The following is a 141,571-nucleotide window of genomic DNA, read 5'->3' on the forward strand; positions in this document are numbered from 1 at the left end:
TTTGGGGGGAGGGGGTTTGGTTTTGGTTTTTGGTCCTTTAGTTCTTATGTATTTAATCCACTTTATATTTTGTTCCACCTGAAATAAGGATTTAATGTCTAAAAGCTGAGTGGAGACCTCTTGTAAAGGCCAATTGAGATTTTTGGATTTTGAAAAATGACAGATACATCCCCTTTAGAGTCCAGCAGGACTGAATCTCAGTGCCATTTGCTTGCAATCTTAGCTTTGGCCTCTCATCATTAATAACAGTTTGCCAAAACACCTATTTGCCAAAACATTATTTTTAAAGCCTTCTATCCTATAATTGGAGCTGTTTTACCTTTAAAATATGGGAGCAACAACAGCTGAGCTGTTCTCACCAGCTTCTGTCTACAAGGTCTTTTTCACATAGCCATCTAGAAAGGCTTTAAGACAATCTCTACAGGATTTCAGCGGTAACTTGAGACCACACCAATGGAGCAGTCTTAGAAAATCTTACAAAGAGGATCCTTCCTAACAGGTTCCATGTAACCTGTTAGTGCAGCTTGCTAGTCACTAACAGTGTGGATCAAACAGTTTACCTGTATTTCATTTAATGGGGAAACAATTCTGTAAGCTCTCTATCAGTAAAAGATGACTTCTATGAGCTTTTACCTTAGCCGCTGTATTATCTAATAACCTAACAGCCCACTCTGTTTCAGGTACTACATTTTTATAGAATTTACCCATGAATGTTTAGAAAGCAACTTTAAGAGCAGAGCCAAATTTTCAATAATGATAAACCAACAAGATCACACCCAATAATATAGTTAAAATCATGAGTTTTGTTCTTTTAGTTCATTTAACTATAAAAAATTAAGCATTTATCTAAACATTCTAGACAATCCAAAGAGAACATCTAGACAACGAATGATTAATAGCTCTGAAAATTTAACATAATATCTTATGCCCCGACCTCACTCAGTTGTTCTTACTAGAAGTTGGGCTTGTTTTAAATCCTTCTTTCTCCCATGAAAGGAACATTGATAATGATTATTCCCACTATTAGGGAAAATTAAAAACACTTCCCACTAAGGGACCTTTAATATTGAGTTATTCCCACTCTGAGGGAAAAACAATAGCAACAAATTTTTAACCAGAGCTAAGCAAACATGACAGAATTCTAAGTTCTGGGCTTGCTGATCTTGCTCAGGCTGTGGCAGTCAGGGCCCACCTGCTGTTTCTTTGTAAATCAGATGCCGCAGCTCTCTGCTGAAAGGCAGATTGCCCTCAGAGACAGAGCTCTGATTTTTAACTATCCTCAGTTTTTCAGATTGGAAAGTCTTTTTTTTTCCTCTATATCTACTGGGAAGAGGTTGTTTTCTTTCCTTTGTCCTTTTTTTTTTTCTTTTATTTCCCCTCCTTCTCTCTTCTCTACTGGGAAGTTTCCTTTTTCCTTTTCTGTTCTTTGTCTCGGGAGCATGTGAATTTTCAAACATGCAGTTAACTGCTCAGCCTGTCCAATTTCTACATCTGTTTCATCTGATGAAGACGGAGAAGTGAGTCGCCTCCTGTTTCCTGCCGACCTGTGAAGAAGCCCTCTCCTCTGCTGACTGACCATGTCTAGCCTGAGAGTCCTCCCTGTCACATTCCTGTTCTATTTCTGATGCTGCTTTAAGTGACTTCTCACTCTGCAACAGTTCCAGAGCATTTGATAGTTAATTACATAAGTCTGAATTTTTAACTGTATGGACTCTCCTTTTTGATGAGCTCTCCTCAAAGCTCTCATAGCTAACTTCAAACCTTCAGTTTCAGTTGAACAAGAGAATGTTATGCCCAGATCCCAGAGTCTCCACAAAACCAACTAGGAGACCGAGTCCTGTATGTAAAAGCAAAGAGCATTTACTCTTAAACAGTTTGCAAACTTGAACTCTCCATGTGTCCAAAATATTGGAGTGATCTGAGAGCCTCAAACTCAGTTAGGGTTGGGTTTTATGGTAGCAAAGGTAGGGGTGAGGGATTTCTAAGGTTCAGGATCCCTGATTGGCTGACATTTGTCTAGGTAATGTGAGTCCTGGTGAATGTGTGTTGGCAGATGATCCTATCTACAGTGGTTGGAATGTTAGGAATTTCCTTTGGATGGTCTGTTCCTGGGTGCTGCCTGTGTGGTCTCAGTTTACAGTCTTTCTTGGAACCAGGTGTTGCCTGAGAGTAAACTACTGAGACTCAGGCCTCTTTTGAGCTTGTCATGGCTGGGTCCTACATTTTCTCCTTCACAAGTACCTTTGACAGGACCCAAGCATAGGTCCTGCTTGCCCAGGGGTTTAAGGGGATAGTACTGGGACCTAAGAACCTTAGCTAACAGAATCTTTCCTATCTCTCAGGCCGTCCTCTGCTATCAGGTCCTGTAGCTCTGATCTTTGAGTACAAACAAATTGTAATTGTAATCCTGAATGTCCTGTGTTTCTGCATAAAGAACCAAAGTGTCTTTTTTTTTTTATTGTAGGACTGAAAGACCCAGATAAATTCAGACCCCTCTAGCAGAAAGAGTAGAGCAAAAAAAAAAAAAAAAAAAAAAAAATCTAGCAGGGAGAAAAGAACCAAAAATCTAACTTAGCCAGTTCAGTTCTGTTCCAGGAACTAGCTGACCACAAAGTTAGATTATAATTTTGAAAATAATCTTGAGGAACAGGTAGTTACCCCCTTGTGATCATCACTGGTATTTTCAGAATTTTCCAATGATGCCCTCCCTACCCCCTTTGGATTACTGGGTTATGGTTTCTTCCCTTAAATACCCCTTCTCCCAGCTACTCGGGGTCGAACTCTCTACCCCTATGTGGGAAATGAGTTTCAGCCCCAGTGCACTGGTTCCTGTCCTCTCAATAAACCTTGTGTGATTGCAGCAAGGATGGTTTCTCATGAGTTCCTGGGGGGGGTCGTGTTATTCCAAGACTTGAGTGAGAGTCTCCCCACTCCAGGGGTCTTTCAGGACCATTTTAGTTAATAAATCCATTAATCAACAACTCTGGGCCTATTTTTCTGGTATATCAACAGGTACTATAGGGAGCGGGAGAGATGGCTCAGAGGTTAAGAGCATTGCCTGCTCTTCCAAAGGTTCTGAGTTCAATTCCCAGCAACCACATGGTGGCTCACAGCCATCTGTAATGAGGTCTGGTGCCCTCTTCTGGCCTGCAGGTATGCACACAGACAGAATATTGTATACATAATAAATAATAAATTAAAAAAAAAAACAGGTACTATAGGTAGCCATTTTGTTCTCCATGCCAGGAAGTTCTGCCTTGTTTCAGCCTTTCCACCTATTCTGGGCAGAGAGCACGGGACATCTTCTTTTCTGTAATGACTTGGAGCTGACATTGATGCGTTGTTGTGAGGGCCCAAGAAGGCTGACCAGCTAGCCAAGCTTAAAGAGGGAATTCAGACAATGGAACACTCATCAGAATGTCTTCTTTGTTATCTTTGCCAGAGTCAAAGAGACAGGGTGCCGGGCGGTGGTGGCACGCGCCTTTAATCCCAGCACTCGGGAGGAAGAGGCAGGCGGATCTCTGTGAGTTCGAGGCCAGCCTGGTCTACAAGAGCTAGTTCCAGGACAGGCTCTAGGAACTACAGGGAAACCCTGTCTCGAAAAACCAAAAAAAAAAAAAAAAAAAAAAAAGAGAGAGAGAGAGAGACAGGGAGCGTTTATATCAGCTGAACTGGCCCACGTCAGCTTTCAGGAAGGCCAGGCTCGCAATCATTCGGAGCAGGTTGTGGTCAGCAACTGGTGCTTAGATGTGTCTGCCAGCCAAGTGGGAACCTATTGACACAAGTTTAAACTAGGAACAGAAGTTAAAATTTATGTACTTAAATGAAAATAATACATTTGAAACTTTTAGGCCCATATTGAAATCCATATTGTAGAGAAAGAGCAGATAACAGGTATCTGTAAACAGCAGCATACCTTTGAGTCCTAGCTAAAACTACAGACTTTGGTTTGTATATTTTTCTATTGTCCAGACAGCCAGGTATGGATTGGACAGAGGTGGTTTTGGCCTGATGAGAAACTGTGATGGTTTAGATAAAAGGCTGCACAGTTCCTCAAGGGGCACAGTAGGCCACAGGGGAAGCCAGGTCCCACCACCTGAGTCCTCTGTGGGTCCCAGGCAGGTGGGAGGCGGTGGGTCAGTGAGGCAGCTGGTCCCACAAAGAGCTGCGGTGGACGAGAGGCAGAGAGATACATCGTGCAGAGAGGCAAGTTTATTTAGTGGAGTATGGGTGGGAAAGGGGAGAAGGGGGAAGAAGAGAGAGAGACAGAGAGAAAGAGAGAGAGAGGGAAAGAGAGAGAAGGAGAGAGGGAAAGAAGAGGGAGGGGGAGAGAAGGAGAGAAAGTAGTTACCTCTTCAGAAGAGAGTCAGAGAGAGTGCAGGCTGGAGGAGGTGGGATATCTGCTTCCCTTGGCAGAAGGGGAGGGCTTGGGAGAGGGCAGGGATTGTCTCTTAAAGGGACAGGGCACCCAGGTGACAGACCAGGCCAGCAGAGCATAACAGAAACATCTTAAAGTCTATACCTAGATGATAACCAAAATAAATGACCCAAACAGTAAGTAGTCATTGCTCTATCAGCTTATCAGAACTATACCACAGGAGGGGAAAGAAATCAGAAACATTTTTCATATCTTAACTTGTATTTACATCTTAAATCATTTTTAGATCCTCAAAGTTTATAAATTTTTATATCCTCAGACCTTTATGGAATGATCTGTCCTATCCCTTTAAGAAACAAGACACGCCCACTCCCTCTCCCCTTCTGCCAAGACAAGCTGATTTTCAGCTTCCAGCCTGAGTTTCTTCCTTTTTTCCTTCTCTCTCTCAAAGAGGCAGCTTTTGTCTCTCCCCACTTCTCCCATTCCCCCCATTTCTCTCCCTCCCTCCCCCTCCCCCTCCCTCTCCCCCTCCCTCTCCCTCCCCCTCTCTCTCTCCCCCTCTCTCTCTCTCTCTCTCTCTCTCTCTCTCTCTCTCTTCCCTCTTCTTCCTTCTCCCCTTCCCTTCCATAACCCACTAAATAAATATCCAACCTCACTGCATAGAATGCCTGTCTGTCTGTCTCTTGCCTGCCTGTGGCTCCCTGCCCAGGACCAGCCGCCTTTGGAGACCTGCAGCCTGCTGCATCCCTCGGGGACCTGCAGCATTTTATTGAATCCATTACACTTTATATATCTTAAAATGTTTTTTAAATCAAGAGACCTAGTAGCTTTAGAAAAAACAAGGCTTGATTTCTATATCTATAAAATGAGCTAACAAGCTAGCTATGGCTTTATGGAAAGATCTGGATATGTGCTGCTGAATTTACAAAGCTATAGCTATCAATACTATCAGAGATCTCAGAAGGATAAATTATTATGCCTTAATACAGACCAAGTTGCTTCCAAACATATTAAAAATGACAGGGACCAGAGTTCATATACAGTTAGCCATACCCTGATCTTCACAGCATTGGAGGCAGAAGTATCTTAGCCAGGCCCATAAGGTGATTTTTTTTTCCTGTGGGTCTTCCCCACAGGGACATGGAAAAGACTGACCTTATTTTGTCTAGGAAAAAGTGATACAATCAATTCTCCAATGCCCTGCTGTTTGTTCAGAATTTGGACTGAGTTCTGGCAGCTGGTGTTGCACTGGGGCATCTTTCCTTGTGGTCAGCATCATCATAATCCAGGTGGAGACATCATGGTGCCCCATAATCTTCTCTGGAGACCTTGGGGTCACTGCTAGGATCTTGGAGTCCTGTCTAATATAATAATATTTTTAATCATTATTTTAAATGCCATATCCTGCAGATCTCTGAAGTATGAGGGCTGCCTAGGTGTGTCTGATTAGACAAACTTTGTTTCTAGTTACTTGTTTAAGTTTGACTTTGAAAACATAGACAGGGACCTAATAAGCCTCATCCCAGTAATTAATTATATCAGTACTTTAAGGATGACTGACTCACTTCTATTTCCTAACAGTCTATAATAAATTAGCAGCTGTCATAAGACTAAAACTTTACAATCTGTTAGGTTTAGCTTTTAAAAGATAATGATTTTGAATTGAAGCTAATAAAGAAACTGAATTAGTCATTCCGAGGGCAAAAACAGAACAAGTTCATCTCCAGCTGTTACTGCTGTCTCCTGGGAAGGCAAGGAACAGGTCCCAGGGCAAAATAGGAACCGAGTGAGCCTAGGGGCTAGCATTGCCCTTGACAAGCTCTGAGGTCCCACAGCCAATTGTTAGGGAGGTGCCACAAGTTCCTTTTGCCAGAGATAAGGAGGGCAACACCCTTTTTAGGAAGTAAGCACCTGAGGGACTGGGAGCTTTATCAGAATGCTTGACCTTGGGAAAGGCGCTTTGTGCGAGCCTTAGAAAACAACAATTTTTCAAATGAAGTTTCTCTTAGTACCATATCAATACAAAATTTTATATGACTCAGTTTATCCAAATAGCTTAAGCCCAACAAAGTTAACAAAAACAAGGAGGCTTAAACACACATTTTTAGGTTTGAATAGACCTTGAGCAAAGAGATACATTTTTAAAACCATTAGTTAATATTTTAAATGCTTTGACCTTTTATTATAGTTTCCCATGTTATAATGATCCTCCCATTACAAAAATTTGTTTTCTGTTATTCTACAGCTTCAGCTTTGCCAACATTGTGAATCTCAACGTAAACACCTGACGTGCAGGTGGTCCTAGGCTACCCCTGTACTAATCCCAAAGGATCGAGACCCACAGGCTTGGATGCTGTTCCAGGTCCTCTGTCGAACTGCATCACAAGAAACGAACACCCAGTTTCTGGTTAGCTTTTAGTGCCTATAGCTATGACCCTAATTTTAGTTTTTTATTGTAAGTCCAGACATTAACAATATAGAACATAAATGTCCCATAGTCTTAACTGTTTTTTTAAAAAATTAAAATCTCTTAAATGTCTTCCTATAATATCAAAAATAAAGTACCTCTGACTCCACCCTCAACAGCATATACACATGGTCTTTTAGATCTCAGCTGCTCCATTTCACTGTAGTTGGTGCTTCTGGTGACGATCAACTGGCACTGGCATTTCTAAAACTGTTAAGGTCCGTTGTTGCAACTGCACATTCTTTGGGGCTCTAGTCCTGCCATACATGTGTAAATCTCAGCTGTTTCTTATGATCCCTTTATGTCTTTATAACCATTATAATCTGCATGACTCTTAAATTAACAAAGATTAGCTGGCAGGGCAAGGTACATTTTTGAGTATAAAAACATTGAGGTGCAGCTTTAATAATTAAAACCATATATATATATATATATATATATATATATATATATATATATATATCTCCTTATTTTTAGAATGGGACATGAGTCATCATACAAAAATCCAGCTCAATACAAACTCCACATGGTCACTTTTAAACAAGATGGCAATGAAATCATGTGGCATCCATTTTTTTGTTTTTAACTCTAGCACAATGACAATCCAAAATCCAAAATAAAATCATGCCTTCTGGTTTCTTTTAAATTACCCATGCATAACATTGGTGCTGTGAACCCAGCAGGCTATTCCTTGCAGCTGAGGACTGCTAGGGATCCTGTAACCTTCTAACTCTTTTTCTATACGGTTGTTTTTCCAACTTAAAATCACTGGAATTCTATGCCCAACATCAAACAGTAGGTTCCTCTCACACATCTGACCATGCCTCCATGAGTGGGGAATCCCTTGGCAGTGGCTTCCCCATGTAATAAAGGCCAATACTGGTCAACCACTTACCCATTGGGCTTAAAGCCCCTTGCTTGGGCCTCTGACTCTACTTGAAGACATAGAGGTTCAGTTTGTGCCCACCAGTTTTCACGGCCCCTGGTCTTTGAGTGACGACCCAAAGTCAGCTTGAGCCACGGTCCATACTGAACTTCCAGGATGCTGAAGTTCAGTCTCTGGATCTTCTTGCTTTACGTATGGAGACTGTGCCACTCCCCCATCCCCATATCAATCTACATAGCTGTCTATCATCAGCTTACAGTCTGCCAGTGATTGTTAGCTGGAAATGCAGCCTACATTTTCTGTTTTTCTATCTACTTTGATCCTGCATGTAATCACACCCATGCTAAACAGTTGCGCCACTGCTGGGCTCCAGCTCCTTGCCTGGCAGTGTAATGGCCACTCTGTCCCCCTGGTGCCCACTGCACTGCCTCCCGCCACGGCAGCAGAATCGGTCTCTCTTCAGATCATGGAGCCCTGTTTCTGCCACTGCTGCGCGCACTGTGGGCAAAAATCCTAAACCTGGCCCTTCTACCAGCCCCTTCCCAACCTTCCGTCAGTCCGCTGGGACAACCGGCCCTCGCACTGCATTCACTGAGCTGTGCATTCTGCTTTTCAGGTCCAGGGCCCCTAGGATCTGTAGGTCCTTTTCAGATATTTTTCTGCTTCACCCGTGGGAAACAAGCTGACATTTCTAACTTCTACCGGCAGACAGTTAGTCTGAAAAGTTACACCATGCGGACAACCATTGCTGTGGCCATTTCCTTTGAGCTTAAAACAAAGGGACGAGCCAGAGACTTGTGAGGTCTGCCCTTAGCCAGCTACACAACCTGTCACTTTTGAGTCTCTTACAAAAACACTGTATATGTGGTTCAACCCTGCTTTAAAATGTATTAAGCTGCTCTCCACTAGTGCCAGTTCTACTGTTAAGCTTCAACTGCAGTTTTTTCTTCTTTGTCTTTCACAAATATAAATATCACCTGTTAAGAGCCAGTACAGTCAAGCTCAGACCCAGCTCTCCAGGCAGATCCGAGGCTGTAGTTACACCTGATAAACAGCCTCAACTGCTCAGAGTTCTGGGGAATATGGCATTTGAATGTTTAATTAGTAAAAGACTTTCCATAACAGAGAGACAGGTTGGCTCCTAGCAGCAGCACTGTATTTCCTACAAAGAAGACAGAAGACAGACAGACACAGAACAACATCCATCCACAATTCGCTTCATCAAGTGAAAGCACTGACCATTGGGCGAACTGCCTTTCATCTCCACTGAAGATCTCCAGATGTAGACAAAGAATCAAATGGAAGCGGCTGCCTCGCTGCTCAGGCTGAGGTAGGTTTGTCTTCATACAGATTTCCTAATCCACAGGATCTTCTAAAAACCTGGCAGACCCTGTGCTAAACAGCAAAAGGCAAATACGACCCTCAGTGACCATGGAGGACCCTGAGGAGTAACTCTAGGTAGCCAACCAAGTAAGTTCTCTGTGGTTTTAAATCAATAACTCAAGAAAAATTTTATCCTTCTCAAAGATCTCTGATGCAGTTTGACAGCTGAGAGTTTAAAAGGACAACTTCACCAAACAAATTTCAATATAACTTATTATGTTCTAAGTAAAAGGTGTTTTAAGATAACAAACACAAGTTATTAAGGTGTGTGCCTACCCGTTATAAAGGTGTGAGGACAAATGCAAGTTACCAAATTTCTCTCTCATGCTGCCTTCCATAGTCTTAAAAATACTTTTTATTGTGCAAAAAACATCTGTGACAGTCATTCTGGTATAAATGTGCTGCTGTTTACATTATGTATGTGTCTAAAACTTACATTTTCACAAACTCAAAGAATTCTTGTGAGTTTCAGGGAGCTTAATTGAAGGATCCACCTTAAACAGGTCAGATACACCCTTCTCAATTCCCTGGTCCTGAAACAAAATTTTTTGTGTCCTAAACTTAACTTTGTCCTCTGCTCTGCCAACACCTTGCCAGGTCCAAGATACGTCGGAGAGTTCCACACTACAAATCCCAAACAGGAGTAAAGTGACTAGCTACCCCAAGATGTGACCAGTATCCAGCTATCTAGGCCCCCCAAGGAAGACTTCAACCCCACAAATAAGCAGGATTCTTGAGAATCTGCAGTCCCAATTTCTTCAACCTGCTATGCCGAACTCCCTGGTTTTTTATTATAAGAAAAAGATGGGAATGTTGTAATCTGCTGGTTTGCTCTGTCACCTGGGTACCCTGTCCCATTAATGGATAAGCCCTGCCCATTCCCAACCTCTCCCACTTTTGCTGAGGCAAGTGGATCTCCTGCCTCCTCTGTCTCTGTCTCTGTCTCTGTCTCTGTCTCTGTCTCTCTCTCTCTGCCCTCCTTCTGGAGAGGCAGCTTCTGCCTCTCTCTCTCCTCTCTCCCTCCCCCTTCACCTCTTCCCTTACTCCTCCATAACTATAGGAGGAGGGAGCAGCTTGTTGGTTCCCAGCTACCCAGCTAGCTTAGACCCAAAATAATCACACAGAAACTGTATTAATAAAATTGCTGCTTGGCTTATTAGTTCTAGCTTCTTATTGGCTAACTCTTACATTTTAATTTAACTTTATCCTCTATCCTATTTCTATTAATCTGTGTATTACCATGTGGCTGTGGCTTACAGGCTAAAGTTCCCAGTGTCTATCTCCAGTGACTCCATGACTTCTCTCTGACTCTGCCCTTCTTTCTCCCAGCATACAGCCTAGCTTGCCCTGCCTAGTTCTGTTCTTCCCTGCCATAGGCTCAAAGCAGGTCTTTTTTAAAATTTATTTATTATGTATACAGTACTCTATCTGTGTGTGTGCCTGCAGGCCAGAAGAGGGCACCAGACCTCATTACAGGTGGTTGTGAGCCACCATGTGGTTGCTGGGAATTAACTCAAGACCTTTGGAAGAGCAGGCAATGCTCTTAACCTCTGAGCCATCTCTCCAGCCCCCTCAAAGCAGTTCTTTATTCATTAACCAATAAAAGCAACACATAGCTAGAATGACCTCCCACACCATTTCCCCTTTTCTGTTTAAACAAAAAGGAAGGCTTTAACTTTAACATAATAAAATTACATATAACAAAACAGATATCAAGCAAGAATCACAGTTACAGCTGGTGGTGGTGCACACCTTTAATCCCAGCACTCAGGAGGCACAGGCAGGTGGATCTCTGTGGGTTTGAGGCCAGCCTGGTCTGCAAGAACTAGTTCCAGGACAGGATCCAAAGCTACAGAGAAACCCTGTCTCAAAAAAAAACAAAAACAAAAAAAGAATTACAGTTACAATATTTATATCTACTTTATCTTTTATCACATCTAAGCAAAACTATAGCTAGCTAGCTATTCTTCAACTCCATCAAAGACTCCAGAAGGATATAATATTACCTAAGTAAACAATAAGTTCATTGTAAGCAACTTCCAAAACTCTAGAGATGTCAGAGGCATCTCACTGCCTGGACAGTCACCCAAGGTTCTTCTGTACTGTTGGAGCATCCAATCTTCAGCCCACAGGCCCTTAGTTCTGTGCAGGAAATCTTAAAGACAGCTCCACCTATATTGGAAGTTTGCCAATCACTTTCTTCTGTGTCCTACAGAATGTCTGACAGACTCTTTTATGAAGCAGGATCCCCAAAGGACCATCTTTAGGCAAGTTCAGCAGTTATTTCTCTGTGGGTTCTGCATGTCCAGTCAAGCAGTCCAGGAAAGAGCAGTTTCTTGCCAAAATGGCTAACCAACTCCATAAGGAGCCTCTTCAATGCCCATCATCCTCTTGAAATAGCTTGGTGCTGCCAGGAAGAGATGTGTCTCACTGTCATGAAAAGTCAAAATTTCTTAAAACATTTAAATGCCATATTCTGAAGGTCTCTAAAAGATATGAAGAATACTTATCTATCTGAAATATATCTCTGTACATTTAGAAAATCTAACTAACATTACTACAAACTTGATTATTATAGATGACTATCTATTAACCTATATATTTTTTATTTTCAATTTATTTATTTTAATGTATTGTGTAAATGTTTAACCTGCAGAACCTGTGCAGCATGTGTGTGCCTGGTGCCCATGGTGGATCACCACGTGGGCAATTAACCTATATTTATTAATTATACATTACATTTAAAATAAACTACACAATCACAATACCTTAATCAAGAGCAGAAATATACATATAACAAGATTGACCTTAAATTTATATCAATAAACCAAGATCCATACAAAGGCAAATCTCTATAGCATATCCCCCTTTAAATGTAAATAAACATTTATAGACAATATTTGGAAATATGAGAATAGTTCTATCCAAATTTCTTTCTGCTATTTATTGAACAAAATAACTTTTGAGGAGTGTTCAAGGTGACCTTTCAGGAGATCTTGATCCATCAAACCACATTAGTCTGGAAGGATTCCACAGGTTCTTATCCTCTGTGGAAAGAAAAGAAGACTCTCTTTTCCAAAGCAACATATCCTTATATACAAATTTAGAAATCATCATACCTTTATAATATACATACTGGTTTATCTTAGCAGCCCATACAATGAAATGTCTCTCTGTACTTAACTCATTACAGTTGAAAAAATTTAAATATAACACAATAATATACATAATCCAGACTCTCTGTGTATTTTTCATTTTTACATGGCTTATCTTTCTTTACTCTTTTTAATCTATGACTATCTTACTCTGTCTCTTAAAAGACTTTACACTTTTTTAAAGCATTAACTTTATTTTATGACTCTCTATACTTTTTCTTCTCTCTTCCAAGCCTATGTACATTTATCCAGCACTGTGACTCATCTGGATTTGTCTTTATTGCATATCTGTAATTCTTCACTGTCCAAGATGGCTTTTTAAAATGTTAAGCGCCTCTTAAAACTTAAGCTACACCATTACTGTGGTATATATGGTACTTTCTGTTTGCCCACCCCGTCTAAAACTCAAGCTGTGCCATTACTATGATATATACGGTACTTTCTGTTTGCCCGCCCAGTCCAGCATGGTGAAGCCACTTGTGCCTCTGAGAACCATGCACACAGCCCCGTTCTCAGGCACACAACCAGTCCATGTCACCATTAAGCAAGCTGCAGCAGTCTGCTCACAAACCCCATTCAAATGCTCTGTAGCCGACTCACCTGCCTGAAAAAGTCAGAGTTTGCGCTCGCAGCACGACCCAGAAAGCCAGCATTTGAAAATGGTGTATCTTTTTTTCTGCTATGGCTGAATCAGGAAAATCTCTCTTAAAGGAGTTGTGGCAAGCCCCTGGCTAAAGAAAAAATGCGACTAAACTTTGGGGGCTTTTTGTGTCTAGAGTTCCTTTCCAAGCTTTCTCAGATTTTACATGGATTTAGCCCACCACATTGAGTGCCAATTTGTAGGAGGATGAGGAGGTTGTTTGTTGGTTACCAGCTGCCCAGCTAACTTAAACCCAAAATAATCACACAGAAATTAATTAATTAATTAAATCACTGCTTGGCCCATTACTCTAACTTCTTATTGGCTAACTTTTACATATTAATTTAACCCATTTCTATTCATCTGTGTAGTGCCACATAGCTGTGGCTTACCAGCTAAAGTTCCCAGGTGACTCCATGGCTTCTCTCGGACTCCACCCTTCTTTCTCCCAGCATGCAGCCTAACTTTCCCTGCCTAGTTCTGTTCTTCCCTGCCATAGGCTCAAATCAGTTCTTTATTCATTAACCAATAAAAGTAACATATAGACAGAAGGACCTTCCACACCACATAACCTACTAAATAAACTCTATATTCCAGCTCTCTCTGCTTGGCACATCTATCTGTCTCTGATGCAGCCTCAGACCACCAGCCAGGGGACCCACCAAGACCTCAGGTTACCAGTGTTATGAATGATAACAGTTGCTAATTAACTTTTACATAGTTTTATTTTAATTTTAACAGATTTCTTTTTACCATATCTGACAAAATAAGCTTATAAATCTGAAGCTACAGAATATGACTGTTCTGCTTTGTTTTCTTCTTGTCATTGTGTCGGGGGCTCAGACTGGCAGAGTGACAGAGGAAACTTTTAAATAAGCATGGGTCTAGCAAAGGAAGAGCCATAATCCAACTCTAGAGCCAGATTTTCAACATAAAAAAAACAGCATAAAACAGTTTTAACATTATCTATACCAAAAAGTTATCTGAATTTCTGATAACCCAAATTCAGTAACCAGAGCTCAGAGATAAATTCTGAAGCCAGGCCCGTAAATGTGGCCACAGCAGTGATGGGTGGCAGAGACAGCGAAAATAGCCAGACCATTTCTGTCTCAGCTCCATGCTTGCAAGGAAACCTGCATAGACAAACTTTTCAACAAAACAAGCATATTCAGTATTTGCAGGTATGAGAAACCACAGCAAACATAGTTCACACCCCTTCTGACCATCTGTAATTTTTTATAAACCTTCAATTCACGTTTCCTCTCTTCATTCTTTCAGTCTCCTGCTTTCTCCCACACTTTCCAGACAACATGAAAACTCTCATCAAAGTCTTTCTTGTGGTTTCCCTCTGCAGTTTATAATATAGTATATGGCTATAATATTTTAAACAAGAATAGAAACATGCAGATACTATAGTAAAAATAACTTTAAATTTACATCACATAAATCCTGTACCAGCGTGAAACATCTGAGATTAACAGTAGTTTTTTCCACACCCTAACCAATAATAATTGCAGCCAGCCCCTCCAAATGATCACAGATGTTTATAACCCGTTGTATCTGAACGACCAAACCAGCTCTGGTAGAGGGAAGTCTGGCTTTAGTGTCACAACAAGGTCATTGCAGCTTAACACCAGCGACTGTGACTCATTGCCCTTGGCCCACAGAGCCCAGCCTTGGCCAGTTTTGGCCAGAAATCGAGGCCTGCAACATGGGAGAGGGCAGGATGACACGCAGCATGGGGAGAAAGATTGTTAGCTTTTCCAGCCATAGCAATTAACCCCAGATTCTCTTGATCAGTGTTTGAAATCCTATTGGGGCACATCGGCCCCTACAACTGTGGCTGGCGGCCACCCATCCATACAAGCCTGCTGCCCAGCAGCCTGGGCTTGTCCGGCAAACCTGCGGGCGTTGTCCCCTCACTACAGGCCAGGGCTGCCTCCTTTCAATGAAATGTTTAAAGTGGGTAGAGGCTGTTTGTCTCATCCCTTTTAGGAAAATATACCACTATACTTACGACCTTATCTCTAAAGTCCTGGAAGTGATCCAATATCAAAGTCAAAGTAGTCGTGATTTGAGTCACATCAGTCTTGTAAGTCAGAAAGAGGATGCACAAAAGACAAAAACAAAACAGCACATTGTGTTATGATAAAATAAAATGGTGCTGGTCCCCAAGAGGTTGCAGCAGGCAGCAGACCACGAGGAGCTGTTGTAGCCCACAAGACACAAAGGCCAGTGGGTCCCAGGGAGGGAGCCACTTGGCGAGTGAGAGACAGAAACATGGATAGGCACACCATGCAGAGAAAGTGGGTACTTATTTAGTGGGCTATGGAGGAGAAAGGGAAAGGGGGTAGGGGAGAAGGGAAAAGAACAGAAAGAGAGGCAGAGAGAGGGGGAACAGAAACATAGAGAAAGAGAGGAGGAGGAAGGGGAGAAGTGGGGAGAAGGGAGAGAGGCAGAAGCTGCCTCTTTGAAAGAGATGGAAAGGAAGGAAAAGGAAGATCCACTTGCCTCGGTGGATGGAGAAGGGAGTGGGCAGTCTTGTCTCTTAAAGGGACAGGACAGATCATTACACATAGAACAATACAGAGTCCTCCTGGCACCTGGAGGCAAAATTGAACCAAAAACGACAGCCTCAAGCCATTTTGCAGGTGTAACTTGCCCTTCTGTCTACAGAACTGAGACTCCAGGAACATCCCACATGTCTATCTACAGAAACCAGAGAGATCCACTCTCATACAGAAGGGTCCTGGAACCCAAATACAAAGGGCCCTGGGGACGTCTCTGCAGGTACCTGCCTGCATGTATCTTCCTGCATGTCTGCAGAGACCAACTACAGGTTCTCACAGATTCTGGGCCCACTTACAGAAGAATATCCAAACAAAAGGACATGAAAAGAAACGTGCACACAAAAAACTTAGATGCTGACTGAAGGCTCTACAGGTTGGTCCTGGTAGACTTGGGGATCCTGGACGAGTCCCCAAATGTTATACCCACATCATGAAGTTCCCCCAAACCCAACCAGGAGACTGAGTCCCATGTGTAAAAGAAAAGAGCCTTGGGGCTGGAGAGATGGCTCAGCAGTTAAGAGCATTGCCTGCTCTTCCAAAGGTCCTGAGTTCAATTCCCAGCAACCACATGGTGGCTCACAACCATCTGTTATGAGGTCTGGTGCCCTCTTCTGGCCTTCAGGCATACATGCAGAGAGAATATTGTATACATAATAAATAAATAAATATTAAAAAAAGAAAAGAGCCTTTATTATACACAAGTTTGCAAACTCGGACCCTCTGTGTGTCCGACGGATTAGAGTGATCAATTGGGGTTGGGTTTTTATAGAAGCAAAGGTAGGGGTGAGGGACTTCTAAGATTCTGATTGGCTGACATTTGTCTAGGGGTGTCCTGGTGAAAAGCAATGTCTGTGTTCTGGCAGGTGATCCTATCTACAGTGGTTGGAATGTTAGGAACTTTCTTTGGGTGGTCTGTTCCTGGGTGGTCTCAGTTTGTGGTCTTTCTTGGAACCAGGTATTGTCTCAGGGTAAACTACTGAGATCAGTCATCTATTGAGCTTGTCATGGCTTGGTCCTACAAAGGCTTGTCTCTTAAAGGGACAGGACAGACATTACAGAGTCCCCTTCGGCTAAGGGAGCTTGTCCTTCCAGTTCTCAAAAGTGGCTGGCTACTCTGTCCTTCTTCAAGTCACTCATTGGGCACAAAATGTTGTGGGTAGCGTGGTGCGGGTACGTGGGTTCATACAAGTCCATGCAATGAAGACTCAGAGGCACCTTGAGAATGAACTTAGCTTAGCAGCTGCAGGGCCCCAGCCTCCGTGGACTGAAGTAGGTTCCTTTAGCCCAGGGCATTTTTATTTTTCCCTATATTTACACTTTAGCCAGTAGATTTCTTTATCTCAAAACAACCTGAATGAAGCTTCCAAAAATACAATGCCAAATGCAATACCAGATTCAGACGGTACTGCGGTTTTCCTGGTTGCCCCCCAACCAAGTTTTGCATAGGCTTTGTGCCCATGGGAAACTCTCAGTCAAGATTCACACAGGGCAGCAGAAGGTATCTGTAACAAAGGATGGATTGGGGCTGGGTGACAACTCCGCAGCCAGGCCAGGTACAGAGCCCAGATCACCAGCCCAGGGATGGCACCAACTACGATGGCCCTCCCCCTCCCCCACTGATCACTAAATGAAAATGCCTACATCTGGATGTCATGGAGGCATCTCCTCAGCTGAAGCTCCTTCCTCTGATGACTCTGGTGTGTGTCACGTTGACACACAAACCATCCAGTACTGGGGGCGCACAAAGGTCTTTCTACCCACAGGTCACTAGGGAACCAGGAATGTTAACCACACGGGGTGCTTTCTCAAGACCAGAAAACTGAAAGTGGATATTGATAAAGACCTGGTGGCCTTTTGACTATCTGTGGAGGCAAAGCTCACTCAAATGTCCCAGGACTATTACCTTAGACTCTCCCTCCCTAGAACCCATCCTTAGGGGAGACGCCACATGGACTTTGCCTGCTGACCACAATGCTGTCTCAGAGACTGCACTGGTCTCCGGCCTGTAAGCTAGAGCCCACCCTCACGGTCACGTGTCCTGTGTAAAGGAGTTTCTATGCAGCCGCTCCTTCACCTTCATTGTGCACTCTGGGATTAGAAAGATGCAAACTTTTTCCAAAATTATGCTGCATTTTAAATATGTCGACAATAAACTTCCTAGCTTCAAACTCGCTGAAATCTTGATCCAGGTTGACAGAGTCAACCTGAAATGAGTTTGAGTCTTCATTCTCACCTCTTCAGGGTCCTTCTCCCTGCCTGACACCTACAGGAACACCCCCACCCCACCCTACCCCCACAGTTAAGGTCTCAGCCAAGGGCAGTGCACAGGGCTTCTGTACCCTAAAGGTGGGTTTCATCATCCTTTGGGGTGGTGTCCAGGCCCAAAAAGAAAGGAGAAAGCAAGCTGCTTTCCGGCATTCCCCACTCTCTGCTTCCTGTGGACACAAAGGTGACCATGTGCCCCTGCTCCTGACACCATGATTCCCCAGCAAAATGGACTGTGTTCTCATCAAACTGTGAGCCTTCCTTCCTTAAGTTGCTCTTGTTTGGTCTCTTGTTGCAGTCATTTATTTTTTTGTTGTTGTTGTTTGTTTTTCGAGACAGGGTTTTTCTGTAGCTTTGGAGCCTGTCCTGGAACTAACTTTTGTAGACCAGGCTGGTCTCGAACTCACAAAGATCTGCCTGCCTCTGCCTCCCGAGCACTGGGATAAAAGGCATGCACCACCAACACCCAGCTCTTGTTGCAATCATAAGACTATTAAGTAATACAATATTTTTTTAAATGTTATGTCGATGAGTGTTTTGCCTACATATATGTCTGTGTACCATGTGCCTGAAGAGGTCAAAAGACAGCTTCAGATGCCCAGGGAGCGAAGTCACACAGATGGTTTTGAGATGCCTCATGGGTGCTAGGAATCAAGCCAGGGTCTCTGGAAGAGCATCCAGTGTGCTTAGCCCTGAGTCATGCCTCCAGCCCCTATTCAGTTAGTGCTCCTTGGAGGAGAATTGTCTGTATTCTGTCAATCATGTTTTAAATAAACGCTGATTGGCCAGGCAGGAAGTATAGGTGGGTCAACCAGACAGGAAGTGGAGGCAGGGCGATGAGAACAGGAGAATTCTAGGAAGGAGGAAGCCCATTCCTCCATTCCTGCCCAGACCACCAAGAAGCGAGACGTAATCTACCTGGCTGAGAAAGGTACTGAGCCATGTGGCTAACACAGATAAGAACAATGGGTTAATATACATTATAAGAGCTAATAAGTAGCCTGAGCTAATAGGCCAATAAGTTTATATCTAATACAGAATCTCTGTGTGATTTTCTTTGGGACTTGCCGGCTGTGGGGTACCGGGCGGCACAGAAATCCCCACAGTCGGCCCCCACATTACAGCTCCTGTGGACAGGGATCCATCCCCAGTGGGCTAAGATTCAGACCACTGGGGTGGTTCCAGGAAGCAGGGTGGTCCAAAGTGGCTCCATCACCCATTGTGACCTTTATCTTCACCTCTGATGTCATCGCCATACCTGCCCATTCAGCTCACACACGTGGATCTGCTCACGATCTAGAGAGATTGTCGTTCCACTGTTATGGGAGGCTGTGACCCTATGTGGATTAAGTCATGAGTACCCTCAGCAAGCAATGCTGACTGAGACAGGAGTTGCCATCTTTCTTCCTGAGGGTCAGATAATATCTGAGTTTTGCAGGGCATAGGTTCTCTGCTGTATATTCATTATAGATATATGTAGAGCTCTTTTGAAATATAAATGTTAGCTCATGCGTCATATTTATCCCACAATCTGTCATTTGTTGTTCTAGAATCATGGCAGTCTAAGGAAAATTCTGACTAGGCCAGAGATAAGTCACGCATACATGATGATATGCATGTATACATGTGTGTGTGTATGTGTGTGTGTTATTCAACCCCTGACCCATCCCCAGCCTCTCAATGGGGACTTTAGGTCGGGGCTCTACACCTGAGTTACACCCCCAGCTTTGCTGTTTTAACTTGGGGACAGGTTCACTAAGTTCCCAGACTAACTAATGCTCCTCAGCTGAGGTTACAGGCCAGGAACACCACAGTAGACTGAACCAACTTCTTTGACAAATTGTTCAATGAATAAAAGGAATATCAGTCCCCAGAGAGGCTCACCAGCAGGACCTTAAACTTTCAAAACAGTCTGTGTGTCCCTTACCATACCCCTGGCTTGGTCTATTATTATGCAAGACACAACCAAGAAGAGAAGATTCCTGAGGACAGTCACACTCACTGATCAAATGGCCTAAGCTGCGTGAACCCAGAGTTGAGGCAGGTGGAGCTGGTGTTCCTTCAGTATTCCAGAGAAGCCTTTAATAGAGACTCTGGTGGCTGCTGCCACCTAGCGGGCACATCAGTCCTTACCACAGTTCCACCCAGGGCTGTCTGTGAATTGAGAAACCAGTCATTATTTACTTTTAGCAAAGTGGGGTGTGGGGAGATGGCTAAAATTTTATTAAAAGGGGAAAATGGGTAGTTGCTACTTTTTCATGCAAAATCAAGATGACTTAATAGTGGCTGTGGTGAAGATATGTGCCTATAATCCCAGATCTTGGAAGGCTGAGTTCGAGGCCATCCTGGGCTACATAGCGAGACTTAGTCTCAAATAAAAATAAGCAGCTTCCCTGAAACGGTCCAAGGATCGGACAGGGTGAGTTCTTGAACACAGAATTTACATTTAGCTGTCTTTGTCAGTTAGTCAGTTTTCTGCTAACCGACCCTGAAATGGGGCTTGAGGCTGGGAAATGAAAGTCTCTGGGCTCCGGCCTGTCCTTGGAAGGATTTGAGAGAGTGATTGATAAGAGTTCCTTCTCCAATTGCGTGTGCTCAGGGCTGCATCCAGCAGGTGGCGCTGCAGTAACAAAAGTGGCAGGGTCACCAAAGCTGTCCTTTTCTTCCTCTGGGTTCCAGTGTGTGTGTGTGTGCGCGTGTGCGTGTGCGTGTGCGTGTGTCTGTCTGTCTGTCTGTCTGTCTTTCTGTCTGTCTGTCCGTCCGTCCGTCTGTCTGTCTGTCCGAGCAGCTCCTGGTATCCAGGAAGTAGAAGTCTCCGAGAGAGCTGCTCACGCCTAGCTACCACGGCAACGGAAAGCACAGAGATCCGCAGGCGCCGTGCCTTTCCAAAGCAAGCGCCAGCGGCTGGATTAGGTGTGTTCCCTTCTTGGGGTACCAGAACTTTAGTCAGTTACTATAGCTTCAGCCACAAGCCAGGAGAGCAGATGAAGTAGCATGCCAGGGCAGCAAAGATCATACGTGTAGGAGCCAGCCATGATAAGCTAAATAGGAACAAACCACCCAAAGGAAGTTCTTTACTTCCAACTGTTATCACCTGCCAGTGTAGGACTCAGCCATGGATAAGTTTAATGGAGGCCTGAGTCTCAGTAGTTTACCCTGAGGCAATACCTGGTTGCAGGAAGGACCATAAACTGAGATTACCCAGCACCACCCAAGAACAGACCATCCAAAGGAAACGCCTAATGTTCCAACCATTGTAGATAGGATCACCTGCCAGCACCCTCACCAGGACACCCCTAGGCAAATGTCAGCCAATCAGGGGCCCTGAACTTTAGAAACCCCTCACTCCCACCTTTACTACTATAAAAACCCAACTCTAGCTGAGCTTGGGGCTCTCCGATTATTCCAATACATTGGACACATGGAGAGTCCAAGTTTGCAAATTTGTGCATAATAAAGACTCTTTGCTTTTGCATAAGGGATTCAGTCTCCTTGTTGGTTTTTGAAGGAATTCAAGGACCTGGGCATAACATTTGGGGGCTTGTCCCAGATTCCCCAAACCCACCCAGACTACCACCCATAGAGCCTTCAACCTGCCGTTAAGTTTTTTATGTTTTGTTTCCTGTCTCATGTCTGTGTCTCATGTCTTTCTGTAAGCAGGCCCAGGACCCATAATAGCCTGTAGATGATCTAGGCAGATGTGCGAAAAGATCAGAGGCCTGGGAAGACGTCCCCAGGGCCCTTCTGTAGGAGACTGGGTTCCTTCGGTTTTGTAGAGACATGCGGATCTCATCTGTTGAGAGACCCGCAGGATGTTCCTGGTGTCTCCTCTCTGGAGATGGACGGGCAGGCCGCACCCATAAAACAGCTTGAGGCTGTCGTCTCTGGTTTGGTTTGGCTCAGTGTCAAGAGGATTTATCTGTTCATTGCCCTGTGTGTTTGGTGTTATGTTTTTGTCCTGAGTTAGACTGACGCTGACAATATGGGACATACTCAAATCATGACTTCTTTGACTTGGATATTGGATCACTTCCAGGACTTTAGAGATAGGGTTGTAAGCATAAGGGTATATTTTCCTAAAAGGGATGAGACAAACAGCCTCTACCCACCTTAAACATTTCACTGAAAGGAGGCAGCCCTGGCCTGTAGTGAGGGGACAACGCCCGCCGGTTTGCTGGACAAGCACAGGCTGCTGGGCAGCAGGCTTGTATGGATGGGTGGCTAGGCTATGCAGCCTTGTTGTTACAGTGTAGCAAGGCCGCCAGCCACAGTTGTAGGGGCCGATGTGCCCCAATAGGATTTCAAACACTGATCAAGAGAATCTGGGGTTAATTGCTATGGCTGGAAAAGTTAACAATCTTTCTCCCCATGCTGCGTGTCACCCTGCCCTCTCCCATGCTGGTGGATTGGTTCCCTTGACCTGTCCTGAGGGCTTTGTGCCTCGACTTCTGGCCAAAACTGGCCAAGGCTGGGCTCTGTGGGCCAAGGGCAATGAGTCACAGTTACTGGTGTTAAGCTGCAATGACCGTGTTGTGACACTAAAGCCAGACTTCCCTCTACCAGAGCTGGTTTGGTCATTCAGATATAACGGGTTATAAACATCTGTGATTATTTAGAGAGGGGCTGGCTACAGTACAGAAAAAACTACTGTTAATCTCAAATGTTTTATGCTGATATAGGACTTTAAGTGATGTAAATTTAAAGTTATTTTTGTTATAGTATCTGCATGTTTCTGTTCTTGTTTAAAATATTGTAGCCGGGCTGGAGAGATGGCTCAGTAGTTAAGAGCATTACCTACTCTTCCAAAAGTCCTGAGTTCAATTCCCAGCAACCACATGATGGCTCACAACCATCTGTAATGAGGTCTCATGCCCTCTTCTGGCCTGCAGGCATACACACAGACAGAATATTGTATACATAATAAATAAAATATTAAAAAAAATAAAAAATAAATAAAAAATAAAATATTGTAGCCATCCAATAAAAAAATGGGGTACAAACCTAAACAGAGAACTCTCAACAGAGGAATCTAAAATGGCTGAAAGACACTTAAGGAAATGTTCAACATCCTTAATCATCAGAGAAATGCAAATCAAAACAACTCTGAGATTCCATCTTACACCTGTAAGAATGGCCGAGATCAAAAACATCGATGACAACTTATGCTGGAGAGGTTGTGGAATAAAAGGGAACACTCCTGCATTGCTGGTGGGAATGCAAGCTGGTACAACCCCTTTGGATGTCAGTGTGGCGATTTCTGAGAAAATTAGGAAACAACCTTCCTCAAGACCCAGTAATACCACTTTGGGGTGTATATCCAAAGGATGCTCAATCGTGCCACAAGGACATGTGCTCAACTATGTTCATAGCAGCTTTGTTTGTCATAACCAGAGCCTGGAAACAACCTAAATGCCCCTCGATTGAAGAATGGATAAGGAAAATATGGTACATTTACACAGGGGAGTACTACACAAAAGAAAAAAGTAACGACAGCTTGAATTTTGCAGGAAAATGAATGGAGCTAGAAAACATTATTTTGAGTGAGGTAACCCAGACACAGAAAGACAATTATCATATGTAGTCACTCATAGGTGGTTTTTAAACATAAAGCAAAGAAAGCCAGCCTACAAACCACAATCCCAGAGAACTTAGACAACAATGCGGACTCTAAGAGAGACTTACATAGATCTAATCTACATGGGAAGTAGAAAGTAGAAAAAGACAAGATCTCCTGAGTAAATTGGGAGCACAGGGACCTTAGAGGAGGATAGAAGAGGGGAGGGGAACGGCAGGGAGGGGAGCAGAGAAAAATGTAGAGCTCAATAAATATCAATAAAAAATATTGTAGCCATGCAATATATTATAAACCACTGAGGGAAACCACAAGAAAGACTTTGGTGAGAGTTTTCATGTTGTCTGGAAAGCAAGGGAGAAAGCAGGAGACTGAAAGAATGAAGAAAGGAAACGTGAATTGAAGGTTTATAAAAAGTTATAGAAGGTCAGAAAGGGGTGTGAACTATGTTTGCTGTGGTTTCTCATACCTGCAAATACTGAATATGCTTGTTTTGTTGAAAAGTTTGTCTATGTAGGTTTTCTTGCAAGCATGGAGCTGAGACAGAAATGGTCTGGCTATTTTCGCTGTCTCTGCCACCCATCACTGCTGTGGCCACATTTACGGGCCTGGCTTCAGAATTTATCTCTGAGCTCTGGTTACTGAATTTGGGTTATCAGAAATTCAGATAACTTTTTGGTATAGATAATGTTAAAACTGTTTTATGCTGTTTTTTTTTTATATTGAAAATCTGGCTCTAGAGTTGGATTATGGCTCTTCCTTTGCTAGACCCATGCTTATTTAAAAGTTTCCTCTGTCACTCTGCCAGTCTGAGCCCCCGACACAATGACAAGAAGAAAACAAAGCAGAACAGTCACATTCTGTAGCTTCAGATTTATAAGCTTATTTTGTCAGATACGGTAAAAAAGAAATCTGTTAAAAATTAAAGTAAAATGGGTTAAAAGTTAATTAGTAACACTGAGAATTGATAACTTAAAAAATCCTAAGACTCTGGGTGGTGGTGGTGCTTGCCTTTAATCCCAGCACTCAGGAGGCAGAGGCTGGCGGATCTCTGTGAGTTCAAGGCCAGCCTGATCTACCAGAGCTAATTCCAGAACAGGCTCCAAAGCTACAGAGAAACCCTCTCTTGAAAAACCAAAACCAAAACAAAAACACAATCAAAACCATAAGGCATGATTCCATTTTAAGCTTTGGATTGCCATTTTGCTAGAGTTAAAAAAATGGATGCCACATGATTTTGCTGCCATCTTAAAGGTGACCACGTGGAATGGGCCTAACAGATCTCCAAGATAGTTTGGATTGGGATAGATTTGTGCATGGTGACTCATGTCCCGTTCTAAAAACAAGGTTTTATATATATGATTTTAAGTATTAAAGCTGCACCTCAATGTTTTATGCTGCTCTGCCAGCTAGACTTTGTTAATTTAAGAGTCACCCAGGTGATAATGGTCATAAAGACATAAAGGGATCACAGGAAGCAGCTGAGATTTACACATGTATGGCAGGACTAGAGCCCCAAAGAATGTGCAGTTGCAGCAATGGACCTTAACAGTTTTAGAAATGCCAGTGCCAGGTGATCGTCACCAGAGGCACCAGCTCCAGTGAAATGGAGCAGCTGAGATCTAAAAGACAGGCTGTGTATGTGCTGTCGAGGGTGGGGCCAAGGAAGTTCTTTATTTTTAATATTGCTGGAAGACATTTAAGAAATTTAATTTTTTTAGGAAAAAAGTTTTTAGATAAATTTATAAGGCTGTGGGACATCTGTGCTTATAAAATGTTTTATATTGTTAATTTCTGAACTTAAAAGGCTAAAAATTAGGGTTAGAGCCAGAAGCACCAAAAGCTAACCAGAATCAAAAACGTTCATTTCTTGTGATGCAGAAGACAATGACCTGAGTAGTTTGACTGAGGACTTGGAACAGCGTCCAAGTCTGTGGGTCTCAATCTTTTGGGGTACAGGGGCAGTCTGGGACCACCTGCATGTCAGGTGTTAGGACTGAGATTCACAACGTAGGCAAAACTGCAGTTGTAAAAATAACAATGGGAAAAAATTGTAATGGGAGGATCACTATAACATGGAAAACTATATTAAAAGGTCAAAGCATTAAAAATATTAACTAATGGTTTAAATATGTATTTCCTTGTTCAAGGTCTATTCAGGCTTAAACATGCATGTTTAGCTTGTCTTAGCTAACTTTGTTGGGTTTAAGCTATTTGGATAAACTGAGTCATACATTTTTGTATTGATACTAAGAGGTTTGGACCTCCTCTTCTGGGAAAAGACTATTGTTTCTATGTCAGTCACTCCAGGGTAATTAGAGATCCAATGGCCTTGTTAACGAAATGGATTAATGACAGAGAACAGAACACTCACGGGAAAGCTGGACGGTATGAAACCTGTTCAACCGGTCCCCTTGGCTAACAACCTCACTTTCAGCTCTCGGCCCCTGCCTCATCAACACACTCACGGTTTTTGTTCGAGAACGGGCAAATACTGTTTCACTGATGGTATTGAGGTCCACCCCCTTAAGCCCCTGGACAGACAGACCCATGATTGAGTCCAGTTATCAGTACTCATTGGTGTTTGTGAAGGGGGAAACAGGGCAGCTTTCCCAGGGCAACTTGGTAGACACCTGCCAAGACAGGTTCTATAGATCAGCAGGAAGGTAGACCTGAGTCTCAGTTTGCCCTAGGGCAATGCTATCCTTAGACTCTCTCCTGATCCCATTTCACACTGGGAACCTGTTCCTTGCCTTCCAGGAGACAGTATTAACAACTAGATAGAAACTTGTTCTGTGTTTACCCTCGGAATGACTAATTCGGTTTCTTTATTAGCTTTAACTCAAAATCATTACAGAGTGTGGAGTTCTAGTCTTATGAAAGCTACCAACTTATTATAGACTGTTAGAAAATACAAGTTAATCAGTTATCTTTAAAGTATTGATATTATTAATTACAGGAATAAGCCTTATTTAGTTCCCTGTCTATGTTTTCAAAGTCAAACTTAAAACAAGTAACTAGAAACAAAGTTTGTCTAATCAGACATGCATAGGCAGCCCTCATACTTCAGAGATCTGCAGGATATGGCATTTAAAATAATGATTAAAAAGCTTATTATATTAGACTGAGACTCCGAGATCCTATCAGTGACCCAAGGTCTCCAGAGAAGATTACGGGGCACCACGATGTCTCCACCTGGATTACGACGACGCTGACCACTGGGCAAGATGCCCCAGTGCAACACCTGCTGCCAGGACCGGGTCCAGACTGTGGGCAGACAGCAGGACACTGGAGAATCGATTGCACCACTTTTGCCTAGACAAAATAAGGTCAGTCTTTTCCATGTTCCTCTTCCACATAAAAAGAATTTCACCTTATGGTCCTGGCTTAGACAGTAGGACTGCTGTTCTGGATACTTCTGCCTCCAATGCTATGGAGACCTGGGTATGATTAACTGTATATGGGCGCTGGTCCCTGTCAATTTTAATTGATTTGGAAACTACTTGGTCTGTACTCAGGTATAGTTTATCCTTCTGGGATCTCTGATAGTATGGATGGCTAGGGCAGTTATAATGTCAATTTAGCAGAAAAAGGTATCCAGATGCTTCCACAAAGCTACAGCCAGCTTGTTAGCTCATTCTGAAGCTACTAGGTCTCTTTTCAAAAAAATGTTTTAAGGTCTGAGGATATGAAAGTTAATAAACTTTGAGGGTCCAAAAATGACCCTCAATTAAGATGTAAATACAGGTTAAGATATGGAAAATGTTTCTGATTTCTTTCCCCTTCTCTGGTATAGTTCTGATAAGCTGATACAGCAATGACTATTTACTGTTTGAGTCACAAGCTCAAGATTTTAGATTTATTCTGGTTGCCATTTAAATATGAACTAAAAGGTGTTTCTCATCGGGCCAAAAGCATCTCTGTCCAAACCATATATGGTCCTCTGGACAGCAGAAAAATATACATGCTTCTTACCAAAATCTGTAGTTTTTGCTAAGACTCAAAGTTAGGAGTCTATTCCTTTTGTTTACAGATACCCGTTATCTGCTCTTTTTCTACAATATGGAGTTTTCTTTAAGTTCATAAATTTTAACTTCTGTTCCTAGTTTAAACTTATCTCAATAAGCTTCCACTTGGCTGGCAGATGCATCTAGGCATCAGTGCTGACTACAACCTGCTCTGAATGACTGTGAGCCCTGGACTTCCTGAAAGCTGATGTGGACCAGTCCAGCTGATCTGAAAGCTCCCTGTCCCTTCAAAGAGTCTAAAGAGTGTCCCATTGCCTAGATCCCCTCCCTACCTTTGGCTAGCCTTTCAACCTGCTTGGACCCTGATAACAATGTCCCAATGTCAGCTTGAAGTGAAAGACCCCCAGTGTGGGGAAACTCTCACTCAAGTCTCGGGATAACACGACCCCCCCCACAGTAACTCATGAGAGACCGTCCTTGCTGCAATCACACGAGGTTTAATGATGAGATGAGACGGGAACCAGTGCACTGGGGCCGAGACTCATAACCCACGCAGGGGAAGAGTTCGACCCCGAGTGACCCGGAGAAGGAGTTTTTAAGGGAAGAAACCACAGCCCAGTGATCTGAAAGGGGCAGGGGCGGTGTAGAAAATTCCAAAAATACCAGTGATGATCACAAGGGGGCAACTCCCTGCCTCTCAAGATCATTCTCAGGGTCATAATCAGCTTGTTCCTAAAACACAGTATTACAAAATATCAATGATAATCACAAGGGGGAAACTCCCTGTTTCTCAAGATTATTCTCAAGATTACAATCTAACTTTATCTTCAGCTAGTTCCTGAAACACAGTCACTGAACCGGCTAATCCTAGGTTTATAATTCTTCTCTTCCTGCTTAGATTTTTGGCTATTTTCTTCCGCTGGGGGTGGTGGGGGGAACCTGGATTTATCCAGGTCTTTTATCTCCCCACTTCTTCTAGTGCCTAGTTCTAATTATAGAACTAGATTTTAGTATCTTCTTGACCTTGTAAAGCACTATATTGGTGGCATAACATCAAAATCTGAACAGGAAGGTAAAATCTCTAACGAAGGTAATTAGTTTTAATTCATTAAAGTACTGAGGGGCCTGTATTAGGGCAGCTACCCTGAGGCCCAGGATTACTGCTAATGTCAGAGAAATTGGTTCTCATCAAAAGCGAGTTGGGTGCTTGTCAAACTCGTCTTTAAGCATGTTAGCTGGATGATAAAAGACCCTAGGTACCAGTTGTACAAGCACACAGTAATCTTTGGTGTCATTAAAAACCAATGTTGACACGCAAGGTGTCAGGCCTGTATTACAAGCCCACCATTTATCTAAACCAGGAACCGAGTACCTGGAGTCAGGAGTCTTAGGGCTCTAAAGAGTCTCATTACATAACCTCAGTAAAAGTCAGCCTATGATTAGTCCCCCAAACACAAGCCTCTTGACTGGCAGTGTTGTCAAAAGTCACAGATACTGCAATTTGGGTAGTCCAGGAGCTCGCTTCATGTGGGAGGCATGGATCCAGGCAGAGATGCATACTTCTTTCAGTTGTTCCCAGATCTGGCGTCTCACCATTTCAAGGGCCTTTAGGCTGGAAAATAAAGGTCTAGAAAGAATAGCATCTGGATTATACATTCCGCCCAACTCAGTGAGCGGTGGCGGTTCTCCACATAGGATCTCATAAGGGGTGAGTTTAAATTGCTCTGGGGTGTTCCAAACCTGGAACAGGGCAAAGGGAAGGAAGACTGTCCAATCATTCCCACAGGACTCTAGCGCCAATTTTGTAAAGGTCCCTTTTAGAGTTCTATTCATCCTTTCTACCTGACCTGACTCTGGGGTCAGTAAGCACAATGTAATTTCCAATTGATCCCCAGTTGGGTGACTTACCTGGGCAACAAAGGCAGGTCCATTATCAGACACGATTACCTTGGGCATCCCAAACCTTGGTAAGATTTCCTATATGATCTTCTTAACCACCACATTGGCTATCTTAGTCCTGGTAGGAAAAGCTTCTACCCAGCCTGAAAAGTTATCTATATTGTTTCTGTCCAGTTGCTCCAATTATTATAGTCTTTTTATTCTTTAACTTCCCCAATGGTTGTTTCAGCACAGAGTGCTCAGCCCCTATGTCCATTAGAAAATCCATAGGGGTTCCCTCCACAGTCAAGGTTACCCTAGGCGCGGGGGAGGGTGTTGGGGCAGCTGGCCCAATCCCTGAGTTCAGGGGCGTGGCTGCCCCAGGGGAGAGAGGTACCTTTAAAAAGGGAGAGACGCCCTGTTTTTTCCCCGGCTTGACTCTCTGCTTTGCTGGAGCCTTGGCTTTGTAAGTGTGTCTCTCTTTCTCCTTTTATTAAAACTGATTTATTCTAAAAGGACTATTTTTGGTTATTTCAAATCTCCCGCATCAGGAGGGGGTCCAAACCCGGTCCCCTCTAATCGTCTTCTTCTAGGGCCAGTACTTTAGAGGTCCTTCTTTTCTTCTTTGGGCATTCTCTTGCCCAATGTCCTTTTTCTTTGCAACAAGCACATCGGTCTTTGTTCAAGGGATGCCTCTGTCCATCTTCACTCATCTTTGGTCTTCTGTTGTCCAGGTTCTATCTGTCTAGGTCCTATCTTCCTTTTCTCTCCTACCACTGTGGCCAAAATTTTCCTTGAAGGCCATAGCTACCACTGACCCTCAGAGGTTGGGTCAAAGGGAGTATAACGCCCATAAGCCTCCTTTAAATATTTAAGAAACACAGATGGCAGAGCCCTGTGGTGATAGACTGTCAGCTGCTCCTACGGGCTTTAAGTTTGACCTTGAAAGCGTACAAAGGAACTAGATAAGGCCCATATCTGTTTACACATTTTTTTACCAAAATCTCTCTTGCTTTTTAGATAACATACCAAAAATTTCTCTTGCTTTTTAGACAACATAGCAAAAATCTCTCTTGCCTTTTAGAAAACATAAAAACTCTTACCAAAGTCTTTTTTGGTGTTTTTTCTCAGTGGGGATGTATGGCTACATTTTAAACAAAAACAGCACATAAAATCCTGTACCAGTATGAAACATTTGAGACCAACAATAGGGTTTTTTTTAACATTAACCAACAATAATTTGTAAACAAGAACAGCACATAAAATCCTGTACCAGAGTGAAACATTTAACCAGCCCCTATAAATGATGACAGATACTTATAACCCATAGGATCTGAAAGAGTTCTTCACCTGCGGGGCCAAGCCTTGGTCAGCTTTGACCAAAGGTTTGAGGCATGCAGCTCCCAGGGCAGGCGGAGGGAACTCATCCATCAGCATGGGGGAGGGGGCAGGGTGGTACACAGCACTGGGGAAAAAGATTGTTAACCTCTTTAGGCCATATCTATTACCCTTAGATTTTTTTGTTTGGTGTTTGAAATCCTATTGGGGTACATCTGCCTTCTACAACTGTGTCTGGCAGTATCAATACCTTGTAACAGCAAAGCTGAATAGCCCAGCCATCCATACAAGCATGCTGCCCCACAGCCACATGCTTGGGGCCAAGACTGACTTTTTTAATGAAATATACCCCTATGCTTATGGCCCTATTTCTAAAGTCTTGTAAGTGGTCACAATACCAAAGTCAAAGAAGTCATGATTTGAGTACATCAGCATCAAAGTCAGGACAAAAGTACAACACACATTATACAGACATACAGGACAAAGGCGCCAAACAAACCAAAGACACCGCTTCAAGCTGCTTTGCGAGTGTGACCCGCCCCACTTTCTAAATGAGACCGCTATCCACACATGTCTCTACAGAAAACTGACCACGCCATTCATGTGTCATACCACAGAACTGAGAAACGCCACCCGCGTATCTCACCAGACAACTGAACACACTACCTGCGTGTAAGACAAAACAGAGACTGAAGATAGACAGACAAAGGCTAATAAAACTTAGACAAAACCACTGATCCAGGGTCAACGTCACAAGTAAGAAAACAAAAGACTGAAGACACACAAGACACGCAAACAAATGTCTGTCTCCACTGAGAGAGATAAAACCATTCCAGAAGTACAGACGGCTGAGAGGACATAGTTCCTCCAATCCAGGAGAACTTCCATATCCTCGCCAACACCCAGATGGGAATCTCCCAGGCATCCCTGGGGCCCTTCTCACCTCCCAGGACGTCTCCCAGGCAGCAGTCGGTGATCTAGCATGTCTGCTGATCACTCCCTCGTCACCTCCTGAGACATGAGCGACTGCAAAACCGGTAATACAGAACCTGACCTCAGCTCTCATGGAAGCAGAAAGACACAGACACGGCCATAACCTCAAAGTACAAACCTGAACCTGAATTCAACCGAGCCAGCATGGAAACACAAAATAAGTCACGACTGTACAGAACCTGAACCTGGATTCAACGAATTAGAATCCTAGATTTCTAATTCTTCTCTTCCTGCTTAGATTTTTTGGATTCAACCGGCATGGAAACACAAAGGCACGACTGTAAACTCGAATGTACAAACCTGAACCTGGATTCAACTGGCACAACTGGCACAAAAACACATAAAGGACCTGCCGGCACACAGACAAAGACACACAGACAATGTCTCACTTCCAACCCCCAAGTGGGTCTTCGGAGATGAGGGTGGTCGCTAATCCCGAACGAGCCCCCAAATGAAAGACCCCCCCCCCCAGTGTGGTGAGACTCTCACTCAAGTCTCGGGATAACACAACCTCCCCACAGTAACTCATGAGAGACCGTCCTTGCTGCAATCACACGAGGTTTAATGATGAGATGAGACGGGAACCAGTGCACTGGGGCCGAGACTCATAACCCACGCAGGGGAAGAGTTCGACCCCGAGTGACCCGGAGAAGGAGTTTTTAAGGGAAGAAACCACAGCCCAGTGATCTGAAAGGAGCAGGGACGGTGTAGAAAATTCCAAAAATACCAGTGATGATCACGAGGGGGCAACTCCCTGCCTCTCAAGATCACTCTCAGGGTCATAATCAGCTTGTTCCTAAAACACAGTATTACAAAATATCAATGATAATCACAAGGGGGAAACTCCCTGTTTCTCAAGATTATTCTCAAGATTACAATCTAACTTTATCTTCAGCTAGTTCCTGAAACACAGTCACTGAACCGGCTAATCCTAGATTTCTAATTCTTCTCTTCCTGCTTAGATTTTTTGGCTATTTTCTTCCTGCTGGGGGTGGGGGGAAAACCTGAATTTATCCAGGGCTTTCTTTGGGGATACCTGGATTTATCCACATCTTTCAGAAGTAGTTGTGGAAAAAAAAGACATGTAGTCCCGTGCCTCCTGCCCAGGATAGGTGGAAAGGCTAAGACAGGGGGGAACTCCCTGGCATGGGGGACAAGATAACTGCCTATAGTGCCCACTGGTTACCATAAAAACAGGCCCAAAGTTGTCAATGGATTCATTAACTAAAATAATTCTTAGGCCCCAATAATACCTCCTTAAAACCATGGACAAGTAGCAGGATCCCTGATTGGGTCCTGTCATCAGTGCTTGTGTAGGTGGAAATGTAGGAGCCAGCCAGATAAGCTAAATAGAAGCCACCACCCAAAGGAAGTTATTATCTTCCAACCGTTATCGCCTGCCAATGTAGGACTCAGCCATGGATAAGTTTAATGGAGGCCTGAGTCTCAGTAGTTTACCCTGAGGCAATACCTGGTTGCAGGAAGGACCATAAACTGAGATTACCCAGCACCACCCAAGAACAGACCATCCAAAGGAAATGCCTAACATTCCAACCACTGTAGATAGGATCACCTGCCAGCACTCTCACCAGGACACCCTAGGCAGATTCAGCCAATCAGGGGCCCTGAACCTTAGAAACCCCTCACCCCCACTTTTTCTACTATAGAAACACAACTCTAACTGAGCTCGGGCTCTCCGATTATTCTAATATGTTGGACACACAAAGAGACCGAGTTTGTAAACCTGTGTAAAATAAAGGCTCTTTGCTTTTACATACAAGACTCGGTCTCCTTGTTGGTTTGGGGGGGACGTCAAGGATCCAGGCATAACAATGCTGAACTTCCTTCTTTGAAAAGCTCCAGTCAAGATGCCAAGGCAAGCAGCTGCCAGCACCTGCCACCACCAAAGAGAAAGATCCCTCTCCTTCCGTCCCTTTGCCCTCCACAGGTTCCACCCTCCAACCTCACTAACATGTCTACCCCTGTACCCACCTCACTGGAGAAGGTATCCTGAGCACTGCCATTGAAAGACCTGGATAAATCCAGACACCCCCCCACCCACGCCAAGCAGGAAAAAAAATAGAGCCAAAAATCTAAGCAGGGAGAGAAGAATCAGAAATCTAGGATTAGCCGGTTCAGTGATCTCTGTTTCAGGAACTAGCTGAAGATAAAGTTAGATTGTAATCTTGAGAATAACTTGAGAAACAGGGAGTTGCCTCCTTGTGATCATCACTGGTATTTTTGGAATTTTCTATGATGCCCTCCCTATCCCCTTCGGATTACTGGGCCATGGTTTCTTCCCTTAGAAATCCCTTCTCCCAGTTACTCAGGGCCGAACTCCTCCCCTGCGTGAGTTTTGAGTCTCGCCCCAGTGCACTGGTACCTGTCAATAAACCTCGTGTGATTGCTGCAAGGACGGTCTCTCGTGAGTTACTGGGGAGGTCGTGTTATCCCGAGACTTGAATGAGAGTCTCCCTTCACCGGGGGTTTTTCACCATTCATTGGGAGCACTCCGCACTAATGGTGCCGTCTCCTCCTGATGTGAAATGTACACATGCGCTTGAACGTTTGTGCTCCAGTAGGTGGCACTCTCTGGGGAGATTGTGGAACCTTTGAAAACTTGACTACAGACAGGAAGTAAGTCACCAGAAGTGAGATTTGGGGGATCGTAATCTAACCTGTTTCTGTGTCTCTACTTCCTAGTAAGCCATGATGCCAATGGGCTACTGCCACAGATGCACTGTAGCCATGCCCCTCCACCACGGTGGACTATATGATGGGTATTTTTGGTACCCAGATAGTAGGTTACTCCACCGATGTTATAAGCCAGATCAAGCCAAATTTAAAAGACCAGGTTTAATGAGCCAAGAGTTCTAGGGTGACCTTTCTAGTCCCCCTGAAGTGAAGTGGTGGAGGAAGGAGAAATCACATGGCAGGGTTAGTGACTGGGGCTTAAATACCATGTAGGCGTGGTCTTGAGATTCATGGGATGAGCCTGGAATTTTTGTGGTCTTTCTGCGGGTGGCAGGGTTTGGAGAGGAAGGAGTGGGGCTGAGGCGGAACTTCCAACGGAATACTATATTCCTTGAAATCATGAGCCAAAATAAACCCATCCTTCCTGGTTTCTGCCTGGTCCTCCTGGTCACCCCCTCCACTGGTCTGACAGAGCTTCCTGCTGGATCTTGAGCAGGTTCCACTGATCCTGACCTATGCAGCCCCCATCCTTCCTATCCCAGAGGGTCACACTTTACTAAACTGACACACTCCTCATCAATGCTGCCAGGTCTGGGGTTTGATTTTGCCTCCTTACAAGTGAGTCTAGAATTGCACTGTAGGGGCTGCTGCATGCCATGACTGCAGGATCAGGACAGGTTCTCCTGCTCACAGCACTCATGCTGCATGACATGACTGCAGGATCAGGACAGGTTTTCCTGCTTGCAGCACACACATGCGGCTCCCTGTAGTAATGAGCAGCGGGCTGTGTTCCTGCTGCCCAGCTCCCAGCCACCTGGCTAGCTTATGCCCCGAAATAACAACACACAAATTGTATTCTTTTAAACACTGCTTGGCCCATTAGTTCCAGCCTCTTATTGTCTAATTCTCACATCTTAATTAACCCATTTTAGTAATGTGTGTAGCACCACAAGGGGTGGCTTACCAGGAAGATTCTAGCCTACGTCCATCTTGGGTCAGAGCTTCAATGCATCTGACTCACTTCCCTTCTTCCCAGCATTCTGTTCTGTCTACTCCACCCACCTATGTTCTGACCTATCAGGCCAAGCAGTTTTCTTTATTAATTAACCAATGAAATCAACAGATTGATAGAAGACCCTCCTCCATCAGCTCCCCTGGACGTGACTGCAGGATCAGGGACAGGTTCTCCTGCTCGCAGCACACATGCTGCATGACGTGAATGCAAGATCAGGACAGGTTCTCCTGCTCGCAGGACACACATGTGGCTCCCCTGGACGTGACTGCAGGATCAGGGACAGGGTTCTCCTGCTCACAGTATGCATGCTGCATGACGTGACTGTCGGATCAGGGACAGGGTTCTTCTGCTCACAGTATGCATGCTGCATGACGTGACTGCAGGATCAGGGACAGGGTTCTCATGCTTGCAGCACGCATGCTGCACACAGTGACTGCAGGATCAGGGACAGGTTCTTCTGCTCACAGTATGCATGCTGCATGACGTGACTGTAGGATCAGGGACAGGGTTCTTCTGCTCACAGTATGCATGCTGCATGACGTGACTGCAGGATCAGGGACAGGGTTCTCCTGCTCGCAGCATGCATGCTGTACGCAGTGACTGCAGGATCAGGGACAGGGTTCTCCTGTTCGCAGCACGCATGCGGCTCCGCTGGACTTGAAGGCTCCAACAGATATGGTTATCAAGGTTCCATGGGGTCCAGAAAAAAAAAAAACTTATACTCCTGGGATGAGTTTGGTTTAAGGATTCCTTTTCTATTTGTTTGAAGACAGGGTTTTTTCTGTGTAGCCCTGGCTGTCCTGGAACTTGCTCTGTAGTCCATTCTAGCCTTGAACTCACAAAGATCTACCTGCCTGTGCCTCTGGAGTGCTGGGATTAAAGACATGAGCCACCACGCCCAGCTAATGGATTCCTGCAAAAGGAACTTCTACTCAAATTTAGCCTTCTGGAGTGAAATTTCTGCCTATGAGATAAATGCTAGGGTCTGGGGACTCAGCTAAGCACCCTAGAGGTCGGAGGGGACTAGGTGAGTGGCTCAGTTGGGGAGGGCTCCTTCTGTTATCCCCTGAGCTAGAAGACACTTCCTGCAGCCTGAATCTGATAGCTGGGAGACGCATGGAAGGAAAAAAATTAGTCTCTCAAGTTGTCTTCTGACCTTCACCCATACATACACTGTGGCATGCATGTGTCCACCCATATACATGGGACTACATGTATCCACACACGTACATAAACTAATAAGTGTATTTTTTGTTGTTGTTGTTTTGAGACAGGGTTTCTCTGTGCAACAGTCCTGGCTGTCCAGGAACTTGCTCCAGTAGACCAGGCTGGCCTTGAACCCACAGAAATCCACCTGCCTCTGCCTCTGCCTCTGCCTCCAGAGTGCTAGGATTAAAGGCAGTGCCACCACCACCTGGCTTTTTTTTTTTTAATAAGTGGAATTAAAAAAAAATCTAAATTCCTAGCACCCAAGGAGATGGATCTGCTCTCGCTGCTTGACGGGAAGAGTTGTACCCATGAAGCAGTCAGCGCAACGCTAGCAGCACAGAGAATGACGTGTCAGCTAGTGCTGGCACGACCCCTTCTTACTGCCAGCCACCATGGTTACTATTTGGGCTGGTGGGACTGACTCGGCATTTCCCTGGAGTCTCGCCAATGCACACTTGGCCATGTTCCAAGATGACTCCACACCCAGAGAGGCAGGGAGCTGGAACCTCTCCAATTGGGAGGATGTTTTAGTTTTGGTTTTTGGATGTGTTGGCTGTTGGTGGCTTTCTCACTAATTTAACTAATAATTGCTGTCCGTTCAGCCTTGCCATTACCAACTTAGTCTGTTATGGGTTATTTAGTTAAATTGCAATGTGTAATGAGGCGGATTTGCCTCAACACCCGCGTTGAGTGTGGCCTGCAATTTTCCACTAATTAGGCGTTTTAAAGACACATATGCATTTATCTCCTCAAATCTGCATCAAATGTTTGCATGTTGCCAGAGCAGATGAGCGCAGCGCTTGCCCCTCTCCAGAACTGAATCTCTTGTTCCCACGGGAAAGCAGCAGGAACTCAGACTCTTCCTGTCATCTGAAGGGAGCCCCCAAAACAGAGGTCTGTACAGAGGTGCTGGGGCCACATTGGCAGGTGTAGTGGTCTGGAGGAGGGACTGACACCAGGCCATTGAGATAGAGCAAAATAAAATCCATCAAGAACCCAAATTCCCAGCTTACCTCAGTCACCGACCCCAAGGTCCACCCCGAGTCAGGCATGCGCTCTGATTCCTGTCAAAAGGTTTTATTTTCCCCATTGTGGGGAAGCTGTAAATAGGGTCTGTGGTCCCTGTAACCCCGGGACCCTCTGGCCCCCTCTGCTTGTGGCAGAGCCCAGCGTTGCCAGCTCAGAGTGGGGCTGCCCCTGGGAGGAGCCAGGCCTGCTGGGGTTCCCATGGTGACACTCTGAGGTTGAGCCGGCAATCCCCCGCCAGCAAGGGGCTCATGGTGAGGATAAGGCCACCAGTTGTGTAGATTGAGGCGGGCTGGGCCCAACTCTGGAAATGAAGCCTCTATGGACGCCAGTACCTGAGAATCCACCAGGAACACTCAGTCTAGAAGAGATAGAAGGCAGCAGGTGGTGAGCAGGGAAGAGCAGCGCCACGGGAGAGCAGCGCAGAGAACACAGCTGGGAGCGGATCAGTTGGCTCTCCTGTTTAGTTTTCGCTAGAGAGGAAGAGCTTCGCTGCGGACTGCTTAGATCAAACTGTCCCCAGCGCGTGTCTGTGGGACTGTCGTGATTGTTAATTGGTGTAGGAGGGCCCGCCCTCTGTGGGCGGTACTATTTCCTGAGGCGTCCTAACTGGAGGAGGAAGCTAGCTCCGCCAAGCCTGCGGTTTCTGGTACATGTCTCTGGCTGTGAGTGAGCTCTCTGCATTACCTCTGACATCGTCTACCTTCCCGTCCTTGCCCTGCCTCCCTCACTGATAGACTGTCACCTAGTAGTGGACGCCAAATGAACCCTTCATCTCCTAAGTTACTTTTGGTTGGAGTGTTTTATCACACTAAGAGATACAGATCCAAAGCGAAAACACAGCTCCAACGTAAAAAGGCACGCTAGGGGTGGACACAGCACCCGCTTCAGGAGTCAAGGGAGTGGGGCAAATGCCGACTGCCTCCCAGAGCTCACTGGCCAGTTGGCCCAGCCAACTGGAGAACTTTGGGTCCAGGAAGAGATCCTCTCTCAAAGAACCAGGTGGTGGCCGGGCGGTGGTGGCGCACGCCTTTAATCCCAGCACTCGGGAGGCAGAGGCAGGCGGATCTCTGAGTTCGAGGCCAGCCTGGTCTACAAGAGCTAGCTCCAGGACAGGCTCTAGAAACTACAGGGAAACCTTGTCTCGAAAAACAAACAAACAAACAAAAAAAACAAAAACAAAAAAAAGAACCAGGTGGTGGGAGTTGGATGAAGGTGTCAGACATCCACCCCAGGCCGCCACGTGCATACGCTCACACCAACTACACAGACCCACACACAAGGAGAACCAACAGGGCCTTCAGAAGACCAAGCAAGGGACCCAGGGACAACGGGAGGGCACAGACGGACCTTTGGACCCAGGTGGGCTCGGAGGGGGCGGCCCCCCTGGAGGTAGCAAGGCAGAGCTGCTCAGGGCCTCGGCCACCCAACTCAGGACGCGAGTACAGTGCTGGACCTGGGAAGAAAGGGGTATGTCAAGGCAGGTGTAGGGAATCAGGCGGTCCCATCCCTGCCCCTCTCCCTCTGCCATGCCCGAATCCTCACCTCTTTCTCCAGCCCCTTCAGACGCCGCTCATACTCTCTAATCTGTCCCAGCTGCTTCAGTGCCGTGTCCACCCTAGGAAAAGAGACCCTCAGAGCCCGGGTCCAGCCGACCTGCAGAAGCCACCAGTAGGATGCAAGCGCATCAGCATCCCACCCGGGGAATCCTGAGCATCTCACTTCTGAGATGTGCGTTTCAGGCGCTCCGAGTCACTGTCTCGCTTGTCACGAGCTTGTGCCAATAAGAAGTTCTCTTTGTGCACAGACTCCCAAGTCAGCAACTTCCGTTCTGCTTCCTTAGAGAGATAGACACCTGCAGGGCCAAGTCCAGGAGTCAATGGGCAGGCCTACCGGGGGCCACACCCCCTCCCCAAAGCCTTCAAATTCTTCAGACCCCACCCCCAGACGGGTGCAGACTGTGCCCTCCCCACCACCTCACCCACCTGTCTCTCTTCCCTTTCCCCTCCCGAGTGCTGCCCCCTTGCAAACCATGCTCCATTCTCACGGAAGTGTTCGACGACTGGGGAGGCGGGCAAGTTAGTCCTATGACACCTGCGCAGCCACCTGATGAGAAGGCGCACGTGAGAGATGATGATAAGGGGCGGGGCCAGCGCAGGCCTGGAGTGGAATTCCCGGATGAGGCTGTAGCGTTGTGCCTTCCAGTAGAGGTCGCTGTTGTCTTGTACTTTGCTGAAGGTGTAGCTGTGGAGGTCGGAGGTCAAGGGTCACTGGAGGCCAATAAAAGACCTTGATCATAGGACTGGGTCTCATAAGACAAGACAAAGTAGTCATGGGCTGCAGAAATGGCTCAGCAGTTAAGCGCACTTGGCTCTGGCTGAGGACCCAGCTTCAATTCCCAGAACTCTGCAGGTAGCTCACAATTGTCTCACTTCAAAAGATCCAGCGCCCTCTTCTGGTCTTTGCCAGCACTACACTCAGGTGGTGTGCATACATACATGCAGGCAAACACTCATACACATATGACAGAAATAAAGGTTTTGTAGGCAAGTGCCCGTGGAGATCAGAAAAGGGTGTGAGATCCCCTGGACCCTGAGCTCCGCCATTTGTCCTATAGGGTGCTGGGGTCTCCAGTCCTCGTGAGTGAGCTGCAAGCGCTTTTAACTCCTGAGCCATCTCTCCAGCACAGTGTCTACACAACGCATGTGTGGGAACGTGTGTATATGGACAGATGCGTATTTGTGTGCATGCGGAGCCCAAAGAATAACCTGGATGTCATCATCAGGACGCTGTATACCTTTGAAGCAGGGTCTCTCGCTGGCCAGGAGCTCAATGATTAGACTAGCCTGTCTGAGCAGAATCCTCCAAAACCCTCTTGTCTCTGTCTCGCCAGTACTGGGATGCTTGGGAATTTTCCATGTGTTCTGGGACCAAGCTTAGGCAAGTGCCCGACTGACTAAGCTGTCCCTAACTCTACCCTGCCATCCTGGCTTTGTTGTTTTCAAAATAATACAATGGCTACTCGATATTGGTTTCACGTTTGATTTTTTTTTTTTTTTTTTTTTTTGTTTTTGTTTTTCTGTACCTCTGGCTGTTCTGGAACTCACTTTGTATATCAGACTGACCTTGAACTCAGAGATCGGCTGGCCTCTACCTCCTGAGTGCTGAGATGAAAGGCTTGCATCATCACACCCAGTTTGGCTTGTTTTTTTTTAAGGTTTATTTATTTTTATGTGTATAGGTGTTTTGCCTGCATACATGTCAGTGCACTGCTCGCAAAGGCCAGAGGGGATGTCAGCTCCCCTGGAACTGGAGTTACAGGCAGTTGTGAGCTGCCGTGTGAGTGCTGGGAACCCACGTCCTCTCTAAGGGACCCAGAGCCATCTTCTGAGCCATCTCTCCAGCCCTTGTTTGATTTTTGATATAGGGTTTCATGTAGCCTAAACTCCTGATCCTCCTGTGTCTACCTTCCAAGTGCTGGGACAACAGGCTTGCTTGGCCACACCCACCTGAATCCAGGGGTTCTAACAAGGACCTTAAGATCAGTGTCTCTAATCAACTCTCTTGAATGGACACAAAGAATAAAATTCAACCTGTCCTCACACTGCAAACAAAAGTAATTCCAGATGGGCCAGCGAGCCACAAGTCAGCGCTCAAACCCAAAACGAACTTCTAGCCGAGAACCTGGAAGAGATCTCTGGACTCTGGACTTCTAACAGACCCTCAAATGGGACAGCACGAGCATAAGCCACAAAAAGCAAAACTCAGGCTGGGGAGGTGGCTCAGCCTGGGTTCAGAGCACTGGCTGCTCTTGCAGAGGAGCCAGCTTCGGCTCCCAACATCTACACAGTGGCTGACAACTGCCTGCAACTCCAGTTCCTAAGGATCCAATGTCCCCTCTGGCCTCTGAAGGTACTGCATGCACATGCTGCACACACATGCATGCAGACAAAATATTCACACACATAAATAAAATAAACTACAAGCAACAAAAGAATAATTGAACAAAGTGCACTTCAAAATTAAAAGCATTTGGTGCATGGTGGCCCATGCATCTTGGGGAGCAGAGCAGGATTACCCTAAATTCCAAGACCAGCCTGGGCATAGGGTGAGACCCTGCCTAAACATGCCAAAAAAACAGCTGCAAGTCCAAGGGAGGCACTGGGTGTTGGCCAGCACTGGGTGAAAGTCAGGACATGGGATGCTGAGCAGGCTCAGGCTGGGAGGAGCTGGGTGGGAAAGCCAGCGCACCTGAACATGGCGATGAGCAGATTGAGCAGCAGGATGTTGGCCACCAGCAGGAAGACGACGAGGAGCAACACCACCAGCCAGTTGGCATACTGGGACACGCAGAAGCCTGAGACAGGCCCTTCTGGGTAAGCCCAGGAGCCCTGCTCCTCAGAGCAGTTACCTGGATTCATGAGGGCCACTGCAGGGGGGACAGCTAGAGTGAGCAGGAGGCAGGGAGGGGAGAGAAGGGGGAAGGGACTGGGACACAGAGACACAGACAGACTGAGGGACAGACTCAGCTGGAGAACCCTTGCCTACCATCCATTTCCTCCTGGGGAATCTGCCCAAAGATCTGCAGATAGGGACGGTAGAAGACGCGCCGCAAGATACTTGGTAGGCTGCGGTCCTGGGGCCTTAGGATCCCCTCTGTGGCCACCCCATAAGCCACAAGCCATACACAGAGGAAGAAGAGGAAAAAGAATACGTCCTTCATCTGGAAACAGAGGAAGATGGGGCTGAGTATGACCCTGTCCTTCCCCGCTCCCTGGCTACCTTCTTTAGACCCTCATCATCCTCTAAAGCCAGCCTCTTCCTGGCTCTGACCAGCTCAAAAGTCCTACCTCTCCCCAGCCACCCCTCCCCCTCCATGGCGCCTCCTTCCCACAGCCCACCTTTCTGCCCTGACCTCAGCCTTCTCCACACCAGGCCTGCCCCTCCTCCTCAACCTCACCATCTTGCTCACGATGACGATCTTGGGTCCCAGTTGCTTGTTCACTGTGAAGATGTGAAGCAGCCGCAGTGTGAAGACCATGAAGTCGAGGCAGAGGACCGTGCGGCCCAAGTCACGCAGCCCGGGGGTCAGCCTGAGGCGTAGGGAGTCACACACAGCATAGATCAGGGGTCTCCTTGGATGAAGCTGAGGCCTCACAGGGCAGAAGCAGGGACCCTCTGACCATGCCACCTTTCTTTGGTCTCAGGATAATGATGGAGGGTGCCCCAAGAATCATGTTAGGAGCTTGCAATGCCCCACACCAGCACTGTGGAGGCTGAGGCAGAAGGATCTTTGGGAGTTTCCAGTATTGGCTCAGAATCCCCCAAGACCAAGTTTTCAGCACAAAGGAGATTTATTTGCCCCAGAGGGAGAAAGGGCAGGGAATTAGAGACAAAGACAGGAGGCAGAAGATGAGGCAGAAGGAGAAGGGAGCAAGGGAGGGGGGCAGGGTCTTTGTCCTAGAGGACAAAGGACTCTCAGGATTGAGAGCAGACAGATGTGGGATATGGGCAGCTGGTGGTTTATAAGGATAAAAGAGGAGGGGCTGGAGAGATGGCTCAGAGGTTAAGAGTTCAATTCCCAGCACCCACGTGGCAGCTCACAAGTGTCTGTAACTCTTGTTCCAGGGCATCTGATGCCTTCATACAGACTGATACAAAATAAAAATAAATAAATAATAATAAAAGGTAAAAGAGGGAACCCTGTGTTAGGATGAGGTGTTTAATTTTAATAGAGCATGTTAATTGGTAAACCAAAGGGGGCTTTGATTGCTGGACTTCAATATTTTGCTAGCTGGACCTTGGTAGCCAGACGCAGGAGGAGGAAGTGGTCAAATGAGAGAGCAGTCCTTGGTGGCTAGCATAGCAGAGGGGATGGGGGAGAAGGGCAAGGCCTGCCAGAGTCACATGCTCAGTGGGCTAGTGTGTTTCATCTGGTCTCTACAGGGAGTTTCATACCAGCCTGGGCCACAGAGTGAGACCCTGTCTCAAAAAAGGGCAGGAGGGCCCCTAAAATATGGAGTGGTCAAAGGTGCATAAATGGAAATTTTACAGGAGTCAGATTGACAAGGTTGTAAATCTGATTTGATTGACACCTTCACAATACAAAGCGCCAGGCATTGCCTAGGGTATCCTCATGGGGGCGCTCATGGTTCCTTCTGGCCGGCAGGCAGGCAAATGGGTGAAGCAATTTAGACAGAAATATAACCAATTCACATGCCCTTTGACACACTCCTTTTACACCAGGGATGTAAACTTTTAGTTTTTGCATCAATAAAAATTAGAAATAGAACTGGCAGTGGTGGCGCACGCCTTTAATCCCAGCACTTGGGAGGCAGAGGCAGGCGGATCTCTGTGAGTTTGAGGCCAGCCTGGTCTACAAGAGCTAGTTCCAGGACAGGCTCCAAATAATAAATAAATAAATAAATAAATAAATAAATAAATAAATAAAACAAATAAACAAACAAATAAATAAATAGAAATAACCAAGAGTCCCCCTGGAGGGCACTGGCTCAAAGGAAGATTTGTCATTTAGGCTGGAGGTGAGGATGTTTCTCCTTCCCAAGATGCAAAGATTTTTTTAGATCTTGAAAAAAGGGTGCTTAATAAAATGTATCAAATATGCCCTTGACACTGGCTTTCCTGCACGCAGCAGGGCCTTGGCCCTGTCTTCTCAGACGATATATCACACAAATTACACAGAAGAAAGTCGGGGGTAAACAGAAATATTAGTTTGCTAACCTCGCTTATCTCCCTCTCTGTTTGAATAAATCATTCATACCAGGTTACTCTGTTTCATCCTCACGTGGCCTGGAGGAGCCTACCTCCGAGTGTGCCAGCTGAGGACCGCTTCAGTAAAGGGGAGGTAGCTGTCCATCACCCAGAGGAATAAACTAGGCCCTTGGCTACTGAGCCTGGGGATTCTGGGCAGGGCTCTCCCACTGGGTCACGCCTACCACTGAGTCACTAGCCAGGGGGGCGCTCACTCACCTGCAGCCAACGCCTAGCAGGAAGCAGGTGAGTGCCAGCAGGTCACACTGGTTCCAGGCATCTGAGAGGTAGAGGTGCAGCCGGTGGCGCAGGGGAGCTTTGCCGGGCCCAGGCCCGCCGCTGGCCAGGCTCCCCCAGCCGCCACCCAAGCCCTGGCGCAGCTCCTCGCACAGCAGCGTGAAGGCCCAGAAGTACAGCAGCAGCTCGAAGACACCGGGCGCGGCGGGATGGAAATCCACCAGCAACACGTGCGCGAACAGCAGCAGGAACAGCAGGTAACTGACCACGTTACCCAGGAAGGCGGTCACCGGAGCGCCCCAGAAGTGCGACCAGCGCTTGGAGCAGCTGCCACCGCAGAGGGCACGTCCTGGCCGCCGTCGCCTCTCCAGGGCCACCTTCGCGGAGGGCTCCGAAGGCCTGCAAGAAAGCAAGCTTCAGCCACCCCTGAGTCTGGACCGGCTGCACCACCTTGGACACCTCCACACAGTGCCACTTCGCACTCTGGGTGCCTGAAGACACCGGCAAACCCAAGATATTTGAGACTGAGTTTGAGTCCGGCCTGAGGAAGGAAGGGAAGGAGGAACGATGGTGTGGCGACTCATGCCTCCTTACACTTTAGAGACTGAGGCAGGAGGATTGCCATATGTTTGATGCCAGCCTAAGCTTTGGGAAGAAACAAAACAAACACCAAAGAAAAACAAATAGCAAAGAAAAAAACAAAAACAAAAAGTGAGCATAAGCGGGCGTGGTGTCTACCAACTTTTACCCCAGCGCTGCCTACCCAGTCAGTTCCAAGCCAGACAGGACTATATAGGGAAACCGTGTCTCAAAAACAAACACCACCAACAGCTGAACGGAAACACTGAGTGCAATAGCCCATCTTTAAAAACCAAGCAGAAGGAAACCAGGCTAGAGGATGCAAAGAGGGTAAAGCCAGCGAGAAAACAGCCTTCAGCGTCAGTTCCGCACAGGGAAGTTTGTTGTTGTTTTTTTTTGTTTTGTTTTGTTTTGTTTTTGTTTTGTTTTTCAAGACAGAGTTTCTCTGTGGCTTTGGAGCCTGTCCTGGAACTAGCTCTTGTAGACCAGGCTGGCCTTGAACTCACAGAGATCCGTCTGCCTCTGCCTCCCGAGTGCTGGGATTAAAGGCGTGCACCACCACCGCCCGGTGACAGGGAAGTTTCTAGAACGTGCAGATGTATAGATAAAGTCAGGAGATGAGTTCTCAGCTGGGGGAGGGGGGGACAAGAAAGTGGCAGGAAAGGGGATTGAATTTCTGTGCTAGCAGTGTATTTAAGCTAACTGCGCTGCAGAGATGGCCCAGAGCTAGCAGTGTATTTAAGCTAACTGCGCTGCAGAGATGGCCCAGGGATTAGGAGTCCCAGCTGCTCTTGCAGAAGCCCTGGATGTGATTCGCAGGGTTCACATGGCAGCCCACAAGTGTCCGTAATTGCATTGCCAGTTGATTCTGTGGGCACCGGGCACACACACAATGTGCAGACACACAGGCAAGCAGAACACCCATACACATAAAACAAACATGAATAAATCTAAATTAAAATTTTTTTAAGGACTCGAACCGGGCTGGAGAGATGGCTCAGCGGCTAAGAGCACCAACTGCTCTTCCAGAGGACCCAGGTTCAATTCCCAGCACCCACATGGCAGCTTACAACTGTCTGGAACTCCAGGTCCAGGGGGCACGGCACCCTTACACAGACATCACAGACATACGTGCAGGTAAAACACCAATGAACATAAAATAAATAAACGGTATGTATTTCCTCCATTGGGAAGAAGACCCTGTGTGTTTAGCGTTCTTGGTTTCCTAGTGATCTGTGAGCATAGGGACCTTTGTGTAGAGCTAGGTCATTCTAAACTACTGAGAATACCACACAGCATTGTCACCTACTCCAAAGAAAAGCACCTGCCACCAGGCTTACATCGCACGAAACTGATCCCCAAGGCAGAAGGAGAGAACGGGCTTCTACAGGTTGTCCTCTGAACTCCACACATGCGGTGGCGTGCACCATGCCCTCCCCCAAACAAAGCCACACGTGCACAAATTTTTAAAAAGGAAATGTGACTTAGAAGAAACTTAAGGGGTTGCAGAGATGGCTCAGCAGTCCGAAGTGCTGGCTGCTCTTCTGTAGGACCAGGTTTGGCTCTGGCCCTGAGCATTCCTGGGAAGATGCTATCTACAGGGGCCCATAAGCAGAAAGACAGCAGAGACTATGCAGGGCCTGGATAGTGCTATCAGATAGCCTAATTTCTTCCTTTCTTTCTTTCTTTCTTTTTCTCTGTGGCTTTGGAGCCTGTCCTGGAACTCGCTCTGTAGACCAGGCTGGTCTTGAACTCACAGATCCACCTGTCTCTGCCTCCCGAGTGCTGGGACTAAAGGCCTCCAAATAGCTTAATTTCTATTGGGTTATCTTTACCCCTTTGTCTTCATTATCAGATCTCATATCCTAATAAACAGATACAAATGTTGCAGTGTGTTAACATTATAAAGCCCTATTTTCTACCAATAGAGAGCTAAGAGGGTTGTAAGATGGCACCTGAGCCCTTCTGCCCGCCCCATCCGCTCGTGTAATTTTTTTTAATTATTTTGTTCTATTTTTTTTGTAGGGGGGGTGTTTTGGGGTTTTGGATTTTTAGAAGACCAGGTTTCTGTGTAGCCATAGCTGTCTTAGAAATCACTTTGTAGAAACATGTATTTTTAAAATGCCTTGACTTACGAATTTCTTTGTTTTGCTACTATAAAAACTCCACAAAACTGTTTTCGCGAGAGAGCTGCTTGGCCTGCAAGGGGACCTGACAGTCTTCCAGAGGATCCATCATTCTTTGGGGTGAGTGAGGAGTGAGTGAGTGCCCAAACCGCGGCAGCTGCCCGGAGAGGGACCACCGACATTCCACAACTTCCCCCCCCACTCCCCCCCCACCCCCCCCACCCGCACACTTCCTGCTCTTCCTGCAGGGGTTATTCTCCCCAGATACTGCCTCTCTCTTCCTGTCCCTTCCCAGCTTGCACCCAGAACCCCCTCCCCGCCTCATCCTCCCGTCTTTGGGGCCACAAAATCCCACAGCTCAGCCTGTTTGGGCGCTGGGGACCTGGAATTGAGTGCACCCAGGCCGGTGGGAGGTCCCCTCCTTCATTAGACTGCCTGCAGCAAGGTAGGCCCTTTGTCAGTGAGCTGTTTGGCCTGCAAGGAGACCTGACAGTCTGCCAGAGGATCCATCATTCATTGGGGTGAGTGAATTTAATTCATTGGGGTGAATTGAACTTCTAAAAGAAGACCCAAAGGGGATTATTCAGAGGAACAAATGGGCAGGCGCCAATGCAAGAATTCCTCCAACAATTTGAAAAAACAACGTGAAAGCACCAGAACCCAGCGAACTTATAACAGGAGGACTTGAACACACTAATCAAGAAGAAGTAGAAAAAACTGACTTTATGAAAGTAATAGAGTCCCTTAAACAGGAGGTGAAAAACTCCCTTAAGGAAATGGACGAGAAGAATAACAAAAAGTTTGAAGAATTGAGTAAATCCGTAAACGATATCCTAGGAAACCAAGAAAAAACAATCAAACAGATAATGGAAACAGTGCAAGACTTGAAAACTGAAATGGAGGCAAGGAAGAAAACACAACCCGAGGGCCAACTGGATTTGGAAAATCTATGTAAACGAACAGAGATTACAGAAACAAGCATAACCAACAGAATACAAGAGATAGAAGAAAGAATCTCAGATTCTGAAGATACCATAGAGAAGATAAACGCACTGATCAAAGAAAACAGCAAATCCAACAAATTCTCATCACAAAACATTCAGGAAATCTGGGACACAATAAAAAGACCAAACCTAAGAATAATAGGCGTAGAAGAAGGAGAAGAAATACAGCTCAATGGTTCAGAAAATATATTTAATAAAATTATAGAAGAAAACTTCCCAAACCTAAAAAAAGATATTCCTATTAAGGTTCAAGAAGCTTACAGAACACCAAACAGACTGGATCAAAAAAAAAAAATCCCCTCGCCATATTATAATCAAAACACAAAACATACAGAATAAAGAACAGATATTAAGAGCTGCAAAGGAAAAGGTCAAGTAACATATAAAGGTAAACCTATCAGACTAACACCTGACTTCTCTATGGAAACCATGAAAGCCAGAAGGTCCTGGATAGATGTTTTGCAGAAACTAAGAGACCATGGATGCAAGCCCAGATTACTATACCCAGTCAAGCTTTCATTCACTATAAATGGAGAAAACAAAATATTCCAGGATAAAAACAAATTTAAACAATACATAGCCACAAATCCAGCCTTACAGAAAGTAATAGAAGGAAATTCACAAACAAAGGAGTCCAGCATTGCCCAAAATAACTCAGACATCTAGCGACCCTTCACCAGCACATCGCAAAGAAAGGAAACACACAATCTCTACTACCAAATAAAAAATGACAACCGGAGTTAACACCCACTGGTCATTAATATCACTTAATATCAATGGACTCAATTCACCTATAAAAAGGCACAGGCTAAGAGATTGGATACGAAAACAGGATCCAACATTCTGCTGTTTACAAGAAACACACCTCAACCACAAAGACAGACATCTACTCAGAGTAAAGGGTTGGGAAAAGGTTTATCAAGCAAATGGACCTAAGAAACAAGCCGGTGTGGCCATACTAATTTCTAACAAAGTTGACTTCAAACTAAAATCAATCAGAAGAGATGGAAAGGGACACTTTATACTCATTACAGGAAAAATCTATCAGAATGAAGTCTCAATCCTGAATATCTATGCCCCTAATACAAAAGCACCCACTTATATAAAAGAAACATTACTAGAACTCAAGGGAGCCATCAAACCAAACACACTGATAGTGGGAGACTTCAACACTCCTCTTTCACCAATGGACAGGTCAATTCGACAGAAACCTAACAGAGAATTAAGAGACTTAATAGAGGTAATGAACCAAATGGACTTAACAGACATCTATAGAACGTTCCACCCAAACAGGAAAGAATATACCTTCTTCTCTGCGGCTCATGGAACCTTTTCGAAAATTGACCACATACTCGGTAACAAAGCAAACTTCCACAGTTACAAATGGATTAAAATTAGAATTCAACAACAATGCTACCCCCAGAAAGCCTACAAACTCATGGAAACTGAACAGTCAACTACTGAACCACAGCTGGGTCAAGGAAGAAATAAAGAAAGAAATTAAAGTCTTTCTTGAATTTAATGAAAATAAAGACACAACATACTCAAACTTATGGGACACTATGAAAGCAGTGCTAAGAGGAAAATTCATAGCACTAAGTGCCCACTTAAAAAAAACGGAGAAAGCACACATTGGAGACTTAACAGCACACCTGAAAGCTTTAGAAAAGGAAGAAGCAGACTCACCTAGGAAGAGTAGAAGACTGGAAATTATCAAACTGAGGGCAGAAATCAACAAAATAGAAACACAGAAAACAATCCAAAGAATCAATGAAACAAAAAGCTGGTTCTTGGAGAAAATCAACAAGATTGACAAACTCCTAGCCAAACTAATCAAACGGCAGAGAGAGAACACACAAATTAATAAGATCAGAAATGAAAAAGGGGACATAACCACAGACACAGAGGAAATCCAAAGAATCATTAGATCTTACTACAACAGCCTGTATGCCACAAAATTGGAAAATGCAAAAGAAATGGACACTTTTTTAGATAAGTACTATGTACCAAAGTTAAACCAGGACCAGGTAAATGCTCTAAATAGTCCTGTTAGTCGCGAAGAATTGGAAACTGTTATCAGAAACCTCCCTACCAAAAAGAGCCCAGGACCTGATGGGTTCAATGCAGAATTCTACCAGAACTTCCAAGAAGACCTAATACCTATACTCCTTAAGGTATTTCATAATATAGAAACAGAACAGTCATTGCCAAATTCCTTTTATGAAGCTACAATTACCCTGATACCTAAACCACACAAAGACTTAACCAAGAAAGAGAATTACAGACCAATCTCACTCATGAACATCGATGCAAAAATTCGCAATAAAATACTGGCAAACAGAATCCAAGAACACATTCGAAAAATTATCCACTATGATCAAGTAGGCTTCATCCCAGAGATGCAGGGCTGGTTCAACATACGAAAATCTATCAATGTAATCCATCATATAAATAAACTGAAGGATAAAAACCATATGATCATCTCATTAGATGCAGAAAAAGCATTTGACAAAATCCAACACCCCTTTATGATAAAGGTCTTGGAGAGATTAGGGATACAGGGGTCATTCCTAAATATAATAAAGGCTATTTACAGCAAGCCGACAGCTAACATCAAATTAAATGGAGAGAAACTCAAGGCCATCCCACTAAATTCAGGAACGCGACAAAGCTGTCCACTCTCTCCTTATCTCTTCAATATAGTACCTGAAGTTCTAGCAATAGCAATAAGACAAAACAAGGGGATCAAGGGGATTCGAATTGGAAAGGAAGAAGTTAAACTTTCATTATTTGCAGATGATATGATAGTGTACATAAGCGACCCGAAAAACTCCACCAAAGAACTCCTACAGCTGATAAACTCCTTTAGTATCGTGGCAGGTTACAAGATCAACTCCAAAAAATCAGTCGCCCTCCTATATACAAAGGATAAGGAAGCAGAGAAAGAAATCAGAGAAGCTTCACCTTTCACGATAGCCACAAATAGCATAAAATATCTTGGGGTAACTCTAACCAAGGAAGTGAAAGACCTATTTGACAAGAACTTTAAGTCTTTGAAGAAAGAAATTGAAGAGGATACCAGAAAATGGAAGGATCTCCCTTGCTCTTGGATTGGGAGGATCAACATAGTAAAAATGGCAATACTACCAAAGGCAATCTATAGATTTAATGCAATCCCCTTAAAGATCCCATCAAAATTCTTCAGAGATCTTGAGAGGACAATAATCAACTTTATATGGAAGAACAAGAAACCCAGGATAGCCAAAACAATCTTATACAATAAAGGAACTTCTGGAGGCATTACCATCCCTGACTTCAAACTCTATTACAGAGCTACAGTATTGAAAACAGCTTGGTATTGGCATAAAATAGAGAAGTCGACCAATGGAATCGAATAGAAGACCCAGATCTTAACCCACAAACCTATGAACACCTGATTTTTGATAAAGGAGCTAAAAGCACACAATGGAAGAAAGAAAGCATCTTCAACAATGGTGCTGGCATAACTGGATGTCAACCTGTAGAAGAATGAAAGTAGATCCGTGTCTATCACCATGCACAAAACTCAAGTCCAAATGGATTAAAGACCTCAATATCAATCTGAACACACTGAACCTGTTAGAGGAGAAAGTGGGAAGTACTCTACAACATTTGGGCACAGGAGACTGCTTCCTACGTATAGCCCCAGCAGCACAGACATTAAGGGCAACATTGAATAAATGGGACCTCCTGAAGCTGAGCAGCTTCTGTAAAGCAAAGGACACTGTCACTAAGACAAAAAGGCAGCCTACTGACTGGGAAAAGATCTTCACCAACCCCACAACAGACAAAGGTCTGATCTCCAAAATATATAAGGAACTCAAGAGACTAGACCTTAAAATGCTAATGAACCCAATTAAAAAATGGGGCACTGAACTCAACAGAGAATTCTCAACAGAAGAAGTTCGAATGGCCAAAAGACACTTAAGGGCATGCTCAACCTCCTTAGCAATAAGGGAAATGCAAATCAAAACAACGTTAAGATACCATCTCACACCTGTCAGAATGGCTAAAATCAAAAACACCAATGATAGCCTTTGCTGGAGAGGATGTGGAGTAAGGGGTACACTCATCCATTGCTGGTGGGAATGCAAACTTGTGCAGCCACTTTGGAAAGCAGTGTGGAGGTTTCTCAGGAAATTTGGGATCCACCTACCCCAGGACCCAGCAATCCCACTCTTGGGAATTTACCCAAGAGATGCCCAATCATACAACAAAAGCATCTGTTCAACTATGTTTATTGCAGCATTGTTTGTAATAGCCAGAACCTGGAAACAACCTACATGCCCTTCAGTGGAAGAATGGTTGAAGAAAGTGTGGAATATATACATGCTAGAATACTACTCAGCGGTAAAAAACAATGACATCTTGAATTTTGCATGCAAATGGAGGGAAATAGAAAACACCATCCTGAGTGAGGTAACCCAGGCCCAAAAAGATGAACATGGGATGTACTCACTCATAATTGGGTTCTAGCTATAGATGGAGGACATCGAGCCTATAATTCGTAAAAATCCTAGAGAGGCTATATGGGAAGGTGAACCCAAGGAAGAACGTGTGGTTATCCTCCTGGATGCTGGAGGTAGACAAGATTGCCGGACAAAAAATGGGAACATGGGGGTGGGGTGGGATGGGGGGAGGGGGATGGGGCGAGAGGAGTGTGAAGTGGAGGATGGGAGGAGCTTTGGGGGAGTGGGATGGTTGGGATGTAGGAAGGGTGGATATGGGAACAGGGAATTATGTATCTTACTTAAGGGAGCCATTCTAGGGCTGGCAGAGGCTTGACTCTAGAGGGGTTCCCGGGTGTCCAGGAAGACGCCCCCAGCTAGGTCCTTGGGCAGCTGAGGAGAGGGTGCCAGAAATGTCCAGATCCTATTGCCATACTCATGAATATCTTGCATATCACCATAGAACCTTCACCTGGCATTGGATGGAGAAAATGACAGAGCCCCACATAGGAGCACCGGACTGAGCTCTCAAGGTCCCGATGAGGAGCAAAAGGAGGGAGATCATGAGCAAGGAAGTCAGGACCGTGAGGAGTGTGTTTAATCATTGAGACGGTGGGACAGATCTAACGGGAGACCACCAAGTCCAGTTGGAATGGAACTGATGGAACAGGGGACCAAACCGGGCTCTCTGAATGTGGCTGACGGTGGAGGAGGACTGAGAGACCAAGGACAACGGCAATGAATGTGAACTCTACAGCATGGACGGGCTCACTGTGAGCCTTAACCTTCACCTGGCGATGGATGGAGATAGAGACAGAGCCCCACATTGGAGCACCGGACTGAGCTCCCAAAGTTCTGATGAGGAGCGGATGGAGAGAGATCATGAGAAAGAAAGTCAGAACCATGAGGGATGCGTTCACCCACTGAGACGGCAGGACAGAACTAATGGGAGACCACCAAGTCCACTTGGAATGGGACTGATGGAACATGCGACCAATCGGACTCTCTGAGGGTGGCTGATGGTGGAGGCTGACCGAGGAGCCAAGGACAATGGCGATGGGCTTGGTCTCTACGACATGGACGGGCTCTGTGTGAGCCTTGTCAGTTTGGTTGCTCACCTTCCTGGACCTGGGGGGAGTTGGGAGGACCTTGGACTCAACATAGTGTAGAGAACCCTGATGGCTGTTTGGCCTCAAGAGGGAGGGAGTGGGGGTGTGGGTGGAGGGGAGGGGAGGGAAGGGGGAGGAGGAGGGGAGGAGATGGCAATTTTTAATAAAAAATAAATAAACTGGAAAAAATGAAAAAAAAAAAAAACTGTTTTCGCGTTGGAACATAGAAGTAACTTAGTTCAGTGTTGCCTGTTTGGGTTAAGGCTTCACCCCAGCCCCTACCATCCATTTATCCAAAGAGTCTAGAATGTTTGGGTGGAAGGTCCATCCCAAGCCCTCTGCCCTGGAAGTTGCCTCAGTCCAAACTCTACCTTCCTAGAAAGTCCACCAAACAGTGACCCCTCCCCAGAGAGGCTCAAAACCACTCCCACAGGGTATTTAAACAGCAACCCAGAGAACAAACACATGGTTTTCTGGTCTTCTCTGTTTCCTCTTGGGGCTGGAAGGTCACCCAGGAGTGCTGATATCCATCAAACCTGGGCTTTTTCTAATTCAGTTTCATTTGGTCTGATTCGGATTATTGCGTCGGCAGAGATCTTATTGGGGACGCAGAAACTTTTTATTCCCAAGCTTTGGTCATTCATATCTGGTTCTAGAATAAGTTATCTCTTATTCCATTTGAGGTAACAGTGTGGGGAGTTGTGTGTATGTGCGTGCCTGTGCATGCATGTGTGTGTGCGCTTGCATGCATGCATGCATGTGTGGGTGTATGTGTCTGTGTTTGTGTTGAAAATTCCCAGCACCCACATGGCAGCTTAAAACCCTGTATAACTCCAGTTCCAGGGGATCCAACGCCCTCTTCTGGTCTCAGAAGGCAACTGCATTCACATGCACAGAGCCCACAACACAAAAATCCATAGACACATAATTAAAACCAAAATAAAATCTTTTAAAGCGTTTAAAGAGTTAATGCAGCACAGTCCACCAGTCTCTGGTCTTGGAGTCCTCCCTGCCCCAGGGCGTCTGAGTCACCTGCAGAACCAGCACTCCTAATTCTCCACAAGCACCTGGCCCCATTTCCTGACTCCTAACTCAGAAAGACACTTTTCTTTTCCGGAGCTGTTTGTTTGGCTACAATGTTTCCCTGATGATCTGCCATCTTCTCACTCGCTCTCTGAAGCACCCTCACCCCTTCCACCTTTCCACCCTGCCACTTGCTGCTTGCCAACCTCCATGGCAAAAGGATTTGCTTCCTCTCTCCGTCCTCCCAGTCCATTTCTAAATTATTTTATTATCCAGACTAAGAACCCGGATATGGGGAGATCAGAGGTCAATGTCTGATGTCTTATATTTATCACACGGCTCGATGGTTTGGCCACGCAGCCTGGCTGGCAGAACCCAGGCACTCTTGCGTCCCTGCCTCCCGGAACCAGTGCACGCAGGCATTGCCACACCCAGATGCTCATTGCAAGCCTGGAAATCTGAACTCTGGTCCTCACGCTCGTACAACGTATTTCCCTAGCTACCCCTTGCTGTTTCGTTTTGTTTTCCTGGAGGTTTTGTGTTGTTTGTTTGGCTCAGGGCCTTGGTAGGCTAGACATCACCCTACACATACTGAGTCTACACACAACATCACAAATGTCTGCTCTTCATGGACCCACCCTACACATACTGAGTCTACACACACAACATCACAAATGTCTGCTCTTCATGGACCCACACTACACATACTGAGTCTACACACACAACATCACAAATGTCTGCTCTTCATGGACCCACCCTACACATACTGAGTCTACACACACAACATCACAAATGTCTGCTCTTCATGGACCCACCCTACACATACTGAGTCTACACACAACATCACAAATGTCTGCTCTTCATGGACCCACCCTACACATACTGAGTCTACACACACAACATCACAAATGTCTGCTCTTCATGGACCCACCCTACACATACTGAGTCTACACACACAGCATCACAAATGTCTGCTCTTCATGGACCCACCCTACACATACTGAGTCTACACACACAACATCACAAATGTCTGCTCTTCATGGACCCACCCTACACATACTGAGTCTATACACACAACATCACAAATGTCTGCTCTTCATGGACCCACACTACACATACTGAGTCTACACACACAACATCACAAATGTCTGCTCTTCATGGACCCACCCTACACATACTGAGTCTACACACACAACATCACAAATATCTGCTCTTCATGGACCCACCCTACACATACTGAGTCTACACACACAACATCACAAATGTCTGCTCTTCATAGACTCACCCTACACATACTGAGTCTACACATACAGACATGACAAATGTCTGCTCTTCATGGAGAGTTGGGCAGTGGTGATGCACGCCTTTAATCCCAGCACACGAGAAGCAGAGGCAGGTGGATCTCTGTGAGTTTGAGGCCAGCCTGGTCTACAAAGGGAGTTCCAGGACAGACAGGGCTACACAGAGAAACCCCGTCTCAAAAAAACCAATATCAGAAAAACCCATTTCTCTCCATCATCAGGGAGTCTGGCATGGCCTTTGACTTGTGTGGTAAGCACCTTTTCCTGAGGGGCTACCGCAATGGTCCCAAGGGCCAAATTTCAATCAGTCCCTGAGTGTGGCCTTCTAGAAGCCACTGGCTCACTGAAGCTGCTCTCTCCCAGAAGTCCAGTTCCTTCTGCAGGCCTGGCTCCAGTGCTGATGGGAAGTGGAAGCCGACACAATCCCACAGTGGCACCCTCGCCCCATGGTGCTGGGGTGTCACTCACCCAACAGGGCCCGCTCCATTGATGCTGCTATCTATGTCGAAGTCGGGGTTCCTCTGTGTGGACTCCTCCTCTGACTTCCTGCCATCGGGGTGGGGGACAGGAACAGAGTGAGAAATAAAGAGGTCCTTGAGAAAGACCCAAACTTATTTTACCACAGTGTAGAGAGCTGAGTTGCCCTCCTGCAGAGCCTAAACACTAAAGAAATTGCCTATAGAGAAAAAGCCCAACAGCCCTCATCTTCCAGAACATTCCCTCCAGACACCGTTTCCAGGAAAGAGACCCTCTAGATGGCCAAGCCAGAGGGCAATGAACAGGAAGGGCTGCCGAGCTCCAGACCCCAGGGGACTCACCTGAAGGGAATGAGACGGGTGCAGATCAGAGGAGGGCAGAAGAAAGCGAGAAGCAGGGCCCAGATAGGGGTGGTGCTGTCCATCTCCCCCCACCACTTCTGTGTCAGCAGAGACTGTGGAGAGTGGGGACGTGTGCGCGTGAGTCTCCACACCGCACCCAACCCGAGAGAGTGTGCGCGTGAATCTCCACACAGACTGTGGAGGGCAGGGGCGTGTGCGCGTGAATCTCCACACCACACCCAACCCAAGACGAGCAAGCTTCTGCACAGGGTCTCAGCGGTTAGAGTTTGGGGATGGTGGTCAAAGGCAACCTCCTCAGCGCTGACCAGCAGAATGGAACAGCAAGCTTGCCTCAGACTCACAGATCCGTCTGCCTCTGCCTCCTGAGTGCTGGGATTAAAGGTGTGTACCACCACCTCCGACCAGCCAACTTTTCTTTTAATGCACATGGGTGTGTGGTGTGGCTCACTGCATGCATGTCTGTGTACTATTGTGATGGCTGAAGTTACGTTTTGTTATAAAACAAAAATGCTTCAAATTTGGCTCAAAAACTGTGGTAGTGGTCTTATTCTTGTCCTGCAGGTTTAACACTATGGGATTAACACTATGGGGTTAACACTATAGGATTATCACTATAGAGTTAACACTATAGGGTTAACACTATGGGATTATCACTATGGAGTTAACACTATAGGGTTAACACTATGGGGAAAACACTATGGGGTTAACACTATGGGTTTAACACTATGGGATTAACACTATGGGGTTAACACTATGGGATTATCACTATGGGGTTAACACTATGGGGTTAACACTATGGGGTTAACACTATGGGATTAACACTATGGGATTAACACTATGGGGTTAACATTATGGGCATGGTGACCAGATAGATAAGAAGAGGCACCGGATCCCATAGAACTGGGGTTACAGATGACTCTGAACAGCCATGTGGGTGGCAGGAATCAAACTCGGGTCCTCTGTAAGAGCAGCAGTGCCCTAACTGGTGAACCCCTTCCCCAGGCCCAGCGCAGCCGACTTTTATTGATATTATAGGGCAGACATTGTGTCAAGCACTTTCCATGGACCGGAAATTTAAGCCCAGAGGGTGAGTGCTGGTGTTTTCTCCTCTTTATACACAAGACTGGCCAAACACAAACAAACATAAACAGTATTCAGCAGAGCTGGAATCCATGAGGTTCACCACGGCGGAAAGCAGAGGGCTCTGGGCAATCGCCTGAAATGCCAGCTGAAACCAGCTCAGCAGGCAAGGCAGCATGGCCTCTTGTTGGGATAAACTCGACTTTCTGTTGCATGAACTGAACTTCACTGAGGCCGGGATTTCTGAGCTCCCTTCAGATCTCAGTTCCCGATACTGGTAGCTTTCAAAATGCTGGACTGTCAGGATTGGAGAGCGTGCTCTTCCACAGGGAGGGATTTCCTAAACCAAAGCATATCTCTGTCTATAGCTGGACGAGGAGAGCTATAGACAGTGTGAAGTAGGAAGAACTTCCTGGGGAGCTGGTGGCACTTCCTCTGGATGGAGAGGGAACAAAGACTTCCTGTGTGAGAAGCGGAACTTCCTGTTGGCAGCAACACTACTGGGGGCAAAAGTTAGAGACAGGCCTTGCTGTGGTAGCAGGTAGGGTTTCCTTGTGGAAAAACAGCTCATGAGACGGAGGCGCTGTTTTCCAAGGCAGTGGCTCTCAGCCCTCCTAACACTGGACCCTTTACACAGTTCCTCCTGGTGCGAGGACCCCAGCATCAAAGTTATCTCCTGTTACTAATTCTGCCACTGTTATAAATCATAATGTAAATATCTCATATGCAGCCCCTGTGAAAGTGGCAACCCACAGGTTGAGAACCACCGTTCTTTTGTTTATTTGTTTGTTTTTGTTTTTGTTTTTCGAGACAGGGTTTCTCTGTAGCTTTTTGGAGCCTGTCCTGGAACTAGCTCTTGTAGAGCAGGCTGGCTTTGAACTCACAGAGATCCACCTGCCTCTGCCTCCCGAGTGCTGGGATTAAAAGAGTGCACCACCACCGCCTGGCCAAGCCACTGTTCTAGGGACAAGTGGATTCCAGGGGTGGGGCTCAGGGTTGTCTGAGTCACATGCTCACCTGTACCCCATCCTGGGCAAAGAATGAACGGGCATCTGCCTGCATGGCAAGCTGAAGGCAGGTGGCCTCTCCCCACAGGGGACAGCGTCGAAGAAGCAGGCGGAACGCTCGTTCCTCACTGTTGTGGTAACATTCTCCAAAGAGGTCTGGGGACAAGGGAACCGGTGAGAACAGAAGGAGAGAGTGGAGGGTGCCATGCGTGCCCATAATACCCCTCCCCAACACACCCACGCTCATGCTCTCAAACTTGGCTGCCAGGTCCTTCCGCCGCGCAGTCTCCTCAGCCTCCCACTCTAGGCGAGCCATCACTCGGAGCAGGAGACATGCCCCCAGGGCAGAGGCCACTGAGTTGGAGCCCTGGAGAGACAGAAAGAGGCTAAGGGTTCACTCAGACAGACACTGCACGTTGCCATGAGCAGGGTCACTAGCATCATACCCAGGATACGAAATAGCTGAGTGGTGACTGGGAGCCCTGGGAGCGCTAATTTCATGGGTACTGAGTTGAGTCTGGGAAGACAGACAATTCTGGAAGTTCTGGGAGTAGACAATGGTTGTATATAACGTCATCACTGTTCTTAATAATTCAGAGTTGGGGGGCATGTCACATGTAGCATTCATGAGGTTGAGGCAGGAGACTCACAAGGTCCAGGCCAGCCTGGGTTACACAGGAAGACTGTCTCAACAAGACAAAACTAGGGTGGTGGCAGTACCCTTGGCAAGCTGCCTGTCTGGTAGGCACTATGCTTTGGGTTTAAGTCTCAACACCACATGAACCAGGCATAGTGCACATGTTCAAGAGCAACCTTGGTTAATAAGGCTAGCCTGGGCTATTAGGGTGACCCTGCCTCAAAACAAACAACAAAAGAGGCATGCAGTCTGGGTGAGGTCAGAGGTCAGTCAGCCTCCAGAGGCCAAGGTGAGGATTCCAGATGAGGATCAGCATTTACCTTCTCCCAGAAATAAATGGCCATCTGGGCTCTGTTCAACAACAAAGCCCAGATAAGCAGGTCACTCCAGGGGGCTTGTTCCAAGTTGGCATCCATAGGCATAGAGGCGCAGTTTAAAAGTAGTTGGGCCTGAAGGCAAACAGAAGCTAAACGTGGCCACAGCCCTGGGTTTACTGTACCCTCTCAGACACTGGCCCTCCCCATCTTACTACTCCATCTTTCCAAAGCCCTGCCCAGTGCACCCTCAGCCGATGGTCCTTACGCTCTCACTGCAGTCCTGGCCCAGCTGAGAGTCTCGGGTATTCCTGGCAGGGTACCTCGGCGCACACGTTTCTCCCAACAGCGTCCTCAGAACTTGCCCCACGTGGAACTCGATGGCCCCATCTTTTATAGGTGGAATTCTGCCGCCGCCACTGTGCGCTGCCTGGTCCAGGAGACTGCGGATGAGCGAGTTAGGAGACACAGCACTGTACAGCTGGGCCAGGCGCGGGGGCGTCAGGAAGTGGCCCAGGCTAAGGCCATGGGAGATGAGCAGGCGCACAAACTCAGGCCGGTCATTCAGCAGAGCGTCCATGAGAGAGGCCTCCAGGTGGAAAGACTGTGTGAGGGAAAGCATGGGACAGGATGAGCCGATACAGACGGCCAGGCAAACTCAGACAGAGGCCCAGTGCCACAGTGAAGCCGGAAGGGCAGGAGTGAGAGACGGATGAGGAAGCGAGTGGATGGGCGGGGCGATGGGCAGATGAAAGGAGCCGGTCTGCGGGCAGGAGTGGGAGGGAAATACGTCCCTGATGGGAGGATGGCTGGGTGGAGGGATAAATTTAGGATGATGGATGAATATGGGTGGGTAGAAAGGGAGACAAAGAGCAAGTCAGGGGCAGAGGTACAGCGATGAACAGGCAAGTGAGGGAAGACTGGACAGGTGTCCAGGAAATCAGCCAGGAAGGAAAGTGCACCCTGCTGCGGGGTCTTCAGTCCCTGGGTCCTGACGCCTCACCCGCCATTGGATGTCCCCGCGGAAAAGTTCACTTTGGGCAATGTCCACACGGTTCCAGGCCACAGCCAAACGCAGCTCATCCAGGTATGCTGAGGCCTCAGAGCTCCCACATGCTGGAAGAGAGGGGGAGGTGAGGGGGGGGAACATGACACACAACATCAGGTGGATGTCCACCCAGGGGAAGGGTGGGGATGTCAGGCAGATGTCCACCCAGGGGAGGCGTGAGGACATCAGGTGGATGTCCTCTTGGTGTTCTTTATCTATAAACTGAAGTCACAGTGACCCTCTTGACAATAATGTTAACAACGACAAGAAGAAGTTCTAAATGGTGGCCATTTTCAGCTTGTCCAGCTCTCCGTAAGGTTGATGGCTGGACCAACAGAGGTCCAAAGACAACCCCCCATTTTCATTTTGAAAAACAAAATATATCAAGAGTAGGACTTACTACTATCCTATAATTGCTTGTACGTTCTCCAAAGTGTCAAGAAAAGAAAACAAATGGTTGATGAACTCTTGCTTATTTATGGATGGATGGGCGAAGGGATGGGTAGACGGTGCATGAAGAGATTGTGGGAGAAGACGGTGTGGGTAGGTTGGAAGAAGGGACTGGTGAGTGGATGGATGGATGGATGGATGGATGGATGGATGGAGAGTTTGGTGGATCAGCAGGTGTATATCCCTTTTAAAAATTCCCTGTACCTTAACTTGGCATCATTTATCTCAAGAGCCTCCTGCCCCTACCCTTCCTGCTCTCCCTATTCCACACCACCTTTTTTAGGGTCAACTTGCTCAGCACCCCTCATGCCCCATCACCCAGCAGCCCCTGAGCCACCGTGCCATGCCTCCCCCATGCCATGCCTCCCCTGGGCCACAAGCATTCAAGTGCCATATCAATGCTCAATGCCACTGCAGTCTCCTGGTCTCATCTCCTAGTCAGACTGCCCTGCCTGCTCATGGGGGCCTCTCTAACACAGACTGGCCTTGGTGCTCCCAACCCTGCTTCTTAGGTAAAGCCACCAGATGCAGGACTAGTGCAAGTTGCTTTCCTCCCCCTGGGGACCACCCAGTCAGCAGCCTCTTCCACCAGCTCGCTTACAACCCACACCTACTAGCTCACCTCACAGAGCATTGAGATTTAAGAGGGATGGAAAGAGGAATACATGGATAGAACTGTTAACGGATGTGTCAATGCACAGTTAAAGGACTGCTGGATGGCTAATAATTAAAGGTGGATAGAAGGGTCTGGGTGGTGGTGGCGCATGCCTTTACTTCCAGCACTCTGGAGGCAGAGACAGGCAGATCTCTGTGAGTTCGAGGCCAGCCTCGTCTACAAGAGCTAGTTCCAGGACAATTAAAACTGTTACACAGAGAAACCCTGTCTCGAAAACAAACAAACAAAGGTGGCTAGATGGATATATCAGGGTGTGTGGGCGAAGGGATGGGTGGACATGTGAGCGGTGGGCAGGGGATGGGTGAAACGCACGGCTAAATGGCTGTATGGATGGGCAGACGGACAGGTAGAAGGATGACTGGACAGATATGTGTGGATGTGTGGATGCGTGTACGTGGACGGATAGGGGACGGGTAGGTAGATGATGGATGGGTAGGTGGGTGGTCGATGGGTGGGAGGCTGGATGAAAGATGGGGAGTGAAGGGAAAGAGACGGAAGAACGAAGGAGCGGGGGATAGATGAAGGCAGGAAGAGATTAATGGACATATGGGTGAGTGGATTCAACAGGGAAGTGTGGTTGAAAACAATGAAAGTATCTAGGGAAATTTGACTAACAGCATCAAGAAGAACCTAGGAAACAGGAAAGGTATGGAACACACAGGGGGTGTGGCCTTAGACTCAGAGCAGGAAGGAGGAGAGAGACTCACCAAACATCTGAGGTGACTATAGGAAGCCCATCCTACCTTTCACAAGTGCCCTCAAAACAATAGTCTCAAACTCCTCGGCGCCATCTTCGGTAGAATAGATGGTGAGCAGCTCTTTTCGGGTCATGATCCTTTCTACCTGTAGAACACAGAACTCGGGCGACCAGCCAAGACCTGTGGTCCCACCTGTCCTTCACCCTGCCAGCCAGGGTGCCCGGCTCTTCTCACCTTGGTTCCACAATGCCATACCTGGGCCTGCAGGACCTCGGGGTCTCCCTTAGGGAAATATCGCCTAATCCGATCTCGGGCTTCGCCTCTCCTGAGTCCCCCACTCCCTGGGGCCAGAGTGTCTTCCAGGGTCTCCACCAGGCAGTCTGCAGCACCGCCAGAGCCGGCCACCAAGAGGCAGGGGAGCTGAGCCTGGGTGGCATCCTCTATCCGCTTCAGGAGCAAGGAAAGAGCTAATCAGGGCCCAGCCCTCTGGTCTCCACATCCCCGAGATTCTGGTCCGTGGAGTCCTGGCCCTCAGCTCTCCTCCCACCTCAGACACAGGCACGCAGCTCCAAATACCTTCAACATCTTCTCATCACCATCGATGAGAAGAAGGAGTACAGGGATGTCAATTCCAGTCCCTGAGAGAAAGGGGAAAGAGAAACTTGGTCACCTTCTATCAATCTTTGCTGGGGGTGGGAAAGAACAACATTTCCCAGGAGTCCATAGAGCAGACATTATCCTTGTTCCAACCTTGTGGCCAATACTAGTGGGAAGAATTGTCATTCTTCTTATTCTTTAAATAAAAATTTAATTCTTGGGGCTGGAGAGATGGCTCAGAGGTTAAGAGCACTGACTGCTCTTCCAAAGGTCCTGAGTTCAATTCCCAGCAACCACATGGTGGCTCATAACCATCTATAATGGGGTCTGGTGCCCTCTTCTGGCCTGCGGCATACACACAGACAGAATACTGCATACATAATAAATAAATAAATAAATATTTAAAAAATTTAATTCTTTATTCTTTAAATAAAAATTTAAACTTTTTCTTACATTTACTTATATAATGTTGGAGGGAGGGGCTCACAAATGGGCGGAGGCCCAAGGACAATTTATGGGAGTCTGTCCTCTCAGTTTGTGGATACTGGGGATAGAACTCGGGTCATCAGACTTGACAGCAGGTGCCTTTACTTGCTGAGCCACCTCATTGGCCTGGGAAAATTGGTATTCTTTGTGAACTTTGAGGTGAGGAGGAGACTTTATGGGTTTTATTATTAAAATGTGTGTTTTGTATGGTGTGTATGTGTGTGTGTGATCATGGCAGGTGTGTACAGGTGTACATGTGCCATGTGTTTGTGTGGAGGTCAGAGGACAAGCTCAGGTCCTCACCTTCCACCTTGTTTTAGAGCAGGGTCTCTTGTTATACACCACTGCATACACCAAGCCAGCTGTCTCTGTGCCCCATCTCACCATAGAAGAGCTGGGGTTGCAGGTGTGGTCTGGGGTTGCAGGTGTGATCTGGGATTGCAAGTGTGATCTGGGGTTGCACATGTGAGCTGGGGTTGTACGTGTGAGCTGGGGTTGCAGGTGTGAGCTGGGGTTGCAGGTGTGAATGCCGCAGCCAACTTGATATGAATTCTAAGGCCCTCATACTTGCACAGCAAGCTCCTTATCTGCCAAGTCATCTCCCAGTATCCCTACCCACCCACCCCCATTTTTTTTCTTTTCCTAGAATTTGCTCTGTAGACCAGGCTGGCCTTAAACTCACAGAGATCTATCTGCCTCTGCCCCCAGGTGCTACGAAGGCATGTACTACCACCACCTGACATATTTTTTAAGATTTACTTATTTATTTTATAAATATAAGTGTTCTGTTGACTTTACACCAGAAGAGGGCATCAGATCCCATTGTGGATGTAACCACCATGTGATTGCTGGGAATTGAACTCAGGACCTCCAGAAGAACAGCCAGTGGTCTTAACCACTGAGCCATCTCTCCAGCCCCCACCTCAATATTCTTTAAGACAAAGCCTCACACATGCCAGTCTGACCTCAAACTCATTATAGAACCAAGGATGCCCCTGAACTTCTGATCCTTTTGCATTCACCTCTTGAGTGCTGGGGATGACATTTCAGCACTAGAAGTCAAGAGTGGTGCCTCCTAACTCCAGAAGGGAGGGGAGAGAGCTTGTGACCTGGACTCTGGCTCCTGAGTCAACTGTATGATTGGCTCAGCACTTCAAAGCCCAGGGAGGTGAAGGTTCAGGTAGAAAAGGAAGGAAATATAAATAGACAAACGATCTCAGCACCATAAAAATATTGAAAAATCTGGCAGTGAAAGATAAAGGTGATACGTGTCGGCTCTGCCCTCACCTAAACAAGACTACAACCTGCACAGGGCAGGATGCCCGGCTTCACACTGCCCGTCCTGGAGCTCCGCACTAAAGAAACAACACAAGAAAAGGAGCCAGATAAATTTAAATGTGTGTTTTCTTTTCTTGTTGCTGTTGGTTTAGGTTTTAGGAAACAGGACGCCACTCTAGCCCAGACGGGCCTCGATCTCATGTTCCTCCCGCTTCAGCCACACAAGTGTGAGTCACCACATCCAGCTAAATTAAACTTATTTCATGTATATCTGTGAGTCAGCTGATAACTTGCAGGAATTGAGTCTCTGCACCATGTGGCTTTCAGGGATTAAAACTCCAAACTTACTAGTTCCACAACCCCACATTCTTGATAAAAGAGAAAACAGCCACAAAGTAACAGTTATTGTGCTGTTTTGAACAAGAATGCCCCCATAGGCTCAGATATTTGAGTGCTTAGCCACCAGGGAGTGGCACTCTTTGAGAAGGATTAGGAGGTGTGGCCCTATAGGAGAATGTCACTCAGGCAGCAGGAAGAGAGAGTGACACTGGGCACCTAAAGGTTTTAAATGCTCAAGCCAGGCCCAGTGCCACTCTCTCTTCCTGCTGCCTGAGGATCTGAATGTAGAACTCTGTTTCTCCAGCACCATGTCTGTCTGTATACCCTCCGGCTCCCCTCCATGATGGTGGTAGACTACATTTCTGAAATAGTAAGCAAGCCCCAATTAAACACTTTCTTTTATTTATCTATTTTTTTATTTTGATTTTGATTTTTCAAGACAGGGTTTATCTGTGTAACAGCTCTGGTTGTCCTGGAACTCACTCTGTAGACCAGGCTGGCCTCGAACTCACAGAGATCAGCCTGCCTCTGCCTCCCTACCCTAGTGCTGGGATTAAAGGCGTGCACCACCACCGCCTGGCTTTTTTTTTTTTTAATGCTTTATTTTCTAAGAGTTTCCTTGGTCATGGCATCTCTTCACATAGATAGAACACTGTCTAAGATAGTAATGGATTCCTATCTGTGAAGCTCTGTACCCTCCCAGGCCACAGGAGAGAAAGAACCTATGGAGATGACATCTGAGCATGGGGACAACACACAAGCACACACATTCAGCACTGTTAATCTCTGCCACCTGTCCACTGGGAAAATTCCACACGAGAGATATCACCGAAACTACAAACTCACCGAGTCCACCTGCCTCTGCCTCCAAGCACTGAGATGAAAGGCGTGCCCCACTACATCTGGCAACTTTTTCTTTATGCCCCTTCTATGATTCAGTTGGTTAAGCTGACTTCAAACCGAAGATGACATTTATCTCATGATAAACGTCATGAGGGAAAGCCAAGCTCCAAGGTCACACCTTAACTCACAGCAGCCCCCTCTGGAAGCTCCCCGAGTGTTCACATACACTCAAAGGAGGATTTGGGGGAACACCTTTGGTTTCTGACTCTGTTTTCTGCTTAAGAATGCTCAGCAGGTAAATATATAGAGACATATATGTATCACAAAGTCCGAAAGCACCCAGAGTTGGAAACATTTCTGGTCCTAGGTATTTTGAATAAGGGAGCCTTGTGCTACGTTGATCCAGACACAAGGGAACAGGGATGAAGAGCATGCAGTTTCCAGGTGTCAGAGACACAGAGGGGATCCTCTGTGGTGACCGAGCTGGACGGTTCTGGGGCTAGTAATATTCTGTTTTTGAAATCTGGTTGCATGAGTAGATCCAGAGTTCAGTTCCTCCAATTTGTTACTCTGTGAGTTTTGTACCTAGGGAGATTACAAGACTATCTTCCGCCTTTTCTGTTTTCATTAAAACCAATTTTTTTTCAAGACAAGGTTTTTCTGTGTAGCCCCAGCCATTCTGACATACAGGGTGCCCTTGAACTCAGAGATCTGCCTGCCTCTGCCTCCCAAGCACCGAAGTTAAAGTTGTGCACCACCACCACTGGAAAAAACAATTTAAAAAAAAACTTGTGTATGTGTGTACATATATGTGTCTCTATGTGAGAGTCATGCTTAAAGAGGCCAGAAGAGGGAGGGGGATCCCCTGGAGGAGGCCAGAAGAGGGAGGGGGATCCCCTGGAGCTAGAGCTTCAGGCAATTGTGAGACAACCAAAGTAGGATCCCAGGCAGCAAGCTTGCTTAACTGCCGAGTCATCTCCTCACCCTCCCCTTTCTGTTCATTTAATTACATTTATTTACTCCTTTATTTATTGAGAAAAGGTCTTTTTCTTTAGTTCCTGTGTAGTCCAGACTGGCCTTGAATTTACCGAGCTCTGCCTACCTCTGCCTCCTGAGTGCTAGGATTAAAGGTGTGTGCCACCATGCCCGGCATGGACAAGCCTCTTAACAGAGGAAATCTGCCCAGTCTTGAGCACACCTGGCCAGTGGGGTCCTGTGTGCTGAGTCCTGAACACAAAGCCCACTCACCTCCCACTCCAGTCTTCTGCTGAGCCACGTAGGACTCAAAGCGAAGGCGGAAGCGGTTCTCACCGCCCGGGCGCCCATAGGTGCCGTCATCCACCAAGAAGAAAGCAGAATAGTTGTAATCCAGGGGGAACTCAACTCCGTCCTCAGGGTCACCGCGCCATCTGTACCTTGCAGGGAATGAGCCCTGAGCACAATGCCAGACAGAGAAGTCTTTCAGAAGGGACAGACCGGGAGGACCCTGACCTTCTCCCTCAGACCCAGCCCTCCTCCCTTAGACCCAGGAGTCCTTCCCAGCCTCCTCCCTCAGACCAGCACTCCCGGTCAGGGCCTCTTCTCTGAACCCCATTCCCACCTTAGGGTTGATCAGCATATCTCTGTTCCGGACCACACCCCAGGGGGCCACGCCCATGGCCACCACCTTGCTGCCCCCAGTGCTGGCCATCTGGTGGTCCCTCACAGCCACACCCACATGCCGGCCTATGCCCGTGTGCAGTCCCCCTGTGACAATCCAGGCCCCTATGGAAGACGGAGAGGAAACCAGTAAGGCTCGGGAATGGAAGCAATGCCCTCCAACCCGAGCAGCAGTGGGGCCGAGGCCCAGGAGACACAGTCCCTAACCCCTGTGGTCACCTGTGCTCTGGGCGGCTCGCACCAGCCCACGACGTAGAAGGTCCTGTAGCCAGGTCTGGAGCACGGGGCCCCCCGACCCCCCCAGTACTGACACCACCAAGTTTGGGGCACGAAAGCCCCAAGTACGGGTGACGAGACTGTACACAGTGGCCGGATCTGTGCGGTCAGACAGCCGGAGGAACTGTGGACACAGGAGGAAGAGACACATGGGGGACAGAGAGACAGAGACAGCAGGGGACAGACCCAGACAGATGAAGACAGAGGCCCAAAGAGAGACAGGGAGACAGAGACCCAGACAGAAGCAGACAGACAGACGGGGAGGCAGCAAGGACCTAGAGAGAGAGAGGGACAGACACTTAGACAGAGGCACCCAAAGATCAGGGTGGGCCAGTAGGGAGATACATTCAGCCTTTGTCCCAGCCCCACCCAGCCTGGTGGCCCAGACATGCAGGCCTCACGTTGCTGGGCCTTCTGCCAGAATATATGAAGTCCAGGTCTCCATAGGCATCTGTGGGCTTCTCTGTAGTGTGCTCGTCGCTGCTCCACTCTGAAACTACAGCTGCCCCAAAGGCGTCCTCCACAGCCACAGATGGGTGGGCATTCCGAGGTCTCCCACATTGGCACAAGGTCCCTCTGGGGGCATGAGGGTAGAGCATGAACCCTGGGTGTCCCACTGACTCCATCCTGTACAAATGTCCATATTCTGTCCCCAGAGATAAGAGGCCAGGGCAAGGCCAGTATTGACTTGATTCTGGAGAAGAAATTGAGGCAAGGGCTGCTATAGCCAGACAAGTCAGGGCAGGGAGCCTGAGCTGCAGGATCAGAATCAAGACAAGCAGGCGGCCATCGGCAGGCGCCACAAAAAATGAAATGAAACAGAGAATTCAAAACAGAAAAGAACTGTAAAGAATGATTCAGCCACAACAAAAGTCGGGTGTGGTGGCACACACTTTTATCTCAGCACTCACTCAGACAGGCGGATCTCTGTGAGTTCAAGGCGAGCCAGAGCTACACAGAGAAACCCTGTCTCAAAAAGAAAAGAAAAGGAAGAAGAAAGGGAGGGAAGGGAGGGAGGGAGGGAGGGAGGGAGGGAGGGAGGGAGGGAGGGAGGGAGGGAGGGAGGGAGGGAGGGAAATAAAAAAGAATGGCTCAAAGAAAAGTTTGAGTACCAGAGGTTGAGGCCATTGTGCGGTTTGGAGAAAGCACCTTCACGGTTCTGAGACTAAATTTCCCCTTCGATACAAAGATAGCAATAGCACCAAGGAACTCAGAGGAGCCAAAAAAATCAGGAGTGTTTCCTGAAATGAGGATAGCAACAGCTCCAGCTGGAGACCAGCTACGGGAACTTTAAATAACCTAGAGTTACACCCCAGGAAAGTCAAGGCTTTTTCAGAGCTCCCTGACTGCAAGGGGGGTGCTCTGCCAGGTGCTGGCCTGTCAGTCAGCTCCAGCCGTCCCAGGCCTGCTTTCTCAGGCGGAAGGGCAGGAGACAGGCGACCAAGCCCAGGCCAAGATCCCCATGTTCTCTGTCACTGTATTTCAGCCCCTTCCCTGCTTGTTTCCTCCTTACTGTGAGAAACAGGCAACAAATGAAGGTTTCTGTTTCCGTCTCCATAGATACAATGTTTTCCTCTCTAAATAAGGACAAAGTGGTTTGGAGAGATGGCTCCGGGATTAAGAATGCATGCAGAGGGCAGGAGTTGGATTCCCTGTACCCAGATGGCAGCTCACAGGCATCTATATGTAACTCCAAACCGAGGGGATCCTGGCCTTCTTAGGCACCATACAGGTACGTGGTGCACAAACACACACAGGCAAAATGCCTATACAGGTAAAATAAATAAAAATTTCAAAAAAGAACAGAACGAATATTTAAAAATCATAAATGTTCAAGTGTTCCTTGCTACTCAGGCGACTGTTGCCTTAGTTTAGGAAAGCAAGGAGCAGGGACTGGGGGAAACATAGCTAAGTCTCCATGGCCCTGATTGTAAAAGGATTCAAAAAGTTGGCTCGCCACAGTTTCAGAAGCTAAGTGAGCCACTGACCTGGGGGGTGAGGGTGACATAGGCTCTCAGGTAGCCCAGGCTGGCTTCAAACTTACTATAGCCAAAGTTGATCACAAATTATTTCTTCTCGTCTATTTATTTATTGCCTTCAAATTTCTGATCCTCCTGCCTGAGCCTTGAGAGTTCTGGAATTACAGGTATGCACTACCATAGCTGGCTTATTTTTGTGCAGAGGATGGAACCAGGCCTGAGGGCTTGCTAGGCAAACATTCTAACTGAGCTACATCCCCAAGCCTTCCTGGGCCTTTGTTTACCTTAATTTTTTTTTTCCTTTTTCGAGACAGGGTTTCTTTGTCCCGGAACTTGCTCTGTGGACAACACCGGCCTTGAACTCACAGAGATCTGCCTGCCTCTGCCTCCTGAGAGCTGGGGTAAGACTGTGCCGCCACCACCACCCAGCATCTTAGTATTTTTATATGTTGTATGTATGAATATTTGCCTTCACGTGTGTCAGTGGTGCCACATGGTGACTGTGGAGGCTGGAAGAGGGAGTTAGGGCCCCTGGAACTGTAGTTAGGAAGGTCGTGAGCCATCACGACCTGAACTCAGGTCCTCTGCAAGAGCAACCAGTGTTCCTAATCATGGCGCCGCCTCTCCGGTTCCCTGTGCCTTGTTTTTTGAGAACCCAAGCTGGTCTAAACCAGCTTTATCGCCCAGGTTGACCTTGACTTCTGATGCTGCTGCTGTGTCTCCCCAGTGCTGAGATGCCAAGCGTACACCAGCGCACATTACACACCCAGCCTAGGACCAGTTTTACAGACGTGGGGATGCAGGCCATGCTCCCGGCCATGTACAGGACACACATCAGGTCTGTGCCTACAGCCTATTGTCTTCCTAGAGCTACAATAAAGGACACAGCCTCCTCCTTCTCTAATGCCAGGGAACCCTGGTATGCCTCAATTTCCCCCCACTTAATCCTCTTACACATCTGGATCTCATTCTTGGACTCCCCTTGTTCCCTCTACTTTTCTAGTCAAAATGTCTACATGGAACATTCTGGAGCACCTAGCCCCAGGGAGTCTATTGTCTGCATGGGGTTCCTTATAACCTAACTTAACAAGTTAAAATAAACTTGGAGAAAGTGCTTGTCTTGAAAGCATTCTGTCCCTAAGGCCCATAAACATGGATGTAGCTGTGCACAGGCGTAATCCCAGCGCTGGGGAGGAGGGGGCAGCCAGCCTAGCCAGGTCACCCCAAGCTAGTGAGAGACGCTGTCTCAAAAAAAAAAAACAAAAACAAGGTAGAGGTGTGTGAGGGACACCGCCTGAGGCAAAAAAAAAAAACAAGGTAGAGGTGTGTGTTTGTGTGTGTGTAACACCGCCTGGGGCAAAAAAAAACCAAGGTAGAGGTGTGTGTGTGTGTGTGTGTGTGTAACACCGCCTGAGGCAAAAAAAAAACAAGATAGAGGTGGTGTGTGTGTGTGTGTGTATATATATGTGTGTGTGTGTGTGTGTGTGTGTGTAACACCGCCTGAGGCAAAAAAAAAACAAGGTAGAGGCATGTGAGGAATACCGCCTGAGGTTGTCTCTGGCTTCCACATGCACGTGTGCACACATTTGCACCTGCACAGGGAGCGCACACAGAATAAAGGAAACCTTAGTCTGATCACACTTCCTGTCTCAGGGCTGGCACCACTAGTGGCCCGCTGTCTCCATACGCAATACGGACAGTGAGCAAGGCCACCCCAGAAGAAAGTTCTGGGCACATGGCGCTGGCAACATTTCTCGTGCCTGCCTGCCTCCTGACAGAGCTCTGTGTGGCTCTGAGACACAAAGGCTCCATTCAGGTGCCATCTCTTTGTCAGGAGTGGCTGGCCACCATGGAATGCACCCTTCTAGAAACCTTGGCCTGATCCCCAAAGTTCAAGCCCAACCCCCATGGCAGCTTTCTCTCCCCTCCGCTGCCATCAGAGCATCAAGAACTATGCCGCCTCCAGGCAGCCCTCCATGATTTTCTAGCCCAAGGTCTCCAGGGGCCAAAGGAAAGGTTAGGAAGCTTCTGCAGTTGGCATTTGTCGTAAAGCCAGTCAGAGATGACGGGGGGGGGGTTGTTGGGGAGGTGGGTGTTTTGGTTTTTATTTTGTGTGTATCTGTGTGTGTGTGTGAGAGAGAGAGAGAGAGCATTTGCCTGCATGTATGTCTGGGTACCACGTATGTGTGAGGCCAGAAGAGGAAGTCAGAGCCCCAGGAACTAGAGTTAGATTTTGAGAGCTGCCATGGGGGTGCTGGGAACTGAGCAGCCAGGGTTCTTCACCACCAACCTCTGGTGGTATTTTGTTGCTGGGGTTTTGTTTGAAGGTAAGATCTGCTTCTGTAGCCCGGTTGATCTCAGACCTGTAATCTCCCCACCTCGTTCTCCTGAGTGCTAGGACAGGTGTGTACCGACACACCTGGCAGGTTTCTTGGGTTTGTGTTTTGGTCTTGGGAATAAAAACCAACACATGTTAAGTATGTGTGCTATCACTGAAGACAGGTGTTTAAAGTTCTCCATGTAAGAAGGAAGGCGGGGGAGAGGCAAGAAAAAGACAGAGGGAAAGAAAATTGGCTGTGGAGGTAGCTTTTGCATTTCCTCATCTACTTCCGTGGTTTCAGTCTCCACCTGCAGCTGGGACCTCTCCGACCCCAGGGTGAGCCTCAACCTTCTGCTAAGTACCAATTGGGTCCCCACCCACCCCACCCTGCTTCCCAAGGTCTATTATGCACACAGAAGCAAGGGCTACACTCTCAATGATTTTCAAACCTGCGTGTTTTCCTGGGTTTCCCATCTTGGTGACGACCACCCTATTCCTACACTCTAGTCTGCAGACGGCACGCCCGGGAGCCACACTGCCCATGAGCACTGGTCCCCAGGGTCCACTCTCAGGTTCCCGGACTCTGATCTGTCCTCAGGCAGCTCACACATACCGCCTGCCCAAGCCCTACTGTGCCTTCCTAGCCCCAGAAAAACCTCACACTCACTCAGGTGGCCTCTGAGTGCCCATGAGGTCATGGCCAACTTGCTCATGACAACGTTTACACCCTGAACTCTGCTCTGCTTTCAAGACACACCGGCTATCGTTAGGGAGGACTTCGAACATGCAGTTCTAAGGCCCAGAGTCACCTTCCAAGCCCACATTGCAACACCTTCCCAATGACACCTGTGCCCACCAGCTCCCTTCCCCCACTTACTTCTATTACCCTGCCTGTGGCCCTTTGCCATCAGCAAACAGTATATGTGTTTATTTACACAGCATTTTCCTGTCCCGCCGTGGTGGGACAACAGGCTCCTGATAAAGGCACACTAAGAAGAGATGCCACTGCCCCAAGCTGAAAGACCATCCTGAGAATAGATTTAAAGCTGGACCCAACTAGGGAGACCGCAGATGAAGCTGGGGGACTATGGGACTTGCTCGTGCCCCTTGCCACACACAGCACAGCACACAGTGGTAATTGCCCGTTTCTCTTGGGAGCTGCAGACATTTCGGAGTGTTTATTAGGTGGTGGGCAGAGTTCCAGAACCGTCCCAAAGTGACCTTGTTTAGTTTGTTCGGCAACCTCAGGAGGGAAGAACTGTTCTGTGCCCAGGTGACAAGAATGGCCCAAGAAGGGAATTTCTATCCCAAAGCTGCAGAGCTCGGTACGGCTGGCAGGGCTGTGGGGCTATCGATGGATGACACAGAGAGCCACAGCAGAGACAACGTGACACAAAGAGAAACGCATGGACGAGACACAAAGACACAGAATTGATCCCCGGAGCTTCCCAACCTCCAGCTAGGGGAGAATGCAGAATCCGGGGTGTGCCCTAGGTGGGGGGGGGAAGGTTCGGTCTGAGGTGGAGGCGGGGAAATGCCCCTGGTGGGCGGAGCCTGTCTGTGGTGGGTGGGGTCTGTCTGTAGGGGACCGAGAAGGGTCTGTCCGTGGTGGGCAGGCCTTATCACCGTTGAGTGGGGGAGGGGGGAGTCCGGACTGTGGGGGGCGGTGCCTGTCTGCAGCGGGCAGGGGCCGCGAACCTGTGCTGCCAGGCCAGCTGCCCCGAACTGCTCACCCGGAATCATCGCAGAGGTCCACTATGAACGTCGTGCACACCTTCTTCCTGAAGATCTTAGGGATCCAGCTCTGAGAACCGGAACGAGAAGGGCAGGGCGGGAACCTGGGTCAGACCCACGGAATGCGAAGACAGCCCCACGCGCCCCCAGGGACACCTTGAGAACTTCAGTGTCCTCCTCCCGCAGGCTCAGTCAGGACCCCAATCCCCTTGATCTGGAAACTCCTGGCCCAGCGCCCACTGCATCTGACCCGGATCGGCGGGGCTGGCGCCACTCCGGAACCCGCTCACATCCAGCCCCGCGCCGTGCGATACCTGCTCCTTCTCCGGGCCCACCATGCTGCCGCCGCAGCCCCGGGGGCTCGGTGTATTTCCTCCCAGCCGCTGACCCACCCGACCAAACCGGATCCACGACTTCGCAGTCTAGCCCGGGGCGGGGAGTCCCAGGGAACACGTCACTGGAGGCGGGAAGAGGGCGGCCCGCGCTGTGGAGGAGGGACAGACTGGGCTGCCTAGCACGGGATGGGGTCCGGTAGAGGGGACCAAAGACTCAGAGAACGAACAGAGAGAGCAGAGGGAGGGAGGAGCCAGAGTGGGCCATGGGACAAACACAGACTCAGAGACGGACTGAGAGAAAGAGACAGACAGAAACTAAGGGAGGGACCCAGAGAAGAAAGGGAGTGGGGAGGTGGGGACAGGGACATAGAGACTCAGAGAGAGTGGGGGCATATAGACAGAGAGAATGAGATACACAGACAGGGACAAAGCTAGAAATGCCGAGAGAGAGGGTAGAAGACAGAGCCAGGAATCAGAGAGAGACAGAGAGACCCACCAGGAGAGAGCAGGGAGGACACAGTAAGAGTTGGGGGGGGGGTGCTAGAATCCTGAAAAGGAACAGGGACTTTCAGAAACAGTGACTATGGGGGTGGGGGGCTTGATTCATAAAGGACAAAACCCCAAAAGTATGTTGACAAGGTGGGGTGGTGCTCAGAGAAGAGTGACGCTGGTCTCTTGCCAAGTCCCTCTAGTGGGGACAGCTGGGACCTAGTAACCTGAGTCCCCAGCAGCCTCCCCCTGCTGTATTTATAGCTCTGGCCTGGTCCCCTGCCCCCAGATCTGAGTTCCAGGGACAGGAGGTCATGAGGTGTTGGGGACTCTTCCACAGCCTCTGCATGTCACCCACTTTCACACCAAATGTCCCATCCTGGCTGCAAATTCTTCACAACCGTACCCCCCAATTCTTGCATTGCAGGGGTCCTTGGGCTCCTAACTATGCCACTGTCTCCAGGTGCCCTGGGCTCTTCGGCACTCCACACTCTAGCCGTAGTCTAGCCTTTGCCTCCAAGTTACCAAGCATGAGCTTTGGACAGACCAAAGACAAGTCCCTGCCCCCTCCTGGCCATGAAGACCCCTCCACCACCCAGTCCTGAGCCAGAGGAACAGGAGGGGAGGGGCAGGCAGGGGTTGACCAGAATAACTTAGGCTGAGGATAAATTTAGCCACAAGGAGGGGAGGGGACAGACCCCATTGGCCCAGCAGTGGGAAGGGAGGTCCTGGAACCAGGGTCACAGCTCCAAAGGGGACATCCTCAGAGAGGCATCCAAGACCTGAGGAAGATAGACAAGTAAAGAGTGGGAGAGATACCACCACCCAAGAGAGACAACCTGAAAGTCAGAAAAAAAACAAGGCACAAGAACCCATCAAAGTCAGCTGAAGTCAGGCTTGGAAGAAGTTCAACTGCTAAACGTCCCTATGGGCTTCCAGGGGCCTTGGTTGTATACTTGTCTCCTTTGGGCCACAGTAGCCAGCCTGCTGTTCCCTCCACTGGTGACCCAGGAGCTGAGAGGGGCTGGGCTGGGCCTTGGCAACTGGAACAACAATGCCGGCATCCCTGGGTCTTCAGAGGACACGTCGGCTGAGTTTGGCCACCACATCTACAGTCGTGGGGGCCATCGGGGTGAGAAGGACAAAGACCACAGGGAAGAGGATGACGATTTCTCCAGGGAATATGGCCACCGGCTCCAAGACCACAGATACCCTGGCCACGAGGCTGGAGAGGAGAATGTCTCTGAAGAGGTCTTCAGAGGGCATGTTAGACAGCCCCACGGGCACAGAGGACATGATAATGAAGATTTGGGGAACTCAGCGGAGCCTGAGGACCACTTCCCCAGACGGAGGAGTCACAGCCATGAAGATGAAGATGAGGATAGCATTGTCTCCAGTGAGGATCACCATGGCCACGGAGGGGAAGATGATGGGGAGGAAGTAGAGAACTCTGATGATAAGCACAAGGCCCATGGTCACCAGAGCCACCAGAGCCACTCAGAGGAAGGAGGTGAAGAGGGTTCAGATGAACACCATCATGCCCACAGCCATAGACATGAAGGCCACAAAGACGAAGATGATGATGATGAAGATGGTGATTTCACTGAGCGTGGGCACCAGGCCCACAGACACCGAGGCCATGAAGAAGAAGAAGAAGAAGAAGAAGAAGAAGAAGAAGAAGAAGAAGAAGAAGAAGAAGAAGAAGAAGAAGAAGAAGAAGAAGAAGAAGATGACGACTCCACTGAACATGGGCACCAGGTCCACAGACACCAAGGCCATGATGATGATGATGATGATGATGATGATGATGATGATGATGATGATGGCTCCATAGAGCATGGGCACCAGGTCCACAGACACCGAGGCCATGAAGATGATGATGAAGAAGAAGAAGAAGATGATGATGATGATGATGGCTCCATAGAGCATGGGCACCAGGTCCACAGACACCAAGGAGATGAGAAGGAAGATGATGAAGATAACTCAGATGAAGGCTACTATCATGTCCCCAGCCGTGGCCACCAAAGCCACCAAGATGAGGAAGAGGAAGATGAGGCTGTATCCACTGAACATTGGCACCCATCTCCTAGACATACTCACCATGGTCTTGGAAGTGAGAATCAAGAAGAGGGGGTAACAGTCAAGTTCAGCCACCATACTGCAAGCCACCAACCCCAAGGCCACAAGTCTGACAAGGAGGAGGACTTCCCAGAAGAGTATATGACAGAAGTTCCTGGCCATCACCACCACAGAGTCTCCAGGGAGGGAGATGGGGACATTTCTGCTGAGTTTGGCCATGAGGTCCCCAGTCACAGGCCACAAGATCAAGATAAACAGATCAGCCAGGGTCACAGAGAGTTTGTCCAAGGTGACATTGATCATCAGCCCCTACAGCCCACAGGGGCTGGTTCCGAGGAATCAAGGAAGGAAGATGACCACAGCTCTCAAGAGGAAGACAAAGACTCAGAGCAGAGCAAAGGATCTCGCAGTGAAGAGGAGGAGGAGGTTCACAGCCTCCCCAAGAGCCAGGAAGATGAGGAAAAGGAAGAAAAAGATGAGCAAGAGAGTAGGGAAGACAGGACGGAGGTTCGGACTCCAGTGAGCCGTCACAGAAAGCAGGAGGAAGAGGAGGAAGAGGAGGAAGAGGAGGAGATCCCGGAAGAAAACCTGCTACCCTTCACCATCATCCCAAACCCCCTGGCAGGAAGGGAGGTGGACAGAGAAGGTTCCAGCGAGGAGGAGAGCCGTGAGGTCACAGGTAAGTGACCTGGCTCTGTGGGGGTGGGGAAGGCAGATTGGTCAACCGGAATCACTGTGGCCCTCCTGTCCCCACAGGTCAGCACGATGCCCAGAAGCATGAGAACTACCAGCCAGGGTCCCTGTGTGGTTATTGTTCTTTCTGCAATGTAGGTCCCTAGCCCAGATCTGCCTGCCATGCCCTGGGGTGCTGTGGGAGACCTCTGAACCTGACTGGGGGGAGGGGCAGCAAAATAAATGCTGGGGACCAGAAGCTGGGGTGGGGAGAAGTTAAGGGTCACCCTCCAGGTCTGTGACCACTCAATGGGGGGGGGGGGGGTTTGAGCTATCTTTAGATAGGAAACTTGGGAGGGTGGTGTGAGGAACCACCTGGAAAGAAGGGGGACTCTGAGCTCAGACATGGATTCTGGGCTAGGGACTCCTCTAACCAGGCTCCTCCTGTCCCCAGAGATGTACTGAATGTGAAAGCTGTCATTGTGATGAGGAGAACATGGGGGAACACTGTGACCAGTGTCAGGTGAGACCTTCCCAGGGACTCAGCTCAGGCACCAGATGGCTGGTCCCACTAAAGCACCCACACTGACCCTCCACCCAACCTCGGGCCTGGGTGGTCGTGACAGCTCCCTGACCAGGCTCTCCCCCTGTCCTCAGCACTGCCAATTCTGCTACCTCTGCCCGCTGGTCTGTGAAACCCTCTGCACTCCAGGTGAGAAGCAAAGCAGGCACCTATGGAGGGGCAAAGTCTTACAAAGTGGGGTTGGAGCCAACCTGAGCTCTGAACCAGGAAAGCTGCTGGTTGTGGCTGAATGGTAGGGTGGGGTGGGGGTGTGACCATAGCAAAGGTCCTCAGGCAGAGCCTGGCCTGAAGTTAAGATTGAGCCAGTGTTGAGGGTACTCCCAGAAGCCAGTGGGTGGAACCAAAGTAAACAAAAATGGTGGTTTGGGGCAACTGGAGAGCAAGCAGGAGTTAAATTAGAAAGGCACCAAATGTCATATGTCTGCGCTTGCTCTGAGTGTTCCCCCATCATGCCCCTCCCTCAAACCTCTTCTCTCTGCTCCCTCCCAGGAAGCTACATCGACTATTTCTCCTCCTCCCTGTATCAGTAAGTGTGGGGCTGGGTGGGGATGACGCAGTTCAAGGGACTTGTTTAGAGAAGGCTGGCCCACCGGGAGCTAAAGAGCTATCCTGGGACTCTGAACCGGTCAGGGTCATGATGGCTGAAGGACCTCTGGGTGCTGGCTAACCTTCGTGTCTTCCTGTCCAGAGCCCTGGCTGACATGCTGGAGACTCCAGAGCCCTGACCCAGCCACAACTGCGGCAGATGTAGCTCCCCTGGGCTGCCCACCTGACAGGAGGTCTGAATAAATGTGCTCCTGGAAACAGCAGTGTCCAGTGTGGGGTGTGTCCTGGCGGAAGGAGACTACAGCCGGTAGGAAGAGGCATCAGCCTCTCCTAGAGGGCCTGACTCCTTGATTCTGAAGGTGGCTGGTTTGCATTCTTAACATCTTGAGAACAAAAGCTGGGAGAGGTGGCACACACCTTTAATCTCAGTGCAGAGGCAGAGGCAAGCGGATCTCTGTGAGTTCGAGGCTAGCCTAGTCTACATAGTGAGTTCCAGGCCAGCCAGGACTACATAGTGAGACCCTGTCTCAAAAAAAGGCTGGTCAACACCAGAACTTTTGAAACAGTAGGTCTTTACCCGTGATCACTGAGTAACGCCTGGGGCTAGGAGGCCAACTGAGAGTCGGGGTGGGGGACTCCCCGCTGTCCATCCCCTCCCCAAGCCACATCACCCAGCGACATAGTTGACAGAGGGATTTTCCCATGCAAACCCCGGAGCCGGAGGGGAACTGGGAACGCAGTGCTGCGTCCCTGACCCTTGGGCACAGACACCGCCATAGCACGGGGGGCGGGGAGGCCCCGGGGGACACGAGACACGGGAGGGACAGGGACTCCGCACACAGATGACCCCCGAGGACTGGCGACCAGACGCTGCGGGAGCAGGACTGAGTGGCACGGGAGTGGGGGGCGAGGCTTGTAGCAGCGAGTCTCCCCTCCCCTCCTAGCAGACGAAGAAGGAAGACTTGGGCCCCGCGACTGGGCAAGAGAAGGAGGAGGGGCGGCCTCTCCCCGCATGCGGCCCGAGAGCGAAGCCCGCCCCCTTCCCGCAGGTGCAGGGTGCCTGGCTCCCCTCCGAAACGGATCAATAAATTACAAAGTAGAGAAAAGGGAGGCGGAGGGATTTCTTCCTGTCCTCTTCTTCCGATGCCCCCCCCCACTTAGTCCATTTCCTGTGGTTTAGTCCAGGCCCAGTCCATCTGGGAGGCGGAACGCGCACTCTGGGCTGGTGTGTAAAGATGGTGCAGTCCGCAGTGAGAGCTCCCTCACGGTGGTCTCCGGCTAGACAATACTCTGCAAAGGAGGGAAAACGGCCCAGCCTTCGGGAGGGTCTTCATCCGAGTGAGAGTGAGGTCACTTGCATTGAGACCAAACAGTTCACAGAGGTCCGCCATCCTGCGTTCCCATTGCACCACCCTGAACCCTAAGAATCACCTGGCAGAGTCCTCACCTGTAGGTGCCCACTAGCAGGAGTAAGTCCGGACAGAAACACCATCTGCTCGTGAACTCCCGGAAGTCTGGCCTAGAGAGAGAGCAGCCATTCAGCCTGGAAGCCCCCTATTTTCCCCAGAGAATTCCCCACTCCTTCCTACTGGACATTGAAGGTAGGAGCCCCTTGATTGTTAGTCAAATATCGTACCACTGAGCCACACCCGAGCCCTTCACTGGGGTATTCTAGGCTTGGGCTCTACCAGTGAGCCACAAGGCCAGCCCTCACTGGGGAACTGTAGGCGGCTCCCCCACCAGCCAGCTGCATCTTCAGCTCCTTTACTTTTGGAAGCAGAGTCTCACTAAGCAGGCCTGGCTGTCCTGAACTCACTCTTCTGTGGCCCAGGCAGGTATTGATCTTGCAATTATCTGCCCAACACTGAGTGACTGGGTAACAGGCCTGAGAGGCCAGCCCAGATCCCCCAGGGTTTCTGTGAGCTCTGGCCTCAAGCCCTGGTACCCTCCAATAGACTTAAGCTTCCCCTTCAAACATCACAGCATGTGCCCGCTCCACCATGGGTCTCTACTTCCTAGCAACCTGAGACCCAAAGAGAGAATCCAAGTGGCCTGAAGCAAGGTCATCTCCCATCCTGAGAAGGAGACATGAGAATAACCCACTGCAAGGAGTGTCTGGGTGACTGGAGCTTTATCCAAGGAAGCTGGAAGGGTAGACCAGATGGAAAGTTGTCCCAAGCTGTGACTAGGGTCTGGATGGTCACATTTGAGTCCCTTACCTTCAGGCTGCAGTTTGCGTAGTGGGAGCCCTGGGGAGCCTAGAGCTCCTGCTGCAGCTGAGCGAAAGTTGGGGGGTAACATCTCAGCCGAGTCGGGGGTTACACCTCGGAGGTCCTTCTCTCGGAACATCTTCCTCCAGGATGGGGAGCGGCTGAAGGACTTGGCACTGTCCTAGTGGTAGGATAGGAACCCAAGGTGAAGGAGGGAGGCCTAAGTTCCCATTCTACCCCTCTCAGCCATGCCCCACAATTGGTTGGCAACACCAAGCCCCACCCCTTCATCACTGATGTAAGTGTGACTGGGAGCCTCAGAGCTGCTGCTACGCCTACCTCATCCAGCCGTCTGTCTGTGCCTAGGGAGATGAGGTTGCTAAATTCTTTCTCCAGCAGTTGCCGGGCCTGGAGAAGGAGGAGGGAAGGAGGTTAGTGGGCCTAGGTTGGAGCATGCAGGTGGGAGCGCCCAGCATGTTCCCTGAGCACCATGGCTCACCTGTGCATTCTGTGTAGGTATCTGTAAAAGCAAGGCCAGGTCGGAATAGTCGAAGGTTTCATCCAGAGCCAGCAGTGCCCCATGCACCCCACTCTCAGTGAGATTTGTAGCGAATTCCTTCAGGCCGAGCCCAGACACCCAACCCATGACCCTCTCGTTGGACCACACCATCACGTCTGGGGATGAAAAGGAGACAGGGTTTTTCTGTAGCTTTGGAGCCTGTCCTGGAACTCGCCGTGTAGACCATGCTGGTCTCGAACTCACAGAGATCGCCTGCCTCTGCCTCCCGAGTGCGGGATTAAAGGCGTGCACCACTGCCACCGCTTAAAAGGGACTCTTAACGGTGCACCTCCCAGAGGGCTAGCCCTGTCACATTAGCCTAATTCCATCCTCATTTCCCTTACCAGACTTGCCTTCACGATGACTCCTCCCCTCAGCATTGGAAATGGTCAGTTAGTCCCGCGATTCTCATTTCCCTCCCTAGCCACACCCCCACATTGGTTTCCATCCTAGTGAGCCGGTTCTAATTCCCTCTTAACCAAACACTTAATGCTGGCTCTACCCCCTGTGTGACAGCGCACCCCAGTGGCCAGGACCAGCCAGTCTGGCATATAACATATACTCTTTCTCTGGCCATGCCCACATGCTCACTCTACCATGTTCTCAGTAGCTCTTGGAATCTGGCTTCCCTCCCTCTGGCTTGCCTCTCCGCCTAGCCCACACAGGACCTCACCTCTGATCTGGGTCTGGCTCTCTTCTCTCCTCCGCTCTAGGTCCTTCCTGTCATAGTTGAGCCGTTTCAGGCACATGATACCATAATGCAGACTAACCCTGAGCAGAGGGGGAAACTGAGTCACTCAGGAGCCTTCCCATGGCCACTGTCGTTGCTCGTTGCTCTTATCTGACTCTCTCCCTCTCTTTCTTCAGGATCTCTCTATTTTTTTTTTTTTTTTGGTTTTGCGAGACAGGGTTCCTCTGCAGCTTTTTTAGAGCCTGTCCTGGAACTAGCTCTTGTAGACCAGGCTGGCCTCGAACTTGCAGAGATCTGCCTGCCTCTGCCTCCCGAGTGCTGGGATTAAAGGAACCTTGCACTATTTAATGAAGTTTGTGAGTCTGTATGGCACACATTCATGCAGGTGCCCCCAAAGACCTGCCTCTGCCTCCCGATTTTTAATTTTTAATCTTGAGACAGGGTCTCACTAGCTCCCTGAGCTGGCCGTGAACTCACTCTCTAGGTCACGCTAACTTCAAACTTGTCATCCTCCTATTTTGGCCTCCCCAGTAGCAGGTCACCAGGACCACAAGAGACCTTGGTTTTCTTATGGATCACCTTCTTGGTTCAAGGAGCACCAAACCAGAATTTCATAGAACTTCCCATTGGCTAAAGCCTCTCTAGGGGTGTGACTTCTTCCCTTTTGGCCGTTCCCAGTGGCCAGGCAGCCCCACCTGTGGAAGCTGTCCACCATCTTGAGTTGACCTCGCAGTTCCTTCTTGTTCAGGTGGTCCAACATCCGGGCATCGACTAGCGACTCCATGAAGTAGCTTCGGTACTGGGGCAGCCCAAGGCTGGGCAGCCAGTCGTTCCCCACCCACTCGTGGTTCATGTCGCCATATGCCAGGATCTGGGGCCGTGGGCAGGTGAGGGAGGGGGTCAGGCCCTCTTGTCCCTTCCCATATGTATAGGGAAAGGACAACATTCAGTCCCCCACCACCACCAGGCTGGTTCTCTCTCCAGCACAAAACAGCTCAGGGTCTCGTGTAGCCCTGGCTAGCCTCAAATTCACAGTGAAGTTTGAGGATGGTCTCCTGCCTCCATCCTCTTGAGTGACTTAGTTACAGGTGCCCACTCCCACTCCAGGTTGGCTGGAAGCTAGAATTCTGTGTTACAGGCAAGGGCCCCACCCACTGACCCCAAGCTCTGCCGGTCTGCACCCACTCAGCCCAAACGTGAAGCAGGATTCCGATGTGGCTTTCCTGCCACCCGGAGACTATCACTCCTGAGACACCCAGAAAATATTAAACAGTCCAGTTTGGGGCAAGGCTGAGATTAACCCCCAAGTCTGCAGCTTCAGGGCCTGGCAACAGACCACAGCCCAACCTGGAGCCCACACTCCCAGCAAGCTCAGTTGGGCATCCGGCCTCTCTTCTCTAGGCCACAGTGTCCTCCCTACTTCTCACTTGCCTCGTCCACCTCACGGCCACCATAATAGTGGCTAACACTCACGCCACTGAACGGTACAGTCAGCCCTCTTCCCAGCCCTAGACCACCCTGCGGCTCCCTCCGGCTCCAGCAATCCCATAGCCCAGCAGCTCCCAAGCAATCCACAACCATGGAAAGACCTGTGCTCTAGGCTGGAAGTGGACAGAGGGCTTCCATTTTGTCCCCTACCAAGCCACTATGAACTAGTCCACAGCTGAGCTCCAAGCTGCAGCCTTCCCCTCCTGGGCAGGGTGGGGCACAGGGACAGAGAAAGACCATGCAACGTGCACAACCTGTCATGCGGGCAGCCCGTCCTGCACCCTACCTGCTCCCAGCTGATCTCCTTGGTCTCCTGACCCGTTAGTGGGAAGAGGGGGAGAGAAGGGTGGGTTAAGGGGACAGGCAAAGGAGAACAGAAGGGACAGACGATGCATGGACAGACAGAATCCTCCCAGCCCCACACCCAATAGGAATAGTGCCACCCCCGGGTCACCAGCAGGAGTCACTCACGGGTTTCGTAGCTGCTGTCAGTGACTCCATCTCCTCATGTGTCATCCACACGTTTCCTGTGGGCTGAGGGATGCTAGGTGTCACGGGATGGGAGGTGACAGAGGATGCAGACAGATGGTCTCTTACGTGCCCCACTCTCACTCATTTGTTTATGCTCATTCTGTTTGGGGTCTCAAAGCCAAGGTGACAGCGGAAATGATCCTGTGTTGGGACCTTGCATCCAGCAAGATGGCTCAGCAGATAAAGGTGCTTGCTGCCAAGTCTGGCAACTCAAGTTCTGTGCCATGCATGCCCTGTGGCAATTACATGTACACTAAATAAATAAATAAATATTTAGCAAAATAATTTTGGGGCTGAAGAGATGGCTCAGTGGTTAAGAACATGTGTTGCACTAGGTGGTGGCGCATGCCTTTAATCCCAGCACTCAGGAGGCAGAGGCAGGCAGATCTCTGTGAGTCTGAGGAACAGCCTGGTCTACAGAGTGAGTTCCAGGACAGCCAGAGCTACACAGAGAAACCCTGTTTCAAAAAAAAAAAAAAAAAAAAAAACAAACTAGAAAAAAGAAAATGTTTAAAAGAACATTTATTTATTTATTTGCGTGTGCCGTGGCACTCGGTAAAGGTCTCATGACCTTATAGGAGTTGGTTTTCATCTTCTCCCATGTGGGTTCCAGAAACTGACCTCCGGTCATCTTGCAGGCCATCTTTCTTTTTAGTATGAGGCAAGGTCTCACCAAGCAGCCCAGCTGACCTTGAACTTACTTAGTAGCCTGAGCGAGCTACTGCCTCAGACAACACAAGTACCAATAATTGTCTGCCTATTTGAGATTTCCTAGGAAAAAACTGAGTCTGGACACGATGAGCTGGCTCAGGAGGCCATGGATCTCTGTGAGTTCCAGGCCAACCAGACCTATAGAGGGAGATTTTTACCTCAAAAGAAAAGAAAAACTATGGATTTGGGTGTGGTCCCTTGGAAGTGGTGAAATCCACAGGAAGGGACTCTTGGGGGCAGGTGGAACAAGTCAATAGGTCCCTGAAAGAGATGTCGCCTGAGGACACACCCGTGACACAGGGAGGTAGTGCCCACGTGGAATAAAGCCAGTGAACCCAGGACTGGAGGCTGGCAAGGGGGGAGGTTGAGCAAGAGGGCGTGGATTTGCAGGCACTCACAGTGCGGGAGGAGGCAGGCGCAGAGGGCGACGTGAGTGACACCATCTCCTGAATGGCCAGGCGCAGCTTGAGCCTGTGCAGGGGATTGCTGATGCCAATTTCCCGCTGGATCTCTGTGTCTGACAGGTTGGCCATGATGGCGCCGCTCTTGACATTGGCCCGACAGGCAGCCACGTACCACGCAGGCATGCCCACCCAGAGCTGAGGCCACGGGAAGGCGAGAATGTGGAGGAGTTAGAGAGAGAGACAGATGGAGAAGGTTCACAGGCAAAAACACAGAAGTGGTAAGACAGAGACATGTGGGAGAAGAGAGGCAGAAGACAGGAAGACGAAGGGTGAATAGAGACAGATGGAAAGACAGACACGAAGACAGATAGTCGGCAGAGACCAGGAGAGACCCGAAGAGACACAGAGAGAGGGCAAGAGTGCAAGGAAGAGGAAGTAGCTTTCCTTAGAGCCTGACCTCCCCACCCACCCCACTTCTGGGCTTCTCTAAAGCAGAATCAACCAGCCCTGGATAGCAAGACTGTCAGAGGGCCGAGGATAAAGGCCTGGTACAGTGGCTCAGGCTTGTAATCACAACACTCAAGAGGCTGAGGCAGAAGGATTGCCACGAGTTTGAGGCTCCCCAGGGCTACAGAGTGAGAAACTGAGTTAATTACAGAAAAACAAAGCAAAGCAAAACAAACAAAACACAAAAAACCTGAAAGGGGGGTTGATTAGTAACTCTACATGAAGGGTTATTTCAATGCCAAAGTACCTCCAGCCAGGAGACCACGGTGGGACCATCCCAGGCAGCAAAAGGCAGGCCCTGGCGACAGGCCTCTTCTAGAAGCTCGTGCCTAGCAGAGAAGGTAGGCAGGGGCTGTGAATCCTTCCCATGGATCTCTCACACAGGCACACAGTGAAAGCGTGGACTCTCACACAGGCACACAGCGAAAGCGTGGACTCTCACACAGGCACACAGCGAAAGCGTGGACTCTCACACAGGCACACAGCGAAAGCGTGGACTCTCACACAGGCACACAGTGAAAGCGTGGACTCTCACACAGGCACACAGCGAAAGCGTGGACTCTCACAGGCACACAGCGAAAGCGTGGACTCTCACAGGCACACAGCGAAAGCATGGACTCTCACAGGCACACAGTGAAAGCGTGGACTCTCACAGGCACACAGTGAACGCGTGGACTCTCACACAGGCACACGGTGAAAGCGTGGACTTACACAGGCACACGGTGAAAGCGTGGACTCTCACAGGCACACAGCGAAAGCGTGAACTCTCACAGGCACACAGCGAAAACGTGAACTCTCACACAGGCACACGGTGAAAGTGTGGACTTACACAAGCACACAGTGAAAGCGTGGACTCTCACAGGCACACAGCGAAAGCATTTTTGGGTATGACTCTCCTTAAACACACCTTCCCTGCCCAGACAACAAATCAGGAAAGCTGGGAAGCACGTTCAGGGTCACTCAATCTCAGCAGTACCCAAGCCCACCTCAGACCCCGGAACACTCACTTTCTCTTGTTTCTCCTGTCCTTATCTCCTGGGCCGGTCAACTTGGACAGCCCCAGAGGGTCAGTAGCCAGTGTTTCATCAGAGGGTGTCCCAGCTGGAGGCAAGGAAGCTCAAAGTCAGTGATGGGTCAGGGGATGTCAGGGGAGTGTGTTAGCTCAGGCCTCACATCCCCGACTCTGGAGAGACAGAGTCATTCTGTACTACAAAGCACAGACCAGGCCAGTCAGGGTGACAGGCTTGGCACGCTGCCACTGCTGCTGCATGCCTTTGATTCCATCTCTCGGGAGGCAGAAGGGGGGGCTCTGTAGACTCAAGTCTAGCCTGGTCTACATAGAGCATTCTAGGACAGCCAGGGCTACGTAAGAAAAGTGGAGGGAGAGAACTGACTTCATAAGACTGTCCTCTGACCTCCATATATAGCCAGAACACACGGAGAATGATAATACAATGTTTAATTAAAAAAAAAAAAAGAGCAGGGAGCAAGGCGGTGGCGCCCACCTTTAAACCCAGCACTCGGGGGTCGAGGCAGGTAGAGCTCTGTGAGTTCAAGGCCAGCCTGGTCTACAGAGTGAGTTCCAGGACAGTCAGGGCTATTACACAGAGAGACCCTGACTCTAAAAAGAAAAGAGCAGGGGCTATAGCTTGATGGCAGAGTACTTGCCTAGCATGCATGAGGACCCAGGTTCAATTTCCCAGAAAAAAAAAAAGTATTACCAAAGAAAAAGAAAAGTTAATTTCTAGCAATGAGAAGGTGGGCAGGGGAGGAAGGCAGGGAGGGAGAAGAGGAAGGTTGACGTTACAATACTTACCCAGAGAAACACTTTCCCGGCCTGGGGGTCCCATCCGACCCTTCTCTTTCTTGCCAAAGAGCCGACCTATGGATGACTTGATGCTCTTCTTCTTGGGGGCTTTGTGGAGGGAATCTGGGGTGCCCTCACTAGAGAAAAAGTACAGAGCCTGAGACGGACACCATCCCCCCAAGTCTTTGCCCCATCCCCATTCTCAACCCACATCCCTGCTGACCTTCCCCGGGGAGGAGCCCCATCTTCTAGGGACCCAGCCTGCAGTGCCAAAGCCTGGGTCATCCTCTCAAGACGGGCAGAGCGGGGAGTAGGTGGTGGGGTGTCTCCTGGAATGGCTGCTCCCTCCCTTGGAGCACCAGCTTCCTCCTTGGAGACATGGTTCTGAGGACAGAGACAGATGCAGGATTAGCTTGGGGGTTTGAGAAGGTGTCTAAGTTCTCCCTTGCTTGGGCACTGACTTGAAGGTAGGGTAGCCTAGGTCAAATGGGGGTGTATAGGCAGTGACCGTGGGGCCCTGGAACTGGAGAAGCCTATACAGGAAGTAGCTTTGCAATAGATGACAGACAGGGATGGCCTCAAAGAAAGCCAAGGGGAGCTGGGCGGTGGTGGCGCACGCCTCTAATCCCAGCACTCAGGAGGCAGAGACAGATGGATCTCTGTGAGTTCGAGGCCAGCCTGGTCTAAAGAGCAAGTTCCAGGACAGCCAGAGATACACAGAGAAAGCCTGTCTTCAAAACAAAACAAAAACAAAACAAACAAACAAACAAAACCTAAACATAGCACATAAAACAAGTCAAAGTAGGATCACTGAGACAGATCAGTGGGTAAAGAACTTGCTACCAAGCCTGGTGACCTGAGCCCACTCACCAAGATGTGTTAGGAGAGACCCAAGTGCTACAAATTGTCCTGACCTCCACGAGGAGTGCTAAGGCATGCTCTCTCTCTCTCTCTCTCTCTCTCTCTCTCTCTCTCTCTCTCTCTCTCTCTCTCTCACACACACACACTCACACACACACACTCACACACACACACTCACACACACACACACACACACACTCACACACACACACACACACACACTCACACACGTTTCCAGAAATCAGCCTTCCTTTTGTCCTCTGGGACTTTAGGTGATGCATGCTTCTGGAATCCACTGTGCAAAGGCTCTGGCAGCTATTTGTGGAAGTTTTTTTTTCCCTGACCTCTCCTACCTACACTGGGCTGGGATGACAGAGAATACTCACGGTCTTCTCGGTTCCCTCCCGGGCAGGACTGGGGGGTGCCAGACGAGGGGTGGAATGGCCAGAGCTGGGAGGTGAGGGGCTGGCGAGGGTGGAGGTGGTGAGGGAGGGCGGCAGTGAGCAGCTGCTGCGGTACCGGCCCAGTGAGTCAAGGCCAGAACTGGACACCCGGCTCTCCAACTCTTCTGCACGCTGCTCTGTGGTCTCTTTCTCTTCTTGGATTAGCCTGGGAAGGGAGAAAGAAGACTAGGTGCAGGGTGGAGGGGTGAGGAGTCACAGATCCCAAGTGGCCAGGAAGTCTGCAGAGGGGAGGAGGGTGTGACTCAGAACCATGAAGTGACTTAAGGTTATTAATGGACGGCTTGTCCATGGTTGCAGGGGCTCAAGGGGGAGGCAAGAAATCCTGAGAGTCTCAAGAAATCACTGAAGGATTGGGGCTGAATAGTTGTGATTTCTATCAATTAGAAGAAGTTAACCAAACAGTCACAGTAAAGTCATAAAAAGGCTTAGGAGTGTAGCTCAGAGGTAGAACACCTGCCTAGAATCCCCCAGTGAGGGGCTGGGGTGTGGCTCAGTGGTAGAGCCCTGCCTAGGATCCCCCAGTGAGGGGCTGGGGTGTGGCTCAGTGGTAGAGCCCTGCCTAGGATCCTCCAGTGAGGGGCTGGGGTGTGGCTCAGTGGTAAAGCATCTGCCTAGAACCGCCCCCCCAGTGAGGGGCTGGGGTGTACTTAGCACTAGAGGCCTTACTTGGCATACACAAGGCCCTGGATTCAATCCCCAATACTACAAATTTATAATTTTAAAGATAACATCACTACAGGAAAGAGACAGTGTCCCAAGAACTGCTAGAGCAAAATGCTAAAATCGGGGTGAAATCAAGGTTAATCAAAGTAGGTGTAGAAGGTAATGAATTCATTCAGTTTAGGAGCATAGATGAATAACGTCTGAGTTAGAACGTGATTGTGTTAGTCTCATTTCCTGGGAGACAGGGAGAATGTGTGACTACAGAATCGCCAAAGCAGGCACTGTCTGGAGAATCTGCGAGGCTTCCTGAAAACGGTGCTGTCAGCTGGAAACTCTCGGTAGGTGCAGAGTTGGATTAAGTCTTTCATTTCTCTCTTTCCATGTGTGTGTGTGCGTGTCTGTGTAGCACACATGTGTGCATGCATGCTTTTGCATGTGTGTGCACACATGCGTGTGCGCTTGTGTGGCACGCATGTGTGCATGATTTTGCATGTGTGCGCACACATGTGTGTGCGTCTGTGTGGCACGCATGTGTGCATGTATGCTTTTGCATGTGTGTGGGCACAGTGTGTGGATGTGAATGCATACAGAGGCCTGCGGTTGACAGCCAGACTCACCAATGGTCACTCTTCTACCTTATTCACTGAGCCAGCATCTCTCAGCCAAACATATCTTGTTGATATGGCTAGTCTTAGTAGCCAGCTTCCTTGGAGAAGCCCACCTCTGTCTTCAGAGGCTGAAATTTCAAATGAGTCACCTAGCCTGCATAGCATTTGTATGGGTTCCGAGGGACCTGAACTCCAGTCCTCAAGCATGGCAAATGCATTAACCAATGAGCCATCTACCCAAACCCTTCCTTCCTTTCAATCTTTTGTTTGTTTTTTGTTTTTCGAGACAGGATTTCTCTGTGTATCTCTGGCTGTCCTGAAACTTGCTTTGTAGAATAGACTGTCCTTGAACTCAGAGAGATCCACCTGCCTCTGCCCTCCCCTGAGTGTGGAATTAGAGGCTGTGCCACCACAGCCTGGCTTCAATCTTTTTTTTTCTTTTTTTTAACTTTATTTCCTAGCTCTCTTCCTTCCTTCCTTCCTTCCTTCCTTCCTTCCTTCCTTTTTCTTTCCCTTTCTTCTTTCTTTGCTATTCCATCTTAGGAATGGAACTGAGGGCCTGCAGATGCTAACTAAATGGTCTACCAAGGGACCTATACTCCCAGCCCCAGCTGAGGTTCTGGATTGCTGTGTAAGGGTAGGATCTGTGGGTGGGTTTGCTATTGTTGGGACTGTACGTTGAACTTCCTGCCATATCAGAAGGTTCTAGGACATAGTCATATGAAGCTGTGGCTGTCTGGAGATTTCTCCTGCCCTGAGCTGAAGGTTGGTGCTTTGCGCCCATTCCCGTGTGCGTGCTGGCTCAGGAGCACTGACACAGATGACGGGGTAGGTCCTGGGTGTGGAATATTGTCTGGGAGAACCACTTGACAGAAATGGGAGATCTGTCAGGCTTAGAGAAAGGGCAGACTCTAGGGAGCATCAGGGCTGTGGGGACAAACTGGGTAAGACACAGCACACTTGGCTCGGGGCTCACTTGATCTCCTTGTTGATGGCTTCCAACTGCTCTTGAAGCATGATGGCCAGCGTCTGCACATCCGCTTGCCCACTGGGGGACAGCAACTCAGCCCCGAACATCCCCTCGGCCTCCTCCTCATCTGAGCCATCGAGCTCTCCAGGAAATGGAGGAGGGATGGACCCGGCAGGGGCAGATCGATCCCAGTCCTGCCCCTGTGGATGAGAACTGAGGTTGGCACCTGCCTTTGCCCGCATTCCTGACCCACCTGCACCACACACTTCTCTGGACCCTTTCTTTTTTTGCAGTATGGTGGTGGAGACAGGGTGTCAGCCATACCCAGCTTCAGTTGGCCTGTCTGCTAGCTCCTCTCTTGACCTAAGAGATGGCTCAATGGGTAGAATCCCTGTTGCACTAGTCTGGTGACCCAAGCTCATTCTTCAGATCCCACGAGAAGGTGGAAGGAACGGGACGAGTCCACAAAGACATCCTCTGACCTCCACAGCATTGTGTGGCATGTGCGCCCCAACAATGAGTTGTCTTGTTGTCGCTTTGTGTGTGCATTGTTTTTCCGACACAGGGTTTCTCTGTTGAACTCACAGAGCTCTGACTGTCTTGAGTGCTGGGGTTAAAGACATATGCCTCTTCTTTCTAAAAAATATTTATTTAGCCAGGCAGCAGTGGCGCACACCTTTAATCCCAGCACTCGGGAGGCAAAAGCAGGTGGTTCTCTGCGAGTTCGAGGCCAGCCTGGTCTACAGAGTGAGTTCCAGGACAGGCTCCAAAGCTACAGAGAAACCCTGTCTTAAAAACAAAACAAAACTATATATATGTATATATATATATATGTATATATAAAATGTATGTAAGTGTTTTGCTGCCTGCATGTATGTAATGTATGTATGTGCACCATGAGCATGCATGGTTCCCATAGAAGCCAGAAGAGGGCGATGATCACCCGAATGGAACTTACAGATGTCACCGTGAGGATGAACTTGAGACCTCTGGTAGGGATGTAGGCATTTTTAACCACTGAGCCATCTCTCCCGCCTTCCTTCTTCGTCTTAATGTGTACCTATGCAGAAGCTGCAACCCCATGGCACTGATCACATGAATCTTCTGAATCTCTGTTTTCTTTTTAACATATTGTTTCATGTGTGGTAGGTGGGTGTGCATGTGTCATGGTGTGAATGCAGATGTCAGAGGACAGCTTTAGGAAATCATGTCTATCCTTCCACCGTGTGTCGGACCTAGCCTTGAACTCAGACCGTGAGGCTAAGCTGCAAAGGCCGTGAGGCTAAGCTGCAAAGGCCGTGACCTACTGAGCCATCTTGCTGGCTCCACTTTACTTCTTTTTCTGTTGCTGTTTGTTTGTTTGTTTTAGACAGGGTCTCATTGTGTTAACCTTGTTGGCCTGGAACACAGAGACCCACCTGCCCAAGAGTCCTGAGCATTAAAGACCCAGAAGGCCCAGCCCTACCTTATATTTTGAAACATAGTCTCTCCCTGAACCTGGAGCTCCCTATCGAGGCTGGCTGACCACAGGCCTCAAAGATCCTCCTGTCTACACCTCCCCCGAGCTGAGACAACAGGCGCACTCCACTGCATCAGGCTTGTTACATGAATGCTGAGGCCTGGGAAGTCGGTATTGGTGTGTACACGGCAAGCGCTTTGCTGTGTGTGCATCTCCACAGCATTAGTCTCTCAGTGGCTTACCTAACCGTCGCGAAGCCATGCCCACACCCATGACTGCCCCGCACCCAGCCAGCTTCTTCTCTTCACCCGGCCTCACCCCCCTGGCTTCTCTACTCTTCCCTCATCCATATGCTCACCATGTAAATCACAGGAGGAGATGCAATGTGCGGGCGGTACCCGGTGGTATTGGAGGCCAGGAGGGAAGGCAGTGAGTCAGAGGGACGTGTCCTTCATCCCTCCATCCTCCCTGAGCTGCCCGGATCCAGCTGCCCCCCAGCTCTTCCCACTGCCCCTCAGTCCAGGCCCCACATCCTCCCTGAGCTGCCGGGATCCAGCTGCCCCCCCAGCACTGCCCACTGCCCCTCAGTCCAGGCTCCAGAAGGGGCTGCTGACCTTGGAAGAATCATCCTTGGCCCCTGACCAGCGTCCCCTCTTGCCTGCCCGGCCACTGGCAGCTCCATAAGGATCCAGGGGGGCACCAGAAGGTAAAGTTGGTGCCTGGGAGTAACGGAGCTCCAGGGCACTGCCAGGGAGAGACCTGTGAACATAGGAAGGGTAGTTAAGAACCTAGGGGCCAGAAATGAAATAGAGGTTAGGGGTCACAGGGACAGACCAGCCTGGGCTGGGGGTGGCAATAATTGGACTTAGTAGGTTATTTTAAAATGAAATTGGGCTGGGCCGTGGTGGCGCATCCATTTTAACCCTAGCACTTAGGAGACAGAGGCAGGTGAGTCTCTGTGAGTTCTGGGCCAGCCTGGTCTACAGAGAAAATTCCAGGTCAGCCAGGGCTACACAGAGAAATCCTGTCTAGAAAAAAAAAAAAAACACAAAAAAGGAAAGAGAGAGAGAAAAGGAATTGGGTATGAGACATTTGGGGGAGTTTGAGGGAGAGTTGGGAGTGTATATGACCAAGACATATATATGAACTTGTCAAAGGATGAATTTTAAAATAATATTTTTTGTTTGCTTTTTCTGTTTTTTTTTTTTTAAGAATTTTTTAAGGCTGAGCAGTGGTGGTGCATGCTTTTAATCCCAGCAACTCAGGAGTCAGAGGCAGGCGGATCTCTGTGAGTTCAAGGCCAGCCTTGCCTACAGTGCAAGTTCCAGGACAGGCTCCAAAGCTACAGAGAAACCCTGTCTTAAAAAAAAATTATTTATTAATCATGTATACAGTGTTCTGCCTGCATGTATTCTTGCCCGTCAGAAAAGGGCATCAGATCTTATTACAGATCGTTGTGAGCCACCTTGTGGTTTCTGGGAATTGATTGCTGAAAGAACCATCAGTGCTTTTAACCTCTGAGCATCTCTCCAGCCAGTTTGTTTGTTTGTTTGTTTGTTTGTTTGTTTCAAGACAGGGTCTCCCTATGTAGCCCTGGCTGTCCTGAAGCTCAAGAGATCCTCTGTCTCTGCCTCCCTAATGCTGGGATTAAAGATGTGAGCCGCCACCACCCAGCTTAAATATTCTTAAATAAACAAAATTGATGAAGCTGGACCTGAAGTGTAAGCGTGCAGTCTTAACTACTCGGGAGGCTATGGCATAAGAATCACAGGTTCAAAGCCAGCCCAGGCAAGTTAGTAAGAGCCTGTCTCAAAAGGAAAGTAAAAAGAGGCTGGAGATGTACAGGGTGGAGCTTAGAATCCCCCAGCAAGGGGTGGGGTGTGGCTTGATGACAGCACACATGAGGCCCTGGGTTTTGATCCCCAGTACTATAAAAATTAAATATAAGGGATGAGCAGCTGAGAGTGGAGATGAAGGAGTGGAGATGAAGGGATGAACTTGACTATTGGGGCTCCCTAGAGAAAGGACAGGAGGGCTTCCCTCACCGGGAATAGGAGGAGGGTGGCCTTCCCCGTAGCTGGTCAATCTCCATCTGCATTCGTTCCATCTCGGCCAAGAGCTGCTCCTAGGGAGAGGAGGGGCACGGAGCCATTGGGTGAGATTCCGGTGCTCGGAGAAGAGGCTGCTCAGTAGCTTCCCCACCAGCCCAGGCTCCCACCTTGTTCAGCAGTAGCTCGTCTTGAAGCTTCTTCATGTTAGCAATCTCCTCGCTCAACGAGTTCTGTGGGGACAGGGATGAAATGGGAGGGCAAGTCTGGGATGGAGGGGTGGTGGCCTAGCAAAAGTCTACTCTTGGAATGTTCAAGAAAAATGGTGCCTTCAGTCAGTCAGAGTCTGCGTGTAGGGAGGTGTCAGATGACAGATCTGAGGAAGATGTATGGGTCCCAGAATGGTAGCTAGAGACACCCTAGTTGTCAAAGGCCTAGGACAGGTGGGGAGCACACCTTCTCCTCCAGGGCACCCATGCGTTCCTTGAGGTGAAGCTGCAAGCGTTCATTGGATTCACTCAGCAGCTTGTCCACTGTCTCTGACAGTCGTTTATTATGGTCATCGTTCATCTTCTCCCTCTGCCGGGCCTGAGCAAGGGACAGGGCAGACACTGTCAAGCGGTTCCTTCCCGTATTATTGCCCTTCCCTGAAGCCTCCTCCTCTCATCTCGTCTGCCACCTAGCCTGGCCCCATCTAAGCTCACCCCTAACCCACCTAGCCTGGCCCCATCTAAGCTCACCCCTAACCCACCTAGCCTGGCCCCATCTAAGCTCACCCCTAACCCATCCCTCATTCCAACCAATGCCTCTGACGCCCAGCTCAGCCCCGCCCACTGTCCTGCTCCTCTGTTAAGCCCCCCTCTTCATGTAAATCTCACCCAGCCTTGACCCCATCTAAGCCCCGCCCCCTCGCTTTAGTACTTCCCGAGAGGTAGCCTCACTACACCCCAATCTCCCATCTATATCCCACTCAACCATGTACTCAGCTAAACACAGCCCCGGAACCCAACCCCAGCTCCTTCATCTAAGTTCCTGTCGTCATTCTCAGACTCTCTCTCACAGAAGTTCCACCTAACCCATTCCCTCCGCTAAATCCCTCCTAGTCCCCGCTCCCCCGGAGCCTCATCTAAGCCTCATACCCCGTACCGAGCACCTTCACCGAAGCCCCAGAAGCTCTGCCTTTCTTCTCAGTCCCTACTAGCTCACCCCCTCTGTAAGCCTTGCCCCAGGCTGGCTCATCTACTACACATGCGCGCGCGCGCGCACACGCACACACACACACACACACACACACACACATATATATGCTTCCAAGTCCTGTTTCTCATGCAAACCCCTCCCCTCATATAAGCCTAGTCTTTCATCATCTAAACCATATCCCTCAGGTAAATCCTACCAGGCCACACCCTCAGATAAGCCCGCCCCCACCTCACAGCGAGCTCCATTGGTTCCCTTGGCCCTCTTACCCGCTGCAGCTCCTGGTTCTTCTCCTCCAGCTGTGCCTCCAGCTGCCGAAGCCGTTCTTCAAAGTTTCCATGGCGTTCTTCTGCCTAGTGGACAGGACCCGTGGAGTCTGACTTGACTCCACTAAGATCCCTTGGAGTTCCTGTTCCCGCCCCTGTACCCCTGGCCCGGCCTCCGCCAGGCTGTCACCTTGTTCAAAGCAGCCACACGCTGTGCCAGCTGAGCCTCTATCTCAGGCAAGGTCTCAGCCTTCTGCAGGGTCTGCTGGAGCTTCTGCTTGGCGTCGTCCAGCCACTCGGCCAGCTGACGGCTCTTCTCTTCACTCTAAAAGAGAAACAGGCAGAAATGCCGAGCAGCTCATCTACCCAGACACAGCATCCTCCCATGATCTCTTGCTGGTGGGCTCTCACCTGTCGGTACAGCGACTCTTTGCTGGCCAACTCGTTCTCCAGCTTGTCGTTGGCATCATGTAGAGACGTGGCCTCACGCTGGGCACTCAGGTAGCGCTTCTCCAGCGTTGTGATGCGCTCTTCCATATCCTCCCGCTGAGCCAGGGCCTAAAGACAGTGTGAGGAGATGTTTGGACTACAACTCCCAGAAAGGCTTGTGGTAGCAGAGGCTGAGACAAGGCATGGCAAGGGTTTATGGAAAATTCATAGCTTTTCAGACAGTCTGGCTTAGACCCTCCCATAAAGATGATGGAAAACTCAGGGCCTTGTAGTGCCACCTGCATGTAACCTCAACAAGTAGGAGGCAAGAGGACCGTGAGTGGGAGGTCAATCAAGTTCAAGGCTTGCCTGGAATACATAGGGTGACCCTGGCTGATAAACAAGTAAAAGGCCAAAGACCTATGGGATGCGGTCTCCACTCAAGCCCACTTCAGTGTAACACTCTAAGAACCACGGAGTACTTGCTGGCATCTCTCTGGACAGTTCATGCCCACTCTCAAAGAGGCTAGCACAAGCTTAGACTCCCAGAAAAGATGTGCTAGGATCAGGGGGAGATAGGCCTGCCTGGGGCTGGTGCGAGGGCTTGTAGCAGGAAACAGCCCTGCTAAGGAGAAATAAAAAATCCATGTTCTTATTCACTGTCGTCAAGTATCCAGCACAGCAGAGCCTAGTACACAGAAGTCTGAGGCAGAAGGCCATGACTGCACAGCCAAACTGGGCAAGTTACCCTGTTTCAAAAAGGAAAGAGCTTGACTGTAGAACTACTGCCCAGTATCCCTCCTGAGAGGCTGAGATGACTCAGAAGAGAGTACCTGCCAATAAGAATCTGGGACCATGGCTCAGAAGCAGATAGATCCTGGGCCTAGGGGATGTGATATCCTGGGTTCTATCACCATGGTAACACAGTAAAAAGGTGCTAAGGGCCACACTGCCACACGCAAACACTCAGAGAAGTCCCATTGTGCAGCTGAGGAGACTGAGTCCAGGTCCCATCATCCTCAGACTCAGCTACTCTTGAAGGGTTGGGAGAAGGCCAGGGCAGGGGGACAGAGAGCGGCTCTCCAGGGGCTCCGCCTCACCTCCTTGAGGTCTCGCTGCAGCTTGGAGTTAGCTTCCTCGGCCTTACCCAGCTCGCGGTGAGCAGTGCCCAGCTCCTCCTCCAGCTGGCTCATCTGACGGCACAGCACCGCCAGGCGCTCCCGCAGCTGGCACACCTCTGCCCGCTGCCGCTCCAGGGCCTCCTCCAGCTCTGCCGTGCGCCGGCTGGAGTCTCCAACAGGACCCAGGCCATTGGCAAGGGTCTGGAGAGAGAGAGGAAGGAAGAGAACCCAAAGTGCAGAGCAGGGTTGATCAGCTACCACAGGGCAGGGGATGGGAAGGGGAACCAGAGACCAGTAAGGGCCTTGTAGACCAAAGTCCAAAAGGGTCTGTCACTGACGGCCAAAGACGTTAGCTAGGTGACCAGTAAAGCTATTAGGGGTTCAGGTGTCATTGGGTCAAACATTAAAGAGACCATCGGGAGCTGATGAAAGGGTTCGGCCACCAAGCCTGATGACCTTAGTTTGGCCTCCAGGACTCACGTCATGAGAGGAGAGAGCAGCTCCTGTAAGCTGTCCTATGACCTCCCAGTGCACACAGACGACACCTCTACATTATCACAGGCAAATTAATAAGAACTTTGAAAACTAGCAGAAAGCTCATTGCAGACTCAGGGAGGCCCTGGGCATAGTGCTGGAGGCTTGTACTTCAGTGAGGTAGAAGGATCATGAGCTGTGGAGTGAGACCCAGACTCACAAAAAGTAAAAAAGCTGGCTAAGGATGTGGTCCAGAAGAAAAGCCCCTGCCTAGAATCCCTTAGTGAGGGGCTGGAGATGTTGCTCAGTGGAAGAGCCCCCACCTAGAATCCTCCAGGAAGGAGTGCGTGCCAAGGTAAAGCACTTGCCAAGATTACGAGACCCTAGATTCCATCCTCAGCAAATCAGTCAGTGTTGAGTGGAAGTCACAGGGAGGGGACTTACACCTCTCACCTGTCCATCCCCATCCTTGCCTGGCTCCTCCAGCCCTGACCGCCTTCTAGATAGTTGATCTCGAAGGTTCAGAGTCTAGAAGAGCCAAAACACCAGAGCACACTGAGTTCCTGCTTAGATGTGGATGTCCTCCACCGAGACCTGGCCCCTCCCCTTCTCTGCCACGCCCCCTACCTCCTGATTGCTGAGTTCCAGCTCCTCCTCCAGCACGGCCACTCTCTCTAGTGCCATCCGCAATCTTTCCCGGACCTGCGGAGGGGTGTGAGACAAGTTCAGACCATGTAGAGCCTGGAGCTACTCAGGAGGCTGAGGCAGAAGGATCCCTAGTGCAAGGTCTCAGTCTGGGTCTGGCGAACTCGTCCCTTATTACCCTGCAGAAGGAAGGTCTGAAGCCACTGTGAGTGTGGGGTGTCAGCCAGGTATCAGGCAGGCTATCCCCCAGTATCCACTACTCTCCTCTTATTTTTTAGACAATATAACCCTTATAAGGCCTGGAACTCTCTGTGTAGACCAGGCAAGCCTCAAATTCATAGAGCTCTACCTGCCTCTGCCTTCTGAGTGCTGGGATTAAATAGTACATATTTCTTTTCAATCAATTCATGTTCCAATCCGACGCAGTAATGTTTTCTCAGGTGTGAATATCTCCAGCCAATAATAGCCAACTTTTTTTTTCTCTTTCCCACTTAGTTTAGTTGAGGTCAATCACATGTTTTCTTCATTTTCTAACTCGCCTACCTTCTCATCCAGGGCCTTGTGATGCTCAAAGAGGGACTTTAGAGCCTTGAGCACCTCCACCTCAGAGGAGACGCCTCCAGGGGACTGGGCCTGCCTCTTCACCACAGTCATTCTCAGGGAACGCTCGTGCCTGGACACCAGGCACTCGAGGTGTTCCAAAAGGAGCTGGAAGGATAGGGCATGGCGTCAAGGGAAAGACGCAAGGGAGAAAAGGCAGGGTCAAAGCAAGGGATGACACGTCGGTAGTGCACAAGAAAGAAGACATGGGAGCATGCAGAGGTGAGGAAAAGAGGGATAGCAGAGGTGGAGCTGAGGAAGGGGATGATATCAGCAGAAAGGTCAGGTCAGGGAAAAAAGGAGGGGAGCACGGGAAGGAAACGATCCAGGAGACTGGGAGCAAGAAAACTAGATGCTGGAAAAAGACATGTTGCTCGGCACCACCGTATGCCCCATCCAGCTTAGACTCCCATCGTCAAAAACCCTCACCCGGGTGTTGTTACGCTCCGCCTTCAGCTCTGCGATCTCTTCTTCTCTCTCCAGAAGCTGTTCTCGACATAAGTTAAGCTCCTTCGTCAGAGCCGCAAACTCCTGTCCAGGCGTGGGTAGAATCAGATGGCTGACTCAATTATTTTCCTATTTTCTCTTTGCAAGAATTTGAAGGCTCCGCCCTCCCGGCTAGGCCCCGCCTCCTTCAGCCACTCTAGAGTGACCCTTGCTAAGTCTTGCTCCTCAAGCAGTTCAAACTTCGCCCATCTGGGCGGAACTCTCCTCCCTTTTGTTGCTCTGGACCTATGGGTTCTAATTAGGTCACACCTCCTCTTGTTGCTCAGACCCCGCCCTTCCATCTATGCCACGCCCATCTCGAAGATGAGGCACACCCACCAATGGTAAGCTAATTCCATATTCCTCCCTACCGGAGACGGCTGGTACCACCCCTCCTAGGCTACCCTCTTTTCCCAGATAAACCTTCTATAGGTCCCGCCTTCCTAGTAAACCCTACTTTTTTTTACACTGCCTGCCTCCTGCTAAGCCCCACGTTTTTTGCGGCTCAGGCCCCGCCCTTCCTCCAAGTCCCCGCCTCTCCTCCAGGCTCCGCCTGTCTCAAGCTCTGCCCTCCCACCAAGTCCTACCCGTCTTGCCACTCAGGTCCCGCATCCTCAGCAAATCCTACGGCTCAGGTTCCGCCCTTTCTATATAAACCCTGCCCATCTCGCAGCTAAGACCCGCCCATTAACAGTAAGCCAATCCCATACTCCGTTCCTCATGGCTCCGCCCATCCAGAACAGCCCTTGCCTCTAGGCTCCGCCCCTCGGACCCCGCCCAACCTGAGGCAAAGCGATGCTGAGCTGCCGCTGCAGGGAATCCTTCTCGTGGCCGAGCTCACGCAGCCGCAGTTGCGCTGTCGCCAGTCCATCCTGCGCCTCTCGCAGCGTCTCCAGCAGGCGCTCTCGCTCCGTGAGCATCGTGACCATGAGGCGCTCCAGCTCGCCGCCCGCCTCGTCCGGGCCCAGCGCCGAGCCCCGGCGGCCATCCTCGCTGATGGTGGGCATCACCTCGCACATCATGGCGGCGGTGCCGGCCTGCGGGTGCGCAGAGGGGGCAGACTAGCCTTTTCAGGGCTCAGGCAGAGAACTGAGGCGCTGCTAGTTTGGTACTCGCTGGGGCCCCAATCCAGGCATTGCACAAGGGGCAACTGAGGTCAGTCAAGCTGATCATGACATGAGGGAAATGAGGTTCAGCCACGTGGTGGGGAGGCAGGGAAACTAGGTGCTGGCCGCCAAGAGCGGGAAACGGGGGCTGTCCTTTGTAATCATGGCAAAGATAAACTGGGAATCCATTGCTCTTAGATAAACAGCGGGGACTTCTTAGGTAAAAGCATTTCGGGACGTTGAGACTTGGCTCCCCCAGACACTGGTAGCAAACCAAGGCCTGGCCACTCGAGAACTGAATAAAGCCGGGGGACTAGTCACTGGCTGAGTGGGTTAAAACTAGCTTTTGCCTGTTGTGGCTCCGCTTTGAATCCTCAGCCCACTCCATAGATGAGGAAACTGAGGCCCAAGCCAGAACCACGCCTTGAAAAAGTCACGGGACTTCAGATACTGAATTAGGTCACTAGGCAGCGATGTGGTGCCCATCTCTCTCTATGACCTAAAGACCAACACTGCACTTGAGAGAATAAGAGTTTAAAAAGCACGAGAGCTGGAGTCATAGCTCAGCGTAAAACACATGCTTGGCACAACGTGAAGCTCTGGGTTGAATCCCCAATACCAATAAAATATCCATTTATTAAGCCAAGCAAGGTAGTGTATGCCTGTAATCCCAGTAGCGGGGAAGTGGAGTCAAAAGGATCAGGAGTTCAAAGTCATTCTCAGTTATTTTAAGGAATTCCGGATCAGCGGGAGTTACATTAGACACTTTCTCATAAAATAAAAACAAAGCAAAAATGCCTGACACGAAGGGTCGAGTCATTTGCCTCAGGTCGCAGGTGTCTAGGTTCCCCCCACCCACCCACAGCCCGTCGACCCTACGTCTAGGGGTCTGCGACTCCAGCAGTCTCCTTCCCGGAGCCTCCTTACTCCTAGTGGGTCTAGATCGCTAGAAAGACCCATAAAATCTAAGGTGTTGGACTCTTTTCCGCCCTTTTAGGATCTAGGCGTCCTGGGATGCTCCTCTAGCCCCGCCCTCATGAGGCGTTAACCAAGAGTATGGGAGGGGGAAGGGGCGAGGTTTATGGGGCCGGAAGGCGGGACTCGGGCCCTCCTGGCCAGGGGCGGGGCAGAGATGTAGTGAGGGCCAGTGAGCCTCTCCCTGGAACCCTTCAGGTCCAACAGGTCCATCTGGCCCGGCCGAAAGCAGGAGGGACTTTCACTCCTTCCCCAGTCCACGCAGCGGCCTAACCGGTTTGAGATTGGATACTTCCCAGCTCCACCCAAATGAGAACTGTGACCAAAGCCTAGCGCTAGGGCCTTGGGTTCCTGTGAGAGGAAGAAGAGGGATGAAGGGCTCTGGAGTGTAGCAAAGGGTGCAGCTGAGTCCTGAGATCCCCTTTGTCTTTAAATGGTAGGTCATGAAACTCTACGCCTCCCAGAGACCGAGTCCAAGAAAATGTTTCTGAGAGAGAAGGCCAGCTTTAGGCAAGACCCCAATATGGGGAGCTCAAAGCCACAACTGGGTCAGGATATACAGCCTGGGGTGACTTAGGTTGCTGTAGACCTCAGATTCACTGAACAAGAAAGTGGGTACTCGGGCTGGAAAGATGGTTGAGAGCACTGTCTGCTCTCCCAGAGGACCCAGAAGGCAGCTCACACCTGTCTGTAACTCCAATTTCACAACTTCTGCCGTCCCCATACAGACATATGTGTAGGTAAAACACCAATGCACATAAAATTGAAATAAGTCATTAAAAGAAAGAAAGAGGACAATCAATGTCCTCAAGATGCTACATACCACACTAAAGACAAGACACTGAGCCCATAACTGACAACAAGAGCTGCTTTTTTGCTAACTAGAGGGCCCTATGCTACAACTCAGGTTTCAAAGGTAATATCAGTCCAAAACAACCTGACAAGATAAATAGATGTCTGGGTCACCCAAGAACCCAAAACACAGAGGTGAGAAAATGACACAAAGGGACATCCCTAGTGCAGGACATAGTAAATCTGGTCCAAAGACAAGATACAGAACTCAGAGCTTGCTCAGCATGAGTGCATGGACACAAAATATAAATCGAGCTGATCCCAGGTGAGACAGAAGGATGGCAAGTTTGAAACCAGCTGGAGGAGCTGGGCAGTAGTGGTGCACCTTTATTTTTTGTTTTGAGGTTTTTTGTTTGTTTGCTTTTTGTTTGTTTTGATTTTTCAAGACAGGGTTTCCCTGTAGTTTTGGAGCCTGTTCTGAAACTCACTATGTAGCCCTGGCTGTTCTGGAACTAGCTCTTGTAGACCAGGCTGACCTCAGACTCACAGAGATCCGCCTGCCTCTGCCTCTCAAGTGCTGGGATTAAAGGCATGCGCCACCACTGCCAAGCTTGCACCGCTGCCCGGCTGGTGCACATCTTTAATCCAAGCACTCAGGAGACAGAGGCAGCTGGATCTCTATGAGTTCTAGGCTAGCCTGGTCTACAGAGTGAGTTCCAGGACAGCCAGGACTGTTACACAGAGAAATCTTGTCTTGGAAAACAAGCAAGCAAACAAACAAACAGATAAAAACAAAAACTAGCCTGAGGAAATCCTGTTCCAAACACACACACACACACACACACACCAGGGCCAGCAAGATGGCTCAGTGGGCAAAGGCATTTGTTACCAAGACTGACAACCTGAGTTTGATTCTCTGGGACCCATATGGTTGCAGGAGAGAACCTACTCCTGCAAGTTGTCATTTGACCTCCACCCACACACTGTGGCATGTGTGCACTCATACAAAAAAAAAACACACACACACACACAAAAGTGTAGGAAATAACAGGAATACAAAAAGATTCCCTAATGGGGGTGGGGGTGTTCAGGACACAAGAACATTTTTGAGGCTGAAGACTCTAGAAAAGCAGAGAGTGGAGAACAGACTTAGAATCCAAGGCAGCAGTGGAGATGGAAGCCTATGCCCCACCAGGGACAAGTCTGACACAGTAAGGGGAGGAAAGAAGCTGGGGATTGAGGGGACAGGGCCCTAGAACCCGAGACTTGAAAAGACAAGAAGGAGACTGCTCTAGGACCTTCCAGGTTTAAAACTGGGCAAGCTCCAGGGGCTGGAGAGATGGTTCAGCAGTTAAGAGCACTGGCTGCTCTTCCAGAGCACCTGGGTTCAATTCCCAGCACCCACAGGGAAGCTCACAACTGTCTGTAACTCCAGTTCCTGTAGATCTGTCATCCTCACATAAACATACATACAGAAAAACATCAATTCACATAAAAAACAATATTTTTTTTTTATTTTTCACCAGGTTTCTCTGTAGCTTTGGAGCCTGTCCTAGAATTCACTGTGTAGACTAGGCTAGCCTCAAACTCACAGGGATGTGCCATCTATGCCTCCCAAGTGCTGGGATTAAAGGTATGAGCCACCACTGCTCAGTAAAATAAGTCATTTTTAAAAGACTGTGCAAGATAAATAGCACAAATCTAAGAAATACTAGACTATTTAACTGAAAACAACACATTCTACAAGTTAGAATATCTATGGGATGAGAAGGAACTCTAGAACAAGGGCAGACATGACCAGAACATAAAACACATCTAAAATGAAAACACTGGAGAGCTTACATTGAGATTATTTGAAGGGATGGGGGTGGGGCAAGATATTTTTGTTTATTGGTCTAGTGACAGGAATCGAATCCTGGATCTTGTGCACATGAGGCAAGTGCTCTACCTCGGAGCTATACCCCCAGCCCCAGCAGCTAGAAATATAGGACATGTCTGAGGAGAAGGTTGAGAGCAGAAATTGGCATAGGGATGTTATCTGGGTATTTGAAAAGACCAGAAGAGAAGAAGAAAAAGAAGACGACGACGACGAGGCAGGGAGAGGAAGGAGGAGAGGAAAAGAAAATGTGCACTTAGGCTACATGGCACAACCCTGCTTGTTGGGGTGGGGAGAAGCAAGTGGCAAAAGACATGCCGAGACTGTAGCACACGGTATAGAATGCGGATCACGCCTTGATGAGGATGGAATGAATGTACCATCTGGAAATGGTCTGGAACTTGGAATCAAGAACATAACACAAGGAAAGGATTCATTATAACTAGAAATGCAGGAAAATAGCAAGTAGGATCCAGGTCACCTCAAGAACCCTGGCCACGGAACACACTGGGAGGAAGGGATGGCTGCTTGGTACTTGGAGTATGAGATATCAGACATCACCATATGGGTCTCTAGAAGCAATGAGATGCCAGAAATACATCAACCACCCAGCTTTAGTGGGAGAGGAGACTCTACAAGTCTAGCACCTGAGATGACAGGCATGGAAGAAGTGAAGCTGATCGAATGGTGAGGCCACAAAAACCTGAAGATGGGAGTGCAGTGGAGAGCCAGGCGGGGGTCCAGACCTTTGAGTCCATGTGGAGGTGAAGGACAGGGTGTTACAGACTTAGACCCTGGATGTTTGATGGGAGTGTAGGGCTGGGCAGGTGATCTGATGGACGGGACAATTGTCATGGTCTGAGATTCTGGGTTCCTAGGATGTATTTCTTTAAATGGGGATTTCGAGATGGGGCGAGACACGTAGATCTCCCAGAAGGAAGGAGGACAGAAGCAGAGGAGTTACATTCCAGATTTTTGAAGAGAACTCATGGCGCCTGAGTCCCTAAGGCAGTAAGCAGGTGCCGGTGAACCAGGAGACTGGGCACATTTGTCTGACAAGGGGGAGTAGGGGGAGGGTTGTTAAACTAGGTGCTAAGTGGAGGGGGGTGGGCAAAGCCTGGGAAACTGGATTTCCCGGGTGCTGAATAGGGTGATGGCGATTACTCAGGGTCAGCAGGTGTTGGGTACAAACAGCCCTTCAGAACCAGGTGGGAGCTGGAGGTTCCATGACAAGGTCTCTAAAGCGTCCTGGGCAGGGACATTCAAAAGCCCTGAAGTGAAGCAGTTAGAGTCCCGGAAAGATAGGGTGCCTAAACATGAGAACCCTGCGGCCCAGCTAGGGGTGGTGGGGCGCCGGGGATCCCCAGGTCAAAGGCGCGGTTAGGGGGATCCCCACGCCGCCTGCACCCCCTTCTGGGCGGCTGTGGCAGGAGAAGGGGGAGGCGAGGCTACCGAGAGAGCTGACCATGGACAGCTCCAGCGCCGGCCTGTTTCCAGGGCGAGCCGGCCTGGACAGAGGAACGCTGCCGGCTGTTCCAGCCAGGTGGGGGGCGCGAATGGGGGAACAATTCGGAAGCAATAGAGGTAGCTGTGCAGCGGTGGCCAGTGTCTGGAGCTCCCAGGACTGGGCCCAAAGGGGGTATCTAGACTAAGCCTGAGCTGAGGGATTCAGGCTTCTGGCCCTGGAGGAGGCGAAAGGAGGCAACACGCCTGAGATACCAGGGTTCGGCTGGGGACTCTGGGCTCCGAGAAGGGACACGCCTGGTTCTCCTGGGTTTGCTTGTGAAATCTGGACTCTGGGTTCCCTCGGGATGTAGATGGGAATGCAGGATTTCGAGCAAGTGAGTGGGGGAGGCTAGCCCAGGGGTCCCCGGGGTGGGCGCTGCCGGGCAGGCTGGGCCGGGCTCTTACCTACCTGGTCCGCGGCGACTGCGGGAGGAGCTGGGCTGCAGTAGGGACGCGGGGTGGGGTAGGGGCACCGGGTGGGGCCCCTGGCGGCGGCCGGGGCCCGGATCTGGAGCTCTGGAGCCCTGTCTACGCCGCTAGCGCGGGCTCAGCGTCTCTTGCTCCGGCTTCGGCGCTGGGGACCCCCCTCCCCCTCACGGTCTCACAGCCTTCTTATTCCCTAAAATAGCCCCCTGCCCTTGTCACCGTACAGCCTCCCCCCGCGAGGCCGCAGTCGCCAGATCCAGGGGTGCCCACCAGCGCCCCCCCAATCCCACCTTCTCCCCCCAAAAAATTTCTCCTCCCTCCCCCTCCCCCAACAGATTCCAGGCGGTCGTGGCCCCTTTAACAGAAGACTGACGGATGGCGCTGAGTGGCCAATGAGAATTAGCGTCCGTGCCGGCCGGTGACCAGGCCCCGCCTCTGCATCGAGAGGGAGGGGCCGCGCGGGCGGAGAACTGGGGGCGGGACTCAAGGTGCAGCGACCAATAAGTATGTAGCGTGCGGCGGCCTGGGATGGAGGCGGAGCCCGGCAGAGGATGATGTCACCTGAATCTTGTGGCGCGCGTGGAGCGCTAGTCGCGACCCCGTGTTCCCGCGGCAGCGCGCATCTCACGGGACAGGAGGGCTGGGTGGCGGGTTGGGAATTCAACGTTCAAGGTGGGAATCTTTTTTATTTTTTTTAAAGGCAAGGGCGGCTCCCGGAAGGATGTGCTCGGTTGGAAGGTGAGGCGAGTGGCCGACGGGTGGTGAGTGCCTGGTTCTCCGCACCCCTGCGCCCATCTGGGGAATTGCACGCGCCCCGCTACCCCCGACTCCCTCTCAGACGGTGGCGCGGCCCGCTGGGCTCCCCCAGCGGATGGTTCGCTCCGCCACGCCTACAGAGGCAGAGCTCCTGCTGCGTTTCAAGACTCCCGCGTCCGACCGGCGGCGGAAGACCCTGCCAAGCCCTCCTCTCCTTCTGAACGTCTAAAGTGTTGGGGACAGTGGTCTTCAGTGCTGCGCCCTGGCATTCATTTAGACGCAGCCTTGGGCCCGATTAGTCTCTGGGAAGCCGGCCAACTTCACTCAGTCTTCAGTGCTGCTCGAGCAGAGTCGATCTCGCTACCCATACTGGAAAGAGCTTGGTTTTAACCTCAGCTTCACCCTCCTCCTCCACAGACACTATTCCAGGATACGCGACATACACACAGACACTTGGTGAGGGTTAAAGATCTTTAAATAAGGTGCCAGTGACAATAAATAATACTGTACAGGGGAGGTGGAGGGTCCTGCTCTGTGATTTCAGCCTCGGGACTCCAAAGACCTGCAGGGATGTGGAGAGGGGAAGTTCAGGCACAGAGGAGGTTCAGTGGGGCATGAGATGTTTAAGGGTGAGGTTCTGGAAACAACGGTTCAGAAAAGCAGACACAGGGATTCTGAGATTAGGAAGCCAGAGTCCCAGGGCCTTGGCTACCATGGTAGGGGTCAGGAAGCCCCTGTGAGGAGCCAGGGATAAAGGACGAAGGCCATCGGGATCACTGGCCTGGCTTGGGAGTCTGGGGCTGGGGACGGCAGCAGGGGGGAGAGTGGGCGCCAGGCTCACGTGTAGCTGTGGTGCTGCTGGCGCCTCCGGGCAGATCGCATCTTCTCAAAGCGGGCCTCCATCTCCTCCAGCACCCGCGGGGTGTACCGCACCACCAGTTTCACTGAGCCCTGGGCAGCCTTCAGGAGTTCCACGGCTTTTTCATGGTGTTCGCCCTCCACACTCTGCAGGGCAGGCCTCGCACAGACTGCTGACCCAAACCGCCGCCCTTACCACCCTACCCAGGACATGGGACCAGTGGATAGTGATAGTGAGAAGACTGCTAGGGTCAAGTCTCCAGGACCTCATCCCCCTTCCCAGTGGATTACCAACTTGAGATTCAGCACCTGCACCCTAAAACATATCATGTCAGTACAGCTTAGAGTCCTAGTCAATGAAGCAGGTCATGGAACTGTCCTCCCAGATCCTGGAGAGGCCTCGACACTCCCTAAGCCTACTGTTCTCACAGCCCAGTAACAAAAGCCCAGCTTTTCTGTCCAGACTACCTCCTCCGTGGTGCGTTCTTGGATTCTAACTACTGGGGTTCAGGATGTTGGGTGACTCAGACTTCTATCAGAGCCTTTCTCCTCAGGCCAGGGGAGTGCAATTACCAACCCTATCTGTTCTCAGCCAGAACCACCCTCCACCCCTGAGTCCTGAGAATTACCCATCCTTCAGCATCCAATCCAAAGGTTCCTCCTCTAAAACCTTCCATCCTCTACTCTGGACTGGTCCCCTAGTGTGCTCTCAAGTTCTTGAAAGCCAGCAGTGTCTACAAAGGCCGTGCTCCCTGTGTGGAGGGAAAAACCATCCAGTGCTTCCATACAGACACTGTGCGGACCCACTCACCACACCGTTCACGGACAACAGCTGGTCTCCCCTCTTGAGGCCACCATGGCGATCAGCCACGCCTCCAGGGATGACTCGGGAGATGTAGATGGGTGAGTTTTGCTCTTTGCCGCCCATGATGTTGAAGCCCAAACCCTCATCAGTCTTCGGTAGTTCTACCACCCTGGGATGTGCATGGCCCTCGCTGGCTGTGAAGGCAGCCACTGTGGCCTGGAAGAGAGAAGGTGCCTTGATGTGAGAGACCCTGGCCCCCTTGAGAAAAGGGCACTCCAGCCAGGGTTCAAAGGTCAAGCAGGGAACCCCTGCCAGGTGACTAAAACCTGTGGGAACAGTTGCATTCTTCCACAAGCCAGGTGTGTCCTCAGTACTCTGCACCTGCCAATCTTGTTTCAGACAAACTAGCCCCCACCCTGGGGGTCAGGTGGGGACAGAACTGAGTCTGCTGGCAGTAACAAGAAGAGTGGGGCACTGCAGTTTGGATAGATGTCCCTGTTCACGATATCCAACTAGATCGTCTTTTAGGGTTATCTTTATGGCAGAAAAGTGAGGTCACTTTCCTCGCCTGTTGCTAAAGAGAATCTCATGTGCATTCAAGTTAAAAATGTGCAGTTATTTAAAGGGCATTATAAATAAATCTTTATAGGGTGGAAGAGATGCGCAGATGAGAAGGAAGGCCTATGAACGGCCAGCTTTGGGAGGGCTCTATGCCTTTCGTGGTCACCCAGAGGTGCAGGGACAGGCGCCTACCTTGGCTGTGGCGTGAGCCCGCACCTCAGCGCTGCCAGTGATATCCAGCGTGTCATAGAGCTGCTCGTACACCTGCGGGGTGGGGGACGCGGCAGCATCAGGGAGATGCCAGTTCACAGCCCTGGATACAATTGTCTGCGTTCACTTGCCCGTCACGGGCCCCGCCGACCAGCGCTAGTAAACTACAACTCACACAGTTCCAAGGTGCTCACCTCGCGGATGGCAGAACAGAAACGGCTCTGCAGGACCCGCTGCAGGGCCTGCAGCTTCTGCGGGGGCAGCTCTCCGCTGCGTTGCAGCCGCTCCAGCAGTTCCACGGCCCGGGACACGTCTGCAGAACGCGGTAAGAACCGCGAAGGCAGCAGGAAGGGCGAACGAGGTCAGGCTGAAAGCGATCGACGCGCCCCGCCGGTCCCCCTGGACCCCAACCCCAGGCGGGGTGTTGGTGGTGCGCTCCGCCCCAGACCCTCCCACGCCCGCAGGCCGCGCCCCGCCCACCCTGACTACGCCTGTCCCCTGCATCTGACTGGCGCGGCCCACTGAGCTTAGAAGCCGGACTGGATCCCCGAGCGCTTACCCCGCTCCAGTCCCAGCGGCTCCACCAGTGCAGCCATATCGCGGCCAACGCAAGCCACCCGCCCGGGCGACAGCGAGGAGGAGGTGCCCCACGAGGCCCCGCCCACCCGGTGCCGGCAAGGAGGCGCAGCGCAAGGCCCCGCCCACACAGCTACCAACAGTTTGAGCCTCTGCCCTCACCACTGACGTTGAGGCGGTGCCACGCAGGGGCCCCTCCCACTTGGGGGGCTTGCGAAACCTTCGTCCTCCGCGTGCCTAGCTCCCCGTGCCACTACATCACTACCAGATGATTGCATGGGTTTGTTCTGGTTGTTAACTTCCTGTTACAATGTTGGTATGCTACTTTGCTTCTTAGGGCCTATCTGTGCCCTTTCGGTAGTTCCCCCTCATTTCCACAGACAAGTCCAGGGGGCGTGGTTTCTCAGGATTCCAGGGCTCTGCAGGACCCGCTAAAGGGCCTGCAGCTTTCCAGGAGCCTAGGAAAGAGGATCGCTATGACTAGGAAGCCTGGGATACATACCAAGAACCTGTATCCAGAAACCAGAACAATGAAATCTGAAGGTGAAGATGTAACTCAGTCAGTAGAGTGCTAGCCTAGCATGCTCAAGACTCTGGGTCGCATACCCAGGAGCGCATAAATCACGGGTGGTAGTGCACGCCTTTAATCCCAGCACTCACACGAGGAAGCAGGAAGATCAGAACTCTATGCAAGGTCACCTTCGGTTACACACACACACACACACACACACACACACACACAGCGCAGAGCTTGGTGGCGCACACCTTTAATCTCAGCACTCTGGAAGCAGAGGCTTTAAGGCGGGCTTCATGTATATACAACAAGTTCCAGAGCTGCCAGGAATACTTGAGACCCTTTCTATACAGAGGAGAGACTGACAGAGAAACAGAAACAGACCTGAGCAGGAACCTTCACGGCTCACAGAAACTTATGGAAGAGAAAGTCAAGGAACCATAAGGCCTAGTCACCCAGAGCACCCAAGAGGCTGGGAAGTCACGATGATGACACAAGAGAGGGCTTGTACTGTCATTTGCATGTTGGATTTGTATTTTCATATAAATCCCTAAAAGTGACATAGGAGTGTCAAGTGTGTAACTGAATATCTCTGGGGGCACCCAAGAAGTCTGGATTGCAGAAGGGGCAGGAGGGAGGATGCTGTCCCAATAAGCTGAGGCCGGTAGACTGGTAGACTAATGTGAAACATGCCTGTTTGGGTCGAGAGGTGCAATGGGAGTATTAATGGTGGCTGTGTGGAGTACATGCAGATCTTTTCAATTTGAGAAGACTGTGCTTGGGCTGGGAATGTAGCTCAGCTGACAGTACTTGCCTAGCAAGCAGAAGACCCTGAGGCCCTGGGTTCGGGCTCCAGTACTGCACACCCCTATGTGATGGTGCACTTCTGGAATCCCAGCCTGTGGAGGCAGGAAGACCATCAGTTGGCCAGCTTAGACTACAGATGCTTTATGGACCTGTGATGTCTGAAAGGGAACTGGAGGCCAGAAGGTGCTGCTGGCTGTCTTCGGTGTTAAGACAAGGGGAGAGGAGTGCAGGAACAAGGAAAGAATGGGGGAGTAGGAGGAAAGCAAGGCAGAGAGGCAGAAGAGGCTGTTTTAAAGAGGGGTGGTCATCGATATGGAATGTTGCTGATGGTTGTTGGCTGTGATTCTGGCTTAGCTGGGTGGGGATGTGGTCAGAAAGGGGTGTGTTTAAGGGCAGAGTGTCTCTCCACCACAGCACTCAAAATAGTAGCAGTGTCAATGACAAATGTCACTGAGCCTTCCCTAACTACCCGTTTCATCACAGAGCCAAAGATGGCCTTAGCCTCCTACCTCAGCCTTCCAAGATTTAAGGTTTCAGCCTGGCTTCAAAGGCAGCACCTGAACCAAACCAGGTACCTGCTTCAGAAGCTTTTATGGAGCTTAGCTTCTGCCTTCCTGTCTTTAGCTACCACTCTGAATAGCAGGGACTAAAAACTGGACAGCCACCCCTTGGCTAAGGAAGTGATTGCTAATAAGTTCTACAGAGCAAATTCCAGATCAGGCTCCAGAGCTACAGAAAAACCCTATCTCCAAAAACAAAACAAATTTACTTTATGACTTTATGTATATGGCCCAGCACAGCACACATGGAAGTCAGTGCCCTCCTGTGAATGCCTAGATGGTCACAGCTTTTGGGTTAATCCATGTTTGCCTGTGACATCCTAAGTGTGGGGCTCAAGCTGTGCTGAGATGCTATTTCAAGAGGTCCTTGCTTGTTGTTGCCTTTTACAAACTTCCATTCTTTACCCGACATCTTTCCAAGCCTCAAACACAACACAACAAATAAACTGTATTTATTTTTTTTAAGGCAGTGACTTGCTTGTCCCAACTGACTTTAAATTCATGATCTTCTCGTATCACAACTGGCTTTTTAAAAAAAGGTTTATTATATATAGTGTTCTGCCTGCATGTATGCCTTCACCCCTGAAGAGGGTACCAGATCTCATTATAGATGGTTATGAGCCCTGAGTCATTGCTGTAGTCCCTTAATTTTCTTTTTATAATTCCCAAAGTTGGAGATTTCAGTCTTCTTGCCAGCCCAAGTCAACTTCTCTAGGAACTGCCGTCATTTACTTCCATTTGTACTGATTTTTTTTCTCCCCCAAACAGGATTTCTCTCTGTAGCTTTGGAGCCTGTCCTGAAACTCACTCTGTAGACCAGGCTGGCCTCAAACTCAGAGATCTGCCTGCTCTTGCCTCCCAAGTGCTACGATTAAAGGCATGTGCCAATTTTGAATTGATTTTCTTGAATCCTTCATTCATTCCTAAGCCAAGAGGAATTTTAATTAAATTTGTCAAATTCCATCTTTCCAGCATTTCTGAGGTTCATGACAAGAAATTTGGGTGTTTTGGTATCTAACTAATTCCTAAATCCATCTACTAAATTACCCCCCTTCCCACATACACACATCAAAGATGGGTAATTTTCTGTGTAGATGTGGCTGTTTTGGAACTCAGTAGAGACTGGGCTGGCATCTGATCTGCCTGCCTCTGCCACAATGCCCAGCTCACATACTAAACCATGAACCTCAGAGTGTGCTGGTACATGACTTTAATCCCAGCACTCAAGAGGTGGAAGGAGGCAGGTAGATTTCTGTGAGGCTAGCCTGGTCTAATTGGTCTATCTAGTGAGTTCCAGGACAGCAAGGGCTACAGTGACTGCCATAGAAACAGAAACAATTTAATCTGTCAACCTCAGACTTGCTAATTCTTTCCTTTCTGCTTCCGCTTCAGTGGAATCTTCTACCTACCCTTTTTGTTACCTCACAAATCCTTTTCCCAACAAGCCTATGAAATTCCAAGGGGCTGCTGAATACTGTGGTCTAAATCCTTGATTTTGTATTTCTATCCTGGTCCGTCTCCTAGTGGCCACCCTGCCGTGGCGTCTGGTGGAAGGCACTCCACCAGAGCAGCATGGTTGCTGAAATCTCACCACACCTCCACATGAAGAGATTCCAGGGCTCTCAGGAACACCGAGCAGCTCAGGGGAGGACACAGGCCTCACAGGAAACCTACAGGAGTTTCACATTTCTACAATCTTTTCAAGGCTGTGGATACAGTGGTTGTTTCCCACCAGTAATGATAAGCACTCATTTTAAAGGCAAAACCATGATCATCCATCCACAAAATACAATACACTTATAGCTGGGATATGGGACAAACTGTTGGTGCCCCCAAAATAGGGGTGTCAGTACATCCTCAACAACATCACAGAATCTTGGGGAGCGCTTCACTAAGCAGAGCTTGGACATTTGGTGTCAGACCCAGCTCTATTTCCCATCTCCCCAGAAAAATAACCATGTAACAGTTGGCATACACAACTTCATGTCCATTCACCGCTTCAGAGGTCTCAGTGCAGTCACTCAGCTGCGCACACTTGGCAGAAGCCTGAGGCAGGTGCTCTCATCTCGTGAGCAGGATACAGACCACAGCACATTCCCAAGAACTTATTTCCTCTAACCAGGTCCTTTCTCCTAAAACCCAAGCCACCCCAACAGTTGGAGACAAAAATATCCCATGTGAAGGCCATATTATACTCAAGCCGTATCAATTCCTTAAGAAAGGAACTGATGTCCCACTGGTCATCCTCCAATGCCTTCCACAAGTTTCTGCCGCCCTAAGCATTCTACAGTGAGACACTCAGTCAAACCCGGGGAGATCCGCAGGCACGTGTGTCAAGTTTCCCGTAGGGCAGTTATATGTGGTACTCTTGGTTATATGTAGACTGGAGTCTGTCAGTCAGATCTAAATGGCTGCCTGTAGCTTTTCTTCAGGACCACGACAGGCTACCCACTGCTTCCTCAGGGCTCACCAGACTCAAAGCTCTCCCACCTTTGTCTTCCACCCAGGAATATATGCCCATCTCAACTGCTGATGGCTATCTCATTAGCACTTTATGACCAGACATGCTTCCTACCCGCACGTCTGTGCCATCCTGGCTGGCACCCTGCCTCTTGGCCTACTGTTCTCTCCTTTGCTCCCTATCTGACCTGACAAGCAGCCCTGGTGGCCTAAGCACAGCCTCTACTCCAGGGTTGTAACACGTGCTCTAGAATTAGTACACCGAGGGGCTGACAATGCAGTGACAACCTTCTGGGAAGAGCAAGTGCAGTAATACACCAGGTGCCCCACTATTAATCATGAAATTAATTTTATTTTTTAAATCCAAGGGATCAGAACAAAAAACAACAAAAAAACTTCTACCTCAGAAGACAAGCCATGGTGGAAAGGCTAGGAAGGCAGACATCAAAACAGAAGCATGTCCACAACACAGGAAGCCTCTTCATTCGGGAGCTGCCTCCATCAGATATCCATTTTCTGGGGCCATGTACCCATCACCACCCTCTGCCTCCATGTACATGTCTCGACCATCACTACCTAGCCCTTCTAGCCCATTGTCCTGACCACTGCCACCCCCACCCCGAGCCTCATCCCTGCCCCGCTCACTGCCCCGCTCCCCCCGTTTATGCTCTCGATCCCTATCACGGTCTCGGTCCCGGCGACGTTCCCTCTCACTTCGGTGGCTCCGACGTCGCTCCCGGTCTCGATCCCGGCCCTTCTCCTCTGGGCCATCAGGGCCATCAGGGCCAAGCTCTCCAGGAGGCCCATCATCAGGAGCTGCATCACCAGCTTCAGAGGGTTCAGCCATGTCACCACCACCGCCACCGCCACCTCGAAGCTCCTCTTTTCGCTCCCGCTCCCTGCGTGCTCGCTCTCGGCTCCGACTACTTCGGCGCTTTCTGTCTCGGTCCTTGTCCTTGCTCCTCTCTCTGGATCTACGCCGCTCATCCTTGTCTCGACTCCGGGAGCGCCTCCTCCGGTCCCGAGAGCGGGAGCGTCTCCGTTCTCTCTCTTTGTCTCGCTCTCGGCTTCTTTCTCTGCGCTCCCGCTCACGGTCCCGGTCCCGGTCCCTGTGTGGAAGTGGGGAGGGGCCCGGCCTAGATAAGGTTAGCAGTGTGTGGCAGGGCATCCTCATTACTGTCTTGTCCCAAGAAACCAGGTGCCCAACCTTACCTCTCATCATATCGGGAAGTGTCATCTCGGCCAGAATGCCTGATGTTCACATCTGCACCACCTCTTCTGGTCCCACCAAGGCCACCTCCTATGGGCAAGCAAAGAAACACAGCGTTAGTGGGAATGGAGCAAAGTGGCAAAAAAATCCAAATACCTCTACTGGTAGCTATGGTGCACAATCCCATGCCAATCATTTCCATGTCTCCTTGCCACAGAACAGCCTGTTTTCATGCAAAGCTTTCAAAAGGACACCCTAAAAAGAATTTTCATTCCTCCCAAGCTTGCCAACCTCACCTGAGACCTCAGACTCTAGGCTAGTGTACCAAGAACTTGCATTTTTGTGCACAATATCCAAAGTGTGAGCCCACAGAAAAGCTGAAAGAAGTTAGGTAGTGTTACACCTCTTTAATCCCATACTTGGGAAGACAGGGCAGGTAGATGAGTGTGAGTCCAGCCTAGTCTATACAATGAGCTTTAGGCCAGTCAAGGCTACATGCTGAGACCTTATATTTTCAAAGAATAGAAAAGCTGGAAGACCTGCCACACCCAGCTTCCCAGGGGATCCATCATTTCCAGACTCCTTAGCTGTACTCTGGCCTCCCATAAGAGCCCTAAACCTTACATTTATCTTCCCTGGAGTTAAGCTTTTTCTACTTGTCTCTGTACCTTCTACTCCCCCATCAGTCTCAAAGCACCAACTCAGATCCTGCCTTGCTCAACACACAATGCCACTCCACTGAATTGTCATAGGCTACCAGCATCGGCCAGACAGGTTTCAAGTTCACCAACTGTGCAAGAAAACCACAACTACACCTGCTTCAGATCCTGAACTTGCACAGATTTAACCCTGTCTACAAAGGTAGCACATACCTGACCAACAGCACTAAGGAGCAGGCAGCACTCATATTGCAAATGGTGAGCCATTAATGAGCAACTTGATTCCAGTGATTTGACAAGGAAGGCTCATGGCTGGGAATCCCATGCCTGTGGTTTCCTGCACCACCCACCAGAAGAGTGTCCAGAGACACCTCCTGGTCAGTCAAAGGCCAGGTTAAACCAGGAACAGGAAAAGGATGGACTACTACAAAGTAGGACCCAGACTTCCAGCTACTGGATCACAAGTTAAGAATGGGCTACATCATCAATACAAGAAGATGTCAACAACATCTTTAAAAAGAAATACAGGAGGGGGCTGGAGAGATGGCTCAGGGGTTAAGAGCACTGCCTGTTCTTCCAAAGGTCCTGAGTTGAATTCCCAGCAACCACATGGTGGCTCACAACCATCTGTAATGGGGTCTGGTGCCCTCTTCTGGCATGCAGACATACACACAGAGAGAATATTGTATACATAATAAACAAATAAAAAAAAAACTGTGTGTGTTTAAAAAAAAAGAAATACACGAGGTGAGTTCCTTCCGTCCACCATTCTTCACATCTGACTTGACAAGTCCAAAAGCAACAGAGCCAGTTAGACCGTGTACTGAAACCTCAGAAACCTAGTTAAACAAACATCTCATTCTTTAAAAATAAACAGCCAGGCATGTAATTTCAACACTCAGAAGGTGGAGGCAGAAAGAGGAGGAGAGCCTGTCTCAGAGTTATACCCAAGTAATAAAGTACTTGTGTGACTGCATGTGCAGAGGTGCTACACAAAGCTTCCCACAGGCTCCACGTCTGCCTGTGTGACTGAAGATGACCCACACTCTCACGAGTCTGTACATCAGCCAACTGGCTAGTTCTGAGACTTCAGGAATCTCCTAGCACAGCACAAAGTCTCAAGAACTCATCCTTTTTCTAAGAACCGGAGGCACCTGGGGTTGAGGTGTTATGTCAACTCGGCACAGGTGCACAGGTGAAAGCAAAGGCAGGTAAAGCTGCCCAAGACAGAGGAGCACCTGGCACACAAGACCTGCAACCCAGGCGGACCCTACTAGTGAACCATTAGACGAGCAAACATACAGAGACTGGCCCTTGTCCAGAGATAGCAATCTCTCAATCTCTCAATGTCCAGCCTCAAAGTTCTCTTGGTGAGGGTCCATTGACATCAGGGGCCTGGGACTGAGACAAGAGCTCAGCATCAGTAGGACCTTCCTTTCCTTATGCTTCAAGATCCTCAAATGTATTTCAAGACTTCACACAATAACAACCCTGATGGAGACAGTCAATGACAACTATAAAGGCAGTGAGGGGACAGAGGCAAGGTCAGAGCACAGGCTGCTTGCCCCTCTTGCTCCAGATGTGAAGGCAGAAACTAGGCTAGTGAGTACATGAAGCCAGGGAGTAGATGAAGAGGCCATTTAGCGAGAGCAAGACCAAAGCTAGAGGCAATGACACTCTCAAACCTAGCCCCTGATACCAAATACACTAGGCATAAGGTGGCTGAGGTCAGTACTGAAGTTACTCCCACAAGAGCTGCTGCTGGTCAATCACTCATCCAGGAAAGACCAGAGTATGCTTGGGCACTCATGTGTAGGTGTCTGTGTGTGCACCAGTGTCTAAAGCCATGAAGCTGATGAGAGAAGACAAGCTGAAAATGGAGGGAAACAAGCAACATATGGGTGGGGAGACTGACGGCAAAATGATCTACAAACAGGCCCAGGAACCCAGAAGGCAAAATTTACTCACCTAGACGCCGGGGCCTCCAGCCCTTCACAGTCCGGCCCCTCTCCACATCCACAAGGACCCTCCTGCCATCTATCTTCTTGCCATCTGCGTGCTTGTAAGCGGCTGCAACAGATGTGGGGGGAGGGGGATTCCCCAGAAGGTGCTCTAGTCAGACAAGGATCCATGCAACAGCATCCCTGCCCCTCAAATCCACCTGCACACACACTCACACTCCCACCAGTCAGCCAGGCAACCAACAGCCAGACAGCCCTCTTCCCACCCTGAAGGGCCTGCTCCATCCATTCCAATTCCTTTTAAGCATCCCCAAATGTCACTGGGGGGGGGGCAAAACATTCACCCTGGCCACCCCCAACTCCCACACGATGGAGCAGCCCCCTCCTGCCAGGGCGGCCAAAGTTGCTGCAAAGAAACTGGAGGTTAGCTGAATGCTGGCCTCTGCTGTGGGGAGGGCTCCTCCACACCCAGGCATGCACCCTAGACACCATGCTGGGCAGGAGGCTGGCTAGGCCCCTCCACACCCAGGCATGCACCCTAGACACCATGCTGAGGCAGGAGGCCCACTGGGCCCCTCCACACCCAGACCACACCAGTATTCTTTCTCTGTGTTTTCATAGGGAGGTCAGTGCAAGGTAACAGACATCAGATCAGAAATGAACAGGAGTGGAGAACTTAAGGAACTGGCAGGGATAGAAGTGGGTGCTGAGCTCCCCAGGGGCCTCCAAGGACCCTGGCTAGGCCCAGAGGTACATGTGCCGTGCTACTCAAAACCCTGCCTTACCTGAGCAGACTGACCCTGCCACCACCTAGCCTGGACAGCTCTGTCCTCCAGGTCAAGCTCAATGGCCAGCAGGGTATGCAGCCCAGCCTGAGCCCTCAGGGAAGTTGAGGAGTATAAGACAGAGTATGGAGGCCCAGAGTGCAAGCCTGTCACCAGGCAGGGCTGTTAAGGCCAAAAAGTCCCTATCCAGGTTCCAGCCCTGGCCTAAGGAACTGTGCTCACCAATCACAATACCCTGCCCCACCCCTGCCCGCTCCCCCCCCAATAACAACCAGAGGAAGAGAAAAAGGTGCCATTTACCGATGCCGGCCTTGCGGGTGTCCAAACCGAGCGGGATGGGGGGGGCTCGGCAACTCCTGGGGGCCTGGCGAGGAGGCGGGCTTCCCGGGGGTGGGGTGGGGGTGGGACACGGGACTGCTTACCTGGAGACCCCAAGCTTACCTGAGCACTCACACAGACCCCACACCCACCACCATTGGGGTAGTTAAAGCTACAGGGAAGGTAGCCAGGTCTTGGGAGCCCTGAGAGGGAGAGACTACATTTCCCACAACACCTAGAGACAGGTGGATAGAGGAAGTAAAGGGGCCTCAGAGTCTCACAGAGGAATGACTTGAGCCAGGGTTGGAAGCCCTAGGGCTATCCTGCTTGACCTTAAACATCAGGCCTAAAGGCCTCAAAGCAGCTGCCACCTCACCACTTCCTGAAACAGTCACACTTCACTAGGCACTGATCTGACTCAGCACTGGGGTCAGGCTTCTCCACCTCAATTCCACATCCCTCCCAACTAGTGGCAGCAGCTGAGGCTGGCACACAAAGGGACACACCTGGGATCCAGGAATGATTTCCATGCTCCAGGAGGGGCCAATTGGCCCCTAACCCCAGAGCAGAGGAGAGGGGAGGGAACTTAAGAACTGAGGTCAGTCAAGTACAGGAACCCTGCTCAGGTTCCCCATCCCAAACCCCAGGAGGCCCAACCCAGGAAACGGCAAGAAGACCATGTAGTTGTGTCAGTCTAGGCCTTTCTCTCTTTCCCTCTTCTGCTTCAGTACAGGTTTAGTAAAAACTACCACACCTTCAGTTGTTTGAAGCCTGTTCCACCCCTCCCATACCCTGAACCCCAATCCATGCACTTTGGGGAGCTCAGGCACTGGGCATCACAGTTGCCTTCTCAGGAGGCTCCCACCATGCCAAGGAAGATAGAAGGGACACAGTACCCCAAACTAGAAGTCAGAGTCTCTCCAAGACCACTATGGTGACAACCCCACAGAAATCATAGGGCAGGGAGGGTCAGGCTGAAGGGCTCCATATAGAGCCCTGGCCCCAGAACACCCCAACTTTAGGATTGTCAACATGGCCCCAGATGTCAGGGGCTGGGTGGAGCCCGACTATGGATGAAGGCCAGTGCCTCTCCCACTGAGGTCCACCCTACCCCTAGGGATCAGAGAGATAACCAGAGAGCATGTGGATGGGGGGCAAGAGGGGTAGAGGGCAACCAAATGAGGAAAGGGCTGTGGGTGAAGGGACACTGAAGGGTAACTAGGGTGGGAAGGGAAGCCTCACTGTTCCTAAGCTGCCTGGCTAAGCTGGGCTGGTGTGCAGTGCTGTGATCTTACCCATGATACAAACCCTTATACCAACCATACACTGAGGTGTTGTAAGGGGAGCGTAAGCATCAGCTGCAAGCCAGCTGCGTGGTGGCTGCAGTGACAATAAGAACAGTCAATTAATACGGCGGCCCCTGGACACGCCGCAGCCCTGCCCACCCCCACCCACCCAGCCCTGCCCAAGTGGACGCCGCGCAGCCTCAATGGGGCTTTGTAGCTGTGGGGGTGGGTGCTAAACATGCCCACCAGATCACTGCTTGATGAGAACTGGGTGGGGCCTGGGGAGGGGAGGTGGAGGGTCGGGTGGCCTAGCCCAGTTCTACTGGGGGAGAAGGCTGGTTCAAATGCCAGCTCTCACTCCAACCTGGCGGCCCCCAACTCCAGTGGGGGCCTAATAGGGAGAAGCTCCCCAAATCCGACACCTTCCCCAACCTCCAGCTGCCCCCATACCTCACCCAGTTCCCTCCTGGCCAGAGGTTCAACGTGTGACACTTACCTCCCTGGGCTCACACACACGTTGTGGGGGATTTGTTTTTGATTTAAAAAAAAACACGTATATATATATATATATATATAAAAGATATACCAGAAACAGAGGGAGAAGAAACAATGCTAAAGTCAGGTATGGCAGGGGAGGGAACAGACGACGGGGGAAGAGGCCGGGAAGCAGAGGTGAGAGGGTCAGAAGAAAAGGCAAAGGTACAGGTACTCACAGTGCATGTCTCGTTCATGCTCATACTCGATGAAGGCATAACCACGGGGTTTCCCAGAGCGCTTACTGTATACCATGTGGATCTGCAGGGCAGGCAGAAGGCAGTCGGTTCCACAAGTTACAGGGCTGCCCCACCCACCCCAGAACCCAACTTATGGCACAGGCCTTGGGCTGGGGGACACAACAGTAACAAATTTGTCTTTCAAGAGTCCCAAGGGACTCTCATTCCAATGTGAGCCAGAGTAAAGTGGAAACCAGAGGGCAAAGAAGCGTATGTGAGTGGCAGAGGGTCCTGCAAAACAGGCTGGAGAAGGCTGTGGAGACAGCTCTATGGAAACTGAATGTTCTGATGGTGGAGATCCTCAGATAAGGCCATGAGTCAAGTGCCCCTAAAGCCAGTCAACTGTGAGGAGTGAACAATGTGCTGAGGATAAAGGGCCACTACGGCTAGTTCATGCAGAATTGCAGAAAAGGAGTCTGCCTGCAACTATGGCAAGAGCTATGTGCAGACAGAGTCCATATATGGGAAGGCAGGGAGGCTAGAGGACCCAGGGCAATTAAGAGGCGTGGCCATACTGTAAAGGCCAAGCAAAGTCAGGCCAAGTGTCTGGGTCCTCTCTCCACATGGCAGTGACACAGGAAGCTTGAGTACAGAGAACCAGGATTCAGAAAGAAATGCTGGAACACAGGAGGTGGGGCAAAACAAGTTAAGACTTTTGGGAAATAACAGTATTTGAGCAGGTTCCCGAGGAATGACTAGCCCCCCCATCCACATTACTACCTGCCCACACACGGATAGATATGGTCCTAAGATTGCGCAGGAATCCTAAGATTTTAACTCTGCAACTTGTAATTTTCAAAAGTCAACCGAGATCCCGAGCTGACATGCTAGAGTCATGTTCCATCAGGTCACAAGAGGAGGTGGAGGATGGGACCAGTTTCTGAGACCCACGAATCACAGACAGGCCAGAGGCCCATCCTGAGCTAATTTGTGTCCATCATGAGCGCCAGTTCTTACTTTGTCTCCCAACAGAGGAAAATAAGGCACAGAGGAGTTAAGTGAGTTTTGATATCAAATTGCACGGCATCTATCTTTCTTGTTTTGTAGTCCAGACCTCACTCTATAGCCCAGCCTAGCCCCAACCTTACGGATCTTTCTGCCTCAGTCTCTCTAGGGCTAGTATTAGAGTTATGAGCCACTTACAGTTAACATGTTTTCTTTCTCTGTCCAATACTTTCTATTTAAAATAATTTGAGATTGATCCCGTTGTAAGATGATTGTGAGTTCTGCTGGAAACCTCTGGAAGAGTAGCTAGTGATCTTAACCACTGAGCCTTCTCTCCATCTCATGGCCTATCGTTAATTACTGATATATACATGTGTTTGGGTATCCCAAACATAGCCTGCTCAGACCATATATACCTGCTCATGTTTTCAGGGCTGACCAATTCGCCCTGGATAAACCAATTAGTGTGTTTCTCTCCCTAGTTCCCTTCTATTTCTCCTACATCTGTTCTTCCTCTTATCACTCTTTTTGAAGTTTCACTAACCTTGGGTAGTAAGTAGCCTGAACTTGGTAGGGTAAATCAGACTGACCTAGAACTCAAAAGATACATCTGCTGAGTGTATCTGCACGGGCGCACGCGGCGCGCCACACAACACACACACACAACGTGCTGGAACTGAAGGTGTGTGACACTACATCTGGTAGTATGGTTCTAGCAAAGGGTTAGGCAGCAGACACCCCATACTGAGATCCACATAACACATCCTGTCATAGAGACCTAACTGCCCTGTAGCAGTAACATCTGTAGACTACATACAAATTAACAAGTCTCCCTAACTATTCAGTAAGTTCAAGGCCAGTTTGGACAACTTAGTAAGACATTTCAAAGAAAAACAGAAGCTGGGATGGGCTAGATAAATGGCTCCTCAGGGGTTAAAAGCACTTGCTGCTCTTGCTGAAACCCAGGTTCCACTCCCAATGCCCACAGAACAATTAACAATGTCTGCAACTCCAATTCCAGAGCAAAGGCACTGTATACACTTAGTATAAATATACATTGGCAAAATACACATAATCTTTAAAAAAAAAAAGAAAGAAAAAGAAAAGGCCTACTTGTGATAGAGTGAGACCCTGTCTTTTTTTTGGATACAGGGTTTTGCTATATGACAGAGCCCCGTCTATCCTCGAACTAACGGAGATTCACCTGCCTTTGCCCTCTAAATGTTGGGATTAGGCATCGCCACCATGCCCTGTGAGACACTAAAACAACTAAAAAGTCTGAAGGTGCTGGTGATGTAGCTTAGTTGGTAGACTAAGATGCATTAAGCCCTGTGTTCAATCCCCAGCATAGCCAAAAAAAAAAAAAAATGTGATGGCACACACCTGTAATCCAGCACTTTGGAGGCAGACAGGAAGATCAAAATTTAAGGTCATCCTCTACTTAATGAACTCATCAAGGCCATCCTGGACTATGTGAAACAATCTTAAAAGATTAAGAGCCAGTGAGTGAGATAGCTGAGTCTGATTTCCAAGAGAAAAGCCCCGGAGAAGGAGAAAACAGGAGACAATCCATCTCAGTTTGTTCTTTGATCTTCACACACCACTCCTACCTTCCTCCCGCAATTTAATAATGTAATGCAGAGGACCCAAGTTTGGTTCCTAACAACTACATGGCAGCACACAACCATATGTAATTCCAGATCCAAGGGATCCAATGCCCATCTGACCTCCAAGGGCACTACACTCATGTAAATATACATGGTGGTGGCATATATCTTTAATCCTAGTACTTAGGAAGCAGCGATCTCTTTGAGTTTGAGGCCAGCCTGGTCTACAGAGCAAGTTCCAGGACAGCTGTAGTGACACAGAGAAACCCTGTCTTGAAAAAAAGAAACAGCCGGGTGGCAGTGGCGCACACCTTTAATCCCAGCACTTGGGAGGCAGAGGCAGGCGAATCTCTGTGAGTTCGAGGCCAACCTGGTCTACAAGATCTAGTTCCAGGACAGGCTCTCAAGCTACAGAGAAACCCTGTCTCGAAAAACCAGAAGAAAATAAAAAAGAAAAGAAACAAAACAAAAATAGCATCAGAAATGGCTCAGTGGTTAACAGAACTTGCTGCTCCTGCTGCAGACCTGGATTTGGTTCACAGCACCCACATGGTAGCTTATGACTCTGTGTAACTCTCGTCCCAGGGGCTCTAGGAACCTTTTCTGACCTAGGGAATGAGGCACCAATGTAGTAAACCTATTAACAAGCAGGCAAAAGGACACTCATGTACATAAAAATATATAATTTTTAGCTGGACAGTGGTGGCGCACGACTTTAATCTCAGCACCTGGGAGGCAGAGGCAGGAGGATCTCTGTGAGTTTGAGACCAACCTGGCCTAGAAAGAGAGTTCCAAGACAACCAGAGATTTTACAGAGAAACCCTGTCTCAAAAAAAGGGGGGGAGGGTAAAAAGAAATTTTAAAATAAATAAAGCATCAATTATACAAGAGCTGGAACAGTTTCAGGTACAATTCTTATTTAGCATATATACTGGTGCCTGGAGCTTATGCTCTAATCCTGGGGGCAGAAGAGTAAGATATATCTTCAAGGTCTTGGGCAGCGATGTTTAGACCATCCAAAACTTTATAGTAAGTCTGAGTCCAGCCTTGGACTCATGAGACTACCTCACAAATTGGAAAAGAAACAAACAGCCCACCTAAACTGAACCTATAGCCTTAGTGGGCCTGCTTCCTCAACCATATATCAACTTGAAGCAAGATGAAGCTTGCGAATAGGTATTTTATTTTATTTTTTTTAAAATTTATTTATTATGTATACAGTATTCTGTCTGTGTGTATGCCTGCAGGCCAGAAGAGGGCACCAGACCCCACTACAGATGGTCATGAGCCACCATGTGGTTGCTGGGAATTGAACTCAGGACCTTTGGAAGAGCAGGTAATGCTCTTAACCTCTGAGCCATCTCTCCAGCCCCAGCGAATAGGTATTTTAAATCCACAAGAAATGAGCTTTTTAGCCCAGGCTAGTCTAGATCCAGTCTCTGCCTCCTGAGTGCTGGGATTAAAGGTATGGGCCTCCACAGCCCTGCCCAATGTTACTTTTGATACTAAAGCTACACTAAAGGAAATAAACCCAGGCCTTGAAAAGATGTGAACCATTCCCAGGCTGGGAACCCAGCATTCTTCCTCTCTTCAGGCTACTCCTCCCTCCTCCAAATATTCCAACTCAACCCTCCAGCCCAACCCACTTACTCTTTTGATGGGTCCATACACCTCAAACTCTCTCCGAAGCTTAGATTCTGTTGTGTCATAGTTCTACAAGAGACAAAGCCAAGTTAAACGGGAGAAGCACACTGTTCCAAAGTCCTTAGACAGCCCATTGCTAGACTCAAGTTCTCAGCAGCCTAGGATTCCCAGGGCAGGAGTTGGATACTTACCACTCTAGCCACGAACAGAGTCTTGAAGGCATCGCCCTGAGCATTGGGATCATTGTGAGGGTCCCCTGTACAAAAAGGAGAGAATCTTTTAAGTAGACAGTGCCCATAGTCTTGGGTAGAAGAAAAATGGACAGAGGCTGAGGACATGAAGATGGAACCTTAATAGGCCACCTTCTAAAAGAAAACCTCACAGTGACTTGGCAAGCTTGATCACACACCTACTTTCAGATCAGTTTCACTAAAGCTAGACGGCCTTTTCTAGAGTGACTTCCAGATGAGGACAACAGGCTTTTGGGGTGGAAATGCCATTCCATAGACAGGGTGTGATACACCAAAACGCCATTCCCAATACAAGGTGAGGTGAGTGGTAACTAAATCCATGGAATCTCTGGAGGGAAACTCGGCTGTTTTGTTCTCTAATATGTGCAGCACTGCACTCACTGAAGACTGCAACCACAGCCAGGGAAAGCCTGATACCAAGAGTAGTCTCACACCAGACAACGAGAGTCCAGGATAAGGAGCTGGGAAGATGGCTCAGAGATTAAGAGCACCGGCTGTACTTCTAGAGGTCCTCAGCTCAATTCCCAGCAACCGCATAACCATCTATATATAATGAGACCTGATGGCTTCAGTCATATAAGCATACATGCAGACAGAACACGGTTATGTGTGTGTGTATATGTTTAAAAAAAAAAAAAGAAAACCTATTACCCAACTCTAATGAGTGTGGGAGTGCTGGAAACTGAACTCTGTGTGTCCCTCTCAGCAGCCACTCCAGCGCTCTCATTCATATACTCTGTATACTATGCAGTTGCACAGTAAGAGCTTAAGAGAGAAAAAGTGATGTAAGAGGGAAAAAATGACTGCTGACATTTTAAGGTCAGCCTGGACAACTTGGAAGGAGGCCTGACATGCATAATGCCTTTGAACATGGTATCAGAGGTACTTCTGTCTTCCATTGGTGGCCTATAAGTATGCTTAACCAGTCTAGACAGACTATCCTTGTTACAGCTATCACAAGCATTGATACTTAGCAAGTCTCTTCAGTTATCAGTTGTGACCTTCCTACTAACAGAGAAACTAAATCCAAAGAATCAGCCATAGTGGTCGTTCTCCTTTTGATTATAAGGGCATGACTCTTAATATGGTGACAGAACGGAACTCAAGACATTAAGACTTTCAACTACATTTCCACTTAAAGAGATGCCCCTCGGCTGGGTGGTGGGGGCGCACACCTTTAATCCCAGCACTCCTAAGGCAGACGGATCTCTATGAGTTTGAGGCCAGCCAGGTCTACAGAGTGAGTTCCAGGACAGGTTCTAAAACTACACAAAGAAATCACAAAGCGATGATGCCCCTCAAAGTTGCAGCTTCATCCCAGGAGCTGCCCTTGGCCACAGTTCAATACCAGTGTGCTGAGGATTGGGAGCAATGAAGAGAAAGGAGTTAACAGATAGGTATTGCTATCTTCCTCTCTCTTTAAATAAACATTACTTTTTGAGGCAAAAGGAACCAAGAAAAACAACTTTTGTAAAGGTGCTGGGTATTGGTGGCACACACCCTTAACCCCAGTCAGTACTCAAGGCAGCCAGATCCTGTGAGTTCCAGGACAGCCAATGCTACACAGAGAAACCCTGTCTCAAAAGAGAAAATAAATAAATAAATGAATGAATGTGGGGAGGGACATGCACATGAGTAGGTAGATCAGAAGAATAAAGTTAGCAGACTATACATGCATAAAGCTTTGGGATCAGTGGCGAATAGTAGACCCAATAGTACCAAATAATAGAACCAAAGGTACCAAGGTAAAAATGGTACCTACCTCCCAACACCAGATGTAGGGTACAATGGGTATTACCTGTCCAGTGCTGCCTTCAGGGTGGATGGAAGCCAACTGAGACAACTAGGACAGCAAGGAAATGCTCAGCACACAAGAGGGAAACATCTCTATGTGAGATGCCTATAGTTCTTGCTTACCACAAGGCTGATGAAGGACTAAAGGTAGAAACCCATGCTACCAATCAACACTACTCATAGCTAAAGAAATACAATACAATACCTGAAAGGCAACAAGTAATAGCCAGTGCCTACTACTAAGTATGGCAAGTGTGGCATGCTTGCCTGTATACTCAGCTCCACCTCTCTGCATCAGTAATCAGGACCCTGAGAATGAACTGGCCCACAAGAAGCCTCAAAGCTAGAAAACTTCACTAGGCTTTCAGTTGGTTGACGCAAAACCTCAAAACTCTCCCTCTTTATAAGCTACTGTACCTTGATAAGCCACCACTTTCTCATCTTTAAATGGAGTATAACCCTTCCTGCTACACATAAACATCATTAGGAATTGAGAACATGAAGGAACTCCAGTGCTCAGCAAAGGAATAGTCTCCTTAAACAGACGCTATCGATTTTAATGGTGCAAAGCAAGCTTTTACAGTTAGTGAGGACAAGCAGAGACACCCTACTCTGCCTGATTAATCCTGTATGTTCTATTTTGGAAAGTACAAAGCACACCCATAAACCTGCTTCAATTATCAACACAGGGGCCTAACTTGATAAACCTCCATATTCCCCCACCTCAATTTGAGAATTTCAGTCACATCTCAGAGCTTGCGATGCTGATCTTTAATACTTTTTAACCAGTTTCATTATTAACACGTCTAATTTCTAACCTGATCTATTTAAAACCATTTAAAACGCTTCAACTGGAGCTGTTTCAGAATGACACTTTTATATACGACACAATTAAACTGTGATCCAACCAAGCTCCAAGTCTTGCTTGATTGATGAGTCTTCTGACCCTTAGTCCATGGTCCCCCTGTTGACTGACCCCCCACCTTTCCTTGTAAAGGAAATCTGGTAACCAGTGTGTTCTATACAATCAACCGCTCACATTCTCTACCTAGTGCAAAGCATACCTAGACAGACAGGGAAGGCACTGGGCTTTATGCTGAGGGTAGCAGGGAGAGATGAGTGTTTTTTGCAAAGTGGCACAGAGGATTTTGGCAAGGGGAGAAGACAAGTATACAAGACACATTGTACTTATGCTTGACAGGTTGTGGGGAAAAGGGAACACTTCTGCATTGCTGGTAGGAATGCAAACTGGTACAACCCCTTTGGATGTCAGTGTGGCGATTTCTCAGAAAATTAGCAAACAACCCTCCTCGAGACCCAGTAATACCACTTTTAGGTATATATCCAAAGGATGTTCAGTCGTGCTACAAGGACATGTGCTCAACTATGCTCATAGCAGCTTTGTCATAGCCAGAACCTGGAAACAACCTAAATGCCCCTCGATTGAAGAATGGATAAGGAAAATGTGGTACATTTACACAATGGAGTACTACACAGCAGAAAAAAATGATGACAGCTTGAATTTTGCAAGAATATGGACGGAGCTGGAAAACATTATTCTGAGTGAGGTAACCCAGACACAGAAAGATAATTATCACATGTACTGACTCATAGGTAGTTTTTAAACATAAAGCAAAGAAAGCCAGCCTATGAACCATAATCCCAGAGAACTTAGACAACAATGTGGACACTAAGAAAGACTTACATAGATCTAATCTACATGGGAAGTAGAAAGTAGAAAAAGACAAGATCTCCTGAGTAAATTGGGAGCATGGGGACCTCGGGGGAGGGATGAAGGGGGAGGGGAACGGCAGGGAGGGGAACAGAGAAAAATGTAGAGCTCAATAAATATCAAAAAACACTCATACACATGCAAATAAAAATAAATAAATCTAACAATGTAGCAAGAAGACACATTGCTACAGCACTGAGTCAAGAGGGACCTTGGGTGCTATTGGCGGACATGGAACATCTAGTTTTGTGACATTTAGCAAGTAGCAGGAACAGGTCTTAGTGACAAGCTGGCCAACTTATAATGGTATGTGATGGCCAATCTTAGTTGTAAACTTTATCACATCTGGAATCAACTAAAACACAAGTTAGTTGGGCACGTCCAAGGGGATTTCTGGATTGAATCATCTGGAATGAGAAGATCCAACTCAAATCTAGGCCACACCTTCTGTTGGCAGTAAACATGTAACCATGAATAAATGAAGTTTTTTTACTGCCAGTCTTCACTCTCTGCCCAGGTTCACCCATCACGCTGAGTCATTCTTGCACTGGTATTAGAATGTACTTCTTCAGAAATCTAACACAGAATAAAAACCAGCTGAGACATCCAGCTTTGTAAACTGAACTGACATCAGCCTTTCTGATGAGAGATGGCCTCTCTCTCTCTCTCTCTCTCTCTCACACACACACACACACACACACACACACACTCTCTCTCTCTCTCTCTCTCTCTCTCTGCTCTGTTCCTTTAGAGAACCCTAACACAGGTGCTAAAAAACAAACTGAATACCAACAGGAAAGCTATATCTCGGGGAAGGCAGAATCCCATTAAGAATTGGGAAGAAAGGGAAGTGACTCAGTGGCCTGAACATGGAATAGGAGGTATCTAATAAAGAACACCTAGCCAGACCTCCACTGATGTGGGAAGTCCTTCTTTTATGTGTTGTTATTACTGGCTAATGAATAAAGCTGCTTTGGCCTATGGCAGGCAGAATATAGCCAGGCTGAAACAGATTTGGAGTGAGAGTTGGTGGAGTCAGGGAGACGCCAGACCTTTACCAGAAAGCCACAGCCTTGTGCCAATACACAGATTAATAGAAATGGGTTAATTTAAGATGTAAGAGTTAGTTAATAAGAAACCTGAGCTAAGGGGCTGGAGAGAGATGGCTCAGTGGTTAAGAGCTTTGCTGCTTTTCCAAAGGTCCTGCGTTCAATTCCCAGCAACCATATGGTGGCTCACAGCCAGCAGTACCCTCTTCTGGCCTGCACTGTATACATAATAAATAAATATTAAAAAAAAAAAAAGAGGGGCTGGAGAGATGGCTCAGAGGTTAAGAGCATTGCCTGCTCTTCCAAAGGTCCTGAGTTCAACTCCCAGCAACCACAACCATCTGTAATAGGGTCTGGTGCCCTCTTCTGGCCTGCAGAAATACACACAGACAGAATATTGTATACATAATAAATAAATAAATATTTTTTTTTTAAAAAAAGAAAGAAACCCGAGCTAATAAGCCAAGCAGTATTGTGACTAATATAGTTTCTGTGTGATTATTTGGGTCTGGGTGGCTGGGAAATTAACAGTCTCCATTGCCAACATGGGGCAACTACATCCACATAAAACCCAAGAGAGCTTGGAAAGGAATTCTAGACACAAAAGAACAGAGTTAATCACAGTTTCTTGTTAGCAGCATTTTCTCTCAGTGTCTGTTTGCTGGTGGCAAGCAGAGGCACGACTTACTCTTAAGAGAAGCCTTCCTGACTCAGCATTAGCAGAACAACTGCGCGGCTTCTTTAAGAGCTGGCTGGCCTCTGGTTCTTTCAGGAGGTCCTGCACTTAAATGGAGTTTGTAAGCAGTGTGTTACTAGTTGCTTACTGGCAACATAGACCTGCTGCATCCCTGGAGCTGGGGTAGTGAGCATGGCTCACAGAGGCAATGTTGGGCTGGGAGAAGCAAACAGGCAGAATCAAAGAGTTGGTTCTAGCCATGCCCTCCTAGCATTAAAAAAACAAAAAAAGATGCTCCTGGTCAGAAAATTATTACAAACATGCAATAAAGACAGATTCAGAGAGAAATAAACCTCTGAACAGGTCTCAGTGTGTAGGGGAAAAAAAAAAGTACATAGGCTTGGGAGAGAGAAGAGAAAGAGTATAGACAGTTATAAAAAAAAGTAAGAGTACAGATATAGATTAAAGGAGTAAAGATAATAAAATATTAAATACGCAGAGTATTGATTATGTATATTATTGTGTTTCCTTTGAATTTTTTTGACTGTGAATGTGCTAAGAGAGACATTTCATTGTATGGGCCGCTAAGCTAAACCAACACACACACACACACACACACGGCATCTTAACTTCAAAATTTGAGTCTAAGGATATGTTACTTTGGAAAAGAGGTTCTGCTTTTGTTTCCACAGAGGATGGGAACTTGTGGATTCCTTCCAGGCTAATGTGGCTTGATGGAACAAGACACTCCCTACTCCAAAGGTCTCCGTGTTTCCTAAAAATATCTTGCCTAACAAATAGCAGGAAGTAGTTTGAATAAATAACAATACCCAAATTCCCAAAATGATTGCTTATAAATGTTTGTTTTTATTTAAAGGGGGATATGATATATAACAATGAATACTTTGCACTGGTATGAACTTTGGTCTATCGATACAAATTTAAGGTCAAAGCCGGGCGGTGGTGGCGCAAGCCTTTAATCCCAGCACTTGGGAGGCAGAGGCAGGCGGATCTCTGTGAGTTCGAGGCCAGCCTGGTCTACAAGAGCTAGTTCCAGGACAGGCTCTAAAAAAGCTGCAGAGAAACCCTGTCTCGGAAAAAAAAAAATTTAAGGTCAATTTGCTACATGGTGTATATGCTCTTGTTTCTGATCTTGTTTAAGGTACCTGTGTTTGTGCAGCTCATTTAAAAATGTATTGTATAATAAAGAAATACAGTAGTTCCAGGACAGGCTCTAAAGCTGCAGAGAAACCCTGTCTCGAAAAACCAAAAAAAAAAAAAAAAATAAAGAAATACAGATTAATAGTCATTTGTAATAGTCAAGCTTTCAGTCATGTTAGTTAGGTTTTCTAGATATGCAAAGATATATTTCAGATGGATAGGTATTCGTCAAACCTTTTAAAGACTTAATAGAATATGGCATTTAAAATGTTTTAAATGTTTAAAATGTTTTAACTGTCGAGAACTTAGACTTCTCGACAGTGAGACATGTTTGCTTCTGGCAGCACCAATTACTTCAAGAGGATGATGAACCTCTCTACCAGATACTATGGGCCAAGTAGGCTAAAGATGGATACCCCAACGTGTTAGAAGGATTTGGGAGACTGTTCAGGCAGCACGATGTCTCTGTGAATTTTAGAGTTTTGGAAGTTGCTTACTATGCACTTCCTGCTTACTTAGGCAATATTATATATTTAATGTAGTTTCTGTGTGATTCTTTGGGTCTGGGCAGCCAGGAAATGAACACACAGTCTCATTTACCCTTCATGCACTGTTAGTCGTGCGCACCAAACGCATTTGTGAAAATCCACAAGTCTGGAATATGGTTTAAAAAGAAATGATTCTCGAGGGATTGGTGTGTGGCCACAGGGTCCTGAGCTGCAGCCCTCACACACCTTGTTAAAGTCCCAGACAACTCAAAACTTACTCTCCCAAAAATGAATCCCTCTTCAGTTAACTAGCGATGAGGTGGAACCCTCTCAGGTTTCTTTTCCCTGGCGGGATGGAGAGCTGATCTGAGTGCGGACTGGCTTCACTGAAGCGCCCACCAAGATGACAGCACCAGTCTGGGCCCCTGCTGCTCTAGGCCGCACTGGTGCTCACTCAGAGAGCACAGGAGATAGGAGTTAGGGGCCAGGGAGATCTGGCTGAGTTCAGTTTCCAGTTCAGTGGGAGGAAAGGGTAGGCAGAGGGCTTGGTGCTACGGTCAGCTTTGCAGCTGCTAACACATTCCTGTGCAAGGCACATCAGCGTCCATCAGTTATTGTGAATATGTGTATCTTAAGCAATAAGGGTCTGCTGCTCTGAGTCCCTGGGCAGTCTGGGTGACACATATCCTGTGCTGTGATCGTTCTGAAGACAGAGTGGCTCTAACCACTGTGAGAAGCCCTAATAAAATCAGTCCCAAACATTAAAAAAAAAAAATGATTCACTAAAGCTACAGATAATAATATATGGAGAAAAGCCTCATCTTCTGACAAGTCTTTACTTACTGATCCTGTTATGAGTCTGCTTACCAAGCACTACTAAACCCTCCAACCCTGGATGGTGAAGCATCTCAACTTCTATGATCAGGAAGCTCAGGACAGAGCCAGGATCAACTGGCCAGATCACCTCATACCTTATCCTGGAGATGAAGTAGAATGTGGTCCCTTACAGAAATGGCAAGTGACTGGGGTATCCTTACCTGTTAAAAGCCTAAACCAACTGGAGCTGGAGAGATGGTTAAGCAATTAAGAGTACAGATTGCTCTTCCAGAGATTGGTGTTTGAGTCCCAGCACCCACATAGCAACTCATAACTGTCCAACTCTAGTTCCATGGAATCCTATGACCTGTTCTGGTCTCCTACATGCAGATAGACAAACCACTCATACATATAAAAAATTAATAAACAAGAACTTAAAAAAGAAAGCCTAATCCAAGGACTGTGCTTGGTACATTGTTGCTAGAAAAGTGAACCAACTCTGCTTTCTCAGGCTCCCAGAAGAATAGTGGCCCAGGTGTGACCCAGAAAGAAGAGCAAATTAAAATTGGAGAAGATTGCTAGGAGGGAGAAGTAGCTTACACATTTTCAGCTCTGTCTCCACTTCTTGCTGTCTCCGTTCAATCTTTTCCCGTCTCTGCCAGTAGAAAGGAGAAGTAAAGTAAGTACAAGCAGAAGTCCCTGGATGGCCGAGACCACCTGCAAAGAAGTAGCTAAAAGTACATAAGACTAAGAGGTGCCAGGCGGTGACACCTTTAATCCCAGCACTTGGGAGGCAGAGGCAGGAATTTCTCAGTGAATTAGAGGTCAGCCTGGTCTACAGACAGCCAAGGTTACGCAGAGAAACCGGTCTCAAAAAACAAAACAGCCAGTCGGGGGTGGAGCACACCTTTAATTCCAGCACTTGGAGGCAGGTGGATCTCTGCGAGTTCAAGGCCAGCCTGGTCTACAAGAGCTAGTTCCAGGACAGGCACCAAAAGCTACAGAGAAACCCTGTCTTGAAAATCCAAAAAAAAAAAAAAAAAGAAGAAGAAGAAAGAAAAACAAAACAAAAAACAACATACCTTTCTCTCCATGCGTTCCTCCCGGGTTTCTGCCCTTGTTGGAGGAGGGGCATCTCGAGGGTCCTAGAAACAAGAAAGGTGAAGGAATATAGCAAGGCGCACAAACAAGGCAAAGACTCTCAGTTTCCGTGTAAACAGAAGACAGAGAGTAAAAGTGGTTCAATGTGGTATGTTCCATGGACCAGTGCTGACCAGACTACTGCAGATTGATGGCAAGGGCAATATAATAAAAGTCTCCACCAGGGCTGGAGAGATGGCTCAGTGGTTAAGAGCACTGGCTGCTCTTCCAGAGGTCCTGAGTTCAATTCCCAGCAACCACATGGTGGCTCACAACCATCTGTAATGAGATCTGGTGCCCTCCTCTGGCATGTGGGCATACATGGAGACAGAATGTTGTATACATAATAAAAATCTCCACCAGGCCAGGTGGTGCTGGCGCATGCCTTTACACCCAACACTTAAGAGGCAGAGGGATCTCTGTTAGATCAAGACCAGCATGGTATACAGAGCTAGTTCCAGGGCAGCTAGGGCTGTTACAAAGAAGCTGTCTGGGAAAACAAACAAACAAAACAACAATAAAACTTTACTTGGTGGTAGAGGTGCAAGATTTTAGTCCCAGAACATGGTTTTAAGGCCAACCTGGTCTACAGAGTTGAAAGCCAGGACAGCCCAAGTAACTTTATGTCTACTGCACGCACATGTGTGTGTGTCCTTTAATCCTAGCGCTTGGGAGGCAGATCTCTGCGAGTTTGAGGCCAGTGTGGTCTACAAAGCAAGTTCCAGGAAAGCTAGGGCTACACTGAAAAATCCTGTCTCAAAAACAAACGAAAAAGAAAAGCATCTGCACTGACTGGTGGACACTTGTTCATCAGATTGTGACATGGCTGTACATTTCAGTTCCAAAGCTAGATGGCTCCCAAAGCAATTATGTAATTTCCTATAGTTCCAAGTATGATTTACAGAGAGCCAAATTCTAGTTTTAGAAATAGGTCTAGGGGCTGGAGATATGGCTCAGCGGTTAAGAGCATTGCCTGCTCTTCCAAAGGTCCTGAGTTCAATTCCCAGCAACCACATGGTGGCTCACAACCATCTGAGATGAGGTCTGGTGCCCTCTTCTGGCCTGCAGACATATACAGACAGAATATTATATACATAATAAATAAATATTTAAAAAAAAAAAAAGAAAGAAATAGGTCTAAAACAGCGAACAGGGCAAACCTCAGAAACAAGACAACCTTAATGCCACAGGAGCTCTGGAGATCCTCCTAGCCTCTCATTAAATACTAATTGGCACATGACTGCAAAAAGAACACCACTGAGCTGCACCGTTAAACTCAGTTTATTGGCTCGTAATGTTTCCCAAGGGGCGGTGACAAGGCAGGCAGGCAAATAGTGCTAACGAATCACCTTTCTATTATCTATTAAATGCTGGCTTTCCTACTAAGTGGCAGAGTGTCTCTCCTAAGACTTCTGGTTACATGGCAGCATTTCTTAGATATGCTCCAATGGAGGACATGACAAATTTTCTGAATGAAAGAATCTGACACCCAAAAGCTCAAGTGATTCAGATTTAGTCATACATACCCAACAAATAAGCCAAAGCCCCAAGCTCCCAAGCCTTACGCACTGCAGGACATATTGTGCAGCCTTAATAAACACTATCCTCTTTCAAAAATTCTTCCAAGCCAGGCAGTGGTGGCACACCCCTTTAATCCCAGCACTTGGGAGGCAGAGGCAGGCTACCTCTGTGAATTCAAGGTCAATCTGGTCTAAAAGAGCTAGTTCCAGGACGGGGTCCAAAGCTACAGAGAAACTCTGTCTCAAAAAACAACAACAACAAAAATCTTCCAGGGGCTGGAGAGATGGCTCAGCGGTTAAGAGCATTGACTACTCTTCCAAAGGTCTTGAGTTCAATTCCCAGCAACCACATGGTGGCTCACAACCATCTGTAATGGGGTCTGGTGCCCTCTTCTGGCCTTCAGGCATACATGCAGAGAGAATATTGTATACGTAATAAATAAATAAATATTTAAAAAAAAATCTTCCACCTTATTTACCTTATTCAGGTAAGGATGTATACATGTATCATCACAATGCATGTGCCAGAGAACAACACACTAGAATGTACTCTTTTCTTCCACAAGCACATTTACCCCCTAAGCTATCTCCTGGCCCTACACTGTCCTTTTAATGTCACTAAAGCAAAAAAAACAAAAACTAGCCAAAACATCAAAAATAGGCTTTCTGGGCTGGTGGCACACACCTATCATTTTGGCACGCTGAGAGTAGGAAGCAGAGGATCATAAGTTCAAAGCCAGCTTTAGTGACACAGGGAAATCCAGACCAGCCAGGGCTCCAAAAAAACTGTCTCCAGTTTGGGCAGTGGTATGCACACCTGTGAGTTTAAGACCAGCCTGGTCTACAGAGGGAGTTCCAGGACAGTCAGAACAACACAGAGAAACCCTGTTGGGGGTGGGGGTGGAGGGGAAGAGCCCCCAAAAAACTTCCTTCAAACAAACCCCAAAGAGTGGAGACACAAGCCTTCAATTCCAGTACCAAAGGGCACAGAGCCAAGCACATGTATCATGTATCTCTGCAAGCTTTAAAAAAAAAAAAAAAGAGAGAGACATAAGACATACCTGCTGCAAATGTAATAAATTTGACCAACCACATGGGCTATGGGCTAAGGACTACCAGAACCCTGCAAAATACATTCTTAACCCTACTTAAAACAAAGGAAATGGGGGCTGGAGAGATGGCTCAGTGCTTAAAAGCACTGGCTGCTCCTCCAAAGGAGGGTTTAATTCCCAGCATCCACTTGGCAGCTCACAACTGTCTGTAACTCCAGTTCCAGAGGATCCATGGCACCAAGCATGCACATGGTGTATATCTGCAGAATACCTATACACATAAATTTTTAAAATTTGATATGTATTATTTATTACATTTTACATTTCTTTCTTTTTACTAATTTCTCATTTTATATCCGAAATAAATAAGTCATTTTAAAAAAAGAGAGAAATTAGTAAATCCTGAAAGTGCACACCAATCCCATTAAGTGAAGCATTTGGGAACATAAGTAGGACTGCCACAATATCAAGGCCACTATGGATTATAGCAAAACCGTGCCTCAAAAGTCACAATAAGAGCTAGCACAACAGTTCTGCAGGTTAAGGCACTTGCCATCAAATCTAACAAATTCAGCTTGAATTCCTGAGCCCCCATGGTGGACAGAGATCAGAGCCTCGCAAGTTGTCCCGATGTTCACAGGTTTGCACACATCTATCACTTATACAAGTGTAATTAAAAAAATAAATAACACACACAAAAGCAGAAAACAAGATGAAAAAAGTATAATCATAGGTACACAGCTAAAATGTTGCAAAGCTGAAGTCCAAGTGCAGCCTGCTCCTATGCAGAACCCAAGCCCTCCAGTGTGCCCATGTCTCTGTGTACTCACCTCAAATTCTCGGATGTATGGTGCAATGCCACAGTAAGGTTGGTTGTGATGTTTCTCATGTGGCAGCTTTTCCAGGGGTGGCAGGTACGGGATGGGGTCTCGAGGGGCAAAGAGGGCAAGAAGGTTGGGAGGCAGAAACTGTGTCATCTTCTTAAACCTAAGACCAGAAACCTTACGTTAGGGAACTTTAGCACAGGAGATTGACTGCCTCCAGGATCCCCTCCACACAAAAAACAAACGAATGGGCGAGAGATCTCCAGGATGCTAATGTGCCAGGAAAGCGGATGGAAGCCATATGCACGAAAAAGGAAGGTCTTGGGCAGGACCTGAGAAACAAAAGGCGAAAACCACAGAAAACAAAGAGAAAGGATCAGGAGGTGTGGGACCCAGGGACTGAGGCTCCGAGCTCTGGAGGTGGCTGGTTTCACACCTTGGAAAAGATTATGAGGTAGGGGCCTCAGGGTAGTCCATAGACATCAAACCAGGGCATCTGCGTTAAACATCTGGGAGCCCAGAGGCGAAAGGAATTGTGGGTAGAGGTCCAGGATACAAAAAAAAAAAAAAGCGAGGAAGAGGCAACATTCAAAACGCAAGGGCCTGTGGGTAGGGGACCGCGAGAGGTAGGGGAAAGGGGCCGGAGAGCCCAGGGGGCTCTGGGTAGAGGATGGGGGTGAGGCGCGACCCGGGAAGCGGGCCTCAGGCGCGGGGAACGGGCTCGGGGATCCCGCAAAGGCCTGTGGGTAGCGGCCTCGCACCCGCTAAGGCCACTCATTCACTCACCGCGCAGCGCTCTCCTCAGCCTGCTGCTAGTCTCAGGCCTCGCGGCCGCCGTTCACCAACAAAACCTCCCGCTCTGGCTTCCACTTGGGCAGCGTTCGTGTCAGCTGTCTTCAGAGGTCCGTGCCGCACGCGCAAACCCGGACGCTGCTCAACACCCGCGCGGCCTCAGCTCGCGACCAAGCGGGGAGTGGGTCCGATCTCGAATCCCTCCGCCGGCCTCACTGCGCATGTGCTGCACAAGGCAAAAGCAACCGGGGGGGGGGGGCCTGACCTTGCCTCGGGTACTGCGCACGCGCAGAGCCGAGACTCCGCCCTCAGACTCCCTACACGCCTAAGCAGCCAAGCCCGGCCCACCGTACTGCGCGTGCGTGCTCAGGCCAGCCGGCCTCTACCTCGCTCTCTGTCCAACCGACTGTGCCCGCGAGACACTGACGGATGCGCCACCCCATTTTCCTTACACTTCCCAGACCTTGTACGCACGCGCTAACGTAGGAATCAGTGAATATCCTTCCGCAGCCTGTTAAAAAGTACTTACATAAATACGGTTGTTTTCTATATGTTCTATGTAATGGATAAGTTCTTTCTCAAGTTTCTTGTATGTTATAGCCACTGTTTGGACTCTAGGGACACAGCACGTGACAAAATAGTCTTCTTGGAACTCACATTGTTTTAGTTGGTTTTTCCTTTTGTGTGTTTTCTTTTTTTCTTCAGACAAGGTTTCACTATGTAAACCAAAATCACCTTGCATTTGTATGTGTGTGTTTGTGTATGTACATGTATATGTGTGTGTGTTTTGGTGTGTGTGTTGGTTGGTTGGATGGATGGTATTTCGAGACAGTTTCTCTGTGTAGCCTGGCTGTCCTGGAACTCAGGCTGGATTGTAATTTACAGGGATCCTCCTGCCTCTGTCTCCTGAGAGCTGTGATTGAAGGGACATGCCACCATGCCCAGAGGGATTTTTTTAATCCTTTGTATGTATGTCTGTCTGTGGTGGGGGTGGGCATGTGCCCAGAGGTTAGAAAGAAGGTGTAGTCCTTTGGAGCTGGAGTTACAGGTGGTTGCAAGCCTCTGAGTGTTGGGTGCTGGCAACTGAAGTCAGCCACCCGTGGAAAAATGATGCATGTTCTAAATCACTGAGCCATCTGTTCATCCTGAGCCCAGGCTTCTTGCATGCTGGGTAATCTAATCACTCTGCCAACTCAGGTCTTGCTGGAGTGAAAGCCGGTCTCTAACTCACTGTTCCTGCCTGAGCCTCCAGAGTCCTGGGGCTACAAGCATGCAAGTCATACATCACCTCACACCATTTTTAAAGATGTGCTTCTATTTTTATATGCCTGTGTGCAAGTGCTCAAGGAGGCCAAAAGAAGGCATTGGATCTTCTAGAACTACAGGTACAGACATTTGGGTGCTGGGAACCAAACTCAGGTCTGCTCTGAGAGCAGCAACTGATTTTAACCCCTGAGACATCTCTCCAGTGTGACATGAGTAAATCACAGCGGCCCTTCAGCCTTCAGTATACAGATCCTCCAAGGAACAAGGACCCTCTACAGAAACACAGCCTTCACCACTGAGAGCCTCTCCTACAGAAACACAGCCTTCACCACTAAGAGCCTCTCCTACAGAAACAGCCTTCACCACTAAGAGCATGGTCCATGTTGGCCTACTCCAGAACCCCAGAACTTGGGACGTGGAGGTAGAGCATTTGCTTATCATGCTGGAAGCCGTGGTTCGATCCACAATACATTGAGTCTTAAAAAACTTGTAAACTGGTCACACTGTCCCACACATGTATTCCTAGTAATAGGAACTCAGAGGATGGAGCATTCAATTCCATCCTGATCTATCCTTGCAACAACAACAACAACAAAAAAAAAACTTTGAAAACAGAACAAGGGGCTGGTTCAGCAGTTAAGAACACTAGCTACTCTTACAGAGGACCTGGGTTTGATTCCCAGCACTCGCTCACAGCTGTCTGTAACTCCAGTCCCAGGCAATCCCAATGCCCTCCTCTAGCACCCGAGAGTACCAGGCATGCACAAGTACATTGTGCACAAACATGTGCAAACAAA

General features: G+C 48.6%; 5 protein-coding genes across 6 annotated transcripts; 1 reads left to right on the plus strand and 4 right to left on the minus strand.

Annotated features, from left to right (window-relative positions):
* Positions 1-37,472: 37,472 nt before the first annotated feature.
* Positions 37,473-74,755, minus strand: Trpm4 (transient receptor potential cation channel subfamily M member 4). Its single transcript, XM_038313773.1, has 25 exons — positions 74,649-74,755; positions 74,334-74,404; positions 68,703-68,877; positions 68,245-68,425; positions 67,967-68,130; positions 67,615-67,798; positions 63,400-63,461; positions 63,079-63,270; positions 62,869-62,968; positions 60,955-61,067; positions 60,220-60,555; positions 59,958-60,086; positions 59,238-59,367; positions 59,011-59,156; positions 56,893-57,005; positions 56,543-56,620; positions 44,428-44,844; positions 42,398-42,530; positions 41,986-42,160; positions 41,689-41,866; positions 39,485-39,681; positions 39,160-39,292; positions 38,983-39,055; positions 38,788-38,893; positions 37,473-37,798 (listed from the first exon to the last, which is right to left on the minus strand). The coding sequence occupies exons 1-25, from the start codon at positions 74,670-74,672 to the stop codon at positions 37,794-37,796; spliced, it is 3,615 nt and encodes a 1,204-aa protein (XP_038169701.1). The 5' UTR covers positions 74,673-74,755; the 3' UTR covers positions 37,473-37,793.
* Positions 74,756-76,085: 1,330 nt separating this feature from the next.
* Positions 76,086-79,217, plus strand: Hrc (histidine rich calcium binding protein). Of its 2 annotated transcripts, XM_038314302.1 has the most exons (7): positions 76,086-76,752; positions 76,867-77,916; positions 77,994-78,064; positions 78,364-78,432; positions 78,567-78,621; positions 78,982-79,018; positions 79,181-79,217. In XM_038314302.1, exons 1-7 carry the CDS (start codon positions 76,086-76,088, stop codon positions 79,215-79,217), a joined length of 1,986 nt encoding a protein of 661 aa, XP_038170230.1. The 2 variants fall into 2 exon arrangements, with proteins under 2 accessions (XP_038170230.1, XP_038170229.1); XM_038314301.1 differs by having other exon boundaries at positions 76,086-77,916.
* A 1,281-nt stretch (positions 79,218-80,498) lies between these two features.
* On the minus strand, positions 80,499-101,259 carry Ppfia3 (PTPRF interacting protein alpha 3). Its single transcript, XM_038313574.1, has 28 exons — positions 101,020-101,259; positions 100,181-100,282; positions 99,695-99,859; positions 99,134-99,208; positions 98,960-99,034; positions 98,012-98,233; positions 96,894-97,040; positions 96,673-96,807; positions 96,486-96,569; positions 95,476-95,607; positions 95,190-95,252; positions 95,017-95,096; positions 93,586-93,730; positions 91,519-91,706; positions 89,194-89,416; positions 88,170-88,330; positions 87,956-88,083; positions 87,147-87,240; positions 86,387-86,468; positions 85,627-85,827; positions 84,458-84,520; positions 84,273-84,299; positions 83,194-83,369; positions 82,481-82,578; positions 81,748-81,923; positions 81,588-81,656; positions 81,258-81,429; positions 80,499-80,557 (listed from the first exon to the last, which is right to left on the minus strand). Exons 1-28 carry the CDS (start codon positions 101,257-101,259, stop codon positions 80,499-80,501), a joined length of 3,582 nt encoding a protein of 1,193 aa, XP_038169502.1.
* A 6,903-nt stretch (positions 101,260-108,162) lies between these two features.
* On the minus strand, positions 108,163-110,715 carry Lin7b (lin-7 homolog B, crumbs cell polarity complex component). The gene is made up of 6 exons (XM_038314057.1): positions 110,668-110,715; positions 110,303-110,421; positions 110,091-110,162; positions 109,344-109,553; positions 108,516-108,679; positions 108,163-108,236 (listed from the first exon to the last, which is right to left on the minus strand). Exons 1-6 carry the CDS (start codon positions 110,702-110,704, stop codon positions 108,215-108,217), a joined length of 624 nt encoding a protein of 207 aa, XP_038169985.1. The 5' UTR covers positions 110,705-110,715; the 3' UTR covers positions 108,163-108,214.
* A 4,642-nt stretch (positions 110,716-115,357) lies between these two features.
* On the minus strand, positions 115,358-139,725 carry Snrnp70 (small nuclear ribonucleoprotein U1 subunit 70). Its single transcript, XM_038313624.1, has 10 exons — positions 139,503-139,725; positions 138,723-138,879; positions 135,263-135,325; positions 134,781-134,835; positions 126,405-126,469; positions 126,220-126,282; positions 121,958-122,039; positions 118,863-118,964; positions 116,238-116,325; positions 115,358-116,161 (listed from the first exon to the last, which is right to left on the minus strand). The coding sequence occupies exons 2-10, from the start codon at positions 138,867-138,869 to the stop codon at positions 115,507-115,509; spliced, it is 1,320 nt and encodes a 439-aa protein (XP_038169552.1). The 5' UTR covers positions 138,870-138,879; positions 139,503-139,725; the 3' UTR covers positions 115,358-115,506.
* Between the last annotated feature and the right edge of the window lie 1,846 nt (positions 139,726-141,571).

This window comes from Arvicola amphibius, chromosome 12 (assembly GCF_903992535.2).
Source record: "Arvicola amphibius chromosome 12, mArvAmp1.2, whole genome shotgun sequence".
In the NCBI taxonomy this organism is placed as follows: Eukaryota; Metazoa; Chordata; class Mammalia; order Rodentia; family Cricetidae; genus Arvicola; species Arvicola amphibius.

Excerpts from the sequence above, each read along its gene's own strand:
- Trpm4 (XM_038313773.1), bottom strand. The coding sequence starts at position 74,672 with ATGGTGGGCCCGGAGAAGGAGCAG. Across the intron at positions 60,087-60,219 it reads GCCAGGACTGCAGTGAGAGC|GCCCAACTACTTTTAAACTG; the intron begins GTAAGGACCATC and ends GTTTGCCTTCAG. Across the intron at positions 59,157-59,237 it reads GTTTGAGAGCATGAGCGTGG|ACCTCTTTGGAGAATGTTAC; the intron begins GTGTGTTGGGGA and ends CCTTGTCCCCAG.
- Hrc (XM_038314301.1), top strand. The coding sequence starts at position 76,086 with ATGGGCTTCCAGGGGCCTTGGTTGTATACTTGTCTCCTTTGGGCCACA. Across the intron at positions 78,433-78,566 it reads AACACTGTGACCAGTGTCAG|CACTGCCAATTCTGCTACCT; the intron begins GTGAGACCTTCC and ends CCCTGTCCTCAG. Across the intron at positions 79,019-79,180 it reads TTCTCCTCCTCCCTGTATCA|AGCCCTGGCTGACATGCTGG; the intron begins GTAAGTGTGGGG and ends CTTCCTGTCCAG.
- Ppfia3 (XM_038313574.1), bottom strand. The coding sequence starts at position 101,259 with ATGATGTGCGAGGTGATGCCCACCATCAGCGAGGATGGCCGCCGGGGC. Across the intron at positions 99,209-99,694 it reads ACAAGGCCCTGGATGAGAAG|GTCCGGGAAAGATTGCGGAT; the intron begins GTAGGCGAGTTA and ends ACCCCTCCGCAG. Across the intron at positions 88,084-88,169 it reads GGGGCTCCTCCCCGGGGAAG|TGAGGGCACCCCAGATTCCC; the intron begins GTCAGCAGGGAT and ends CTTTTTCTCTAG.
- Lin7b (XM_038314057.1), bottom strand. The coding sequence starts at position 110,704 with ATGGCTGCACTGGTGGAGCCGCTGGGACTGGAGCGGG. Across the intron at positions 109,554-110,090 it reads GGGCTCACGCCACAGCCAAG|GCCACAGTGGCTGCCTTCAC; the intron begins GTAGGCGCCTGT and ends TCTCTCTTCCAG. Across the intron at positions 108,237-108,515 it reads CAGCAGCACCACAGCTACAC|GTCTTTGGAGTCCCGAGGCT; the intron begins GTGAGCCTGGCG and ends ACATCCCTGCAG.
- Snrnp70 (XM_038313624.1), bottom strand. The coding sequence starts at position 138,869 with ATGACACAGTTTCTGCCTCCCAACCTTCTTGCCCTCTTTGCCCCTCGA. Across the intron at positions 126,283-126,404 it reads CTCTGTTCGTGGCTAGAGTG|AACTATGACACAACAGAATC; the intron begins GTAAGTATCCAA and ends TGTCTCTTGTAG. Across the intron at positions 122,040-126,219 it reads TGTATGGACCCATCAAAAGA|ATCCACATGGTATACAGTAA; the intron begins GTAAGTGGGTTG and ends CCTGCCCTGCAG.